The following is a 142,676-nucleotide window of genomic DNA, read 5'->3' as shown; positions in this document are numbered from 1 at the left end:
GCTCAGTGCACATTTTTAGATTTTACATTTCACATTCTAATTCTGCAGGTTAAATTGATTTGACCGGTTCAGCAGTCAAACCAATTTAATTCTAAAATGGTCTGCATTGTAAAGCCTTATTTTAGTGCTAAAGTTGCGCAATATAACCAGAGGAGTTGTGGTTTTTAGCGGTGTATAAGGCCAGAGTATTGTGCTCAGCACAGGTAAAACTCTAATTCCACCACTTTGAAAACTGAAATGTGTTACTTTCCTGCAAATCAACCACTAAATCATATTATGTGTGATTTTCACAACTATCCTTTCCTTTATGTAGCTGACCAACAGCTAAATAATTAGCTCCAAGCTTTGAGTTTGAGCAGAAATGAATTAAGCGAATTGGAGCACTAACATAATAACATTGGAGGATGAAAATTTGTGCATTTACAATTTTAAAAGTTGAAATTTCATACAAATTTTAATGGAAACAAATTGAAAATATTGTAAAACCTGTATTGATGTAACTTATGACAGAACAAAGATTTTTTTAAAGGATATTTTTAAACTGACAAAATTGAAATTGGATTTTTTTTTCTAAAAAAGAAAATGCTAATCTTTCCATGTGATGCCAACACAGTGTTTACAAATTTGGCACAGAAGCACGTTTAATGCCACCTCACATCTTCTTTAAAGCTTTTCAGCAGCTGTCAACAGCTGATAATAATACTTGGAGAAAAGGGAGCTTCTAATTTTGATCAGTCAACCCACAAAACACAGGAAAGTGTGTTTTTGCCGTGCTGTGCCTTATAAGGGTCTCAAAGTGCAGAGGAAGTTCTAGAGTCTCTGAATCTTTTAATAATTATGTCTACTGTAGATGATGAAATCCTTAAGTTATTCACAGTTTTATACGGTGGAACTTTTTTGTTAAATTCTTGAACTATCTGCCGGCGATGTGTTCCTCAGATTGGGAAACACCTGGTAAACAAGCCTGGAGCAAGTTATGACTCCAAGGTTAGCAGTGTGTCAGCCAGTTCCCCTGTCTGTCTGCCGGTTCATGGTCAATTCAGTATTTTGGTCCAGACTCGGGCATCTCAGTAATCAATAGAACAAGATGCTAGACATTTGCGGTCCCCAGGTGATAGTTCCTGATTTCTCCTGGCTTCTCTTTTTGCGTCAACATTATTTTTTTAACTTTGTGTTTCACTAGAAGAAGATGCCACTTTCAGCTGCTCCTTTATTCACAAACGGTCACTCCACATGTTTTATTTGGCAGAGTCTTGTGTGTTTTCCCAGGGATCTTTTGCTTGTTAGGCACTCTCAATCCACTAAATTCATGTTTTACTCAAATCTGAAAATGTCCCGACCACTACAAGAGAGCTGGCCATTAGATTTATTCTCTCTTTCTCTCTCTGTCTCTCTTTGGAAACTTCTTGTCCAAATGAAGCCCGTGTGCCATTGTTACCTGAATATGAAAAAAGAAAACTTGAACTTTGAAGGCCATAGGGATGTGGTCACAGGGTGAAACATGGGATGCACAGTAGAGAGGTTGTCAATCTATCATGGTGACAACACAGAGAGGCAACCATTCACTCTCACATTCACAACTATGGCCAATTTAGAATTGTTATTAACCCCATCCATGTCTTTGGATCATGGGAGGAAGCCGGAGTACTCAGAGAGAAGTCACACAAGCAAGGGGGGGAACATAGTGTTGTACTGCACCCCTCTGCTGTTATATAGGTTTTCTTTGCAGTCATTGTCACTGTGAAATTTGGTACAGATATGATTTAATAGGACTCATAAAGGTTTTTCTTTTTTTAGTTTTTCACCTACAAATCTATCAAACTCAGTGCTCATGCTACTCAGCAAATGTAGCATGCTAACATCAGGCTGTTCCAGCTCATAAAGATAACAATGCTAGTGTTTAATTGTTAACTTGCACTGTTACTCGTCATGGTTAATCACTTGAATGCCAACATTTTAGACTAAAAAAAAGAAAAGTTGGTGACCAACTGCTGGTGTAGTCTCATCAGATGATTTTAATCTCTTGGAAAGCCCAAATATCTTCTGTGAGTCGTTTTTAGTTGGTTGGTTGGTTTTAATCATTTGTGATTGGTAATTTTAAAATAATTGGTTGAAGTTATTGGATGCTCAAGCCATAAATGTTAGAAGACAAAAACAGTGTTTGTACAACACTGTCATCAGTGCCACTGTGCTGTGACTGAATGAAGTCAAACAAGGCCAGCCTGTTGGCATGTTGGATGCTGACATGCATGTCCAAGCCGTTGCTACAGCTTTGCATGCCTATGAGAGCACCATCTCTGATCTGATTATCCTTGGTGGAAATCTAACTGGATAGCGGTGCAACCTCCGACCTGTGCTTGTGCTATTCTTGTGGTAGCCCCCCACCCTGCAGCTTTTTCAGCAGGACAATGCCTGCCCCCACTTTGCCAGAATAGCACAGATCTTTCTAAATCAAGAACATATCCAGACAGTTTCTTGGCTATCATTTAGTCTTCATATGGTTCACTGAACATGTCTGGGACCTGCTGGCCCAACGTGCTCATTAGCCACACAGAGCGACCACTGCACAGCTGCAGGCTGCACACATCCAGCAATGGAGAGCAATTCCTCAACAACAGATCCGGACACGTGTTCGTTCCACGAACAGATGGGAGACAGTTTGCATCACCTCCAAAGGAGGCTGTACCTCATATTAAATATCTTGTATGTATCTTGTAGTGACTGTCTATGAAACCTCTTCCCTGTTTTAGGCTAGAATTATGGTCCCAAATTTGTGTCTATCTAAGATGTTTCAGGCTTTTCAGGGTGAAGGATCATGAAAACACAGAGGCAGCAGCATGCACTGGCAGTATGCCTAGGTCAAATATTGACTGGTTAAAAAGTTGGCTTGAACAGGAAAGGGAAAAGTGAAGAGCAAGAAACATAAAAAACAGAAATGCAGTGGGACTGAGTGGAAAGTTGTAATTGTTTTTCAAAATCAGTCCACTTCACTGCAAATACATTTTTCATTTCTTATGACTTCATCAGTCTTCTCCACAGCAAAGGTTAAGATAAAAGAATAACAGCACAAAGGTTCTACAATTGTTCTACATATTTTTGAAATTGCTCTTAATTGGCAAAAAGCAAAATGTGGAAAATGGATCTTTAAAGCTCTGCATTTCATCTTTGGACTACCAAGACAGTAGCAGTGATCTGTGTGACAGTGACTCACACTTTCTTATCTTCTTTTTTCTGTCGTCATCCTCAGAACTATCAAGTCGTGACACACTAAAAATAACTTTGAATATATTACATTAAGTGTTCCTCATCTATCAACAGATAATAATGCCTTCAAGTCACCTGAGGATTTCAAGGTGTCCCTTCCTCTCCGTACAAACTACCTGTATGGACGCATCAAGAAGAGCCTCCCAGAGATGTACGCCTTCACTGTCTGCATGTGGCTCAAGTCCAGCGCTAGTCCGGGAATAGGAACTCCATTTTCATATGGCGTTCCAGGCCAGGCCAATGAGATAGTCCTCATTGAATGGGGAAACAATCCCATTGAGCTACTAGTCAATGACAAGGTAAGTCTATTGTGATGAACTTAAATTTCACCATTTGCTCATGCTGCAGAGTAAATCCTTCACACTGACCTGATTTTCTGAAGACAGATGCTCTAAATCCTTTAGTATTTTCCTGGCAACACAGCTGGCTCTAATGATGGGCGTAAATGTGGATCAGCAAAGACACTAATTAAATGCAAAGAATGAATAAGAATGAGCCGGCTTTGGGATCCAAAACAAGCACATAGCTTCTGTACGTACATGTGTGCACAATAACGATACAGCCGAGAAGCAGTTCGCTGACCATTAGCTCTGAATATTTAATTTTGCTCCTTATAAACATTTAATACCATCGACCCACATTTCGCTCACACCCGCGAATAACAGTAATTCATTAGAGGAGTTGTGCTGCCACATGTGCTCATCTGCTTCATTGTCCTCTTTGCTTTCTTTGGAGGTTATATTGTAGTTAAACAGTGTAATCGCAATTAACCCAAAATATAAGAAAATGTTAAAAAACAAATAAACTTTTATCAATATTTAATGCAATTTTGTCATAAAGCAAAAGACCTGTAATTGTTTTATTGATGAAAGACACAATTTTGAGGCTAAATGTTGCTTTCTTTGTGATGGGTTCAAGCTTCACATCACATGGAAACTTGGGAGCAAAGCTTCATGGGAAATAAGTTCTTAGTGTAAAGCTAAGAACACACATTATCCAATGTAGTACTTAACACTTCTTTGTCTTATGATATCACAGCTCATTGTTGTAATTGGGGAATTTTATGATAATATTTTCCTGCGTTGGAAACAATCATAGTCCCACTATCTTGTTGACTTGTGGTGTTACTGGAGAGGTCTACCCACAGTTTTTCCTTCACTATGCATTATACATGTGTTCAAGTCAGGCAGATAATAGAAAGATGGTGGGAGAAAATGATGAGAGTATGACTGAGAAAAAGAGGGAAAGAGGGTGGAAATTAAACAAGCTCTCGAGGTGATGGAGCAGTGTAAGAAGGAGTTGGTAAAGAGAGGGGAAAAATGAGAAGGTGCCAGAAAAAAAAGAAAAAAAAGGAAGTTAGGAAGTGAGACAGAAAGCATGAGAGCAGAAGAGAGCGAGGAGAGGCTGGTGAATATGATAACCGTATGTGCAGCAGCACATCCATGTGCTAAACTTGTTCGCAGTGATAACAGGGCCCTCTGGGGCACATTGTTTATGCTGTTCATTTGGCAGCATACTGAGAAGAAAGCAGAAAGCTGCCTCGACAGTATTAAAAAGTGCAGCGTTGTCTGTATTATGTATTTGTACTTGGTTATGGGGGGAGAGAGCGTCTTTGTTGTTATAAAGCAGCATCTTCATCATCGTATATTTTGTCTCAGAAAAAGGGGAAAAAAGTTGATTTTTTTTTGTCATGTTTTTTCTCCCCTCCAATGTTCAAAAGATGCCAGTGGCATCTCAATTTTTCATTCAAATGGGACTACCAGGAGTTTAATCAGTAATGGATTCAGCTGGCCTTGTACAATAGTAACACTGTTTTGTTGGCAAGTGTACAAATGTGTGATGGGTCCAGATTTTCCAAATATCCTTAAAAATTCATGCAGTTGGTGCGTTTTTGTTGGGTTGTCTGCGAAGACAAACATCACTGTAATCACTGCTGTAGAATACGGACACTTTAATGACTTCGCTCTTTCTTGCGTCACCTGCTAAAAACATTTCACACTTACCTGCAGAACCTCATCAACACCCTGCTGGAGATGAGGAACAGAAAGTCCTCTGAACATTAAGTAAAACACATCACGGGCCATTTTGACATCTCATAGAGGGAAAAGCATAGATGTAGATACCAACAATGGTTTTCATTTTAGGTGTCCCCTTCCAGGCTCCAGTTTCCTTGTTTTGTCTTATAGAGAAATGGAACAAAAGAGAAACATGCATGCTTTTCCTGCTATAGCGAGTCAAAATATTATTATTTTTTTGTTAAAAAGCCAAGAGGAGAATATGCATTTCAACTATGTAATAACTGCAAAATTGTATGTTTTACGGTGTGAGTGTGTCATTTGTAGTATTAAAAAATGAGTCAGTCATTCTCAAGAGTATGCCCTGTGGATATAGTGCTTTAATTCGAAACTCTGTGTCTACAAAGAATCACAGCTGGCATAAATCCATTGCTGCAGAATAATTGACGAATGTTGTTTTTTTTGTTTGTTTGTTTTTTTCAATTTTACAACCTGAATCTTTAAACAGTCCATGTGGCCCAGAATGCTCCAAATCAGACAGACTTTATAACAACCTTCCCAGTGTTCCCTGTGGTGAAGTGTAACGCCTGGTGTCCTTAACAGGGTCAATTGCTTCTGTAATTGCAAGTGAGTCGAATTTTATTTTGAGTGACTGCCCATCTTTTTGGGTTTATTTGCATCTGGAGCTACATCTGCAACTAGGTATTAGGATAAAGCAGCCCTGTAGGGTTATATAAAAAAAAGCTAATGAGTTACAGTACACACTGATAATCCTATGTGCCGCACTGTATCCTCAGAGGACTATGATGTCATTGGCTGGTAAAATAACCGGTTGTTTTTCTTTGATCTGTGAACAAAGCATAAAAGGACACTGTTTTGCTGTTAGCTATCTGACTGCTTTGAAGGATGCTCTATCCCTTGATGTCACCTGGGTAATCTAAATTTTATATGTCATACGGCTCATGTGGGGATTTCTTTGCAGAGGGTTGTCTCTTTGAAGCCCCGGCCCTTCTAATTGGTGTCCTTGTTTCTAGCATGCCACAATTACACTTGTACCTCTCTCGACTTCTCTTGCACCCTTATACTGTATCTGCCTATCGTTGCTCCTCGTTCTTCAGCCTTCCTCACTGTGCTCACGCCATTCACACCTCGCACTTCATTCTCAATCAGGTGGCCCAACTCCCTCTGTCAGTGAGTGACGGGCGCTGGCACCACATTTGCATCACCTGGACAACTAGAGATGGTTTCTGGGAGGCTTACCAGGATGGTGAGCGTTTAGGCACTGGGGACAACTTGGCCCCCTGGCACCCAATTAAACCTGGAGGGGTGATCATCCTGGGCCAGGAGCAGGTGAGAGCAATAGAGAAGCTTTGATGGTAAAGAACAGGTGTATGTGCATGTATATGTGTGTCTGTGTGTGCATGTGTATTTTTCCTTGTGTCAATAACATCCCTGGGGGTATTCTCCCCCAAGCTCAGCGCCAGAGGCTCTGAGCAGGGAGCAGGGAAGAGGAGGAAGAGAGGCTCTTCTCACGCTATTGTGGCCCTTTCAGTATTACCTCACTCATCCACTGCTAAAAGGCAACATTTTACCCCTGGGAGCTGTGTTAGCAAGTTATTACGCTGGTTAACTCCATGACAGCGCTATGTGTATAAATAGAAATATACAGTGATGTAAAATCTCCTCAGAGAACTATTAACTCATAGTGCATTACTTTGGAGCTTAAGGAGGTGGTGATTTTTTTCCTCACTCATACATTTAAGGTGAGATTGCTGCAGATTGCACAGTATTGCAGATTGCACAGCATTTGGATATTTTAAAGTGGCAGTACACTAAAAAGAATTTGCAGTGGGGTCTAGGTTTGTTTTTTTTTTTTGCTTTTGTTTTGCATTTTGATTAAAATCAAACAGAATTTATTAATTTTAATTAAAGTCTGTTTACATTTCCTTTAGAAACTCAGCTCTGTTCTCTTTCTCTATGAAGGACATTGTGGGAGGCCGTTTTGATGCCACCCAGGCTTTTGTGGGCGAGCTGAGCCAGTTCAACATGTGGGACAGAGTACTGCGGCCCGTGGACATCATGGGCCTGGCCAACTGTTCAGCTTACATGCCCGGAAACGTGGTTCCTTGGATTGATGCTAATGTGGAAGTGTTTGGAGGTGCGACCAAGGCTGCTCTGGAAATCTGTGAAGACCGTGCTTTTGATTCCTAAAAGGATCCGATGCAGGAAAACCAGTGTGGCCGCTGGGCTCTGGAAGCTAAATATTCTGACTGGTGCTTCTTTCAAATCCCAAAGGCAAGAGCACCAGCCCAACATTTTTACATATTTATGTGGTCTGCATAATCTCAAAGACTCTGTGTTTATTGGAAACACAAGTTCATGTGTCCGTTCAATTCGAACCCTTAAGACGTTAGAGGGGATTTCAAAATCGTTTGCTTATCTGAAGAAGATGTGCCGTTGCATCAGTCTGCTGTAATGATATGAGCTGCTGTCATTTCGTGTTTTCTCCTCAGTAGATCAACTTTTATTCGACTCCTCTTTGAAAACAGCTCTTCTTGGTTGCATTCCTTATAATGACAATGCTGCACTGTATTCGTAGTCGATGTGAGCTCCAAACAGGCTTTGATGTGCTGTGGAAAACCATTCCTAAGTAACATGGCAGTGCAGTACACACTGTGAGCTTCCTTGCTGTTTGAAAAGCAATGAAACAGAGAAGCCAAGGAGTGAGGTGAAATGAGGTGGACGCTCACGAGTTCAAAGTGGGCGAGAACAACCCTCGCTGTTGATTATTTTTGAGGTATTCCAACATGGCAGACTGTCTAAATATTATGCATGAGCCTGAGCAGCTCACAAGTGGCAGTGCATGCTTTCTGTTTACACACACAGTGTTGCGGGGTGTGTCTAAACAAGTCGATGCCGCTTTCTGACAACATTGCATAAGTCAGTGTGTGTATGTTCATGTGCGTGAGGCTTGTCTTGCGTGTAGAAGGACTGGAGATTATGAGGGATGGAGGACATTTTCATTCTTGTAAATCTATGTTTAATACCTCACTGCCCCTTGAGCAGCTGCCATATCCCAAACAGCTTTATGGGTGGGTTGGCTTTGCTCAGGTTAATAGCAATGTCGGACAGCTGCCCAGGACTGGCGAATCAACTGAGCTGCGGATGCCAGCAGAGTGCTCAGTGAGGGCAGAGACTGGGTTTGACCTTCAAGGACAATCCTTAATTCCTCATCTGGGTAGTAATTATGTGTGTTAATGATTGAGTGTGCTGGTGAGCAGCCCCGGTCCACTGGTGTTTCTCTAAGCCAAGTGGTTCACAGCTGATAAAATATTGAGATGTAAAGGGGAAGTCAAATGAGAGCAGCACTCTGTGGGCGTTATAAATGTTGCTGTCAGGTGGAGTTTGGTATTAATTGCCTCACACTAAGCCAGAAAAAAAGTCTAAATCGATGGATATGTTATATTAAAAAAATATATATATATAGGAAACTGATGGATCTTGTTACTGCTTGGTTAATAAAACCTTTTACGCTTTTTGCAGCTTAATTATTGTTACTTCTTGTTGTTGTGGTGGACATTTGTTTCATCTTGATTTGATTCCTCTAAGGAAACAGATATAAGAGAGGCAACAAATGATATAAACTTTGTTATCACCTCTAGGCTTTCTTTTAGTCTCCTTGTGGACTTTTCCTGACTGAGTAGATACTAGCGTAAAAGCCATTAAAAAGCTTCTACACACAGCTGACAGAACTAGGATGCAGTAGGTAACTGGACAGCACAGAATGTGGCAGAGATGCGATGGTCCACGCTTAATAGCATAAACATAAAGACGTGTGATCATTTTGTGATTGTTCTTCTTTTCGGTGTCTTTGTTAACAGTGTTTTAATGTAAAATCAAGAAATTGGATTCCAGCAAAGTGTATTTTTCTTGCTTTCTGCTCATGATTTTTGTCCATTGGCAGCACATTATGTTAAAAAAAACAGATGGAGAAATTGTTTGTTTTTTTAATTGTGAAAATGGCCTTTTGCGAAAACCATATGTGCTTTTTCTTGTGAAATTTTGGTCAGCTTTTAAGGCGCAGCTCAGCAGCACAGACGACAAGGGACAAACGAAAATGCAAAAAATGTTTGCTTTCAATGTTTTAAAGTCCTCTTTATGTACGTGCAGCAGAGGTTTTTGCTTGTGCACTTTTCTGCGGTGCGGTTGAATGTCCTTTTGCACCCATTAAAAGAGCGAGAACAAGTTCCCGAGACGTGATAAATTAAGCAGCAACTTAATGATGTGATGGAATAAGTGAACATGCGCTTGAAACAGTCGAAGCATGTTTTATTAAAATATCATTGCGCTGCATTAGTGATGATGTCAGAGAGGAGTGTAACCCTGCAAAGGTCATGCTCTATTCTTCACTGATGTTTCTAAATTAGGAAACCTTACTTTAATCTTTGAGGGAGATTAAAAAAACTGTAACATTTTTGGTTGCATTAATTTTAATGGAGACGTGGGTGCTTGTCCAGTTGGTAGCCATATTATTTGTAGGACTAGGATATGTCCTCTCATCTGGGCAATGAAATGTTGTCAGCAGCGGAGAAATCCTCTGGATTGGCAGACTTCCAGGTGGAAATGAAAAAATCTGCCCATGCGGATTATGGGAGCTGCTACAATGTAGGACACTGTGAGCCTTCTTCATTCTCTTCTCGACCCTGTGTGTTCTGATGCCGTCGCCACAGCGCTGGCGGAGGCGCACCAGGGAGCCCCTGTTTTTATACGAGAACAATATGAGGCCTTCAAAAAAACAAACAAACAAAAAATACCATCAAAGAAAAAAATATATATATATATGTATGTGTTACGTTTGTTTTTTTGTTTTGCATATTCTATATTTCTGTATCTATTTTCATTGCATTGCTGCTGTAACACTGCACATCTTGATGTTCTGAAATGTAAAGTAAAAATTTGCAGTTAAATTAAAGAATCCCACTTGCATTTACAGAAATGATGGATACACTAGTTTTTTGTTTGTTTGTTTATTTTAATATTCGTTGAGGCTCTTTTTTCACATGCCTACAGAACAGTTCGCCACAGAGTTAATGACAAAAACTCGTGGCTTCTCATCATTTCTATCTGCACTCAGCTGTATGAAGACATCAATAAAACTTTACATCTTTATGTTTTTTTTTTCTTTCATTTGGTTTCTGTGAGGTGGCGCTCCATGAGAGACTTCACCAGTTGTGCACATCAGTGTCTATTTGCAGATCCCAGTGGGTTCCACTGCATATGTGCTGTGTTAAGTCTTTAGTGGCTACCAACATAACAGTATTAGTGTTAGATAATCTCTATAAACACACATCTGTATATGAATATAAACTTTAGGCCAGGGACAATATTTTTCCCTGTAGTCTACTTATCACCTGGGTTTTATTGACCAGCCAAGCCACAGGTTGCTGGTAAACAGTCAAAATAGAGAAGAATAGACTATCACAATTAATCATCATTAACTGTGATTTGATTTTTAAACACAGTACTTGTCTTGAGCCGTGCTCATATCTTTACATGTTTGCTGGAAAATGATAGTGATTTACTGAAATATCTGAAATACAACATATAAGGAAAAATCTGAGTTTGTACAATTCTACCAAGATTAAAGGTCCATATCTGGTATGACAACTTTTTATCCTTCAGCACAGCCTGAACTATCTAAGGAAAGTTTTCTTGTAATTTCATTAAGTAGTCTTCAAGCATAGTTCTCTGGGCTTCCTAAAGGACATTCAAAGCTCTTGTTGGCTGCCTTTTGTTCCATTTTCTCTCAAGAAAATCCCACACTAATCCCTTCAATAATGCTGAGGTCTGCAATTGTGTGTTTTCTTATACAGGTATGCTTTTACTGCATTGGCAGTGTGTTTGGGATCGCTGACATGCTGAAAACTGAAGCTATTGTCAACCGGGTGCAAATCGGAAAGCAGTTTTCTGAACCAGATGATCAATTTTGACAAGATCCCCAACACCACTGGCAAACACTACCCTCTGCGTGTTTCTCGGTTGTAGACACCCACTGTTGTACCTTTCTCCTGACCTACTTTCCACATATAGATGAAGATTGAAACCAGAAATTTCAAATCTGGATTCATGACTCCATCAGACCTGTTGCCACTGATTTTCAGTTCAGTTCAGGTAAAATTTGGCACACTTCAACCTTTTCTTTCTCTTTCTCTTCCTTAAGAATGTTTTCTTTTCAGCTTCTCTTTCACTGAGGCCATTTCTGATGAGGCTTCAGTGAACAGTAGATAAATAAATGAAGTGTCAGATGCCTCTCCCAGTGCCTGCATCCGGTCTTTCTTGCATTGCTGAACTGGGTCTAATATACACCATTAATGTGTCTATTAGACCTAATTTCTACAAGACTGCTCAAAGAAGTCCTACCATTAATTAATCCTTCAATCTTAAATATGTTAAATCTATCTCTGGGCCGCATACCACAGGCCTTCAAGCTGGCAGTAATGAAACATTTAATTTTAAAAGCCATCACTTTACGCTGCTATCTTAGCTAATTACAGATCAATCTCCAACCTTTTATCTCAAAAACTCTTGGAAGTGCATTTGTGAAACAGCTAACTCATTAGCTGCAGAGGAATGGTTTGTTTGACGAGTTTCAGTCAGGTTTCAGAGTTCATCACAGCACAGAAACACAGAAGGTTACAAGTGATTGATTCCTATGGTCTCTGACAGTGGACTCATCTCTGTGCTTGTCCCGTGAGACAGTGCAGCGTTCGATACTGTTGACCATAACATTTTATGAGAGCGATATCCTTCAGTGTGCATACTAAAGAAATATGTAGGACTGTTTTGTTGCATTTGCACAATGTCTCTAAATGTAAAAACATCTTGTCTCAGAGTGATGCTGTAAAACTTGTTAATACATTACTTGTAGACAGCACTATTGTAATTCTTTTATATAGGGCTGTGCTAAAAACTTCCTGAAAAGCCTTCAGTTGATCCAAAATCCTGCAGTGAGAGTACTGACAAGGACTAGAAGGAAAGCAAATTTCACCTATATATTGGCCTCTCTTCATTAGCTCCTGTTAATTCCAGAATCAAATTTAAAATCCTTCTCATCACATACAAGGTCTTGAATAATCGAGCCCTATTTTGTGCTAAAGACCCCATAGTTCTGTATCACACCAACAAAGCGCTTTGCTCTCAGACTACAGTGTGATTTTTGCCCTGTATTTCTCCCCTCACCCCCAGTCGATCACAGCAGATAGCTCCCCCTCCCTAACCCTGGTTCTGCTGGACGGAGTTTTTCCTTCCCACTGTCACCAAGTGCTTGCTCAAAGGGGAGTCATTCGATTGTTTGGTTTTTCCTCTTTACCTTACAATATGAGCCTCAAGGCAGCTGTTGTTGGATTTGGCCCCTTTTTTTCTTAAGGTCATGGCTTTAGATATTTTTTTAGGTGTGCCTAAAAAATATTTGTACCTGTACCTGACCCTACAGGTCTGCTGTACTAGAATCAGATACATGGATTTGTCCAGTCATTGCACCTGATCCTAAATTGGTCAGACACAAGGACTGAAATGAAAATGAGTGAAAAACCAGCCAAAGAAAAACTTTTAAATACTTTCAGACAGACCATTTTAAATAAATTACAGGAAAGTCTTGGTCCTTGGAAAAATAGAAAGGCATAAATGGCAGTTTAAGACTTGGCTGTAGCTCAGGAGGTAGAGCAGGTCACCTACTGATCGGAAGGTCGGTGATTCAATCCTTGGCTCCTCCAGTCTGCATGTCAAGTATCCTTGGGCAAGATACTAACCCCAACTTCCTCTCCGATGCATCCATCGGAGTATGAATGTGTATGAATGTTGTTAGAAAGCACTAAGTGTAGATAAAGTGCTTGTGAGAATGGGTGTGATTGGGTGAATGAGGCATGTTGTATAGAGCGCTTTGAGTACTCCGTGAGAGTAGAAAAGCGCTATATAAGAATCAGTCCATTTACCATTTACCAAGACTTCCGCACAATACTGTATCTGGATTAATATCTGGATCATCCACAGACAAAACAGGAAAACTTGGTTTGGATGTTGTCTATCCTGGCGTCTGCCCTAGAGGCTAAGCTCTTGTTCCAAGTTCTGGAACCACACCTTAAACCACCTAAATGTAGAGAAAGAAGTCACTATTCCAGTGTGGGTACTTCTGACAAACTGATTCCTGCTTTCTCATCCAACCTCTCCCTTTAATTTCTGACGTTATTCCACAGGTTTTTGATTGTTGTGTATGAGACAAATTATCTTGCAGAAGGTGTTACATGGCACTAATGAAATCTAACTGAAAGGGGAATTAAGCTCAAAGCATCATCTTTGAATTTTACGGCTATCATCTGTTTCACTGACAGCAGCATGATTCAACAGGATAAACAGTGTATGTGTTTGTGTGTCAGTGTATGTGGGCCTGTGACAGAGAGCTTTGGTGCCATGCTAGGTCTGGAGAGTAAATTTGTTCCACTTATTAAGTTTTTCACCCACTGCTGTAGAGTTTGGAAGGGAGATTTCCAAGCAGCGCAGCCCTGGAGGGTTCATGAAGAAACGATTTCAACAGCTGCTGCAGATGTAATGGTAGCACTACATCACTAAAAACAAATTAACAATTCAGTGCTGTTGCCTTCTTCTCTATTTAACTATTAGATTTGACTGGATAGAGTGACAGTGAAAAATTCACCTGGTACATTTTTATTAGACCACTCTTCGCATCCGTGTATTCTCCTCTCAGTGCCCCAGATCAGCAGGCCTTCCCCAACATAGCCAAAGGTTGTGTCGAAGTGTGTGAAAATATGTAATTAAAATCAAATTTGATTGTCACTGGAAGAATTCAGGAGATGTATGCGGAGATGGGGGTAGAATTAAAGTGCCAATGTGCTGCTAGCACCCTCTCATGCACGCAGTATCCCAGTGGAGCCCGGAAGAACGAGCGATGTAAAGGCTGTGAGATAAACAAGTTTCAGAATTGAGACCAGAGAAGTCCTTTGGCTCAGTAATTAAAGCCTTATAGAAGAAAAGCCTGTGCAGAAGGCGAGGCTTTCCAAGGCATTTGAAAACTGCTGTTTTCTTGGATGTCACAGACTATTAGTGGGAGCCACAAACTCCCTTCGGGTTGTATCACCGCCTTTATAAAATTATGCATCAAAAATGTTGCATTCTGTTCCCATCTCTGGTTCTGTTTGGCAACTATTTTAAAAGATTCACATGTATATTCTCTTTTTGGTTGTCCAAGACAACATGTAGCCTCCTCTAAATGAGTTACTATTAGATCACTTTGAAGTTTTTGTTGTTTGTTTGTAGTTTGTCTTTTTGCAGATTTCAAGAAAAGATTAAACCACCCTGCTGTACCTTTTGGTGCTATTTATGCACAGCACCCAGAGATGAGCACAGTAAATGTTGTTTTGGGGGAATAAGAATAAAAAAGAGCAAAGACGGCGATGGCATGAGGGAGGGATGAACAAATTAATCAGCACAGGAGAGGAAACAGCTGCTGCATGACAGTTTGCAATGCCCCCTCTCTGAAGATCAAAGATCCTGCAGATTCTAGATGGAGATATCAAATCATCTTTATTCTGTTAAGCAGTACAGGGTATTTTCAAGCAGAGTAGAAAATCATAAATCTGACACGTCTTCATGCTCAGATTACAAGGCTCACAGTTTGCCGACTGTGAGCCAGAATATAAAGTGTTTAACCTCAGCACATCTATTCTTAATGCCTTGTCTAATCACACACTTTGTCCTCATTTCTGGGGTTGATATGTATTCCTACAGAGACTATTTACATTGCTAACAATATAAGATTTCTGCATTGACTTTATTAAGAAAAATATTAAACACAGGCTTTAATATGTGGGGGTTTTTTTCTGCCAGTTAAAAAAGAGATAGAGACAGAGAAAGAGCTGAAATCTCTCCCTCAGGCTGTGTGGACGGCAAATTGTAACTCAACACTTGTCTATCTGTCTTGCAAGAAGCAGCAAAGCTTTGCAGCAATAACTCTCTTATTGTGCATCACTAAAATTGCCTTTTTACTTGCTCCAAAACACCTGTGTGTTTCCCTGCAACAAATAAACACATTGACTTTAAAACAGCCCTCGTGTCCCTCTAACATTTACAATGAAATATGGTCACCTGCTGGTTTTCATTTCATTAACAGTCTTTCTTTGGAAAAGACTTAGCTCCACACTATTCTAGAGTTAGCGCTGCCACATAGGCTTCTCTTATTTTGGAGGAACAACATATGATTCATGGTTAAAATGGTTCAGCTTTCTGAGAGGTATATTTACATGCACTTTTGCTGAGATTAAGATCAGACGATCAATACTATATTCATTCCTGCACAATAAACATGAACCTCCTGTCAGTAGGCAGCTTAGTCAGTAGGTGAAATGGGGAGGTGGGGGGCATGAGATGCTTTGGTTCTGCCCAACTGTAACCAGAGCAGAAAAAAGATCTTGCGGCACCTAAATTGACATATTCACAATGGTATTATGACTGAAGAGTCCGTGGCTTTAAAGTGAGACTTTTTCTTCGTTTTTCCTTCCTGTGTGGAGGTAGGAGGTGGTAGTCAGCCACATATTTCACCTTTAGTCTGTCTCCTGGAAATTAAAGTTCTCTGAAACTAAACTACAGCATCAAATAGATTTTGAAGGAAGTGTCATTTCTGTATCCCAAAAAGTTGATTCTGTTCATCTGGATGTAGCGTTTTCAGTGGGAGTTACGTTTCATCTCTCATCCAAGTGACTTCTTCAGTAATTTCTGTAGCATTCTTTTTTCTTTTTTCTTTTTTTCTGCCAACAATTAATGGAAGAAGAAATGTTTGAGCTGTTACAAATGTGTACATGCATCGGTAATGGTACATCAGTAAAATGTCAAATCACTGTTTCTTTCTTTACATAACAAACCCCACAGTGACTTGTTATATATGATGTTTTACATAATGATACATATGTAATGAGCACTTTGTACACATACTATCAACACCAGCTGTGTTTTAAAGAAACAAAATTGTTGCTGAATGTTACATTTCCTCTAAATGTAATCCCAAAAATCTAGTTTCACGCCTAAATCTAATTCAGGTATGTGGAAATATAATCAAAACTGAGAGAGGGTTGTCCGTTGAAAAGCATATTGTGTTGCTTTAGGCTGTTTTTTTTTTTATACAGAAACAAAAAAAGACTTCGCTTTAAAGGTGCTGGTACGTTGATTTTGACACTTTCAGAAAAAGTCAACCTTTTTTCTCTAAGCAGCAAAATAAGGTGGAGGCTCTGTCATGGTTTGAGGCTATACGTCAGCCAGTGGTGTTGTGGTGGTGATGGTGGTGTCAAAAATCATTGAAATACAAAGACAGAAAAATACCATCAGGTTCATCATGCAATACGATTTTTTAGTATGGCAATTATCCCAAACACACTGCCAATGTAGTAAAATAACACCTGGATGGAAAAAGCACACAGTAGGATAGGAACACTATCAGTCATGGATTGGTCTCCGCAGAGCCTGGACCTCAATATTATTGAAGCAGTGTGGGATCATCTTGACAGAGAACAGAACAAAAGGCAGCCAACATCCAAAGAAGAGCTTTGAATTTCTTACAAGAAGCCTGGAGAACTATTCCTGAAGACTGAAAGCTACTTTTAACTGCTCCTTTACTCACAGAGGGGTCACCACAGCTGTAAACACTGCATGTTAGATTTGGCAGTTTTCACACTAGACGCTCTTCCTGACACAACCCCAAAGGGATTTTGTGTCTCAGAATCAAACCAGGAATCTTTTTTCTTGTTAGAAAACTAAGCCATAGTGTAAACCATTACACTATGTTACCACCGTAAGGAACTGGAAGAATATTTAAATACATCACAAAAACAAAGAACAAAGGTGGTCATACCAAATATTGACTTTCAAGCTTGTTAGCATTCTACAAACTCCATTTTTGCTTTGTATACTGTTTCTTTTTTATATTTGCAGATGATTCAATAAACTGCAGCATCTTCTACCCATTTATTAATAAAAAATAAAGAAATGAGGGATGCCTTGAGATGCCTTTTTTGACTTTTGCACAGTAGTGTAATCACATAAAAAGGTATTAATAGTCTTGTGTAAATTTCGGAAAGAAAGAAAAAGGCTTGTTTCCCTAGATAACAAATATTGCACCAGTCTCCTAACACATACACAAAATATCCAGTATTTTAAGAAAATACTTTTTTTAAGTATTCATTAATGGCCTAAACTCACATATGTCTATTTGTGACACTCCTGGCATCAAAGACAAAATTCTTGAAAGGTAACAAGAGTAATTATGAAAGAAAGCTCTAAGTCGGGAATGTGTTAAAATAACAGTCACCTCATTTCCAGTAAGTCGTTCAAGGTAGAAACACAAGTGCGGTAAACCAATCATCACTTCTTGACTGAAGATTAAATACAGTTAGTCATCACTTTATTATCTGATGTTGATTCATAAGATAGATTCACAAAGTCACCCAGTAATAATAGACTAAACATGTGACTCTTCATGATCCTTTTATCTTCGTGGAATCTAATCAGATGTCAGTGGCTCTCCTACCCCCAGAGGGGGCGTGGATAAGTGTATTATCTAGATCATTCCACCGCTGCTAACAAAATCACCACCAGCCAACATTTCCTACCCAACAGATGAACCCATCCTCCCTTCAGCAAAAGGACTGTGCACACACACACACACACACACACACACATACACACTGACACACACACACACATGCGTACTCTTGCTTTTGTTATTAAGCCCTGCTCTCTCCTGACATGAGCAGATCATGTGGCTTTCATCAGTAAAAGGATCTAGGAAGGAAAAAAAACATTTTTATTTATTTACTGTGGACGTAAATCCATGCAGGTTCTATATATAGAGCTGCTTGCTTTTTTTTTTTTTAAATATCTGAACTTCTTGTTCTCACTGGTTGAAAGTAAGCCCATTATGCTTCGGATCCAGCTGCAAACTCCGGTTTGTTGCTTTAGTCTGAACAAAAGACAGACAAGAGGCTTTGGGTGGATGAGACAGACGAGGAGAGAGGAACATGGTTGAGTGTGTTTCAGTGGATAGTTGAAAAAAAAAAAACCCAAAAAAAACAATAGCTTTAGCTCAATGTCTGAGCTTCTAGCACTGAGGGAGAGGATGGGATCTGCAGAGTAACTGAGAGAATGAAAAATAAGCATCTGTGTGTCAGAGAATAGTGTGAGGGGAATGATTATGATACTATAAGAGTGAGGCAGCTGAGATCAACAGCCTCACTGCCAAGGTAAGTATCATCACTCTTTACCCATATGTTCGTCCTGCTGATCCCACATGGATGTGAGGATGCTGGGTAAGGTTAAAGCTGATGCAGCCTGAAGAAATGTGCCTGGCTTGCATTGTGTTTATGTGTGCTTAAACACAGCCTGCCTTGTTAATGAATGGATTGGACTGATTAGTCAGTGATTGCATGCCCACTCTGTAAGATGTTTGTCACTGTGGGATTTTCAGCAACGCCAGTACCCTTTATTCATTTTAAAATAAACTTGAGCCATGCACAGATGTACGGCTAATGAGAATTACCTGAGAACAAGCACGAATTACAGAATAAGACTAATACGGCAAGTCCAAGAGGCAATACACCGAATCCAGGGAGAGAAACTACGTATTTGATTATAACTTAGCTTTGTTTCTTGTTACAAAATTCGGTTTTTGAGGAAAAATGCATCATGAATAGCAGGTAATGTCAGTGCATAATTAAAAAGTTATACATTCTGTGAGAAAGACACTAAAATGCCATTCATATGCAAAGCTGGAGGAGATTTAGGGGCTGGCAGACACTTGGCAGAGTCTTGGTTTGTTCCAAGCAGCCCATCGTTCACCTGAGTAACAGTGGCTATGATTGATTGCAATGAAAGCTTAGACTGACTAATTTTGCCAACGCCCCACAAAAGTTTCAAGGTTGTTTGCATTAACTGCAGTAAATTATGCATAATTGATAGCAGGCTACGTCCATACAAGTCATTCGTCACGAGGCTATGGACAACCGAAGCAATCTTTTTTCCCTTGCTAACAGCATTTTAAGGTCCTGATGTAATCAGTCTGGATGGATATGAATGTGAATATATACTTTATGAGCTTAAGACGTTGGTGCAAAACCTTTTTCTTTTAAAGAATGTCAATTTATGGCTCTGGCAAGCTTGAAGAAAAGTGGATGACAAAAAAACCCTCTGAATTTAGAGGAATTATGTGATATTTCAGCAAAAGATGCCATTGAATATTACTGTCAAAACGCCATCCTCAGCATGGATCTGAACCTGCTTCGAGTTAGCTTACAAGAAAAACTGAAAATTATTGTGTAGCATCAGGCCTGGCTCTCTTTAAGACAGCAACAAAATCCACATAACAGCAGCTCCAATCTCACTAACTGGCAGGGCATATGGTTTGCAATCAATCCATACATAAATATAATGTTAAACTGACAATTTACCGTCTTCCAGATGTCAAATTTTAGACTATTTTTTAGCAGAACCTTTTCAGTTTTTGCTTTTTCCGAAGATAAACATCTCATAAAACAGGAAAGTATGAGTTTTGCACTTTTATTGATTGAATGAACAAAATATACAGTGTTAATTAGGGAGGCTTGAAGGTGCATATTCTGACACTGTTGAACAGAGCTAGCTGTTTGTCCCACTTTCCCACCTTGTTTGACATAGGCAAAGCTAAAGGTCTGGCAAATCTATCCCTGAATTTAAAATTGGATTGTACATCTCTCATCTTATTTCAATTTTCGAAGCTTATCCTCATAAAAAGGGGGGTGTTTCAAAGACACTGAAGCATATATTGTGAAATTTTGTTTGAAATAACAATTTAGCCTTCGCTGTAATCCATTCCCTCCTTGCGGCGGGAAAGCAAAGATATCCTCATCATTTAAAAAGAATAACTCAGCTGTAGACACCATCACATCTCTGTCGCATGCTTCAGAAGCACCCATGGGATTCATGGATTATAGCCACATGGCATGCCACTCAAAGGCATAGAGAACATTGCAAAATTTCCACTGCTCTACACATTGCAAAGATTTCAAGGAGGGTTTTAAAGCCTGTGTAAATATGTTCAAGATAAAGGGTCAGTTAGACATCTATGTTTAATCAGCCACAGAAAAATGCACAGGCATGCGCACCTTTAACCCCCCCTTTTTTACCTTCTGTAAGCAAAATGCTTGATCAGTCTTCAATCTGCCCGTAGGTTCATGCAGCTCAGCACTGACTAAGACATCATGGCCACTTCTTGGCTCTAATAAGTTGAATTCACTCTATGAGACACTTCCACAAATCTCCTCAAGGCCTGCAATACAAGTTAAATCTGCTACTTAAACAGAAAATAAAGCACATTCAAGAGTTGTTCACTCTGAAAAATTGTGCCACGCTTGCATAAGGCATGAGCTGCCTGTGCCCTGTGCATTGTATTTACTGAAAGAAAAAAATTTTAAAAAGTGACACATTTAGCTGGTTATATTACATAAACAGTACAAAGCCTTTCTTGTCTGCCATAGAGGCCGATTTGAACCATGCGGTAGATTCGCAGGGATTAGGAAGGTGTAATTAACCCAGATGCAAACCTTGAATATTTAGGGAAGTCATCAAGATGACAGAGGCAGCAATTAGTGCGTGCGTGTCCCTGTGTTTGTGTGTAAAGAGCCTTCAAACAGACTGAATGAAGGTCCCTGAGCACAGAGCTTTGTAGCTAAAAATGACAGCTCTTGTCTCATTCAGACAAGACTCGTAGGCGAGATGTCTCAGTGCTGCATTACGAGCTTTTGCAGCTTTGAGATGTTTGCTGTGATCAAAACTGTCTGGATTCCACAAGGAGTTTGGCATAAACACAATGATTACGGGATCAATGCTCATGTTAATGCCTGCTGCCACCAGGCATGGAGTTGAGTTTAAAGATAGTAAGTGCTTACAATTTTAAAAGGGAAAATCACCGCATGAGGCTCCAGGCAGCAGTTTATGGAGAACTGAACGCGGGTGCGTTTCTACATGCGGGGAAAGTTGTTCATTTGTAATTTATGACAAGTTCAAAATTATGCTGAGCAACCCACAGACTTGCAGTTCAAACAACAGGTGCAGAGAAAGTGATAAATTTGTCACAGACTCAAACTGGGTTTCCCAATTCTAAACGCCACATGGCCTGTTAGCTGCCCCCATGACGAACATTATTCATCTCCAATCAATCCTCTTCTGTGCGACATTGACTGATCGCGATCACATACACAAGCACACTGCACCGAGACTTCTAGTTCAACTTCAAACATGGTCACAGCTTGATTCCAGTCAGTCGAATGTCAAAATGCTTAACGGTGTTGAGCAAAAGAGCGCAGAAACATCCCTGCGACAGGTAAAAAGAGCAGTTGTAGCTGGTGCAGGGATCTTGGCCGTTGTATTTGCAGTTTGTAAATATTTTGTGGTTGCCAGTGAAGCATAGAGAGCTCACATGGCAGGGGACCCCAGTTTCCCCCCAACAAGGTTGATCCAGTGAGATGTGGCGCCTGACATCTACTCAGTTATTAAATTTTCACAGACTGCTGACCGCAATATCATCAGGAGCAAACACTCACTGCTGTGTACCCTCAGGCGCATGGGCCTGTTTACTTGTGTGTTTAGCGCTGGTGAGTGCATGATTCTGTGTTGTGAGATAATTTCAGAAGTCCAGTGATCTGACTCTGGTCCTGAGACAGATGCAGTTGGACAGGAGTGAAAAATAACATGGCAAAGGCCGCAGTGTTCAATTAGCAGCCGTCACAAGAATCTCCCTGTCTCTTATGTGCTGTCTGCTGCACATCAAATATGCCCCTGACTCACTCTGTATAATATTGGAGAATACGCGAATGGATGACTCAGCGGATTTTGTGAGGCAGCGGTTTGCCCTCATATAAACTCAGTTTTTATCGCTTCAGAATAAGAATAAGTGTCGGAAATGTGCTTCCATCACCGAGGAATAAGAAAACGGACATTCGGTCTGACTACATCTCCTTGAAAAGAAAGTTTTGAGTCAGAGTTAAATAGTTTTGACCCTTATAAATATCCTCGTTTAATAATCTGTTTCCACATATGAAGTTTTTCTCCTACTCAAGCACTGCAGCTTCCTCTGGGCGTCAGCACATCTTCTCTTTAAGTTTTATTTTCCACCAAAGTTTTTCACAACTTTTTTCTGGGAATAACTCGGCAGACCGCAACCAAAAATAAATGTGTTAAAATTCCAGTTCTTGTAAACGTGCTGAGGTTACCAGTGATTTGAACCAAGAGCGCCGAGACTCTAAAAGGAGATTGTACATGTAATGAGCTGCTGTATTTCTTCAGCTTTCTTGCCAGATGGTGTTAAAGATCTTCCAGTAATGCGCAGCAGGAGCCTGTTGTGCTACTTTAAACAAAAAACTTTTTATGGTCATGCTGCTGTTTTAAAAGAATGGTTTTACACATTAATTATCGGTTTTGGGGGAGGGTTGGTTCTCAGTTTACCCAGCAGATTAAGACTCAATTTTAATCTTGCTTGGTGAAAATAATGAGCTCCTGAACTGCAGCTCCATCAATAAATTAGAGTCTTCTTGCACAGTGGGCCTTGGTGTTAGTTGTAACTGATGAGTATACTGAGAAGCTCTATATCTTGATCCTTGGTTTTATTCCATCCATTCACTAATTTAGAGAAACGGCATGATTGACGTCAATTTAAAAAAGCATAGAATAAAGAGTTTCTGAAAACGAGATACGCAGGTTGCTGCTGATTAGACTTGTGAGGTTGTAAAGTGCCGAAGCATGTGCCGTCTTCAAGGGCAAAAAGCAAATTCTTAAACCATTTCTATTGTCTGCCCACCGCTTCTGTGAAGCTCTGCTGGGAGAAATATGGCGAGCCTGAAAAGGAGGTGGCCTTGCTGGCGCAGCATAAGCAAGCTGTCTTTTGAATGCACTTAGGTATTCTGTGGAAAGGGATGAAGAGCTGTCCTTGAAAGCACATACACAAAAGAGACAATGAGCGAGAGGTCACCAATAGCCTGGACAACACGAAGCCAGAGAGTACAGTGCATGCAGAACATACCATGAATTTTCTTCTTTTTCTCCATTATTATTTATTATTTTTAACAGTAAATGCATTGTAAAGCGAGACCGATTAAGATATTAATGCATCGTGCTTATCTTATGCTTCATCTTGTCTCGATTTAACTTTCCCGTTCTCTTTTTTCTCCCCGTTAATTTCTTTATATTGGTTGACAGTTTGCTCTGTGATTGATTTAGTCATCTGAGCAATCACTCATGGAAAAAGGAAAAGACAGGTGAGCGGGGTATTAATTAGACCTTGCAGAAACAGGAATACTTCTGAGAAAACAGTGTGCAAAATCCTGATTTTTTTCCCCCCCGTGATCACACTGGATTATCTAGTTTATCTTCGCCCTTATTCTAACTCTAGTATTCTTAATATTCTGAATTATGTGTGTGCTTAAAAAACACTACATCGTGAACTTGCATCACCTTGTGAAATGTGAGTGACTGGTTATAATTGACCCCCATATTCCTTTATTTAGCATTACATATTGATTGCTGCCTACAGGAACATAACTCAGTGGGAGGTTGTCAGAATCGCCACAATGCAGTAGATAGCAGCGAGAGAGAGAGAGCGAGAGAGAGAGGCACTCACATGGTGGCTTCAGAGACCAATTATGTTGTATGTGTCACTTAAGAGTGTTTTGAGGGCTGAGAGCAGTGGTATGTGTTTGGAGCCTGAGGGTACAATCTCATTTTACATTCAGCTCTTTTTGTAGCTCCCCATGATTTCATGGAGCTTTCCAAAGTTTTGAAATCAAATGACATGCACAAAAATAAAATAAAATAAAATAAAATAAAAGTGTCTTTGCATATTTTCTTCCATATTTTTCTTCTTCTGACACATGATATTTGTCGTTGCTCTGTTTGATTTGTTGGAAGTTCAGCTATCACGGAATGTAAAAGAACCTCAGCTGTCACCATAAAACAGAAAAAAGGAGGTAAAAAAAACAGTAGGCTATAAGGGAATAAAATCAAAATAGCAAGAAATCGCAGGAATCTATAAATACATGCACGTCGTGTTGACGCGTGTTGATTTAATGTCTCCAAGGTTATGAAACTTCTCTCAGACTGAGAGAAAATCAGCTGACAGTGAGAGACATCTAGTGGTAAATTAGGGAACTTCCGCATTGATGCATTATTTCTTTTGGGTTTTTTTTTTTTTTTTGAGTTACCTTCTAGTGTTAGAGTTACAAGAGCTGTTTTCCTTGGTACTTTGGGGGAATATAAATGTAGAGCGGAGCAAAAAAATAAAAAATGCAGCTGGCTGTTACTTGCTTAAGGCATCAAGTGTCACTAGAGCTGCTTCTGCAACATGAATGTCAAAGTGTCAGAGATTGTTCTTTGTTTTGTTTTGTTCGTTTTCAGGTTATCACATCGCTTATGCCTATTATAAACTGTAACACTAAAAGCAAACTTGCAAACGAGCAAATCTCAACGCAATAGATTCACGTTGAAGCAGGTGTAATTTTGAATCCAACTACTATGAGCTGATGAATTTGGTTTCCACTTACATTAGCGCTCCATTCGGTTTCACTAGTTTCACTAATCCCAAACCCAAACATCTAATTTCCTTGTTCTGTTTTGTTTTTGGACTCTTCATGTTCTTAAAAAAAAAAAAAAAGGGGGGGGGGGGGGTGTATGCTATGTTCCGCATTATGGAACAGTTGCCTCCAGGGAGCGCCCGTCTTCAGGTATTTATTCTATTGTCCACCTTTCTTCTACACTAAGTGTCAAGTTAAACATATACAGATCAATTATGGAAGAAATCCTTAAAAGATAAAAGCCTTATTAGAGGGTTAATATTGAAGCGGAAATGAATCGATAAGACCCCCAGACAGCTAAAAACATCAATGCCACTGTGTGGCTTTCAATTAAATCGAACTTTTCACATCTAGAGCACCTGTTTTCACGCTAGTCTGAACAATCCTGCAGTGGACATTTCACCCAGCCGCCTTTATTTTGAAATCAAGTCAAAGCGGAAGTTGTATTCTCGTTTGCTTAACTCCCATCTACCTCCACAGGTTCCCCTCCCCTTTTTTGAACTAACCACCTACAATAAGTTTGACAGCTCAGCTTATTTTCACCCCCTGAGTGTGTGCTCACACGAAGAGTGGCAGCAGCAACAGATAGCTCGAGTCTCCACCACAGGAGTTACTTTTCCCTTTTTTGTTGCTGTGCGTGCGTCCCTACGTCTCCTGCTGGCTATGAGGAATTTTATGTCTGCGTAGGTTTGGTCACCGCTCCCACTTGGACCTGTTTTTTGGGCAGGGGGTGTTTGGCATCGGTGTACAAATAAGTCAATTCATAATTAAAAATATAATATTTTCTTTGTCGGCCGTCGCGAGGGAACTACATTAAACATGTCGAGGAACGCGGAGGAGGTGAACAAGCTCGCTGAAAGTACATACAAGGTAAGCGCTGCTTTCCTATGAAGGTGGGAAACCCAACAGGTGCGAGAGGGAAGAAGTGCCTCCTTAAACTCGGGTTCAAGTTTACAGGTTGACTTTTACCAACCTGTTGTCTAACAGGTGTTATTCATGGTCCTCGTGAGGTTTTTTTTTTTTTTTTTAGCAGTAAAGTTTACTTGTCGTGTGGACATTCGCCTTTAAGCAGTTTACCTTCTTTTTGAAAACACAGCAGAATATATACGGTGATATATGTTTAGCTTATGGGCACTATCACAAGTAAGTGACAGTGTTACAGCAGAAAAAAGACTATTATCACACTTGATTATCCTACCCTGGGGTCTTGCTCTTTCAGGATCCCTGAGCTTTAAGTGTGTTCTTGGTTTACTCAGCATCTCAGCCTGCACTGTTAATGAGTTCACTGCATTTTTGTCAGCACTTTTTATTTTAGTTTAGAAGCTTCCCGAGAGCTTGTAACTGCCTATTAGTGAGTTGAATCACTGGTTTTGAGAGAATAGCCCCACCCTGGGAGTGGCATTTCCTTTTCCCTCTTTTCCCATTAAATTGCTGCCGTGGTTGATCAGCATCATTTGGGCTGTTCTGTAGTTCCGTGCCAACCAGTAGCCTAATTAACTTTAATTTATTTACTGAAGCGGGAGCTTTTCAAGTGAATTGGTATTTACCACTCCTCCTTATCTTGGATTGTGGGGAAACTGCTCCCTTTAAAGCAATTTTAATAAGTAATCAGCTGGGGTTTTTTTTTTTTGTTGAGTCTATGATTTAATTGGGTTTCAAAGAGAAGCCTAACCAATGAAAATGAAACGTTTAACTGAACGTGAGTGGGACTCACCAAATCCCACCAGGCTTTCTGACTTAATGGTCCTCTGCAGTGTGCATGCCACAGGTGGCAGAGTAAAGGTGACTGTGTTCAAAGCAGGAGGAGGAAAAGAAGGCAAGAAGCTTTCTCTCACGCATTTATCCTTTTTAAACAGTTCTTATCCACCGGCCTCCTCCAGGGTCTACCCCCACAGCTCATTGGCGTGGTGAAATGCAGGAAAAAGACTCCAGGTTTAATAATTTAACTGGCTGTGTGTTTTGTGTGGTAAGATTATACAGCAAGCTCCTTGGCAGCCATCACCTCAGGCTCATTGATAATAAGCAAGACAGGCTCCCAAAATAGTCTGTTTAAATACTTAGTGGCAAGTTGTGTTTGTTTTTTGTTGAAAATGAACACGATTTGGCTGTTTACATGTTTCATGGACTTTTAAAATGCAGTGTGATTTTCAGCAATGGAAGAACAAGTTCTTCTCTTACAGCATTATTAGATGCTGAAAATTAAAGGAAAGGTTACTGAGTCATTTCTTATGAATGCCTGTATCAGCAGGGAGCTGTTACTTACACATTATGTCAGTATGCTGCTGACAAATGTCTGACGTACAAGTGGCTGAACAATGCAAGACTCATGAAACATTGTTTGCCATGGGTGTCCTAAGGAGGTTTTGCGTGTGTGTGCATGTTAGCCAAGACCTGTCCTGTTCTGTACTAATCAGAGGGTTGGACTTGACATCTGTAAAATGGAGCTCAGAAAATTAGTAAATCTTTTTCCAAGACATAATTAGTTCCACTCCACGATGTTGATTAAAGGATGGCGATCACTAGAGACCCCACTTATATCAGATTAGCCTGTGTCTTTTCATGCCCACGTTGTTTAATCGATTGTGCATTCTTATTCGTATTTATTATTTCTTTGTTGTTTTTGTGCTTCCTGTCTTAAGTTTCCACAGAAGCAATTTTTGGCCTCTGTGACATAATTTGTAGACATTATCTGTATGCATGCGAATGTGTGCCTGAAGGACATGGTTATAGATTCCTTTAAACTGTCGTCAGGCTCTAGTGTGACTGCATTCATTCATTCTTTGCCTCGTTATTTACATCTAATGTCACTCTGTCAGTTTGACAGTCACATTGAATCCTTTTTCTCTCTCAACCCCTTTAGACCGTAATGGAACAGTTCAACCCAGGACTGAGGAACCTGGTCAACCTGGGCAAGAACTATGAGAAATCCGTAGCAGGTGAGCTTTTTTTTTCCCCCTTTGTTTTTGCTATTACATTAAAAAAAGATTCAGAGTTTATATATTAAGTTAGAGTTGGCTAAGAAATGAAAAATGGCTAACTGGAAGGACAAGTTAGCCATTTTGGAGGAAGGATCGGACAGGTTGGATAATAATGTGGCTATTTGTTACTCTGTGGTGTTCAGAGGGTATTAGGGGCTACTGTGACAAAAATTAATGACAATTTTATCATTTTCCCAGCAATGACCCTGGCAGGAAAGTTGTATTTTGATGCACTGACTAAGATTGGGGAGAATGCTGCAGTTTCTCCTGTCTCCAGAGAATTAGGTAAGTTTCCAAGTTGATCTGTCCTGTGATTCTCCACTGGGATAAACTGGGGGAAATCTGCAGACTGTGGAGGCAGCTCCCTTTTTCTCAAAAAACTTTCTTCTTTCTAATTTATTCAGTTGTATTTTATTCCCAAGGCAGTCTTTTCATTTCTAATAATAGTTTAAGGATGATTTACTGATCCTCAGCCAGAGCAGATTGTTGTTTAATTAAAGTTGATGGAAAACCTCAGTTGAATGATTTTTTTTTTCTGCAACAGTCAATGTCATTTGGTATGTGTTGCACACAGATTTGTGGGAGCAATAGGAAAGTGGCCTCTCTGAGTATACAGGGTAGATGCAGGTTTGGGTGAAAGAGCAGGAAGTGTTGTAGGTCTGGGGAAAAGATGGGAAATTCTTCAGCTTAACAAGACAAAGCTGAATTGAGAGGGTGTGTTGGGTATATGACGGGAGGAGAGTGAGGCATGTTACACGTGAATAATGCAGTGCATCTCGAGTTGACTTCCTAAAGTAGCTCACAAGCTTCACTCCATTGCATTTGTTATGTCTGTAGATTTATTCACGAAATGATCAGATGTTTATCACTGGCTTCATTCTAAATATGTGTGTAAACATGGGATAATTGTGAGGAACACAGGAGCTGAATTCATTCAGTGGCAGTTGCCATTTTAGAAATATTAGGTTTGAAGTTTTAACAAAGTGAATTTAAGTCTTAAATTAAATTTTCCTGACCTTGCTGATCGGGAGCATATTTTCAATTCAGCAGGATTTGCCAGTTCTAAAGTGCATCTGACATCAGTGTGAGAAATGGATCATTATTCACAAGTCAATGAGATGACCCAGTAATCGCAAGCTAAAGGAAGTTAATATGTATGCCCCTCAGTCGCTGGTCTAAATCCTTCTCAGCCCCATCTCATAAGACGATGAAGCACAGCCTTGACTCTACACCTGCAAAGCCTCATAAGAAATCAGAGGTTTGCAAAAGATATCCACAAGACACTTTGTGCAATATAACTAAAATTAATTTAGAAAAAAATAAATGAACAGAACAACAGCTATTCCCTGGTTTGTTTCATGATGAAAGAGAGCAGGGTAATGTTTGAACCTCTCTTTATCACTAAAAAACTAAACCCAGGCAGTGCTCTAGCTCGAACACATCAGAAGTTACCCACTGATTAATTCCAGCACCGTTCTTGTGATTTTTTTTTTTTATGTATTTGAGTGTGATAGACTTGGGAATACACTGTTTGTTCATCGTCCTATGTTCGTTCTTCTCTAACTCCCCAGGCTTCAGTTCCCCTGAGCTAATTTGTAGTCCAAAGAAGTCTGGCATCCTAAGTCATTGTCACTAGTGTCACACTTTGATTTAACCACTGTACGCCTCTCATCTCCCCTGCTGATTAGTAGCAAAACTGCTAATTAAATTTAGCAGCACACCTGGTGTCAGTTTCCTGGCACAGTTAAAGTGATACTCCACCCAAAAAAAGAAACACCCTGTGCACACTTGGCAAGTGGCTAGAAAAGTAAGCCTTTGAATCCTCAATAGCCTCCTTGAATTCACAGTGGCACATTTTTACCATAAAATATTGTGACAACAGGTCCTTCTGAAGTTTGCATCCTTAAGGCTGGTTTAGAATTGCAAAAATACAATATTGATATAAAACATTTTGGTTGGTTCATCTATAACGATGAGCCTGTCAACATACGATAGATTATACTGTGTACAGACTGAGCATGTGTATACTGCAATTTAAGACCATCTGTGATCTCGCCACATTGTACACATGCATTTTCTTGCAACCATAATCAGTTGGTAGGATCCCAGCTATGATTGGCCAATTAATCAGTCAAAAACTGTTGTAATAAACTCAGTTTTCAAGATTAAATACTCAAATCAATAGTTTTAATGTTCTCAAATTACCCATTTTATTTCTGATTTTGATGTTTCGGGCCTATAGACGGGTGATTAAACGATTCATTAAAAAAAAAACAATCCTCCCTTTAATTCAAAGTAACATACCCACTAATTTCCTCCTGTGTGGCATTGTGTGATCTCACGACGGATCAGTTTATTCTGAGTCATTATGCTGGATTATGTAGAGCGGTGGGTGTTCATCTAGTTTAATGAACCAGGCTTGAAGACCCAAATGCATTGTACTTGGAGTCTGTGCTGCACGCCTCTATAAATAGTCAGGATCTTCAATTTGTGTCGTGAGTTGCTGTCAGGTTCCTAAGACATTGTTTTAAGTTGTAATAATTGTGGAGACATCTTCTACAAGAAATGTGGCGTTAAAGTCTACACATCTTCATCACGAGGCTGCTCATGCTTGTAGTGAAGCTGCTCTGTAAGAAACATGAGCTCCAGTGACAGATAACCAGAAACCAGATACTCTCGCGAGGCATTAGAGCACCGGTGCACCTCGTTCTCTCGCCCCTTTCCTTTATCTCTCCCTCCACTTCTGCCAGAGTTCAAATGTCAACCTCTTTTTTTTCTTTTTTCTCATTCGAACGCTCAGGTTTCTGACGTTTGGTCAAACAAAGAGCAGGAATTAACATGTACAGACCAGGTTGTTTGGATGCAATAGGATTAGAACGTGCTTAGAATTTGCTCTTTACATCTTCTCGTTGTACTTCTAGTCTTGATGCTAGAAACAGAAATGCACAGGGAACAGTGAAAAGAACCACAAAACTGCTGCCTAAAAATTGGAACAGCAAACAGCCTGTAAGATATCTTGACTGTGCTGCATTTCATTGTCCCCAAAGAATTTAATCTCATCCTATCTTGTCCTTTTGCAGCAAAAAGGGTATTTATAGATGTTTCGTGGACACAGACACACAGTGACTAGTGTTCAAATGGCACCAGGCCCACTTTACATAATCCAAGCATGTTTGCATGCTGTCAGGTGGCTCTCATAGATGCCAGGATTATTTTGTCCACAGTCAAAAACGGTGGAAGAACTGTGGGTCTTCCTTTTTTTTTTTTTTTTTTTTTTTTTTTGCAGGCTTCTGGGAAAATGCAATAAAGTGCTCCGTCTTCAGAGCCTTTCTACAAACACAGACATTGCCTATCTGTCTCAACATATGCAATTACGAAAGACACTGTTCACTGTCATGTGGGACATAAAACAATTGTATCTCATCAGAGACGAAAGGGGATTTATTTAAATCGATGGTGGTTGAGTTGGCTGGGTTTATCTCTGTGGTTCTGGTTGGGTAATAACTCTAAAAGCAATGTGCCATTATCCTCATAATGATACACTATTGCCCTCACACCTTGCTCAAAAGAGTGCACCTGTTGCCGAGCAACGTTTTGTGTGGTCTGTGCAACAATAAACAAATGAGTGAGAACTGCTGGAAAGAAACTGATGCAATCTTTATGCAGTTATTAATATGAAACATTTACGTGACATCATTTTCTGAATTTTGTTTTTGAGGTATGTTTATGACTCGACTTATACGCCTTACATATAAACCAGTCTGTCTGGTGTTTGACTCAATACCACACCTGTTGACATTTTTAAGATTATTCTTACTGTAAAATGAGGGGAATTTAAGGTTGGGCCAGTCTTGGGCCCTGTTTTATTTTAAATCTAACATAGCCTTTCTAAACTCTTTTTCTTTCTTTTACTGTGTATTGCCATATCCAGCACTACTACATTGTCATTTCTTCTCTTATACTTATTGTAGTACCTTTTTTCTGCCTCACTATTTATCTCCTCACCATATTTTTCTCCCACCCTTACCCTGCCTGCACTACCCCTCAGCCTCTTTTATTCTGCTCTGTCAAAGGGCAGATTTACTGGGATGAGCGGAGTCTTTATCTGCCGAGCTGTTTGAACTGCAGCAGCCAGTCTCACTGTGAGGCAAGGTGGAGCAGGCAAGGTGTGGAAAGATGGAGCAGGGAAGGGCAGTGTTTACATACTGATGAATGTACAGGTCAGAGTGTCTGCAGGCATATTGAAAGGCTGTCAAGGATTTGCGCAGTGCATTTGTGCACATCAGAACACAGTTGAAAGACGACAGCAATTTTTTATTTTTCAAACCTTGGTGTGCAGGCTGTTTTTCCTATTTATCCATGTGCTTCAGTATGGGTCTACTGCTCTGTAAACCAAACAAATAACAAATCTAGATGAGGACTTGATGAGTAAAGTATTTATTCTATGATGATTTGGCTTGTCTGTTTGTAACACACAAACTGGAGGTGTTTGTATCCTGAAGCAGAAGCCACTGATGGCTGGTTACATCATTATCAATACTTATATGTGCGGTACAGCTGTATTTGTTGGCTGCAGCTGCATGGGAATCAGCACCCATGGGAAAATGCTCAGTGTGGGAGAAGATGCAGCGTGCATTTGTTGAACGTCTTGTAATCTTGTGTTGGCAAATCCACTGATGTATCCCACATCTATGCTACAAGCAGAAAATATACCCGACATATGCTGAGCATTATCTTGAATTTAAATTGCTGTTGGATGTAAACTAAAGATGTCTTACGAATAAGTTGTGTTCATGAGACTGCACACAGATGATTCATTTTCTAAACAAATTAGTTTATCTGTTTTGACGTTATTGCAGAAAGAAGATGACAAAGAATGCTGGCTAAACAACCAGAGTGACCATCTGTGTAAACACAAGTTATTAATTGGCCCAAGACAAATTTATACACACACATTGTTATTCTGTGTCTACCCATCATCTAAGAGGTGTTGAAAATGGTGATTATCAAAGGACTGCACCAGCCAAACACACACACCCATGCAGATTTCAGTCTGTGAGCAGTATTATCCAGAAGGCAGTATGTTACAAAAGCCTTCTTTTGCATGTGAACTCTTGACAGTGTCATAAGAATGAAGTGCAGAAATTATCTTCAGTTGTCCTTTTTTCTCACATCTTGCACAGCAGAAAAAAAGCCTGCGTGAGATACTCCATTTGAGTTAGACGAGCTGGGACCTGCCTGGGTAGACCAGTCTCGTGGGCACAAAATAGGCACAGACTCGGTTTCAGTGAGCTGGCAGGTTAAAGACCACGTGCACCTACAATCAATAATATCTAGAAAAATCACACCTCAGTGCTTGTGTGTAAATGGCAAACCAGACTCAAGACCGTTTGTAGCCTTTCTTGTTAGTAGAGTTACTGCTATTAGTTTTGCATAATGCTTGGCTTTGGGTACTAAGCAGTACTATTTGAATGCAAAGAAGTTGAAGGGAAATCAGTCTTCAGTGGAGCTGCCAATACTTTGCTTATTTGTTACTTGAAACCACCAATTTACTTTTAAAAGTAATTTAAAAAAGTAAGGAATAACACCTAAAAATTTCAAACTTGTCTAATAGAAGAAGAGGTAGTACAATTTTTATCTCTGGGATGTGGGGACTTAAAATGAAACTGCTGTACTTTGGCTTGGCGCTACAAGCATGTAGTTATTATGCTCTGCATTGTGCTCTGTAATCCTAATTTGATTGTTTTTAGGAAAAACAGGTTATGATTTGTGGCAGCCTGCCATCTGAGTTCTTTTTGATTTCCTGAGCAGCAAGTGGTCCCGTTTGGTCCAGGCTCCATATAGTTTGCTTTCATACCAGTGAAGGAAATCCTACATCACATCTGTAGCTGGTTACTTTTTTGGTTAAAGAAATATTGCAGATACTGTCAGGCTTATAGGCTATAGTCTGTGCTGTGCATTATGGCTATCATTTTACACTTTAGTGGAATATCTTTAGATAATGATTTTCTGTACAGTCGAGACAAAACTTTCCATCTTATAACATTAACCTGTGTGACATCTTTCCCCCTCCTTTTTTTGCACCTGGCAGGTGTAGTACTGACAGAAATCTCAGAGGTCCACAGGAACGTTCATCTTGAGCTGGAGGAAAACGTGAGTCTTGAATATGTTTTTGCAAATGTATACATGTTTTGTTTTACGTTATCGAATTGATTTTTAATTGTATTGCCTCTCCCAAACGCATGCTTGTCTCACTCTCTGAACCTGTTTCTCAGACTGAGGTGGAATTCACTAACCGGCATTTAGTGGTGTGCTGTCAGCAAACGGTTCTTTTCATCCTTCTGCTGCTGTTGATAGACACCACCTTATCTTCCTACCCACCTACAACAACTGAAGTAGCATCATGAGCAAGAAAAACATGAAACATTAGATACAGAAGGAAAACAAATGGCTTTGGGTTGTAGGAGCAGCTGGGGCTTTATCTCGTTGCTGAGAACAAGCAGGTCCTAACATGTCCTGTCCTGCACCAGCTGGGGCAGTTACAGTTTGATTAATTAAGTATGAGCATTGTGTACGCTCTTAGCACACTAACACCACAAAACGGTTGCACGGACTACTTTATTAATCTTTTGTTCAGTTTTGAAGAACATGTTGTAAATGTTTATTATGTAAATGTTGCAAAATTTCAGTTCACTTTGTGTTTAGGTAGCATGGAAAAAGACGCCATCGCTTTGTTGGAACTTGCAAATATCAGATATTTTAAGTGAAAATAATTAGCAGAATTTTATGTATCATATTTCACTACAACACAAGCATTCTTAAAATTTAGATGTTTAAGACCTTTTAAAAAGATCACAACATGTTGGGCGCATTATTTTTATTGAATGTTGCACAAGTTTTGTGCAAATAAATGATGCTAGTGCCTGAAAGTAAACCAGAAAACATGAACATGACGCAGAAAAGTTGGGAGGCACTCTTCTGAGACATTGTTGCAAACGGCATCAGTGGGTGGGCTCAGTTGTTAATGGACGCGAGTTTATGACTCACAGCATTAATTCAGGTCAGAGAGTCAGTCTGATGACTGTGTTATGTATACTACAGTCCCTGTGGTCATCTATGTTTTCAGTGATGGGGTCTTCCACATCATTGATCTGCTGCGTGTGGGTGCAGACACTGCATCACAACAAGGGGAGCGCTTTGACTCCCTCACACTAATGAGAGGGAGAGAGCTGGAGAGCATCTGAGAGAAGACTGTGGGCATTCCCACGCTTTGTATCTGACTCATTCATAACCGCAACCTTGGACTTGGTTCTCGCCCCCACACCGATACACTTTAAATGATCATTCTCCATTTTTCTCCATGAGACTTGCAGCATTTTTCCTTGTTTTCTGCTGACAGCAAAGCTTGACAAACTGTAGCCCTCCATCCACCCATCAAGTTTATAATAACCAGTGTGTCTTCCTATCCTCTCTTCTCTCTTGTCCTTCCTCCTCCTCTTCACCTGAAGTTTAAGAGGTTCCACAGAGACATAATAGCTGAGCTGGAGAGAAAGACTGACATGGATGTCAAATACATGACAGTGAGTAGTTTTTTCTGTGTGCGCGCACAACTAAGTTTGGGTTTGTTTTTGTTATCACTGGCTTTTGTGCTACATTTTACATTTTTATTCAGCAACTACATGAAGTGAGGGAGACTCAAAAATAAAAGCCTTTGAATTGGTTTTTAATACAGGATCAGCAGGTAAGGAGGACGTAGATGATGGTTTTTAAACCGTGTTGAGTTGAAAAATATGAAAAGCAATCCTTTTTATGCACTTGATGAACTATAATCTCGTTCTGTGCAATAATGCAGGAATTTTTTTGTGACTCTTTGAATTGGGCATATGTCCTACTGAAAGGGTTATTATCAGCACAACACAGGACAAAGAAGGGCCTATTTTCTGCAGTACAGCAAGTCTGTGCCCTTTCAGAGTGATGTTTGGTACTCTGAGTCTGTAAATGGATCTACATGACTGTGCAGAGGTAGCTGTATGCACACTTTACATTTTATTTATAATAAAACAAAGTTATTCCTCTCTGATGTTCACTTTGCACTAGTGCCATATAGTAGATGGATCCAGCCTAACACATCATCACAGACGTTTTAGGAAACTGTTTACATTGCAAATCAGCTTGCGTAGTTTACTGCATAGTGTGAAACATGACTTTGTACTGGAAGATTTTTTTTTTTAATATATCCAGCATATACTGAAAACTGGACTGTGGATATATTTTGGCAGTTTTCACCACCATTTTTAAATTTCAAATGATTCATCCAGTTATTCTTAAAGTTCACAGTTTCTCCTTATTTCTGCTACCCAAGATGGTTCTGACAAATCGCATCAGGTTGGTGTTGCAGCATTTACATGAATCATTCTTCTGATCTAGGCCACATTTAAAAGATACCAGATGGAGCACAAGATGAAGCAAGATTCTCTGGAGAAGTCCCAGGCAGACCTGAAGAAGCTGAGGAGAAAGAGCCAAGGCAAGAATGCGAACAAGTACGAGAACAAGGAAAGCGAGGTGAGACGAACTTAAAAAAACAAAAAAAAACAACAACTCCTACAGACACATGACACATCGTACACACATGCGCTTTCTTTGACACACGTGGGCGTGTTCATATAACGAGCCTCATTCACAAACCTTGACACCTGAAACTTGCAGCCAGAGTAGCAAAAGTTACTGGCAATATGTGAAGCATCTGGTCTGTGCAGTTGTGCAGAAGCTCCTTGTTTGTTTGGGGTTTTTGGCTTCTTTTATTTTCTTCAAGAATACACCCGCACAAGGTCCCCTTACACCATCTTGTTCTACCCGCATGTCAAATTATAAAAGTTGCCAAACACGTGCACAAACAAGAAAGCAAGCAAGCACTAACTCTTCAGGCTATAGAAGTGACATTTGATTAGGAAACGCTAAAGTTAACCAGGCCACTCTTTGAGAAGTGGAGACTTTATTGCACTTTTTTGTCTTGTTATGTATTTAATGTTTTACAAGGGCCAAAATGTTTAAAAGTGTGCTTTTATTGTCTTTTTAAATTATGACTATTTATCTGTTGGTACTTATCCGTGATCTGTGTGTCACAGTTACCTCAGGTGCTTTACGTCATTGATCTCGATTAATCACTGTGGAATATGAAGTCATTATAACAGGTTAACTCTGTTATTACATGGTGCAACCACACCCTGGCAGTGACGCTGCTAAGTGGAAAGTGCAAATGAGTTAAACCTCAGAGTTCCCTCGGCCTATGAGCATACCAACTTAGTCTTGCATAACCTGCCTACCACTGATCCTGCTAGGCAGCTTATTCGCCTGCGCGTGTGTGCGTGTGCGCGTGCATGTGTGTGCGTGTGTGTGTGTGTCTTTTGCATATTTAAAGATTTGTGTGTTTTGTCAACAAGGTCTACTTTACTGAAGGCTGATAAACTGCATAGTTAAAGGAAGAAAGAGAAAGAGACCTTAAAAGGAGTTTCACACTTTAGAGGAGTGCACTAACATAAATACTTGATTTTATTTTCGGCTTTAGCTTCTACCTCTGCCTACACTTGACTTGTCATTGCCCAAAATTATTTTCTTTATTATAAAGGAGAGAGAGAGAAGCACAAGAAGTTGTGCATTTTATTTATTTATTTTTACAAGATATATGAGCTTGAATCGTACTGTAGTCTCTTTTAGGAACTGTATTTGATGTTTTTCTGTCAAAAATCATAGTAAGCCAAATGTCCTTGGGGTTAGGTTACGGACTTTTAGTCAAAACACATTCGATAGAGTCACGAAGCTCAGTGAAGTTGCCAAGGACATTGATTCACATTTGTATTACATTTTAAACAAGTTAGTTACAGCCCTGGATTTTTGCTTTCACCATGAAATGTCAGAGCAAGTTAAATTATCTAAGAAATTACAGCTTTAGTTTTAGAGCCAAGCTTCTGTGTGAACACGGTTGATGATGAACTCCACGTGCCCTGTGGCTTTATAGAAATTTCAGGCTTGCTTCCTCTTCTCCCTTATTATAAATTCTTCTGTCACCTCATTCATTCTTTTGTTTTCTCATTCCTTTGTCTCTCACTTTACCGTGCTCCATTTCCTCTTTCCTTTTCACCTTACTGCTCTCTCACCTTCCCATCAAGTCGCAAGTCTTGTGCCTACTTATCTGATTTAAAGCCAGGTATGCGATTTAGAGATCCAACAGACACCAAGTTGGGCTGGCATGCAGACAGGAGCTTACAGAAGCAGATGATTCACCAGACACCAAAGATTCTTCAAAGGCAGGGAAGGATCTGACAGAAGACGGAGAAGATAAAATTAAAAATGAATAAATAAATGAACTGGGAGTGCTGTCACAGCTGTCAGACACCTAATTAAAAGGCTCTCCCAAAAAAAAGTTGCTGCACATTTTACTTTCTGTACACAAGGATAGCAAAGATTGGGATTTGTATCAAAGCCTCTTAATTTTTTTTTTTTTTCTTTTTTTTGTTTGGTTATCTCTGTTGCGATCCTCTGCGATACTCTCACCTCCCTCACCTTGTAGTTCTCCGGATAAACATAGCTTGTCCATAGCAACAGGGTGACTATGGTGTTGACAGATGTAAAGTGATTAACAGGGTGTGTGTGTCGAAACTGCATTTTACACTCCCCTTTTACTTTTTCCCTATATTCACTCTCTGTTTTTCTCCTTCTCTGTGCTGCCCTTAAGTCCTTTTGTATTTTTAAACAGCAATTTAGCAAACGGGCTGTAGTGGAGTTATTAATACTTCAATTCATCCCACTGAATTTAGTGTTTCTGCTTTTTTTTTTTTTTTTTTTTTTTTTTTTTTTTTTGCAGTGTTAATCAGTTTGTTGAAAACAGTGTTGTGGATCATGTGGGTTGTACTGCTCACTCTATTTTTCTCACCTAGAAAAGACTGTGCATTGCAGTTTTTCTGACATGCACAGGTAACACGTGTCAGAAAAACCACAATGTAGAAGCAACAGAAAATGGCGCTCACAAAATACTGCCGATTTGTATAATAATCTGTCTGTACTGTAGAAATATATGCAGGTGCTTTTCAGAAATCCCCAAAATGTACTAAAGAAGTCAGTTAATGCATTTGTGTTTGTGTGGTCTCCATTACAGTTTTCTAGCTGTGCTTCATTATGTTTTATTATATCCTTCATTATGATACTAAAAGATTAAAAACTTACGCGGCTGCATTAAAATGTGCCCTCACAGGGTTTGATTGAAACAAAACGGAGGCACAGAGAAATGATAAGTGAACAACTGGTCAGTAACAAGAACAGTTTTAGTAAGAGTTTTATTTCTGCACTTATTTGTGTAGGTGTGAGTATTTGCTTCTGAAATTTGCATATGATTGTTTGTTGAAATACAGACACAAAGGTAAGCCTGTTATCAGGATTTCTGGTATCGATGGAGGAAATTAACAGATCTAAATAGATGCGTTTGTGCCTGTCACGAAAGCATAAACAAACAGGAAGATTTTCATTTGGTCAGGAAGACCGGCGACTCTGTTTAGAAAGGGCAAAACGGTATTGCCCCATATTCGTTCATGGTCTAGATAACCAGAAGAAATTGTATTCATTTGCCTTTTTGTGTGGATTTTTTTGTTTTTTGTTTTTTTTAAATAGGCAGTATTGTTGTTTTTAATTATGAGGTCATGTTATTGTGCATTTTAACTTACTGGTACAGTGTTACCAAATAGTGACCACTTTTCTACGTGCAGAATATTTTTGGGAATAACATGGATTACAAATGCACTGTACCCGGCACAGGTTTGTGGTAAATAAAGCCTTCGGCCATTTGAGGATTTATCAACCAAGGACAGAGCTGTAAGAGCTGAATAGAGAGGGTGTGTGCAATGCATTAACAGCCGTTAGAGGTGTGACACTTCCAGTCAGTTGGATGAGAAATGGCTCCCACAAATTTTGACCCCCCCCCCCCCCCCCCCCCCAAAAAAAAAGAGATAAATTAAGGCGCATGAAGAAGTCAGGAAATGAAGGCAATATTAAAAGAAGCTGTTTCATTCAGATTGTTGTTCTAACACCGTTCACTTCATTACATTTCAGTGATATCAGCATTTACTAGAGTAGTGAAAGTGAAACTGAATATTTATATCTGAATATCTGGTTCATTTGCATGGATCCCACATACGTGGACACATCAAATCCTTTCAGTAGCTTTCTGACCTTTTTATGATCCCAGACTGTCAGTGTAGATAATGCAGCCCTCCCTACTGTTCTGCCCTTTCACTAAACATCAAATACAGCACAGGCTGTCAATAAAATAAGATCTAAACTAATAATACTTGTCCTCTGCACAACACAGATTAGAATAATGGCAAAGGAACCCTGGTCTTTTTATACATTTTGCCCTTGTTGGGTTTTTTCTTTGTGTCTCAACAATGACTGTGTCTAAATGGCTGTAAACCATGTGCATAGCGAGATAAGACTTTGATTTATTCAAGGTGGTTGTTTGGAAGGCACAACACAGTTCAGACCTGCTGAATCTGATCTGTTCAAAGCTTATCATCTTTTCAGTTATGTTTGCCTAGATGTGCATTTGTACACAAAACAATTTGAATGTTGTCTATGGTTTTTAATGTCCACTTGCATGCATGTTTGCAGTGTCTAGAAACGTTGGCAAGCCGACAGATGGACATGCAGTTGTTCGTCGCCGATGGCTGTAAGGAGGCTCTGCTGGAGGAGAAGAGGCGCTTCTGCTTCCTTGTGGACAAACACTGCATATTATCCTATCAGTTCGCTTCCTTCCATGACAAGGTAGACAAAGTCCTGCTCTTATTATGTTGGAAGCAATCAAACTCTAGTCATATTATATTGCTGGTTCAGCCAGAAGAATTTATTCCGAAACCCACAATCTCTAGAGTCTCAATGTATCACGTTGCCATAGTGATAGAAATGTTGCACTCCTTCTACTGATTACTCATGTTTTCTTTTAATATCTTTTCTTATTTCCACGACTGCTGGATAGGCCAGAGACATACTGTCGGAAAAGCTGAGCACCTGGCAGGACCAGTGCAAAGATGCCACCAATATGCCCGAGAGTGTTTTGTCAATGATTGAAGGGCTGCGTAAGCCAGTTCCCATCACACCACTGCCCTCCCCGTCCCCGTCACGACACAGTGTGGTATGATCAAAGTGACAATCCTAAGACTTGTTCTTGTGCTACATGTGTTGCTGTCTTTCATACTGTACTATGTTTTTTTTGTTTGTTTGTTTTTTTTAGTACTGTTTAGATAAAATATCATTACTACGTAATGGAAACTTACCTCAGAGAGACGATTTCCGAGTGTCTCTCTGTAGGTCTGCTTACCAATCTTGACAAGATTTAACCTGTTATGTACAAGGTTGGGGTTTTTTTTGTTTTGTTTTTTTAAAGCATTGCTGTCAAATGTGGAAAAGTAACAGGGGAAAAAAAAACAAACATCAAAAAATTGATAACTCATATATGCAGGTAGCCTCTGCAATGAATATGCCATGCTTGGTGATGGGGCTCCCAGGGTGTAGGATGTTTTGATGTCAAGGTTATAGAAGTACCTTATATACTGAGGCTACCGTGCTGACACTGAATATTTAATCATATTTATCTTTCTATGTTCAGACTAAATCATAAGGATACTCAGAGTATCTTCCAAGGACAGTTTTTGCAATTTTAAAAAATATTATCCAGATCAGCCGCAGAGTTTAATGGGTTCTTCATCTGCCTACACTTCACCTTTCCACCTTGGCAACTTATGTAATCTTGCTTAAAAAAACATATAATAATGATAATGGCAGTGATCGCAGACCTCGACTTTTGCCTTGGCGGAGTTGTTGGATGATAAACATTTGTCTGTTAGACCCGACATTTTTAACTGCTTAGGGTAGTAATTCTTGGTCATTTGTTTAGCTGTTACTGAGGCTGCTACTACCTGCATGTTTTGACAAAAAAATCATTTTTTATTTTTTTTTATCTTTTATTTAATTTATTTTTTTTTTTTAAAGGAAATAAGTAACATACTGGTTTCACAAATACAGCCACCATATCGCTAATGTTTTCATTCATTGCACTGTGGCAGAACATATCTACTCCCCCGGCACCACCTAAGAAAGCTGAGCCCAGCCGTTTGGTTAATATGTTCAACCAGGACAACAACCCCACCGCTGTAACCCCTCCTTCAAGCAACAGCACAGGTATTGCGGCAGGTATTTTGACAGTTGTTTTCATTTAGCACTTTGCTCTGTGCTTTTGTGTCCTCACGTTTGTGCTTTTCAAACAGATGGTTTTTGCAGGTGTAATGCAAGAACCATCTGTTTGTTCCTAAAATGTGTGTCTCCTTTATGCTGCATGGAATGATGATATTTGCTTCTCTGCGCTAGAAAATGTTATTCCATGATGAGCTGCATGAAATAAATGTGTTAATAGACCTCTCTGCATTGAATCATCTGTTATTAATCTGTCTCTCTTCCACAGCATGTCTTTTATCCTGTCTTCCTTCTCTCACCCCAACCGGTCGCAGCAGATGGCCGCCCCTCCCTGAGCCTGGTTCTGCTGGAGGTTTCTTCCTGTTAAAAGGGAGTTTTTCCTTCCCACTGTCGCCAAAGTGCTTGCTCATAGGGGGTCATATGATTGTTGGGTTTTTCTCTGTATTTATTGTACGATCTACTGCGCCTTGAGGCGACTGCTGTTGTGATTTGGCGCTATATAAATTGAATTGAATTGATGTTTCGGTCAGTTGCCCCTACACTGAAATACCTCAACAGCCAATGGATAATTTATCACGACTTTATGTGCCGGGTTCCCAGAGAATCAATCCTACTGACTTTGCCAGCCCTCTTACTTCTCCTGAATTATGACCATGAGGTTGACATTTGTTGTTCAGAGTAAAATATGTCAACAGCTAATCTGCTAGAGACATTTTCTGTCACAGTTACTTTTTTATCTATCAGGTCATGCTTTAAGTTTATCTTGTACATTAGATTATGTCTAAATCCAGCAGCTGTAATTTTAGTTTCTTTAGTTTCAGTTGCACTTTTTGTTGAGTACTATTAGGCAAGGTCAGTAACCATAGCAGCTACTGTGACCACGTTAGCAAGGCTTTATATTCTTAATCGTGCCTTGTGTTAACACTGCTTTCTGCTTTTTTTTTTTCTTTTTTTTTAAACTTCCTTCCTCTCTCCCAGACCACGGGAACGGCGAGGACAGCAATCTCGCCAGGTCTGTATCTGTCGCCACAGGGCTCAACAATATGGTGAAGAGACCACGTGTGCGCACCATCTTTCCCCATACTGCGGGCAACAATAGCACACTGCTGAGCTTTGATGAGGGAGACGTCATTGTCCTGCTCATCCCTGATGAGAGAGACGGATGGATGTATGGTGAAATGGAGAAGAATGGAAAGTGAGTCTAACTACGTGTGATGAATTTATACAGACCAGATATGTGATATGAAAAATTATAATCACAGAAATGGGGGAAGGCTTGTGCACACACTGTGCTGTACATAGGGGCCCGATTAGATCTGTGACACATGCAGTCATTATTGAGATGTAATTCAGCTGGCTTTAAATGTCTTTAAATCATAACAAGAACTCTGTATCATCATCACCTTCTTCCTACTGCCTCTGTCAAAAATTCATGCCATATTCCCATGAATCAGGTGATTAATAGGAGGTGGAATTCTGTCTTAACTGGCCAGATGGTCCCTCGCCTGATTGCTAGGCTGACCATGTATGAGCACACACAGCTCCAGGCTTGTCAAGTGATGCCTGTGCTGGAGAAGTCACTGATAAGGAAATCAAAGTAAAATCTGGCCTGAGGGTGGGATGTACGATAGCAGACTGGAGTGAGGTGGAGGGAGAAGTTCAGAGTGCCACCTGCTCCCCCACACAGATAGGCACCAACCAAGTCCACTCTCCCCAGATCTCTCGTTCGTGACTTTTTAGACAAGTATTTGATCTGAAGCCCTTGAAAATGTGTTTTTGAATTTTAATCATTCATCCGGTTTGATCTTTATTGCTTTCAAGGGAAATTACATTACAAATATACCCAGAAAGATTGATCAAGGGCATAAAAGAATCATTTCTGAGTAGCTTTCAAAAATGAGGCTAACACAAAGTAAAACTTTGGTCTTGATGCCTCGCTGCTGCAGGTGGGGCAAGCTGAAGCGCCTAAAGGCTTAAAAAGTGTATATCGTCATGTTTATCAGAGCACAGCGTCAGACAAGATGGGCTTCATGTTCCACAGGAGGTTCGGCTTTGATTCTTTTGGTTCTCTCGCTGGGCTTCTGCCTTTGTCTCATATCTGCTTTGATACTGTATCCCAGCAACTCACCAGGACTGTTTCAGATATGGACTCTATTGATGGACTGAGAGATTGAATTCCAGCAGGACTGAGAAATTAAATTCCAGGGAGTGAAAAATCTACGGATAATAGAGCAACATTTGTCAAATAATGACATTTGACTTCTGTGTGTGCATTTTATTGGCATGATTCCTAAATAAATTATCCAGTCACAATCATTAGAGTTGAGCTTTCTTTTCCAGGAACAGCTAGTAGTGTACACTCTTGACAATCGGTACTTGTAAACTGTCCTTGACTGAAATCAAGTAGTCTCAGTTGCTAGCGTTAACAGTTATGGTTGAAACAAGCACGGGTTCTCTGTGGAAACTTTTCCTTAAATAAACAAAAGCAGTTATTCAGTGTGACTGGGTGAAATTCATTTTCCAGTAGGTCCTGACTCTTTACTTTTTTTTTTTTTTTTCCTATTGCAAGTACACTGAGGAAATACCTATTCTTCAAGTTAGTGCAAATATTAACATCCATCCACACAGAGGGAGGGGCAGATTGATCAAATACTGATTAGGAGCAATCTTTCTGCATAATAGTACAATGACGAGGAGTCCTTGGTCTGAACTTGGGATAGGGACAAGCTTTTTTTTTCAAATGTGTTTCAGAACTAAAGTAATCAATTTTTTATTATTAAGGTAAGAAATTTTTAGCATAGCGTCTAGAAATTAATTTTGCAATAATAAATTTTTTAGTCTTTCATTATATTCTTTGGAGTCAGGTTTCATTTAGACATCTGTGTGTGTGTGTGAGGGGGCTCGAACTGTTGCCACTGAAACCTCACAGGTCTCTGAAATTCTGGCTCAGTCGTGACTCATTTTATTAAATCAGTGAAAATCAAATTCTTTCCGCACAAACTCTATGTTCCACCTCGACGGGTTCAATAGAAGACTTTGTCCACAAGATCTTTTCTTCATTTGCGTCATCGGTTTCCTTTGATGGAAAATAACCTGTTCCAGCCTGAAATCTTTATTGTCAAAGATGAACTCGTTCAAAATAAACCAAAACTGTGATTGAAGTTGCAACCTTTAATGCTCTCCCTCTTTGCAAATAACAAGTGACAGATTCAACCTGTTTGCTGGCATAGTCGCCTTAGGCATACATTCAGACTGTGTATACAACAGTAAAGGCAACTGCAACGGATCCTGCTCCTTTATCTGGTTTCTGTATCTTCTCGATAAGAGATGGAGAGAGCCGCTCAGGAGAGGGCAGTGCATGCAGGCTCTTCACCGATCACTTGGAGAGTCCTTCAATTGAGCTGATAACGACCGCTGATGCAATCCTCTCTAAGTTGCCTGCTGTGTTTCTTTCTTTTAGGAGGGGCTGGTTCCCTTCATCTTACTGCCGTGCTCTCACTGAGACACTCGTGAATAACAACAGGTAAGGAGAAGCCACATTCCAGCTAACACACACAGACCTGCAGGTGTCATATTGCAGCCAGCTCTATTGTTGGAAGTATTTCCTCTAGTTGGCCCTCTTGACATGATAATCTTTACAGTTCTGTGAGGATTTTCCCATTCCTTAACCTTTGAGTCCTGCTGTTAAGCATTCTGTCTTCATTTTTATTTCTGTTATTTATTCATTTATTTATTTAAATGACGCTTGTGTTGTTCCTGACGTAATAAATGTTTCAAAGCCTCTGATAAAATTTAAGTAATTTGTGATCAAATGATTCATGTGGAGCCCTTTTTCTTTCCTTTCTTTTATTTAATGAATCAAAAATGATACTTTTCACGCGAGCCCAGCAAAATATCAGGAAACAGGATGCTGTTTGCTGATGAATAGATTTTGCTGCTGATGAAAGAGAGAGAGAAAAGGTTCAGAGTCGACTCCAGGCTTTTTCTTCAAAGAGACTAATCCCTGTTGGATTAATTTATTAGATCTTAATGTGCGGCACCTCCCACAGAGAGGCTGCCAGCCAACTACTACCACCACTCCCGGAAAGTGAAAATTTAAACTATAACCAGAACCTGGGGACAGAACACACAGACATCTGCATCCCTCTTCTTTTGTCCATATTAGGAATTTCAATTAGCCACATTCAATCTGTATCGCTTAACGTCAACATTTAAGCTGGTAACCCTAACCCATGATGCAGCCACTAAAAATTAAAATGCAATACTCACATATGCCTGGAGACTCACTTGTGATGAGTTTTATTATGTAGCTACTTCATTTCTTTGACCATCTTTCTTTTACCATCTCTTATACTGCCCTCCTCTTCCTCTCCAGTGAGCCCGCCGCCCCGTACCGCAGCAGAAGTGTGGTTAACCTCCACCACCAGGACACAGAAACAGACGAGGCAACCATGGTTCTCCCCCCAGCAGATTACAGCAACATTCCGCAACGCAGCACAAACCACAACACCTCGTCTGCCGGCACCATCACCACAAATAGCAATCACCATCACTCCCCCACGCCCTCTGTAGCCTCCTCGTCTGATCACAGCACGGTCAGTTGGCGATTTGGTTTGTGCGCTCTTCTTTGTCTGACATGTTGGTGTTTTAAAAAGAGAAACACAGAGTCTGGTAGACTTAAGGCGTGACTTAAAAAAGCAACTGATTTGATCTTAGATCAGGTCTGCGAAGAGTTTGACCAGCTTTTTTCTGCCAGCATACTGTCATCATGTTGTGATATGACTGGCACTATGAGGCTACATCTCACCTTATACCTGCTGCATAAAGGCTGCTGTACCCTCAACTGTTTTTACTGCCAGTGACAGTGCGTGTGTATGTAGGTGGTGTCAGATGAGCTTTTCATGTGTGTCCTGGAAACCTGACCACACTTTAATATAGTGCGAGTGTCGACTGATGTAGACAATGAAGGGAAAAAAAATGTAATTGTTAGGACTCGAGGACAGTTTTACACTTTTGAGCTTTTCAAAAAGTGTAAAGTATGGGATTATTTTCGTAATATTTAGTCTTATTTTTAAGACAACGTATGTGTGCCAGCAAAATAAAATTAAAAAAATTAGACTTTCCTATTTCCGGGTTGAGAGACACATGTATAAAGTTTATTTAGTTACTGCAAATGTAGGTTCTGATGCACATCCTCTCACAGCATAAGTCTAAACAGGATAAGTAGTAATAGATGCTAAAAATATCCACAACCTGAAATGCATTTTGAATATGCACCTTGGTGTTCTGAGAAAATAAAGTAAATACTGAGTCTAAAAACTGACTTTGTGTCCAAAGTTTTAGTCCCACGACTCACCTTCACTGTTTTTTGTGGGTGAGCAGAACACAGCTGTAATGATTGTTATTGTTAGGATAATCTCCAGGGTGGTGATGATGGGTCTCTGGGTGAGGCTGCTCTAGTAAGAGGCATTCACATTGAATTGAAAATTAGGTTTTATCATCTAGGGTGATGGTGCACACATGCCATTCTTTGCCAGAAGCTTTTGTATGCAGACAATGTTTTTTAAAATATTAATATTATTTCATCCATCTCTGAGAGTTTTTTATTTCTTACCTTGCCAATGTTCTTACATTTGCATGCCATGCAAAATGGCAGGCAAATTGTGGTTTGGTTCTAGGAAGGCCTTTTTGTTCCCGTCTGCTGGTTGGATGTAAATGCATTGTGGTATGTACGGGTTAAATGCGCATGACCCGTCTGCACAATGACTTACACAAGCTCTGTATATGCTCTACAACCATCTTTACTACACCTCTCTGACATTGCTTGTCAAGATAAATTGTGCACTTAACCTTTCATATTGGTCAGCCACAGTTGGATATGGACTTTGCACATATTTCTTTTCCTGCACATTCACGTTTGTTTACAATGCAAAACATAGAACTCAAACCTGCACATACACAGAAAAATATCTGCTCAACATGTATTGAATATTCACACACAGTCATGTTTACTTTAACCTTAACTGTAGCTTGTTTTCAAAGGTCCTAAACGTCTTGACTTTACTTGTGTGACCAATTTCACAAGATTTCTTATTGCGTCGTCCCTTCAGAATAGAACTGCAGTGACTTAAGTTCAAACCTGTGAACACATTTCTTGGGTTTCTTTGTTTTGTGTTTTTGATTTTCTAAAAATGACCATCAAAAGTGTTTGGTTGTATAATTCTGATATTAGATATTTTTCCACTCTTCTTTGTAGCATTTATTTAGACTGATTTCCTGGCAAAGACCCATCATTTATGCATCATCCATAAGTTATCTGACCTTAACCACTGGGAAGGTCTTTCTGGAAGCACAAAGTGCAGATATCTTAGATTTGTTATTGTGGCCACATAGCTCAATTTTGATCATAAAAACATTTTGCAGAAGTATTTGGCTTGTCCATGTGGGTAGTCAAGCCTGAAGCTTTTGATTTTGGAGCAGAGGCTTCTTTCGTGGTCGGCACCCTCTCAGTCAGTTTTGATGTCCTTAGCTTTTCCCATTGTTCCAAGTATTGGTCAATCTAATGAGTGCTGTCAAACAAATTCTTGTAATGCTCCAATGTGTATGTATAGATTTGAGCCTGTTGATTAGAGATGATCCAAAATAAACCCCAGCTTTTTTTCACCCAACTCTTGTTTTTAAAGTTGTCAAATATGTTGTACAACTATTCCACCAGTTCCAGCAGCTGAAAGAAATCATTAAAAGCCTAAAATGTTCATGACATTAATGCGCATGATGAGTGTGTAACTTCTGACCACCACTGGACATGGAAGATGAGGCAAGCAAACAAAACACAAACAAAATAAACACAGTCGCCGTGGCTATTCTGTTAGGTTGATGTTTGACCCACTTAAAGGTCAGGTGGCAAATGGAGATACTCTTCTCCTCCTTGCCTGCATTTATTATTAACCAGTCACTTTGGTCAGGGCCTCAGGCTGACTTACACTAGTGGGACCAAATGTTAGTGTGTGTCCATTGTCAGTTGTATCAGTCTACATCCTGGCTCTGCATTATGGTGGAATTCCACTCTGGGTGAACCTGATATCCACTATCCCTCATTGTCAATTCCTTCATTCTTTCACTCACATATCTGTCTCTTTATCTTTTCATCCTCGTGCCTTTCCTTCCTGCTTTACATGTCTCCCACCAGTTCCAGGATAAACAGGGTTCACTTCCAGGGAAGTTTATTCCTTCCTAGTGACTCACGAACCCTTGCCATAACTTTTTAAAACACAGACATATGCAGGATCCCAGAATAGACACGCGTATGGGAAAAAGTTCTCTACAGCTACAGCAGATTATAATACTCGGCGAAAAAGTGGGCGGCTGAGGTTGTGTGTTGGTGTGCGCACATGTTTATGCATGCGTGTAAAGTTAGTTAGCAACTTGGGGCTGGAACATTCATGAATATTATTGCCATAATGATGCATACTGCATCAGTCTGTGTGGTTATCTCAGGTAATTACCTCTGAATAAATTTCTTGGCACTGTTGGTATAAACTAGATGTTTTTCTTGGGTTATTTTTTTTCTCTCTGCTAGTTCATAATTCTTTTTTTTTTTTTTTTTTTTTTTACATAGCACCATGGCTTAAAGCCTGATTGTATTTCCACATTCTTTCTTTTGCTTGATGTCAACAAACTGGTTGGAGTCTGTATCAGCAAAACCTGTTTTTAAATGATGTTGGTTGGTCTAGACAAGGAGAGGTGAGAGAAAAAGACAAGAGATGTAGGGGGAGGTGGGATTTCTGGAATGTTCTGTCATTATCAGTTTAAAAAAAGCACCCTCACTGGTTTGTTTGGGTGTGGGAGAGATAAGATGACAACTAATAGTAATGAATAGAGTGTAGATGCAGAAAAAGCGAGAATATGATCTGAAAGATTGAGATCTACAGAGAAAGTTGAACTGTAAGAGTATCAGGGAAGTCGATACTCATAGCTGACTGAACTCTGTGTTGTCTGCTAGCATATTGTGACTCTGTGTTAGTGCTGGATATATTAAACCTTAATCCAGGACCTGGTTTAAGGGAAGTTCCACAGAATCTTATTTAGAGGATAAATTATTACTTTTCTTTTAAATAAAGGCTTTTTGAAGTCCAGGTAACCAAGTTATGAAACTGCTGGGCCTCTGTGGAAATGAGATGGGTAGTGTCAAGACTGAAGCGCCCTGGTCAGCAATGTCGCTCAATCGGTCCACTACTGACCTCTTGCGGAGTCTGTTGAGTACTGCAGATTGAAGGCCAGAAGGCACGTTAAATCCGGGACAGTGGATGTTACCAGGAAGACGAACAAAAGCAAGCTACAGTTTATAAAACCACTATTGTGTAAAACAATAACTCAATTACTACTGCTACCTTTACTTTATAGTGAGCAGTAAATTGTGTAACATGATCTTATTTATTAAAACAACCTATCACTTTTCGGGGCTATGGAAAATATATTATTTTTGTTGTGTATATTTTAGAGGGCACTTCCAGGGCCAACAAAATAGGTAGTTATTCCCATAATTGTTCACCCAACATGGAGTTTTGTTTAAAGGTTTTGGTTTCGTTTTGTTTTTTCCAAACTGCAGTGTAAGTAAATGTGTCACCACATTTAACTTATTAAAAACATATAAACATTTGTGTTTACAATATTTGTGCAGCTGGGGTTCAGGTACATTTTCTCTATACTGCCAATGTGATCATCATGACTTTTTTGTTGTTTGTTTTCATGCAAAGTCACAAATGTGCAACCAAGAGTTTTGTGATGTTACGAAAAATGTTAGTATCTAATAAGGATCCAAATTTTTATTAGATCCGAGTAATGATTCAGCTATAAATCTGTTAAAGGAGTTTATGGGTGAACCCTTCCAGGCACAGAGCACCTGTTAAGACACTTGCATTCACCATGGCTTGTCATAAGAAAACTTAGCACGGTTCATTGTGCTACAGACTTGAATTTCCAGCAGATCCAGGTTCCATACACCGTCTTGTGACATGAGGCATTAAATTGTTTTCAGTACAGTGTGTTCAATCCTTCAGCTGTGGAAAATGTGTTAAATTCCCCTAGAAATCAAACGAGTGTAAAATACAAACGTGGCGATAAATCGCCGAGGCATTAAAAGTGCAAATGTGTCACGGTTTTGTGTTTGGTTGGGCTCGTGATTCGCATGTGACAGTATACATGTCTGTTTCTCCTCCACAGGCGAGTCAGCCTAATGGCACCGCAAGACCCCCGCCAGCTTTCCTCGCGTAAGTCGCATAAGAACATGAGCGAGATGATTTGCTTTTCTGTCACTCGGACGTAAACTCATCATCATCTGCTGCATTTTTCACAGGGGCGGGAACCCTTTCGCCACAGTCAGGCTCCGTCCAACTGTCACCAACGACCGCTCCGCGCCAGTCATCTGATCTGTCCACATTTCCACCCACACTCAACTCCCACAAACCCTTGTCAAACTTCCTGTGTCATCTTACTGTCCAGCAGCTTCTGATCTGGATGAAAATAAACTCTGATATGGAAGTACTTTGGGACCATTTTGTTTACTGAACAGATCCACATATATTTATGAAACATATATATTTTCTATGTCTATTTTTGCCCTTCTGTGGTGTTAAATACTTGCCACATTCTGACCTGCACATAAGATATGAATGAATAAAAACGGTCAAAGAGAGTAGTGGAATTATGTTGTTGCTTGTTCATTGACAGAAATGACTGTTAAGAGATCATTTGTTGCCATAGGACGGTGGAAGAAAGTACTGTACAGGACCTCTGCATTTCAACCTCGGGTCCAGATGATTGTTTATGCTTAATATTGATACGATGTGGTACAGTGACTACTCTTGTGTATATACATTTGCACAAAAGATGCTTTGTCCTTAGCCATCTAGCTTAACTACGGGAGCGTGGAGACCGCACTTCTGCCTTAACAACACATTCATACTTACTGTGAAATGTTGCATTCTTCAAACTGTCCATACAAGATGTTACAATCACCTCATCGTACATTATCTGTGATGTCAGTGCTTCATTGACTACACATAAAACCATCAGTGTGTGCACTTTTCCCCCTGACCCATTTACACCCTTTAACAGAAATTGCTGTATGGAAATAAAGATCTATTTCTTCAGTTTGTTGTTTGTTGATCTGAAAAAAAGTGACTTTAAATGCTTTTTCATCTGCATTCATTTATCTGGGAGGGGAAAAGAAGGCAAGAAGTCCAAAATATAGATAGTATTCATTTTTAATTACAATAACATATAAAAAGTAAGAACCTCAATCATTACAGCGTGCGTAGTGTGTTTTCTAAAGCAAGATATATTTGTTTAAATCCCTCCCATCCAGTTATAGATCCTTTTCTTCTGTCGGGGGACAGTTTTATAACATCTTGCTGCGATGGAAGACGTAGACAGGGTGATACTGCAGATACAGAGACGTGAACATTCTTGATTGTCTGGCTGGGAGGAATGGTGCACGTTGACTTGTCGCGGAGGGAAAATCCAGATGTTATACACATTGATAGATTGCTTCGGTTTTTTAAATTCAGCATGCTTCCTTGAAGTAACTCTTAAAGGAGTAGTCTTCACTTTGACTTTGAGTGTCCTCTTAAAGTAAGAAGTCTTGCGCAATTGAGGTTGTAAAGTCATGGGCATTTCAGATTATATCTACCTGAGGTCTGCATTGGCCCTGGAGAGCGCAACTCAGCAGAAAAGGAAAAAAAAAAAAAAAGAAAACAAACGTTCAGTGCAAATATGGCCCCAAGAAATGATATCAACAAACAGAAACAGACAAAACTAATTCAAGTCCACTGATTCGGGTTTCAGCTGGAACACTTTATATCCAGGGATTTATATTCATCTCTAACATGTTCTGTGTCATTCCACGTGATACAAATAAGGAACAAAAGAACTTCCTAGAAAAACAAAAAGCTAATTCATCAAAGATCTCGAGTGCAATGTGAACTAAGCACAAGGTTAACCCACAAAAAAAGGGCCAGGCAAAAACAAAAACTACATATGCCTTGATTAAATGTGACTTGGCAAAACAAAGGAATCTGCTCAGATCCTCAGATAAAGAGCGAAATCATCGAAAGAAATCATGACTGATGGAATCGAATGATCACTCAGCATGTAGTGAAGGCACTGACAACAGCTGGACACATGTCAGAGTAGATCCTCAGCTCGCGGATGAAAACACATTTCTACACATGCCTCTAATAGAAAATCATGGTAATATCTACGTCATTTGTTGTATACATATATTTATATAACATAATGGCATAACAGCAATGTGCAATATTAACAAAGGATAAGAAAACAAAATGAAAATCCCAGATTATCTCTGTGTATGTATATGCATGGGAAGCGTGTGAGAGCTGTAGTTTGGTCCCCCTAGCCAAAGGTGGCGCCACAATTGGGACACCTTCTCTGACGCAGTGCAAAGCAGAAGAGGATACCCAAGGGGAAGAAGAAGATGGCACACAGGATCCCCAGGCAAGTGAAGTCATCCTCGAGGACACCAACTCTGTAACACAGACACACACACACACCAGAAAGCATTAGTGAGGACTGTTTGGATGGGACCTCTGTTTATTTATCTACAACATACATTAAGAGCCAAAGCAGTGATTCCAGCCTTTAAAATATTTTATTTATCTCATCAGCCAAGTCTACACCTACGCCTCGATCTGATTTTTTTATCCTCTGTGAGGATTTTCTGATGAGTTCTGACCTTCATCACATGCGTCAAACAACATTTTTCAGAACTCTCGTCTCTCTCCAATTACCTCTCGTACGAGCAACGCCTGATGTTTTGGGCTAAACGGTCATCAAGAGGAAACTGTTCAGTTGGCGTCTGACCTCATTCTTGAAACAGAAGCTCTTTACTCATCTGGTTCAATATTATAACTAATAAACTCAAAGGAAAATCTTAGAAACAAACAATCAGACAGAAAGTGTCAGATTGCCGTCCCTTATTAGACTCTTTGATTTATAACAAGAAAAAAAGAAGAAACAAAGATTGACAATCTATAAAAATAGAAGAAACGGGAAAGCAGAAGAGCTTTTATGCAGAGTGACAGTAAACACCGAGCTGGTCCCGTGACTGCACTGCACCAACCAGTGGGGCCAGTAAATCAGCTGGAGGCCCTGCAGCGCGTTCAGCTAGTCTCTGAAGAAATGAAAGCAGGTGCTTTCCGAAGTAGCTTCTCAGAGTCTCAGATTCAGTTAAATAAAAACAGACCTTTCTCTCCCTCTTAATTCTGGATCCTGCTGCGACAGTGAACTGTGTTTAACCTTTATATTGCTCCTAAAATAAAGTAACTTGCATTTCCGTTTGACCTCTCGCGCGATGTGCCATGTCATGGGTGTTTGCACAACTTATTTGGACACTGCTACCAGGAAACGGGCCGTCGCTGACCCCAGCAACATGGCCACAAATGCTGACTAAAACTGCGCCAGTGTTTTTCAAAGTCTTCCGAATGTCCGACATACTGCTGGCAGACTAAATACGTTTGGTTGTATGTCGATTTTTAAATGATAAAGTGCCGCACAGCTGTGCGTCATTCTGATTTTAGGAAGTGGAGAAACTTTCAATAGAAAAAAAAAAAGTGAAGAAGAAAATTAGTTATTGTTAAGTATTTATGGCATTTTTAGCTACTTAAGTCAATCAACACCACAATCTCCTTGAAATACGAATACATTACTTCATCTTCCACTAAGTTGCAGAGCTGAGAAAGCTGAGAAAAAACACATCAGAACTGCTTTTTTATTATTATAAATTCTGATTTGAATTTGATTTGCTAATCATTCAAATGAGTCAGAAACTTAAGAATTTATCTATTAAAAGAAAATGACTTTGCCTGTTTTTGGAGCTTATATGAGCTGCTTTCCCTTCAAGATAGCCGCCTCTTTTGGTTGTGCTGCAGTCATTTCTAATTTCAGTCACATGCTGGTTTTAGGTTAGTACCCAATTTTATTTTGTTCTCCTTTTTCTAGATTATGTTTAATAAATGTGTGGATCTCACTTCCCGTAACAGACTGGTAACAACAGCTTTCAGAAACCTCTGCGTTCTCATTTTAGTAATAATTTATAAATAATCCTGTTGAACTTGAGAAATTTAAAACTATACAATTAAGTCCCTAGAAATGAAATACAGTACATTTTATTATTCAAATTCAGAGTCCATCTCATTTCCATTTGATATTCATGTGAACTGTGCGCTTCAGTCACCTTTGCCTCCATCACATGTCTGAGGCTGAAGTCACCTGACTCTCAGTCACAGTGAAAACAACATAAAACCGTCAGCCGTAACTGAAAGTCATATCTTCTTAAAGTTAGATAAGACTTCAGGCCTGGTGGGAGATGTGTCAGACCAGTGAAAATAGAAATGCAAAATAACCGCACGCCGGGATAAACACGTTTTAAGACGTGCGCATTCAGACCATAACTGAGCCTCAAAAAGAACCGTTCTCAGAAACCAGGTTAACCACGGTGAGCACATGACACTCCACATGCTAATCTGGGGAATAATCAGTGGACCAGCTGGTTTTTTTTACTGTCTTCTTCCTCAGTGTACAACTAGGAATCTCACCCAGCAACACAGCAGCTTTTATCAGATCTCCCTTGGGGGCAGGGATAGCTCAGTAGGTAAAGTGGTCGCCCCATGATCGGAAGGTCGGCGGTTCGAATCCACTTAACGGCTACCCTGAGGTACCCCTGAGCAAGGTACCGTCCCTACACACTGCTCCCCGGGCGCCTGCTTAGTGGGCTGCCCACTGCTTCACTGAGTGAATGGGTCAAATGCAGAGAAAAACAAGTAATTTCCCCATGGGGATCAATAAAGTATCCATTATTATTATTATTATTATTATTATTATTATCCACGCTCTAACACGTCCGTGTCCTCACCTGCAAGCAGGGCAGCCTCCCACCACCACTACAGAGGGTTGGATGATGGCGTAAGTCCCAGGGTAAGGCTGCTGGGATACAGCAGGGGGCATCTGGGCTGCTGGGTAACCTGCAGATTAAAAGAAGCAGGTGAGACAAGTCACATGCAGGTCAAAGGCCGTGTTTATTACCACGAACAACACAATCAGATATTACTGACGTAGACTGCAATAAAACTGCCCTGAGCACCAACAGGAGTGTTAACTGGAGGGCTGCTGATTTCGCTCTTCAGCCATGTTTACTTTGCAGACCACAAAGTGAGACAATGACCTTTGACACAATACCCAGAATTCTCAGAAGTGTTTGCCATTCAGAGAAAACTGAAGCTTAACTAAACACAGACACACACACATCGCTGATTTATGATAACTGTGCCATAAAGCTTAAAAGACAGACTAGTTTCTCTGTTGAGAAGACCAAACACATGTGGTTCAGTAAACAGGAAGCTTCGTGCAATTACAAGAACTTGATTTAAGCACAGGATTGCTTCCTCGAATGCCGCCCTTATACAATCACAGTCAGGTGATGAGTGCCTGTACTTCATGTACAGCAGTCACGCAGTACAAAGACATACAACAGCATAGCTCCTCCGCTCTAGAAGAATTATTTCTGGATGTCAAAACTTTCACATCTTTAGATGATTTTGATTCCAAATAAATTAATAAAAAAAATGATCAATCGAAGGTGATTTGCTGACTAGTTGTGCAGCTCAGCATTTGTTTATTATTACTCCTTTAAATCTGGATATTGTCTAATTTAAACAAGAGAGAAAAAAGTCAGGTTAACCCAGATCTTTTCGCATAGAGCGCATGCGCAACATTGGAGCGCCTTGTGAAGGAAACTGGTTAGTCTTTGGCGAAACTCGAAGTCTCTCACGTTTCACGAAAAGTTCCCTTTATAGCCAAAAACCTCTGTGGCGCACAAAGACTTATAGAATATAAAGGCCCACAATAGACTTCCTTTAACCATAAAAGGAAGTGGGTTAACATTTTGTTAGTTACTTTACTTTCCGGTGTGCGCTTTAACCGTGGAAACGACGGAAATACTTGGGACTACTTGCCTTGACTAGCGGGGTACGCGTAGGGCGGCGGGGCCGCAGCGGCGATGGCCCCATAGTTGTGCTGCTGCTGCTGCGGGCCGTAGTCGTAAGCACCCGGGACGGCGTTGTAGGCGGGCGGTCTGTCCTGGAGAAGAGGTTTGCTGTCCACCATCTCGCCCGACGTAACGTGTCCTCAACTTGTCTCGTTGTCTGACCTCAAATCAGCCACACAAACATGCACACAAAGGGGGTCGAAACCGAACTACTTGGCGTTCGTTGCTACGGGAGGTTCGCTAGCACTCAGTGGCGACAAAATAAAAGAAAATACGCTGCGCAAAAATGAAACTTCGTCCCTCTCCATGCGCCAACTTTGTCCCCCGGGCGGCGCAACAACCCCAAACGTCCAGTTCAGAGACGGGAATGATCTGAGTGTGACTGGTAATGGTTAACTCAACTCCATTTCCCTCCTTAAAGTTGGTCCTCTGATACCAAAACAACAGTCATCTGTCATCGCAGCTCAGCAAAACTCAGCGGGAAGTCGGAAAGGCTTTTCCTTTCTGTTCGGATTGTCACAAGAGAAGAATCATGTGATGAGCTGCTGTAGCGCCTCTGCGCAGTGAAAGGCTTCTTAAAGCGACAGCGCATAAAAAAATAAAAGGCCGTGTGTGTGTTGCTGCATGCAGCTCACTGCAGTGCCTGCAGTTTACTGACAGAAAGAGAGCGATTATCTGCTGGTACCAGTTGATATTTGGTGATATTCTGCTCATAATTCAGGGATGGTTTGCATCATATTGGCTGTTGTTTCCATGCCTCAGAGTCTGAGCCAGACCTGTTTACTCCGTGACTTACATAACTGCTGCCCTTATTAGTACCTAGCGTTGCATAATATTGAGTTCACATCTTTAATCAGAGGACAGGAGTGCTGAAGAAATCTAAACGATCTAGCAAATTCCTGGCAATGGCAATCAGTCATAATCAGCAGATTATTAAAAAAAATGTATGTGCTAAAATGTTATTGCAAGAAAATTCAATATGGAAGTAGCAAAGGATAGTTTTGAGAATGGGTTTCGAAGCCTGAAGTTTAGCATTGTGGGTGCCACATGTGACCATATGCCTGGTAAGCAAAGGGCATCAATATATTATATGGGAACATCAACTCTTGGGTGGTATTTATACTTTTGTTATGTTGCCCATGGTGCACATTCCTGTGTTACTGAATCAGCACACATATAATAATTTATTGTTATGGTACGGGGTCTATGACCCAGTGTTTTCTAGTTTGTGGGCAGAATGCTGTTTATTTTTGAATTTTCAGTGCTTCTCATATTCATGGTTATTTTTACGCCTTGTATTAAGTATGTTTTAGTTAGTCTTCAGCTCTTTGTGATTTCTGAGTTTCTCTCCATCAGTGTCTAGTCTCCTCTTGTGGTTAATCGGTCTTGTCTTAACATTCGTTTTTTCTCTCATCTCAGCGGAAGTTCTCCTTTGTTTGTTTCTTTTAGTGTTTCTTTGTACCTCTTATAGAGTTCAGTGTCACAGCAAATGCCTTCTTAAGTTAATTCCCTTGTCTCTGAGTCCTATGTTTGGGTCCTACCTCTGCCTGCTGCACAGTACATCCTTGACATTTATGTAAAGATACATAACAGCTGTTTATTTTTAATTGGTTTATAATTTGGAATTTAACTCTGCCCGAGTACATTTATGAACAAGAGGGCTACTTGTGTTTTGTGACCAAGTATGGAGAAAAGCAAAAACAAAGGAAGAGTCAATCATAATCAGGATATGGATGGACCAAATATAAATTAAGCAGGTGTGGGGTCACTACAGGCCTTTACTTCTTTGAAGTGAATTAGAAATTGACTAGAAATTGACCCCATTAAACTGTGTGTGTGTGTGTTTGTGTGTGTGTGTGTTACATGTATACTTCTTGCACTTGAGTCCTCTATGTCAGGGCAAATCTTTAAAAGAAATGCATTAATAAAGCAAACTCCCTCCTTTCATCTCAGCTCCTCAGCACCTCACCTCCATGAAGCTCTTTGCCTGTTTATGTCTATACTCTACTGCCATCTTGTGGCCATTGTCGTTGAAATCTGGCTTGTTTTCTACTCATAGGGAACTGTAGCCCTCTCTGATTTTCAGTGGTGTCCATCTTCTGGTAACAATGACTGGAGCTGGGAAAGCTGAGAGGCCAGAAGCTTTTGTCTGGTGGTTTCCGCATGCGCATTGGATAAACCTCTGTTCTTTCATGGTAAACCTGTGGGAGAGCAATGTTCAAGGCAAGCTGCCGATGGCTCTGCTTTCAGTGCTCTAATATCAGTTGGAATCTGCACTCTGTGTGGAAACACAGCTAGCATTAGCAAGTAAACCAGTTTCAGTGATTTATCAGTTATAAACTCATGCAACAAATTAGCAAAGAAAGCTGTTGACAATGATGGTGAGGGGAAAGCAACTCTGACCATGTCCGGTCTAATAAAACAGTCAAGTTGACCAGATGAAGGCTTAGAAGCACTTCCAGATTAGCATCTATGAATATATCTGAATGTAACACATTTAACCTGCTAATTTATCAAAACTCAAACTTCATTTTTCATTCATATTTTAAGGCCATTGTGAGTAGGCCAGACACATCTGTCTGCACTGTCTTATCCAAAAAAGACAAAAAGACTTGTGAAAACTCTTCATCATCTTCCAAATCTTGTCTCTCCTCAAAAATTACTGCAGTTCTCTGAGCAGAGGATCTCTTTGCTAACTTGCTAACTAATCAGTAAGGAGTCACCCTAGCAAGCTATTTGTTTGTGGTTCCCTACCCCTGATTTTCAGCTGCAGTAGAGTGTGAGGAAATATAGTGTTTCACCAAAAACAGAGAGAAAATGTGTTGGAATGTGGACACAGACATGTTTTGGTGTTTATAATGTAACAGTGTTTGAACCTCATGCAGGAAACAGCATGCAGGAAGAGGAAAAACTAAGGAGACAAAGCCAAACAGACCCAAACACCACAAAAGGTTAATCGTCCATCAAAAATTGGCAGACACTGCTTGGAAGAGCTGTTAGTACAGTTAATCTTACAGTGTTTGTGATTTGTCTGTGTGTTGCTGTTGTTTGTACCAGGCTAATTAAAGGTGGGCGTATCAACCTAAATATCACTAATACCAATACCAGCACTGGTATCAGATTGATACTAACACGATAGGATCGATATGCTTGTTTCTATCCTCTAAACCTCAAACATGCACTATGAAAAATGTCTGAACCTTTCTGTGTTCACTGTCATGTCTATTTTATTTATAGTTTGTTGCACATTTTTAAAAACAAAATACCCAAAGTGCTTTAGAGATGGGCACATTTACTAGTTCCAAAATACATTCGCGGCCAAAAGTTGAGAATGACACAAATATTAGTTTTCACAATGTTTTCTGCTAAACTGCTTTTAGATCTTTGTTTCAGTTGTTTCTGTGATGTACTGAAATATAATTACAAGCACTTCATACATTTCAAAGGCTTTTATCGACAATTACATGACATTTATGCAAAGAGTCAGTATTTGCAGTGTTGGCCCTTCTTTTTCGGGACCTCTGCAATTCGACTGGGCATGCTCTCAATCAACTTCTGGGCCAAATCCTGACTGATAGCAACCCATTCTGTCATGATCACTTCCTGGAGTTTGTCAGAATTAGTGGGTTTTTGTTTGTCCACCCACCTCTTGAGGATTGACCACAAGTTCTCAATGGGATTAAGATCTGGGGAGTTTCCAGGCCATGGACCCAAAATTTCAACGTTTTGTTCCCCGAGCCACGTAGTTATCACTTTTGCCTTATGGCACAGTGCTCCACCGTGCTGGTAAATGCATTGTTCTTCACCAAACTGTTGTTGGATTGTTGGAAGAAGTTGCTGTTGGAGGGTGTTTTGGTACCATTCTTTATTCATGGCTGTGTTTTGGGGCAAAAGTGTGAGTGAGCCCACTCCCTTGGATGAGAAGCAACCCCACACATGAATGGTCTCAGGATGCTTTACTTTTGGCATGACACAAGACTGATGGTAGTGTTCATCTTTTCTTATCCGGACAAGCCTTTTTCCAGATGCCCCAAACAATCGGAAAGAGGCTTCATTGGAGAATATGACTTTGCCCCAGTCCTCAGCAGTCTATTCACCATACTTTCTGCAGAAGATCAATCTGTCCCTTTTTTTTTTGGAGAGAAGTGGCTTCTTTGCTGCCCTTCTTGACACCAGGCCATCTTCCAACAGTCTTCGCCTCACTGTGCGTGCAGGTGCGCTCACACCTGCTTGCTGCCATTCCTGAGCAAGCTCTGCACTGGTGGCATTCCGATCCCGCAGCTGAATCCTCTGTAGGAGACGATCCTGGCGCTTGCTGGATTTTGTTGGACACCCTGAAGTCTTCTTAACAAGAATTGAACCTCTTTCCTTGAAGTTCTTGATGATCCTATAAATTGTTGATTTAGGTGCAATCTTAGTAGCCACAATATCCTTGCCTGTGAAGCCATTTTTATGCAACGCAATGATGGCTGCACGCGGTTCTTTGCAGGTCACCATGGTTAACAATGGAAGAACAATGATTTCAAGCATCACCCTTCTTTTAACATGTCAGGTCTGCCATTCTAACCCAATCAGCCTGACATAATGATCTCCAGCCTCCTTGTGCTCGTCAACATTCTCACCTGAGTTAACAAGACGATTACTGAAATGATCTCAGCGGGTCCTTTGATGACAGCAATGAAATGCAGTGGAAAGGTTTTATTGGGATTAAGTTAATTTTCATGGCAAAGAAGGAGTATGCAATTCATCTGATCACTCTTCATAACATTCTGTAGTATATGTAAATTGCTATTATAAAAACTTAAGCAGCAACGTTTCCAATTTCCAATATTTATGTAATTCTCAAAACTTTTGGCCACAACTGTACATGCAAAGAATGTTGCTACTTTTAATTAATTGTTAATTTATCAGATTCAGTCTATGAGTTATTTTCAGGTATGTTTGAATAATAAATCAGTACTTTCACATAAACAACAACAACAACAACACATGCACACACACAAAATGAATATATTCTTTCTCAGTTTTTCCTACTCATCTTAACATCCCTTAGTTTTGTCCTGTGTCTCCTCACAGTGGGCCCAATCCACAGGTTGGGAACCACTGAGGTAATTCAAAGAAAGAAAAAAGTTTTTCAGTTGCTTGATAATTGTGATATATTACAACCTCAATTCGGTAATGTTTTGAATGTAGAACTTAGGGGACTATTTTTACTCTGGTGTTGGCGGATGTAAAGACTGTCTGTAACACTGACGGTAGATCAGTCCAAAGTTGGTGGCACAGGCAGGAATACTGACGCTCTGCAGGTTTCCTTTCCATCCAAAGACGCCCCTGTGTTGTTCAGCATTCTTACAACCAGAAAGGAGGACGTCTTTGAAATCGTGCAGAGTTGAGCCTGTCCCAGGGTTGGCCATCCACTTTGTCTAAAGCTTCTACTGTTTCCTGAAGATCAGGTGGATCAAAGTGCGCCTGTCCAAGGTGCTGAGCCGGTTTTAACATATCCCATCGGGTTCAAAAGTTAAGTTATTTTTTGTTACTCGAGTTTGTGGCGAAATATTCCAAACTGTAATCAAGCTCGCGCTTCAATAATTCATCTGGCGCTGAATAAATTATTAAAAAATGCCTGCTGATCAGCTGCAGCGGTCGGAAAAAAATATATCATGGGCTCTGGTGTTCGACCAATGGGAGAAAGAGATCCCACGCTCCTGCCGAGCTTCAACCAATCATAGCAGCACTTCCTCCATTTCCTGTTGCGGAGTGGAAGCTGCACGGAGGATTCCTGTGGTCCAGAATGTGAATTTAATACTACTGTGTGCATGGATGACTTTATTTGTTCTCCCCAGAGGTGCTGCTGCGTCACGGAGCCTCATGCGTAAGTAACAGTTGGAACGGTTTTTTTTGTGGGGGGGACGCCAGCTGACTGCTGCCTGTTCCCTGAGGATGTAAACAGCTTATACCCGACTTTGCGGCACATCTTAGTAGATAATATCAACTGTGTTATCATGCTGCATAGCAGGCGTTACATCCCGTCTGTTGTTAATAACATGGGGGTTTGAATGTGTCCCAGCATGGGCCTCAGAGATGACAGGCATCGGCTGCTGCACCTGATGTCATGACGCGCCTGTGGATATTCCCTTGACGACCGCGGATCGGATACCAATATTCAGGTAGGCTGCTGCGGTAGCCCGTGCAGTGTTTCTGATCCTGGATTTACTGGAGCTCCTGTGTGTGATTGCGTAAAGCTTTACTGCTGTCTGTCATCTATAACAAGTTCAGCCTGGACAACTGCAGGTTAATAAAAACGCTGATGTGATGAGCTCCTTCTGTTTACTTCTGTTTATGCGAGAGGCAAACAAAAGGGCCCGGCTCAATGGATAGCCTTGACATAGTATACTGTAGCGGATTAGTATCAGTTGATAACACAAGGGTCAAGCCAGCCAGCCAACATAAAAGGAAGACTTCCGGTCAAACTTTTCAATATAAAAGTCGACTTCCTCGTTTTTGTTTGTTTGTTTGTTTTTACAGAAGATAAAGTTGAGTCTGTTTAGTTGGCTCCATTACGTTTTTGTTTACCATCAGGTAACTCTAGCAATTACGACTGTGCAGCTTTAAATCAGCTGAAACTCTACACTGTAAAATTAATGCATTAACTGTTTAGGACATACAGCTTTTTTATACCCTACATAGTACACAATTTTCAGAGGCTCAGACGTAACTGGACAAACTAATAAGGACTGTTTTTTAACACTTGGGTGAAAAACCTTTACAGCCAATGACTGCTTGACCTCCAAATACCTTGTTTCCTCCTGTGAGATGCTCTGGCAGGCCTTTACTGCAGATTCCTTCAGTCGCTGCTGGTTTGTTTGTCTTTCTGCATTTAGTTTTGTCTTCAGTGACCGACAAGCTGCTCTGTTGGGTTGAGGTCAAGTGACCATTTAAGAATATAAGTAAATATATTTATTTTCCACTAGTATTAATTTGCACTTTGAAGCACTGCCCTCTTTTCTGGCAAAGTCTAATCTGGCTTCCTTGTTCAGGAGTGGAACCAGTGTTGTGCACCCTGTTTTAAACTGGTTAGACTTGGTTAGATGTTGTGAAGTCGTTTTTCTTTACCATGGAAATAATTCTGTCATCATCCACTTCATCCATCATCTGTGGCCTTTCAGGACTGGCCAGTTTTTAAGAACGGAGCAGATTGTTGATTTTGGCAATTCTAAAATGTTTGCTATCACTCTGATTGGTTTATCTTTTTTCTTCTTTTAATCCATTGTTTAATCTAACAATGGCCTAAACTTGCATCTCTTTGGACCTCATATTGAGATTTCAAACAGCAGGTTCAAATCAACTCCAGATCTTTTATCTGCTCATGTTTTTCATCTGGCATTGAGCATTGTCTCCTTACTACTGAGCCCTTGAAAATGAGGGACTATCTATAAAAATTACTCTAATTCCTAATTTTGTTAAATGCCTTGAATTCAAATAAAAAGTCTGCACTTCAATCACATCTTGATTACTTGATTTAAATCCACAGTGTTGGTATACAGGGGCAAAACTACAACAAATATGTAATTGCCCAAAAACTTACAGACCTAACTGCATGTTATTATTTTTGAGTAACAGATATAAACCTAAAACTCCTGAAAATATGTTAGACACTTATTTATTTATTGATGATTTTTTTTTTTTTAAATAAAACACTTTTAATAATGCAGTCATTTGTGATTTGTGAGGGATGCTTTTCGATGCTATGAGCAGAGAGTTTTACAATATATAAGGCACAGCTTGGAATGATGAGTGTTGTCCTCTTGTTCCTGTTCAGGAACCATCATGCCAATAACACTTCTGTGGGCTGTGGACGTGTACGGCAGAGTGTACAGCCTTTCTACAGCCGGCCAGCGCTGGGAACGTGCTGATGACTCGCTGCTAGAGCTCAAACGTGTCTCTGCAGGGAAGGGGCGCTGCTGGGGCATCGGCTGTGACCACCATGTTTACCTCAATATGATGCCCAGTGAGACCCCGATCCGCTACCGGGAGGAGACCTATGAAAACCAGGTGGGACAAAGTTGTATATTTTAACGCTGTAAATGGAGATGCTGTTTATGATTAATGCTAAATTTGTGTTTTTTTTTTAATGTTTGTTTTTTCAGAGGTGGAACCCAGTGGATGGCTTTACTGACACACTGCTGCCCACCGACCGTTGGCCATGGAGCGATGTGACCGGAATGAATCCCCAGCCACTCCACAGCTTCCAGCTGCCCTCCCGCAGCTGGGAGTGGGAGGGAGACTGGTATGTGGATCACACCTGTGGAGGAGAACCCAGCCAGACTGGGGTGAGAAATAACTCAGCTCCTCGTGAACACATACAAACCCATTGTTTACATCCTCCTGTCTTTCCTCTGTTCTTCTGTTTCTCATAATATTTAATTCATATTTAAAACAAATACTTCCAGTTTTAATCACATGCTCACTACCTTGGACTCTGTAGGGCTGGGAGTATGCTGTTGACTTCCCAGCCAACTTCTCCCCTGACAAAAAGTGGAATTCTTGTGTCCGTCGTAGACGGTGGATCCGCTACAGAAGATACATAGCACAGGGCACTTGGGCAAAGGTTTCAAAAGTCTCCATTTATTCTGTATTTCTATATGATCATGTTACTTTCACTATGAGACAAAGCAAAAGAATTACCGCAGTAGCCTTGTCTTCCTCTGCAGATCCCCTTGGACAATCCCAGGAAACCTCCACTGCCGCTCTGTGACATCAGCTGTGGTGGCTGGGAGATGAGCGACCAGTCCGGAAGGTATCCCTACCTCTGGAGTGTGTCTCAACAGGGACAGGTGAGCAATGTGTGTGTAGGACCCATTTACTGTAATCATAATAAATGTGTATTAAAATGAATAACCGTACCATAAGATTAAAAAAAGAGGTTATGGCAGTGCAGAAAATTCCTGAAAAGTTTAAAGAGCTCTAAAAACATTCTGCTGTTGTTCAGGGAAGTGTAAAGCTTCTCCACCAACAACCTCAATACAATGCTGTGGAAGCTTTAATCAAGCACATTCGCAAACACATTTAAATCTCATGAGATCAAACAGTTCAAGATTAATGATGTATTCTGTTGCAACAGGATCCTCTCATGCTGAGCATAGGCCACTTCTAAGGTTTAGCCGCAAGAGGGCAGCATGACTTCATATAGTTTCATATGGTCCTTGACCACGAGGCTTCTCATGAACCAGTTAAATCGTGACTAACTTGATGATTAATCAAGTTAAAATTGATGCTCTATTATCTATCCCAGAATGAGCTCAGCCACCTAACATGGTATGGATCTGTCCTTTTAAATGAAGGGGTGTGTCAGATGATGATCTGCTGATGTTACCTTTACCCTGCAGGTGTGGTTCAGAGAGGGTATCCACCCTCGTGTGCCAGAAGGGACCAGCTGGGAAGAAGTTGAAGTGCCCAAGGAGGTGGCTCAGATATCAGCTGGTCCTGGAGACCTGCTGTGGGCTTTGCTCTGGGATGGGAACCTGCTGGTGCGAACTGGCCTGAGCCTGGACAGTCCCACTGGTGAGCTGTCATTGTAGCTCACATTTACTCAACAATTTTCCATTATGTCTCACTCTGGTCCCCTTTTCTTTACTTCAACAATCTCTCATACAGAATCACTCAGTGATTTTGGGACTCTTTCAGTTAGGAATCATTATGTAGCTGCTCTGAAAGTCATTAATAATGCAGTTTAAATGCTATGATCATTTTTGTAAAAGTATTATAACACAGTCCCACTGATATATGACATATCTAGAAAGTAGTAAGTGAAATTCATTGCATTTCCAACTGTCAGTCTTAGTAAACATACAACATGTAGTACTGGTCGGTATCAAAAGTGAAGGTTTAAAGGCATGAAAGTGGCAAAAAATTGTAAACATTTTTTTTTTAAAAAACTTAAAAATATGAGTGTGTATCGAATTAGGAAGACTCACTCCCTTTTAAAGATAAAAATCAACATCACATCTGGTTTGTTCATGTTTAGATGATTTGAGAACTCAACAGGAAGCTTCTCAGTAATGACGGCGTCCTCATTATGAGGAAGGCTTGCCTTTGTGCTGCGTTTGTAAAGCATTTTCTTCTTCTTCTGTCAGGCACGTCGTGGCTCGAGGTGGAATCACCGGGAAAGGAAATTGAAGCGCTTCACGTGGCTGTAGGAGTCAGTGTGGTCTGGGTGGTCACTAAGGACTACAAGGTGGGTTATTAGTCAGTTGCAGTTATGTTAGGGCATTGTAGCCCACTGACAGCGTCACTGCAATTTTCTTGAGACTGAAATGAAACAAATGCTTTGATTTAAAAAGAAGTAAACTGTATTACTGAATTACTGCTACTGCACTAAAATACATTTTTGAGTAATGACCCCAACGTCGGTGCGTGAATCCAGGTGTGGTTCAGGCGTGGCGTGAACTCCCACAACCCCTGTGGCTCTGGCTGGATCAGCATCGGAGGGGAGATGATGATGGTGGACGTAGGACTGAATGACCAGGTTAGGACAGCTTAGAGCTGAAACATTTCATCAGCGGATCATCAGTTTGAATAAACAGCTGAACGAGTCGACTTTATAATATAATACTGCTTATATGAAAAGATATTCCTCAAATGCTTAGAATGTGGATTTAATAGGTTAGCTGTTGCCACTGAAGTGGGCCTGTGGGTGAAATTTAACTATTAAGGATAAGATTTTCTTCGATCTTTCTTGCTGCTTGGGTCTTTTAAACTCCACTGCAGATGGTGCCTGCTCTGCACAGCTTCTGTACTTCTGACTGCTACCACCTCTGTCTGCTTCGCGTTACTGTCACTCTGGATCTGGTTTCAGGACAAACCAGATCAGGTCTTAGGGTGAGGCAGAAAGCTTTCGATCCTGTGCCTTACTGCTGAAGACTTCGCTAGCTCTGCAAACCCATATCTCGCACCTCCTCCCTTTCGGTCTCACCCATGTCCCCCTCCTTCTCTTGCCTGTAGTCCTGTAACAAGAGCACAGCCAGACGTTCCAGCCAATGTCCCAGCAGGCCCAGCCTTATATATCCCCAGACTATATTCCTACTCGCCTCACATAGGGGAAGACTCCCTAATTAGAAGCTGGCCAAGCCATTGTCATCGTATCCCATATTTCATATTTCAGGGTTGCAATTATGGGAATGGCTTGTGTGAGGTGGCAGGAGCCAGTGTTACAGTATATGGCCTTATAAAGTAGTACTTGCCTGTGTCCTGCTAGAGCTTCTGATGTGTTATTGAGGAGTGAATACTTTCCTGCGATTACTGAGAGTGAAAACTATTTAATAACTCAATAAGTAAATATTGCATGTACATCAATGGCCGTCTTTTATTTTTTATGTTACAGCATTTGTTTTGCTTTTTTTCTCTGTTCTCCTGTTAGGTGTGGGCGGTCGGTGAGGACCGCGGCCTGTATTTTAGAATAGGTGTCACCCCATCTGAGCCAAGTGGAAATGGCTGGATCCCTGTTTCTGCCCAATGGGGCAATAGTAAAGAGGTTATTCCGCCCAGGTGTGCATAAATAAATTAACTGCATATTTTAATTGGCAAGTACAGTGCACATTCAAGCTTAGTATTGCGTGTGTGTTTGCATGTGTGTTGTTTAACAGGGATGACTGTGAGTTCAACGGGCAGTTGACTGAGGCATCACAGGGCTCCGTTCTGAGCTGCACTGATTCAGACTCAGAGTTGGGTCCTGCCGACCCTCAAAACAGCACTTCTAACACCCCCCTCTTAGAAGCAGAAGCACCCTCTGTAGTCCCCTTAGGGGGCTCTGACTCACCTACGCCTCCACAGGAAAAAGAAGATGCTCCTTTAGCCCCCCAAACGAATGCCCCCAAGCCTTTTATTCCTGCCAGTGACAGCTTCATCAACAGCCTGGTGTCCGATCGTGACAGAACCTCCGCGCTGCAACCGTCCATCACAGAGATGCCGCAGGAAGAGCGTGAGGAGCCACCTCCGGCCCCAGTACTCCAAACCCCTGATGCCGGAGGGCACGATGTCCCCTGGATGAACGTGGACCTGGAGGGGGCAGAGGCGGCTCGAGGTGCACAAACGGCAGGGCCCTCAGCGGGCGATGGCAGTGCGGCTGCCACTTATGCCCTGGGGACTCTGGAGAGCTCTCGGGGAGTGGGGGAAGAGGAAGGACCAGTGTGGGCTTGGATTTCCGGTGGAGGTTGCGACATGGATGCGAGTTCACAGATTAGCTGGCTTAGTCCTGCAGGTATATGGACAACCAGTCACAATACTTATATTGTGATATTGTGTTTTTGCTCCATTTTATGTCTCTGAATGATTGTGTGAGCTGTATCTCTGTCCATCAGGTCCTCTCACCACCTCTCTGTCACTGACTCCAGTCCAGTCAGCCGCCTGGAGCAAACAGCCACAGCAGCAGGAACACAGAGAGGAGATCAGCAAGAAACCGCTGGAAAGAAGCAACGTAAGACAGCTTATATTTGGCATGTCTCTTAACATGCTCCTCTAAGTGTTGGATTCATTATATTCATGGCACACCCTCGGCTGTGTCCGTGTCTACATCTGTGCCTCCTTTTCTCTCATCAGTCGGTGTGGGTGCGTAAGGGCACACTGCGCTGGTGGAGAGACTGGAAACCTCAGCGCTGGATCGATGTGGGCGTTGCTCTCGAGCAGTCCACCAAGTCAGATGGCAAAAAGGACAGCATTTTCTTTGTTTACTACACACAGTATGATGAGAAAAAGGTCGGTTGTGTTAAGCTGCGACCGGTTAAAGTCTCATAAGAAGTGTCAGAAAGCACAGATAGATGTCTCTCGGTCACTCTCTGTTCATTCTCTGTGTCTCAGTACCTTCATGTGTTTATAAATGAAGTGACGGCGCTGGTTCCGGTGCTCAGGGACTGCCACTATGCCTTTGCTGTGTACACTGCCGAAAGGACCAAACAGAGGTGGCCTCTGGTCCTGGCAGCACAAAGCGAAAAGGATATGAGTGATTGGGTAACAGCTTTATGCATCATTAAGCAGTTTGACAGTTGTTCCCATCTGTTATTTTTCAGTGAGGCTGATCAGATTCTCCATTGTTTCTGGATCTGCTTTGTGTCTTCAGTTGTGCTTGTTGTCTGACTGTTGCTGTGAGTGTCGAGGGATCACAGGTCTCCCGTCCAAACAGGCCCTGTGGTCCACCACATCAAAGGGAGACATCATGGTCCACGAGCCGTCCCTCTCGCTGGAGGCCCCTGCGCATGCCATGGCCTGTGACCTCATGTGAGAATGATACCGAGCAGTGGATTCTGTCTGCTTTTTCATGTCTTTTCATTCTTTCTCACTGTCTTGACCTGGTTTCTCATTACTCTGTTTTTATTTTAAATCACTGCCTCACTAACATGCTAACATACATCTCTGTCTGGTTAAAGTGGGTAGCATTTGAGCATCTAATCACTTTCAGTCTGTGCTAACTATACTGGAGCTAACGCTGGGTGCTTCCGCTGTATGGTGCTACAGGTTTTGGTGCCAGATCCACGGCCACCTGCGCTGTGTAGAGTCTAACAGTCTGGGGCTGGTGTGGGGCATCGGGTGGGACGGCACCGCCTGGGTCTACAGTGGGCGCTGTGAGCAACAGCCCAACCCGGGTAAACATGTCCTGTAGACGATTACCCATGTCCCCACACCTATACAAGGAGTACTTCAAAATAAAAACATGTTCTTATTTAGCAAAGCCAAACTTTTTCCAGCTAACTGATTGTTACCAAATAAATAAAATACTAACATGTAAATATCTAAAAAAAAAACAACAGTCTGCTCTTTTCTTGCTCGCATGTTCTAGTTCGATGTGCAACTGCTTGAGCATAGTTTAAAGTCTCTTCCATCTGTTGCCACTGTAGAAGCACACACAGATACACATGCATAAATATTCATTCCCTTGTTTGCATGAAAGTTTAATGTTTCTTCGTTTCTGCAGAAGGTGCCGTTCAGATGCACCAGCAGACCGACGTCAGGAGCGTGCATGTGTATGAGAATCAAAGATGGAACCCTATGACTGGATATACAGACAAGTAGGGTTGCCCCCCGCACACACCCCACCCCATCTTTTACAGTTTTTAAGTCTTTGCACTTTATTTTAAGCTTTGCAGCTGTTCTCGCCACCTTACACCATTCCTTTGTGATTTACTCCTCCAGAGGGCTTCCTACAGACCGCCCTATGTGGAGCGATGAAAGCGGCCTGAAGGAGTGCATCAAAGGCAGCACATACCCGCCCTCCCCTCAGTGGTCCTGGGTAGGTAGAATCCGAGGGATTGGTTCCTCCGAAATATTCATTTTTTTTTTGACTCACTGGCATTCTCTGCCATGAACATTTGTTTCAGGTGTCAGAGTGGGCCGTGGACTACAGCGTCCCCGGAGGAACGGACAAAGAAGGCTGGCAGTATGCTGCAGACTTTCCCACGTACGTAAGCTTTTTTATTTGTTTTTATTAGGGTGTCTCGAAAGAAGTCCTTCCCTTTTATTGACTCATCTGTTTTCTACAGGACATTTCATGGCCACAAAACCATGAAAGACTTTGTTAGACGCAGACGATGGACTAGGTGAGCGCACAATTCGCATTGCTGGGATTTTGTAGCGCTCAGTTTTTGCAGCATCTTAACAATAACATATCCACACCCAGGAAGTGTAAGATCACATTGCAAGCTCCATGGAATCAGGTCCCACCCATCCGCCTGAGTGACATCTCACTGATGCCATGCCTGGCCCAGAGCAAAATGGAGCAGGTCCCTGTCTGGGCCCTCAGCGACAAGGGAGATGTCTTGTGTCGGTTGGGAGTCAGCCTCCAAAACCCTGCGGTGAGAAACGTGCTGAGGATCTGTTTTATAGGTAGTTACTTCACACTTCTAACCATCTCTAACCTCACTGGGTCTGACCACATAGGGCAGCTCGTGGCTCCACGTGGGCACTGACCAGCCCTTTAAGTCCATCTCTATCGGTGGAGCCAATCAGGTATGGGCCATTGCCAAGGATGGAGCTGTCTTCTACAGAGGATCAGTATCCCCACAAAACCCTGCAGGTCAGTTAAATTTATAAATCTCATAATGAATCATATACATAAGTCATAAAGTTGTAATGTGTTCTGGAGGAAAAGAGAATAAAGTTAAATGATTTATGATGTGAGTGCATGCATCGACTAATATAACAGCGAGAAACCAAAGAGAGCCAGACTTTGTCTATTTTTCAAGAGCTTTTGTCTCTCTGCAGGAGAGTGCTGGTACCACATCCCCTCCCCCCTGAGACAGACCCTCAGACAGCTTTCTGTTGGGCGGACCTCTGTCTTTGCTGTGGATGAAAACAGTGAGCAATATTATATTTTATTGGACCAATGTCTATTAAAATGCGAGAACATGAGTTAAATGGCAATACCTTCTGTCAATGTCATTTAGGTAACCTGTGGTACAGACAGGGCCTCACCCCCAGCTACCCACAGGGCTCCGCCTGGGAGCTCATCTCCAACAATGCCTCCAAGGTTTCTGTGGGGCCGCTGGACCAGGTCAGTGTTACCACAGTTTCCAGAAGCAAACAAGCTGTAATGGAATTAAAAGTAAAACAGAATCTAAAAGACATTAAAAGGAATAAAAAAAGAAACTGCATTTATAGTAAAACTGGAGTTCAAAGCATTAAGAGAATTCAAATTAACTTTACATAATAGCAGACCTGTTGCATTCATATCGCCCAGTTGCCCATCTAAACAGATATGTTTTTAGCATTCAGTTACCAAAGTCTGAAAAGCCCCGTCACCCCAGAGACTTAGCTGAGTGTAATAAACACTAAATAAACTCAAGCGAAGGCTTAAAACAAGAAGTCTATCCATCAATAACTACATTTGCATGTTGTAAGGCTGGAGTTTGTGTCAGCGATGCTGTTTTCTCCAGGTGTGGATCATAGCAGACGGAGTTCCAGGTTTCCCTGCTGAGACTCCCGGAGCCGTCTGCCACAGGACGAGCGTGGGACCCATGCAGCCCAAGGGCCTGTCCTGGGACTATGGGATAGGGGTGAGCTCCTAGTTGATACCTGTTGCAAAAACTGTTCCCATTTCTTCAGTTGAAACTGAAAGATGCCAAAGATATTATTATATTGTATCCCAGCACCAAAAAAACGATTCCCAAAAAGCTATTATCACAGCATAGTGTGCAGTGTGTCCCTAAAAACTTTGAGGAAACTGGGACTCCTGTGGTAAGAAACAGTAAAAAAAAAAAAAAAAAATCCAGCAAAACTCTGACACAGGACATGTGAGATGCATCCAGCCCCTTCAGCTGATTAGTCTACTGCTCACTGAAGCCTGATCAGGAGTGATCTCAGTAGAAGAATGAATTTTTTAACAATTTTCATCTGCAGATCGATACTCATGCGGTGCTGTAGTGAAGAAACAACCAAAAGGATGACTTTCACATATTTTTTAACCTCAATGTAGCTCTGTGAAATCATACAGGGAAAGTGGCTCTCATAAGAGAGCATAAACCACTCAAGCTTGATTAATCAGAATCAGAATCAGAATCAGAATACTTTATTGATCCCTGGGGGAAATTATTTTTTGTTACAGTGCTCCATTTTAAACCAACATTAAGACAAGACAGACAATACGCTAACTAAGAATAGTACAATATATACATATATATACATACATACATACATACATACATACATACATACATAAGTCACTTATAAATAAATATTTGGAAAAGAAACATGTGTAGCTGTAGCAGCAAACAGTGTGTTAAGTGGATGCGTTGTACAGGGAGATGGCCACAGGCAGGAATGATTTCCTGTGTCGTTCAGTGGTGCTTTTCGGTAATCTCAGTCTCTCACTGAACGTGCTCCTGTGACTGACCAACATGTCATGGAGTGGGTGGGAGGTGTTATCCAACATTGTCTTTATCTTGGACAGCATCCGCCTCTCCGACACCACCTTGAGGGAGTCCAGCTCCATCCCCACAACATTACTGGCCTTACGGATCAGTTTATTGAGTCTGTTGGCATCTGCGACCCTCAGCCTGCTCCCCCAGCATGCAACAGCATAGAGGATCGCACTGGCCACCACAGACTCATAGAAAATCCTCAGCATTTTCTGGCAGATGTTGAAGGACCTCAGTCGCCTCAAAAAATAGAGACGACTCTGGCCCTTCCTGTAAAGTGCTGTGGTGTTTTTAGCCCAGTCCAGTTTATTGTCAATGTGTACTCCAAGGTATTTATAGTCCTCCACAATGTCAACACTGACCCCCTGGATTGAAACAGGGGTCAAGTGTTTCCTGGTCTTCCTGAAGTCCACGATCAGTTCCTTGGTCTTTGCCACGTTGAGCTGCAGATGATTCTGCTCACACCACGTGACAAAGGAGTCGACCACAGCCCGGTACTCTGTCTCATCATCCCTGCTGATGCATCCAACCACCGCAGAGTCATCAGAAAACTTCTGAAGATGGCAGGTCTCTGTGCAGTGGCTGAAGTCTGTGGTGTAGAGGGTGAAGAGGAAGGGGGAGAGGACAGTCCCCTGTGGTGCCCCTGTGTTGCTAATCACCTTGTCAGACACACACTGTGGGAGACGTACATATTGTGGTCTTCCTGTCAGGTAATCAACAATCCAGGACACCAGAGAAGCATCCACCTGCATCGCTGCTAACTTATCACCCAGGAGGGTCGGCCTGATGGTGTTGAAAGCACTGGAAAAGTCAAAAAACATGACCCTCACAGTGCTCGCCGGCTGGTCCAGATGGGTGTAGACACGATTGAGCAGGTAGATGATGGCGTCCTCAGTTCCGAGACGAGGCTGATAAGCGAACTGAAGGGGATCCAGATGTGGTCTTACTATGGGTCGCAGCTGGTCCAGGATGAGCCTTTCCAGGGTCTTCATGATGTGGGAGGTCAGTGCCACGGGCCTGTAATCCTGGGGGCCACTGGGACGAGGCGTCTTTGGTACAGGGACGAGGCATGATGTCTTCCACATCACCGGGACCCTCTGCAGACTCAGACTCAGCATAAACAGTTTATGAAAGACTCCACACAGCTGGGGGGCACAGGCCTTGAGGACGAGGGGACTCACTCCGTCTGGTCCAGCAGACTTGCCTGAGTGAAGTCTCCTCATTTGCATCTCAACCTGGTATTGAGTGAAGGTGATGGGTGGGGGAGGGGTGTCAGGAATCTCACAGGAGGCAACATGTGAAGAGAGAGGCTGGCACAGTGGTGTGGCTCTGGATTCCAGGCTGACTGCAGGTGAGGTTGTGGGGGTGGGAGCAGACACTGTGGTGTCGAATCTATTGAAAAACAGATTCAACTCGTCGGCTCTATTCTCACCTCCCTCAGCTCCCCTGCTGTTGGTTGGCCTGAATCCAGTGATGGTCTTCATGCCCCTCCACACCTCTCTCATGCTGTTCTGCTGGAGTTTCCACTCCAGCTTCCTCCTGTAATTGTCCTTAGCCTCTCTGATCTTGTCCTTTAGATTAATAGTACTGTGATAAATCTACGCTGTAGGTATGATTGCCAATAAAAATCAAATGCAGAGTAAACACAGTGTAATGATTAGCAGAGGGGTAATAGCTCTGTCAAACAAATGCTTAACAGAGCTCGCGCAACAGCCAGTATTTTGCCAGTGTAAACTAAATCTTATTCCCTATTTATTAGCGCAGAGTGCAAGATGATCAGCTCAGGTTCACTCGTGCTGGCAGACACACTGATGGAGAAGTATATTCTGTATGCAAACAGTGACACCGAGAGAGAAGCTCTGCAGGGATCCAACACAGGACTATGAATCAAGCCTTAAATCAACATAAGCAGAAGCTTTAGGCAGGGCCATCATGTTCTCCTTACTTGAATTGAAGAATTCAGGCTATTGGCAAAAGGCACCTTTCAAACTTAGCATTAAGATTTGAAGTAAAGCTATTTTTTAATTGTCTAATAATTAGGTTAAAATTAACTGCACTTTAAAAACCAGCAAAATATATACAGTCAGCGTAATATGAAGTAACACCCGCTTTCAGTTCTAAAGATGTACATATTCACAATATAATAAATCTATCTGGTAGATACAAGGTCTTAAAATAAGGTAAATACAACAACAAATTACAGTGTTTTCATTTATTTAACAAAATCTAAACCAAAATGCAGAAGAACTCTGGAAAAGTCCAACTTTACCTCTTCTATAGGAATCAAGTGCGGAAGTAGCAGGCAGGTGCTGCTAATCACATGCAAGTATTCAAAAACAGTTAAAGCTGTTTAAGCTTTTTCTAGTATTTCTTATCATTTGCGTATGTTTGACTTCCAGGGAGGGTGGGAGCACATCAGTGTGAGGGGGAACTCAGCAGAGGCTCCTCGAGGCCCTCACCCTCCTCTCGCCGGCCCATCGCGCAGCCCGGTCCACCCGCAGCGTCCGACTCAAGCGAACGGCAGCGCCACAAGCGTGTAGCTCTCTCTCTGTCTCCCGTTTCCTTCTCGTTCTTTTTCCTCAGCCCTGTTTGTGCCTGGATCTATACACAGCATCTCTCCTCAGACCATTTCAACGAACTCCTATCCCTTCGTGTAAAGGGACATGCACAATCACACCCATGGGTTTGGACTGGCTGGATTTGAAACTTGATCGATGGATGAATGTTACTCGCTGGCTTGTTTCCCGGGCAGAAATCATGTCAGTATTCACTGATGACAAAACAGAGAAAAAAGTGAGCGCATGTTGTTGCTCTTACTAAGCTTTGGCTACTGGATGTCACAGGATCTAGCAATAGCTTTTAATTCTTCTCCACAGCAGCCTGATAAAACCTAAGAAGGTGGGATATGATGAAGGGCTAAGGCTTGGTTACCAAATGAACTTCAAACAATCCCAGAGTAGCCTAAGCTGTTATCGGTTTGTAGACTCTTGTTCTATTTGTTTTTGTGTTTTGAGTTGCCTGTCATGTACATTTGAATGTGTTATCATTTATTTATGATGCGTTTGTTGAGTTGTGTTTCTCCGTTTACTTTGGACCATTACATGTTTGCAATGGAGTGTATTTATGACTGGCAAAAAAATTTGATACGTTCACTTTGTGTGGGGAAAAATATATTGCTTTTTACAGCCAGGCAATACCTTTCTATCCTTCTGCAATAAAATGAGAAGCTCTTCCTGTTGATAGAGATCTATATATATCTATCTATATCTCTATAGATAGATATAGATATATACACACATCTAGATAACTGCTATGACCGTAACACTGCAGCAGGTCTGAATGTCACCACGGCTGTGCATTGATCTTACCGGGGCATTGAAATGTGAAATAAACGTCTGGAAATACCGTTTTGTGGTTTGACATAATTTCACAGAAGCTGGCTTTGGAAGTTTGACCCTTTCCACGTCTTTGCTATTTTATTCTCTTTTTTATGTACTGAGTGTTTCTCATCCGCCAAAGAATTTCATATATTGTTACAGAGGTGTGCACAGGATGTTTCCTGAATTCCTCCCTCTGTATGTGCATATAGGTTAACCCGCCATATATTTGTAAAGTTACACAAGTGCTGAAACGAGCTGTGAAAAAAAAAATTTCATTAGACAATCACAAATGTTAAAATGAGTGATTAAAGGCAAAAGCTGTCTGCTGTGAAGTCCTGCAGACGTATCACACTGCAGTGAATCTCAAACATCCGAGACACAATCTGCAGTTTTGATTGGTGGATGTTTCAGCAGCAGCACAAATCCCTGACCTTCCAGCACTGATCACAGGATGTTCCTGCATTTTAAAAAAAGACCTTTGTCACATATAGGCCATTTTAATCTGCTCTGAACTGAGTATATTTGAAAGAATTTTTTAGTCTATAATCCCAAAATAGATGCACACACACACACAAAAGTATTTTTGCTCTAAACTTCAAAAGGCTACTCAACGTGGGATGTTGAAAATGTAATACAGCAGTGTGTATTACTTCTTCATCCCCCAGCTTAAACTGGGGCTGGCTCTAAACCCTGTGCAGCAAGAACACTGATCCGTCTGTAGTTTGAGAAAAATAAATCCTCAACTGACAGCTTGATTAAACGGTCATGGAAAGCAGAACTGTTCTGGTTCTTGAAGGGAGTGGCACTCGCTGCAGTGGGAAATCCTGCTTTTTTCTGCACTGAATAACACGGAAGGTCATAATCGGATAGTTGATATTTTCAGCTTTACAGTTTACACCTGTGCTTACACAATGAACATTAACATTATATTATACTACACAGCCACTCTCACAACACATTTCTAAGTTCCCTGAAACTTGTTTCACAGTTCTGTATTCAGTCCTGTAAAAAAAAAAAACCTTTAAGTACACTGAAGGATTTAGTAGCTTCTAGAACCAGCTTTAGCAACAATAAGTGACTATCAGTCTCTCTCACATTGCTGTGGAGGAATTTTCACCCCACTCTTCTTTACAGCGTTGCTTCAGTTTAAGTGATGTTTGCGATCATTCGTTGCTCATGTTGAAAAGCTGACTAGGTCATTCTGCCACCCCTGAGATCATTGATCTGTTACATGGACCGAGCTTTAGCCAACAAACAGACTGCTTGCATTCGTCTCTAGAGCACTTTGGCATACAGGGGAGTTCATGGTGGAGTTGGTGACAGGTCCGGTACACCAACAGCAGGGATGAGGTATTTTTGCTGATTTGCTTTGTTTAGTTTTTGCCAAATGTGGCACTGTGCATTTTGACATCTTAACCTACTCGAGGCCTTAAGATTACCCGTGCAGCCTGCCCTGAGCCTCATACACCAACTCGTGTTCAGTCCAATTAAACGTGTTAATCTCCTGCATGATTATCAACTGAAAACAGAACGAGCCACAAACCTTTATTAGAAGTCATTTGCATTTATTTTCATATTAAACAGTGTAATTATAAACATTTTAATCACACTAAGCATGATCAATATGAAGTAAAAATATTTTTTTTAAATTCTACAAGTTTAAAGGACAGAATGACTTCACGTCTGCTTGTTTGTCTTAATTTAACTGCTTGTAGCTGATGACTGTGATATGTTCCTCTGATTCAACTCAGTTTAAGTTACAAAATGAAACCTCATACCTAGAACTCAATTACATAATTTCCCATCATTTACAGACAAAAAGAAAAATTAACATTTATATACACATCAGTACAGTTCAACATTAAGTTACATTTCTCAAATGTGCAAGATTAAGCAAATGTATACTGTAGTGAAATAAAAGAAGATTTCCTTAAATAGATGTTCAAGTTTAACTGAAGCACAGGCTGCTGGTTTTTAAACAGAGGATAACATTGTCTGGGATACAGTGTCGTCTGTATGGGGCAGGTGAGACGGACATGTAGCTATTACGGGTGAAGTACAGCTTCTCATCTCATCATCAGCGACAAAATATTCAAGGAAAGGAAAGGAAAGCCTTAACTGTATACCCTACAGTTTCAAATAAGAGATTTTAAAGCTGTACATAAAAATGTGAGGAAAGGTCTGTCTTCATCTATAACCATTTGCATTGCGCTTCTATACAGAAAGTGATCGCAACGAATGCACATCCCTGTACGTACGGCCCCGCAAATGATAAGACTCAGAGGCAGAAGCTGAACAGAAAGGGTCATTTAAGATGGAAATGCAATCTGAAATAGTGAAGTTTGACACAAAGCTGAAAAAAGAAAAAGGCAAACAACTCCGCCCACAACGCTCGGGTTTATAAAAGCAGCAGCATTGAGTTTCTTGTCGTTGTTGTCGTTGTTCTAGTAGTAAGTTGCTGTGAAAGCTTAAAGTCCCTGCACACGCTCGTCAGCTTGTCCTACAAACTCTGATTCAAACCAATTTATGAAATTCATTGCACATTTGATTACAAACAGCTCATGACATTTTCTTCATCCTTACATTTAAAAATAGCTTCTTTTTTTTTTTTTTTTTAAACATCATACCACTAAACTTTTTGTAGCGATCATCAATCGAGGGGTGCAGCCTCTTTGTCTTTCAGCGTCATCAGGCACTGGAATGAGACCCAGTGACAAAGTAATCGAGACAACCATCAAAGCGACTTCCTGCACATTCGCAAGGATAAAATAAAGCTTTACAAAAGAAAAGCAACAACAACTTGTTTTAAGTTATTCATCACAACTGTCTTACAGCTGGGTCGCCTCTTTAACGACTGATATGACAATCCCACAATTCTTACCGACATTTCTCCAAACTTCGACTACGCTTACTATACATGTTCCTTTAAAACATAAAGGACAATACAGTGTGTCGCCTCTGTAGTGTAGTGTTCCAGTCATCCTATGCATGGATTGCACCTACAGCAGTTACAACCCGTTAATTCAAATGCTGCTACAGAAAGACAACACACATGGCTTCCTCTCCAAAAAGGAGACTGTGATTAAACTTAACAGGAAGTTTTTAAAATAAAAGGCAATCACGGAAATAATCACATGACATGAAGGAGCAAAGTGAACAAATTAAGCTGTCAGTTTTAGGTGTGTGTGAAATCAAAGAGCTTATTCTTGTTTGGCTGTAGTGATACGTTTACCAGCCCAGTGGGTTGATTTTCTTTAATTAAATAATTTTTTTTTTTTTTTTTGGTGAAGCAAAAGTCCTAGAAAAGGAGTGCACTTACACACAACAAAAAGAAGCAGCCAAACACCTGGAATGCGCATGATGAGGCATTAAAGCAAACATTTAGAAGCTACGTCAGTTAGTTTGTTTTCCCTCCCCAAAACATTTTAATTGCACTGAACTAAAAATCATACAAACACGCACGCACACACACAGATGGAGCTGGAGAGGTGATGTGGCTCAGACTGGGACTGGGCCTCGTCCGTCTTATTTGCCTAATGTCCGTTTACAGCCTTTTGTTCTCATGGCCACGCCGCTGAGAATAGTTCTGCCTGAGAGAAGCATCTGCAGTTTGTCCCCACAAACTGCGTTGTCTGTTGTCCTTATTCGGCTGTTCTCCCAAAAAAAATAAAAAATAAAAAAAAGAGCGAGAGTAGCTTCATTCCACAGTAGTGTGAAGATAAACGGTCCCTTCATTTAGCACCCTAGTCTTTCTCCCCGTCCTCGCTGCTTCCTGGTGTGAACAAAGACAAGTTTAGTCATCTGGTAAAACCCCTGAAAACACAACCATTTTATTGTTCATGTAAACTCTGATGACAGTGGTGGACATCAAATTAAACATAATCTTAATATATTCAGACACTTGCATACATATAATAAAATTAGGAACGCAATGGAATCAGATTGGTTAGCTTAACTTAGAACCAAGACTGCAATTCAAGAATAGCTGGGCTCAGTAAGAATGCACACCTCCTAAGTTTGTGAATTTGATGCATACACATGGCACACTGTAGCTGTACAGTGTAGTGGTTTACAAACGGGTCTAATATGTGAAAGATCAGGAGACGACTCAGGTTTGAGTGAGGAAGGTTTCATTAAAGTTTTGTATTTACTGCACAGACATGGACATTTTCTTCCTAAAATACTGAGCTATCCATTCAAGACTGTATACCAGTTTGGCCTGCTCTACTTGCCTCCTTGTTCAATATCAGAGTCGGTAAGATGGGTAAGGGAAAAGCTGGCAATGCTGGCCGGTGAGATGGAAAAACGGGAGTAGCTTGAAGAGCCGGTCCAGCTGGTATCTAGCATGGACCCCACTGCAGGGGCCGGAGAGGAAAACGACGCTGCAGATGAGGACCTTGCCTTGGATACCGTGTCTTTACCCGTCTTGGACAGGAAGGCGGGTGCGGGTGAGGAGAAGTCATCATCCCACTCAAAACCACCACCTGTAAAGATTTAGTCAGTGAATCAAGACATATGCTTTGTGCAAATAGAGGCTTTTATTGCTGACTTGTGGCATTACCTTCTTCATCTGTTGAGCTCTCAGAGTTGGCAAAGCGGTTCAGGTAGCTGGCAGCAGGCGTGGAACTGCTGAACTGTGGTACCCGACTGTTTGAATCCAAGGAGTGGTCACCCAGTTCCTTGGTGGGCGTCTCCTAAATAAGATTTAATTCAGTTAACACATATTACCAGTTGCCCCCGCAAACTAAGAAAATGAAGATCACAGACTAAAATTTTACCTGGTCAAACAGGTAGACAGTGACATCATCAAAGAAAGACACGGCTCTTTTGGAGTTATCCGCACCAAACCTTGCAGGAAACGTGAAAGATGATGCTCCGATGTTCAGAGATGTGGGTTTTAACAAGCTCTTCAGGTTCTTCGCCCTGCTGTCGTCCGAGATAACAACTGGCACCGGGTGCACGGTTTCATCCTCGCTTTCTGAGCTAGAGCTGTGCAGCTGGTACGCGCGCATGTCGTCATCCGAGTCGTCACTGTTCTCGTCCTCCTCGTCTGCATCTACGCCATCTTCTTGCCCATCTAAGCCCGACCCATCCCGCCTCCCCAGGTAACGCCCCTCCACATCCGGCTCCTTTATTTTATGACCATCACTGGTGTCGGTTCTGGTGAGTTTAGCGTGAACTACACTCTCTGTTGCTGGCTTAGCTGGGGCAATAGAAGGAAGTATTGAGGTTTCTGGGCCTTCAGAGGGGTCCAGGTGATCAGTAAATGCAGTGTCCTTGAAAACCTCTGGTTTAATTCCATCTTCATTGGAGCTGCTGGTAGACTCGACCACCTGGTTTTCACCATTTTCTGTGATACCTGAATCTGCTACTGAACCCATCTCCTTAACATCCTTGGCTTGTGATTCAGCAGGTAGAGAAAATAAAGAGTCAATATCTTTTTCCTTGTAAGCCTCCAGTGCAGGAGCTCCAGAAGCCTCGGGAACCTCATCAGTGGAGTTCCTCAGCCACGTGTCTTCAACAGAACCACCTGCAGTTATTTCTTCAGACTTCTTTTCAGGTTCTGATTCATTGTCAGAAAAGTATGCAGAGTCTCTGTAATTACTTCCCATAATTGGTTCCTCAGCAGGACCTTCATTATCTGGCTGATCTTCCTCACTGGGATCTTCACTGCGAGTATCTAGCACACCCTCTACTTCGGAGATTATGATTTTCGGCGGAACCAGATTTGCCGCAGTTGTGAGCTCTTCTGTCTCCTCTTCTTCTTTGGTAACACTCAAGCCATTTTTTACAGGAGAGGAATCTTGGACATTTGGCTGAGAGTTCCACTCAGGAGACTCCAGGTTCTCAGTCTCATAACCACTATCTGATATCCTGTATGGAGGTTGGAGTTTGTGTTGAGCAATTTGAGCATTCAGTTCATCTCCTTGCTCTCCAAGCCTGTGTATGTCAAATGAGTCTAATGAGTCTGGTGTTTCAGCAAAGTTCTCTACAGTTGGAACAGTGGTGGACATACTGTCTTCCAATAAACTGTCCTGGCTGATCTGGTCCAAAGATGGACCCGACACCAGAAGAGAAGCTCTATCATGAGGATGCCCATTGGTATCCATAAATGATTCTTCATGATCAGACAGAGTGGTTTCCATTTGTATATCTGCATCCTCAATTAGCTCGCTCAACAAATCATTACTTGTTAGGTCTTCACTGTGTCCATTATCTGAAGGTAATACTTGAGCTGGCAGGGGTTCAGGCATTTTACTTTCTATGGGCTGAGTGTCATCCTTTGAGGTTCCAAGGTCATCTTCAAGGCTGGGAATTTTGGCATCTGTGCACAAAGAATCTGTATTGGCACTGTCAGATATTGCAGTGGTGTGGTCATCAGTGTGACTGATGAGAACCTCAAACCTCTCTGAGGTAGAATCAAAACCAGAGTCTACACCTCTGTTTGAGGATTGCAACAGACCAAGGTCTTCTGTGGAAGAACTATTTCTAGCTGGCAGCTGGTTGCTTGTGTCATCTTCTGTGACCACTGTAATGGAAGGCACCAGTGTCTCATTTTCTAGAGACTGACAAAACTCCCCCAAACTGTTACTTGGAGAGTCTAGAAGTTCGTGTCTTGAGGATGTGCTACTTGCTGCCGATTTAAAATAAGTGTCTGCTGTGTTTAAGCTGCCTAACGAGTCAAGCTTATCCCAAGAATTCATTTTGAATGCTTCCTCTGGTTCGTGGGCTAAACCAGGTAAAAGAAAATTTGGTTGTGGGCTTAAGAAACTAGCACCCTCCTTCATTAGGGTTTGATCTTTAAGAAACATAAAATTATCTGCTAGTTTTTCAGTACTCAAAAGACTTTTTCCATTCATGTTTTCATCCTTTGCTTCCACAGAATTCACCACCTTAGTGGGTTCCCCTAAAAAAGCATCCCCATAGCTTCCATCTCTATTCACTGCTTCACCCTCTAAAGTTCCCCCTTCAAGGAAAGGGTTTCCGCTGCGGTCTGGAAGCTCCATAAAATTCTGCCTCCAGGAAGGCGAGTCTTCTTGTTTTGACCCGTCTTCTGTAAAAATGTTGGTGTGGTACGGACTGTCATTTTCAAGAGACGACCAGATGTGGCTGTCTGGTAAATATGAATCCTTTGAGTCAATACTTTGGTGGAAAAAGTCAGCATCTGTGCTTGACTCATCTAGCCGCACATCTTGGAGCACAACAAAATCTTGCCCGCTTGAACCAAAGCCCATATCTGGTTCTCTATTCCCGTCCTCCCCAACAGTGCTCTCCCCTTGCTCTTCTAGTTGGATATAATATTCATTCCCATTAGATGGCTTTTGAGCATCAAACACCGGTAAGATCCCAGGAAATCCTGGAGTGTTCCCACTTTCTCCTCCTGCTGCGCTAGTTGAAGGATCAGGGAAATGAGCCTGAATATCTTCACTGGAAACAGGAAAGAACATGCTGTGGTAGTTTAGTGTTGTGTCTACGCCTGAACGTCCATGGTTACCATCATAGTGGTCATGCTTAGCCGCTTCCCAAACATACTCAAAGCTGAGACCTTTGCTTGTTTCAGTCACAGTCAGAATTTCATCTATTTCTTGTCTCAGGGCATCATCAGCAAACTGTTCCAAGATTGGGAAGGAGGAATGGCTAACAGTGGTCTGCCGCATAGTGGGGTTAGGCTTCAGTGCATCCCAGCGTTGCTCGAAATCTTCTTCTATGTCCTTCTGGCCTTGCATACGCAGATAGATGAGGAGACGGTGTACTTCCTCTGCTGTGGCCCGCTTGTCTGGAGACAGCCAACAGAACTGCAAAATTTCATACCTACAGTTACAGAAAAAAAAAAAAAAAATTAGACACTTTATATTGCTAACAGCCTAATAATTTTAGCAATGTCATTAGTTTTAAATTTAACAATTTTAATGCAAGCTGCTTAAATAGCCATCTTCCGGGGACTCACCATCTATCAGAGTAGGGAAGTTCCAGTTGTGGCTTGAACAGCTTGACTTGCTGCTCCTTGATCACATGGTTGAGAACTTCTCGGTCAGACAGATGTGGGTACGGCTGAGCAGCATTCTCAAAGAGCTCCCATAATGTGACCCCCAATGCCCTACGGACAATTGAGGATTAAAAAAAATAAAAAAGTTGTACTAGAAGGATAAGCAATGCATATGTGCCACAGGTATCTGCTTTGAAACTAGATGAATTTTCTATATGACTCCACAACACAGCCAAGTTTACACAGAAATGGATCATAAAGTGCTTGTATTTTATTACATATACCAGCATCAGCATTATTTTTGTCAGTAAGGTACCAGACAATGTAACTTCAGTAACTTTACACAGTCAACTGTTGTCTATAGGTAGTTATTTACCAGTTTCACACAAAATTGGTAAATAGATTTTGTAGCGCTGTGTTGAGTTGCTAAAGTAGCTAAAGACAACTTAATCTCACAGTGAAAGCTTATCATGTTTGGACTGTGCTTCACAAATCCCTACACAAAACGTGCACTGCTTATGTGTCCAGAGTAAAAGATATGTTCTGCTACACACGATCCATACATTCACCAGACACTTGCTAGTACCTGGTTTGACCCCCTTTTGCCCTCAGAACTGTGTGATGCTACCATGCAGATTTGTCGGCTGCACATCCATGATGCTAAACGGATGGAGATGATCAACAACAATACTGAGGTAGGCTGCAGCCTTTAAACAATACTTGGTTGGCACACAAAGTATTCCAAAAATATCGTTGACACCATTACACCACCTTGATCTTTGATACAAGCCAGGATGGATGCAGAGACATTTACACCAGATTCATGCAGTGTGGTCTTGTGCCGCTGTAGTCCTGCTTCAAAGTTCAATGTGTTGTGTATTCCGAAAGGCTCAACTGAATACCTCTGTTGTCATGAGTGGTTATTTAAATTATTGTTGCCTTCCAATATTTTCTCTTTTTTTTAGAACATTCTCTGTAAACACTTGAGAAGACTGTGTGGGAAAATCAGCAGTTTCCAAAATACTCAGAGCAGGACATCTGGGACCAACGAACATGTTCAAGGTCACTTTCTTCCCGATTCTGATGCTCGGTTTGAACTTGATGAAACAACAAGTTGTCTTGACCATGTCTACATGACTAAATGCATTGTGCTGTTGCCATGTGATTGGCTGATTAGATAACTGCCTTAAATAGTACCTAATAAAGTGGTTGGAAATTGTATTTGCTGTAGATTCAGTGTAGCTGTGGGATTACATAATAAATACTAACTTTCTCTTTACCTCAGGAAACGTTTAGAATGTCAACATAGTTGTATTCAGTGGCAAATTAGGTACTTGGATAATATGGTAAATGGTAAATGGCCTGCATTTGTATAGCGCTTTTCTAGTCCCTAAGGACCCCAAAGCGCTTCACACTACATTCAGTCATTCACCCATTCACACACACATTCACACACCGGCGATGGCAAGCTACATTGTAGCCAAAGCTGCCCTGGGGCGCACTGACAGAGGTGAGGCTGCTGGACACTGGCGCCACCGGGCCCTCTGACCACCACCAGTAGGCAAACACGGGGTTAGTATCTTGCCCAAGGATATTTGGCATGCAGTCAGGAGGCAGCCTGGGATCGAACCACCGACCTTCTGATTAGTGGCTGACCTGCTCTGCCACCTGAGCTACAGCCACCCATAATAGACTTAGTTTTTAATGTAACCTTTATTCAATAAAGAAAATATAACTTATATAACTACTAAATATAACTAAAATATAATTACAAGTCATTTGTAAGATTGTCCTGACTAAAACAGGCAGTAGTAACTGTGAAGTCATGGAGGGGCTCAAAAAGAATACTGTGAGGAGAGATGTACAGTTGGTGAACTGTCAGGATTGTTGTTTTAATCTGCTGAACATTAGCAAAACTGTAAGTAATCATTTACTATGATACTTTACTTTGTTGTATTCCAAAAATAAATCGTGTTCCAATTACATGTATGTATATTTGAGCTATTGTGGATTTGGCTCTACTTAGAATACCTGTTATAACACATTAATACAGTTTCTCTTCTCTAATGACAGCAAGTGAGCCTGGATGTGTGAGTCAGTTTTTGAAATGCCCTCTAGTGTCAGTGCAGGGCTGAAATCTGGTACATACCACACATTGCTTGGCTTGGTCTGTTCCATAGTAATTACGCCACCATGGCGCTCGCCTACCAGCTCAGGGGCCAACCAACGAAGGGGTGCATACACATCATCCTCTGTGATGATGTAATCTTCCTATGGTAGCACAATTTAAAAACAATCTGTTACACAATTTTTAAAATTTTTTCCAAGAAATACTGCAGAAATATGACCTAAATAAAACGTTTATTAGCTCTCATTGAGGTGGTTCACTCTTGCACTGCCTCCCTCTTTCTTTACAGAAATAGATCTAGTGGGTGACCTTATATCATGAGTATTAAATTCAGACAGCCAAACTGACAGATCAGCAGTATTAAAGGAATGCAGCAGACAGAGCTTCCTCACATATGCAGCATGTCATGTTATATGAGAGGACAGTATTAATTCTTCAGTGAAATATATCGTTGATCAAAGGAAACATGTACAGCCTCTGATAAAGTCTGTTTATTTTCAGTCTGTTCATTTGCAACTGGTTGCACAAGCACTGACTTCAGCCAAAAAACATGGCCAGACTTAAACATAAATAAAACTGACTTGCATTTAAACAGTGCTTGCCTACTTACTAACTACTCAAATCACTTCATGCGTATTCATCCATTCATATAATGCTTTATTCTTTGCACTTTTAACACTTTTATGCATCTCACTTAAGGTTTCTCCTTACTTTATATCTGCAGGGTCCAATGCCATAGTCTCCCACTTTGACTGTGAGGTCTGCAGTCAGGTAGCAGTTCCTCAGTGCTAGATCACTACAGGAGCATAAACACAGACATGAGCATTACATTTTGAGTGGTGAAGACATTCAAGACAAATTCACAACTGCTACAGCATTCACAGATTTGGAAGAAAGACCGAGGCCATCACTAATGAAATTATTTAGCTTATTCGGTTTTGTTTAGCCTATGCTGGCATTACCATTTAGAAGTATAAAAAAGGAGTGTGCAAAACAATCAACAAGAATCAAGTGAGGAAAGTTTGGCAAGGATCACAAAACACTTAAAACATTTAGAGGAAATTAGAACAGGGTCTTTCTTATTTTTTCTGTCTTTCACACTGCAACAAGCTGTGGGGACTATTCCTGACTGTGCATCCAACAGCAGGATATGATTTCTGGAGGGAACCACAGGCTGTGCAGACTTTTTGTTAGTCTGCCAGGGGAGGGCGTCACAAGCTCTTGAGACTCAGTCTGCTCATTAAAAAGCCATATGGTAGTTCATTCACACTGACTGAAGAGGCAGGCTTTGGTTTCCCTCTAGCCCTGCAGCATTCCCTGTCCACAAGCTCCAAGGCCTTTTTACCCACCCAATGACAAACCCTGCTGACACAAGTATTCTTGCATGCACATGGCCCAGCTACTGTCAGACCCACTGAAACCCCTGTAAGATAAATGGAGCTGTATTTTAAACTCTCCTGTCCCCTGTCCTCTGCTGCTGGCTGACAGCCCAACATACAGTAACACAGCAGTGAGGAAGCAAGTCCAATATCTTAACCCTACAAGGTTAATGCAGGCCACAGCAGTGATCGCTTCCATACCTTACCATCCATACAGACACTTGCGCAATTTGGTATCATGGTTGCCAGCAGAAAAAGCAACATAACTAATATGTCTTTGTATTGAACTGTCATTGTTAACACAGAAAGAATAATATAATCTAGTAACCTAATCTAGTCAATAAATGCAGAGTCCAAGAACAACTGACAAAGATCTTTTATAGAAAATGCATGAAAATAACTTTGCTCCCCACTCTCAAAAAAACCCCCAAAATATCAGATACAATGTAAATGCAGCAGCAAATAAAACCTGCAGTCAAAGATAGCACTGTAACTGTTCAGGCAAAGGGTATTTGATCCTTTAGGATGCTTCGACTAACACAGGAGGAAAACATAGCATAACACGCCGCGGATTACAGGAAAATAAACAGTGCAAGCTGTTAGATAGAAACCCTACCTACCTTACTATACAATATAAAGCATTTTAAGATGATCACTCCTGTGATTTGGCACTGGATTAGATAACATTTTTCCTCTTTTATATTATGAAAAGGTGATCTTATTAAACATTAACACAATCATTAACACATTAACACTTTTGTAGTAGAATAATACAATCAAAATCCTGGTAAACCCTAATGAAAAAGCACAAAAATGTCTTATAATGGCTTAAACACCCCTGTCCACGTCTTCCTATTGGGAATCTATTCATGGCACACAGAATAAATTACATACTGTACTGCAACGGGTCCAATTTCACCCTTGCATTACGAAGCTGAGGTTTCAGCTTTGGATACGGCGTGTACAGCACATGGTATTGCTACATAACCATCCTCTCTGTCATTTCTGCCAGCATGTGTCTGTGTGCAGTGTTGTTCAGTTGGTGGTACTTTTTTTTTTTTTTTTAATTTATATTCTGTGGTTAAAAGTGCCACAGAAACATTTTTACGATTGCAGAATAAATTAGTTCACATGAGAACAGGCTTGTAGAACTCTAGTTGAGTAGTAACAAGGATTAAAACACAACGCCCAATATGAGGCTATCCACTTACACGCAAAAAGCAGAATCATCATATCCCTTTGGCAGTGGACAGCTGACACTGTGGCAATGCATGGGAGCTGTGTAATTGGAACCCCCTGAGCTTATTCTGAGCAGGCAAAATAGAGCTGATGAGCTGAGCATCGTATGTTCCCCAAGTTCCCAACACCCCTTGTACCCCCCTGCTGGCTGGCAGCCAGATGTCCAGTACAGACTGGGGTGAAAATGAAACGCAGCCTTCTCTGCTGTGCACACCATTTTTGGACACCACTGGTACTCCTTAGAGTGGCTGGGCAGTCAGCACAAAAGTAAAACTATTAGTTTACCCTTGTCTTTATAATAATATTATGGAATGCTAATGACTAAGTACTCGCCAAGAGATACTTGGTGGTACGCACCTAGTAAAATGTATCTATAGGACAAACATTAAAACGAATAAGAGCACATACTTGGTGTGATTTTAGTATATTGGGATTTCAGAATAAACATGTTAGTCAAGTACATTCATTAAATAAAAATCACCAACATTTCTACTTATCTTTTTTAACATTAAAATACAACTGGAGCACACAATTTGATTATACAGTCAATACAATCTTTTCTGTCTAGTTGTCAGTGACCACTAGACAGAAAAGCATTTCCCGAAACACCGGCTGTATTGAGTGGAAGGAAAAGCACAACGTTTAGCTTAGTGGGTCAAAACTGAGAGGTAGCTAAAAGTGTTGCAGCTCTGAAGTGCTACCTGTGCAGGAAGTTGTGTTTGTGAAGGTGAGTGACACCAGCAGCAATTTCACAGGCCATCCTCTGCAGCTGCAGCAACTCAGCATTTCTGAACATCCAGTCCTGCTGAGAAAGATAGCCCCGCAAATCCCCCTGCAGAGGCACACACAGATAAACACATTCGCTCATTAGTATCAGGAATAAACATTCAACAAATGCAGCAGAACCTCGTATGTATTCTAGCAATGGGAAGAATTTATCAAGTGGCAATAATTAAATGCAATGTGGAGACATCGCCACACAGGGGCAGCAAAGTCCCCTTCTTCTTCCTGACTTCTCAGCACTTCTCACTGCTGACACGTGAGAAAAATAAATAAGGGTAAGGCGGTTTAATGAGTATTGCTGTGTCACAGGTATATGGGTACAAAAGAATCCAGTTCAGACCAGCGAAATAAATTTGCCTGATGGGGTTCAGACTAGGGCTGGGCCATATTATACCGTTCACGGTAATACCGGTATAATGTTAGGCAACGATAGGAAAATGAAATATCGCGATAGAATGGGAGTAAAACGCGCGTGCGCAGTGCCTTTGTTTTCATACGCACATGGCCGATTGTTGAGTGAAACAGATGAACCAGAATTGGTTTGTAAAAATGGTGCAACTTCAGTGATGTGGAACTGGTTTGGTGTTTGTCCATCAGATACACGACAAAGCACATTTTTTTGCAGAACATGCAAGCGGCCGTTGTTATTGTCATATTTGTCGGACTAAGATGCTCTTAAATCTGGGAGTAATCTGGGTCCTAAACTCCGTATGCTTCAGGTCAAACAACACTGCAGCATCACTTAGAGTTAAAAACTGTCTAAATTCTTTCATCTTTAATAAAACGATCAGCATTGCTGCTTTACCAGGTGTAACTATAAAGTTTAACTTCCAGGCATCCATGAAAACAAAAGTTATTACATTTAACGGAGTTAGAAGTTAGCAGGAAGCTAGCGGAAGTTAGCTCGCTAGTTACCTAAGCATGATATTGCATGTTCTGACTGAGAGATTTCTGAAAAAAATCAAACGTACAGCTCTGCTATCACTTCCAACATAAATGAAGACGGGAAACTAAACAGCAGTGACGTTTGTAGGGTTACTGAAGTTGGGCTAGCTGGTATATAATGATGTGCTACGTGATCGCTAGCGACACAGCTATGTTAGCATAACATAAACAGTGAAGCTGGAGGACGAACACTAACACTTTTCCACTTATAAAAGTTAACGTGAAGGTTCTTCATGGTTAGAAACAAATGCAATCGCATGGCAGGATGCTGTAAACGGACCAAACTTCAGTCAGGAGAACAACTGAGATAATCCATCCACAATACGAGGTTAGTCATTAATATACTGCAGCAACATGGGAATAGAGCAGCTGCCAGAGAATTCAACATTAATGAATCAATGGTACAGAAGTGGAGGAAGCAAGAAGAATGAGTTTAATAAAGTTTGATTTATCTGACTGCTTTGTTTCGCTTAATGTGCCTTATAATCCCGTGCACCTTATGGTCCGAAAAATGCGTACTGCACACTGCAGTTTAATGTTGCAAAGCACCTCTTTTTAACTTCAGTGGATATTATACATGGTTATGCTCAGGATATGTCAGCCCATTTCTACTGGAAATGCCTTTTGGTTAAACTTTCAGCAAGGAATTTGCATTTGCACTGTTATATTTTTATAAAGCTTTAATGTACATAAAAACCAGCTTCTTGTTTAAGTGAAAATAAATGGAAGGTTGTCTTTTTGCGCTAGTAATGTTGTGGAGTTGTATTTTGTCTCGCATCAATTATATCGTCGGTTATATCGTTATCGCAAATTTTCAAATATATATATCGTGATAAATATTTTTGGCCATATCGCCCTGCTCTAGTTCAGACTGAAGTCCCCTCTAAACAATAAACACAGACATGAACTTGATAGAGGACACAAAATGCTGTAAGTTATCAGAGTGACAGTCCTGCAGGGGTCTCTGTGATGGAGCTGGATCTCAGATGAGTGCAGTTTCAAAACACAGTCAACAGGGAGTTGCTGTGAACACTTTAACCAAAACTTTTCAGACTGTTCAGCAACTAAATACTGCACTGTATACTAGAGCTTTGCTAACCATTAACTAGATGATGAACTATGTGAGCAAAGGTTTTTCTGAATGAACCCTGTTACAAACATCTTTTAGCAAAGGTGGCCATCAAAGAGTAACAGCATGATTAGAGCCTGACTAATTTATTGCCAGGACAATCTTAGTGGCTAATTTTAGCCACTTCCCAATCTATTGGTATTTATAACTGCCGATAACTGAAAGTTTTAAAAGCGAAGACAAGTCAGGCAAAAAAAAAAAAAACAATTAACCTTCAACCATTCACAAGGGGCAATCTGCAATTTTCTTATTTTTGAACTGTATTGTTATAGAATTTTAGTAAAGACCAAGGATTGTTAGTTTACTCAGTTCTCATTAAGTTTCACAGCAAAAAGTCATGAAGTAGTGATTCTGACAAATCAAACTGTCAGGGGAATTGATGTAGATTAAACAAATGTTTCTTTTAAAAATAATGCTAGTGTATTTAGAATCCACTGATAATGCTAATAATGCTTTAATAAAAATGTCAAATCCCATGCATTTACTGAGCATGCAAGTCTGGGTGTGTGTTTACAAAGGGTTTACTTTTCCTTAAGCCATTTCAGTGCAAGCAGCTTAGATCAGTCGTCTTACGTAAGCACTATTTGTTTGCTTATTCCACACAAACACATACACACACACACACACAGACAGAGACAGACACATAGCTCTGAGAAGGGGTGTTCACTGAAGAGCTATATTCAATATATGGTAAGTGATACTGCGTGCCTATCTTTATGTGAAGCAGGTGATTAGGTTTGGGTTCATGGGGATCCAGCGCTGTTAATGAAATGACATTCACCGTGAAAGGCCAAAACAATTAAGTCTGGTGTCTGGCCTGTTTATAACAAGGATATGTAAAGGTTCCAACACAGATTCGTGCCTAACTCAGTAATCACACGATCAAGTTAACAGTGGTGGGGAAAAGAAAAAAGCTATTTTAAGTGCTTTCTACTGCTGAATTCTGCGACTGGATATTAGAACCACAGCAGGCCAAGGATAGGCACCTTTGTTAAATCGGTTCAAGTTTAAAAAATAATTGATTTTCAATAAAAGCAGTTGTGAGAATGGGCAACAACAACATAACCTTGCTCACAGGGTGATGGTGTAACTTCTTTACAGTATTACAAAGAGAAAAAGCAATCACAGCGATTGCTGCTGTAACAGTTAAAAAAGGACAAAGGTGAATTCTGAAATCTAAAAAGAAGAACTGCCACTTGTCTGAGACCTTGAACTAGAAAAGTCTCAACAAACATCTTGGCCAATCACTAGGCAGAAAATCTACGCAGTTGAAGCTTTCACTAACACTACAGAATGTGACATTCTGCAGCCCATGTACCAGTTGCTGGATGTATTTTGATGTCTAAAATGCTTTCAGTCAGGATTACTGGCATGGGTGATACAAAACATAAAAACCGCCATCAATCAAAAGCCTGCCAGAGGGAACGTCACAGTACATTGGCTTTTTGGGATTTACCTTGTCCGCTGGGCAGCTGCAGTGTCACATTTCATGTTTCGACATGTAGCAGATGATTGACACGGCCTCAAGTAGGAAGACGCCATCAGCAAGTCATCCCTTACTTTACATGCAACACAAGCACTTCGACACTTGTTTCTTTATGAAGCAAGTGTCAGCAGCTTATTTTGCTCATCTTGCTTATCACACTGATAAGACGAGACCCGAACCGTACTTGGATAAAGGCCTCAAAACTTTTATCTAGCAAGGGATAGTGAGCATACACATCACTCAGTCGTGCTACCCTCACACATTATCGCCTTCAACAAACAGGACTTGCTCTTCATCATGCCATCCTCCCTAATAGCTTGCACGCATTCATAATAAGTCATTCACCTTGACTCACTTCCATGTCCTGTCAGAGCCATTACGAGAGTTGGCTGGGAAAAACCACAATGCCAGGTCATCTGCCAGGTCTGGGCAGCTGACAATACCCCAGTTTAGTGAGGTTACGCAATCCCTGGCAAGATAAGTTGAACTGGACACTGAGGGACATGTCAGAGAACTGGGAAGCAAGGAGAAAGTTGCTCCAAGCAGTGTTACCTTACGCCTTACCTGGGTACAAACTCTACATTTACAGACAGGCCTAACATTACTAACATTAAAATAAAAAAAATTATATAAACATTAAAATATATAATATATAATATATAAAATATATCAACTTTGAAGTTTTCTCCAACACAACTTCAAAGTCAAAGTCAAGATTTGTCCTGCTAAATAAATCAAACAGAAATGACAGGGTGGTTTATATTTTTAGACAGCACTCTTGGCTTTTTGCATTCATCAGCGTGCACCCATAGGTTTCTTTAGAAAGAGCTTAGTTTACTGCACTCAACAGCCGCTAACACACACACAAGGTGCTAGCAATAAAAATGCACAAACACAGCAACTGGGGGATCTGACACCAGAGGAGCGTAAATGGAGCCTGTTGCTTTGCTGGGCGAGGTGGGAATGTGAGAGGTCCCTAGCTTAGAGTAACTATGTAACTCGGGCCGGAGAAGGAGGAGGCAGGAGAAGAGAGCTTTCCCTCAGTCAGAACTCAACCCATCCAGAATAAATAAAGGAGAAGAGTGAATAAATCAGCTGCCATAATGTAGTCTGAGTGACTTCATTATGATTAGATCATTCATTTTCTTGGCTTTGAGTGGATGGTTTGGGCTTTTTAAGTAATTATTTTTATTTTTTGGGTTTAAACCATTATCTTTACCATATTTATAAAAGAAAACTGGCAACAACTTAACTTATTCAACAACATATACATATTATCTTAAGTTTAAAACATAGAAAAAAATTATCTTCAATAATCATTTGGTAAAGTAATGAGTGCATGAACTCTCCAGCTTGGTATAGTGCTGATGCTGAGCAGGTAGACAAATGTCTGCCTCATGTCTGCTGCCACTTTAGGGGGCAGCATGAAAAAAAAATAGTGCACCATAATCAAAACTACTGGCTGCAGAAGAAACAGAGATCAAAGTGTACAACAAATGTCTTTATATTGTAGTAACATAAATTAATTACAACTATCCACAGCAGCCACTGTCTGTGCTTCTTTGCTGTTTAACATGTTTCCAACCAGTCAGCATTCAATCAGCCAGAGGTAATGCTCCACTGACTTGATGGAGGAGTGCACAAAATAGTGTCTCCATACCCTCTGTGTCAGGTGAATTCCCATAATTCTTTGGTATAGGCAGAGAGCTCTGCAAACAAACCCTTACAAAGCACCATACACTGGCCTTCAGCAGTTACAACCGTCATAAAAAGTGCATGCTGACGAGGTAATTAAGGTATTTTAATGAGCCATAAAATGTGTAGTTTAGGGATGTGTGCGACTAGTCGCTTACACGTCTAATAGTCACTGTTGTCACTAGTTGGTACCAGACGTAGTAGTCATTTAAGCCATTTGTTCAAATTGTAATTGATCTCCAATGCCAATAAATTATTGTGTCCTAAATGTTATACAGTCATCTGCCATCGTTGTTGAGAAATACTATAAATGTGTTAATCTAGGCCTGATCTTTATGTTAAAACTACTAGAATGAGATCATAGATACAAGCGGCGGAACTCAGCTTTCTCCAAAACGTGGATGGGCTCTCCCTTAGCGATATTGTAAGGAGTTCAGTCATTCAGGAGGGGCTCAGAGTAGAGCTCCTACACATCGAAAGAAGCCAGTTTGAGCCGGTTAGTTTAAGTGTTTTTCGTCTTTCTTATCTGTTTGGAGTATAACACAGGTTCATAGTGCATAACGCAAAGTACCATGCATTTAAGCAGAATATGGATTTTGACAATGCCCATTAAATTAAATTTACATTAATATCTGAGTTTCTTAGTTTTAGAACAATCTGTTAGGCAACTAAGAAATTAGTTGCCAGGAATATCCCTGATATAGTTATCCAAATCACAAGTGCAATGTGTCATATCGCAGAAAAAAAGCTCAGTTTGCCAAGTTCATAATAGTGTCTCTATCTGGTCTTATCACTCCAGAGTAGGTCTGGTGACTAAAGACACACCTAGACCGGGTAGTCTCACTACTATATTTAGTAGTTGCTAAGAACCAGTTTCTTGCAAAATTTGAGCATCTCTCACATATCACAAGTTGATAAACAGTTTTTGAGTACTATCTTTTAAATACCTGTGTATGAGCTAATTCTCAAACTCCTCAATTTCCTCAATGAATACAAATTTCTAGGTGAGTGGTGGCTAAAACACCATAAGCACAGCCACTTCACAATCACTGAAAATTCTTGGACAAGGACTGTAGATGGTAGATTGACAACAGCCTAATTTAATTCCCATGTACATATGGTATTATTGACATAATACCTGTACTGGTGTATTTTAAAAAGCATATAGTTACTTACCATTTCACAGTATTCAAAAACCAGTAGGAAGGGAATTGCCTCAACACACTGTCCAAGGCAGTGGAGTATGTTTGGGTGCTGCAAAACTCTGAAAACCAAATTGACATAACAGGTCATTGATTTGATGACCATCAGGTTACCAAAAAAGTTTAAAATAAGCAAACTATACATTGCAATTACTAATGCAATAAGTAAGAGGAAAGATGCTCCGGGTGCAGTAAACAAAACAGTCTTTGATAAGTTGATGACCCTAACCATAGCCTTCTGAAAAACAATAACAGCTCTCTGCAAATGGGGTGCTCTCAAAGAGAGAAACATCAGTTTTTACCTGTATGGATCCCCTTGCTGCAGGAAGTCATTCTGCTCCTTGGCACTTGCATTAGCTTTCAACTCCTTGACCACCACTCTTGTCCCTGGGTCTGTGTAGATATCACTCAACAGGACCTGTTAATACAACAGAAAGAACACGTCACGCTAAACAAAAAGAAAACAAAGATTCATCACCACCACCCAAGTCTAGATGTTTTTTTCTAAGATTTCAAGGAGCACCACTAACTGCAGAGAAAAAGAAAAAGATTTGATTAACAGAGGAAAAGGTGTCATTTTTTTCCTTGAGAGGTAAGGATTACTTGACACAATATACTACAGTGGCTTGCAAAAGTATTCGCAATCTAATCTGACTGAGCTGGAGCTGTTTTGCAAAGAAGAATGGGCAAGAATTTCAGTCTCTAGATGTGCAAAGCTGGTAGAGACAAACCCTAAAAGACTGGCAGCTGTAATTGCAGCAAAAGGTGGTTCTACAAAGTATTGACTCAGGGGGCTGAATAATTACGCACACCCGACTTTGCAGTTATTTATTTGTAAAAAATGTTTGGAATCATGTATGATTTTCATTCCACTTCTCACGTGTACACCACTTTGTGTTGGTCTTTCACGTGGAATTCCAATAAAATTGATGCATGTTTGTGGCTGTAATGTGACAAAATGTGGAAAAGTTCAAGGGGGCCGAATACTTTTGCAAGCCACTGTAGTCACTGGTTGTAGCGATATTGATTAATGATTGTCACTTGTGATTCAATGATTAAATCACAAGTGACAGCTTGCCATCTTGTTAAATGAATTTTTCAGATGAGTATTTAGCTCTTTGTCTTTTGTGTGGATGCAATTTTGTGAAGAAGATAATTAAAGAAAAACTATCTTACCTGGCCAAACCAGCCGTTGCCGATCTCTTGGATGTAGCTCAGACTGTGGCGCACGACCTGGAAGCCTGTTGATCCCTCTGTGACACCAAATACCCATCACTGTTATTAAGACTGCCCCAACCAACGCATCACAAGTTACATCTGAACCACTTAATAAAACAACAACTTCAAAATAGAAAACACTACAGTGAAATTAAATTGAGAAATTGTGTTGTCACATAGTTGAGTCAGAGATGGTCTTCTTAACAAACTATCTGAAATATTTAATTTTTTAACTTAACCTTTATTTATACAGGTAGTCCCATTAAGGCTCAATGTCTCATTTACAAGAGAAACCTGTTTCAGACAAACACATTGAAATTACAACAACAATAAAACTGCATTAAAATAACAAAAATTTAAAAAAAAAAAAACTGTCTAATGACTAGCACTAAGCACTGTATGCAGCATGTGTAGCTAACTACACCTAAACAGAAAGTACATCAACTTCTTTACATTAAGTTACTAACTAGTTTAACATACCGTGTGTGGATATGAACAACAGGGCTCTAGAGTGCGACCAATTTGGTCGCAAATGCGACCAAATTTTTCAGTGGTGCGACTAAAAAAATAAATAAAAATTTGGTTGCACCTGTGCAACCAACTGTTCGTGTAACAATAAAAAAAAAAAAAATCTGCAACCTTCCCTGTGGTCAACAACAGACAGACATTATGCCCCTATCGTGGACTAAACCAATCAGAGATATTAAGGGGCGGGACCTCTCTGATTGGCCGTGGTCCAGTTGAAAGTGCAGGTGGAAGTGGGAGGTGAGTAGCTTGAATAAAGCGATATCAATTCATTAAATCCTGAATTGACTTTTAAATATAACTGTGTTTTGCCAGAAATGCCAGATTCTCAGATTAAAGCTCACAAAACCATTTCAACAACAACCAAAAAGCAGATGAGAGCAGGTACACGGACTCCACACAAAGACGTAAACACAGAACGGACTCGACGCATCAGAATCAGCTTTGTCTTTCTCGGCTTTCTCGCCCGACGGCCCGTAGACGGACACGCTGTCGGAGCTCAGCGATCCTGATGCGTCCGGTCCGCGCTGTGTTTACGTCTTTTTGCGCTGATTCTGAGCTGCAGGTTTTGTCTCTCTCCAACCAAAATTCACCGAGCCAGCAGCAAAAGAAGCAGCAAACTGCGCTTCACATTTGATCAATGTCGTCATGAATTTTGCTGTTTTGCTTCCACGACTATTAAAATCACACTTCATGTACAGCTCTCTCTCTATCTCTCTCTCTGTACTTCAAGAACAGTTTCCCGTCTCAAATCTCTGTTTTCTGTACTATTCATTCGCTTATTACCCACCAGTCTACCGTTGTTTACAGCGCTGTGGCTGCTGTCTTCTTTTCTTTTTCTTTTTTCACTTAAATGACCTCGGACAAGAAAGCCTATTTTTCTGTTATTCAATACTGAAGAAATTTTAACTTTATATGCAGAACATTGTAGAATATTTTTAAGGTTATCTGCTATAAAAAGCCAGACCAGGAAAATCTCCTTCATGTTTTTCTGTGTTTTATTCTCAGTTACTTTCACACAAAGGCATCTGCTGTGATGTTCACAATTCTGATGAAGTCAGTACTGATAAATGATCAGAATTATAATATTTCTGACTGTCTGAGGCTAAGTTGAATCGAATCGGGACTTTGAAAACCGGAATCAAATGGATTATAGAAATCAGTGATGATACCCAGCCCTAGTGAGCAGCCTAGGCACAACAGAAGTGGATGTAGCTGTACTAGGAAAAGAACTATTGCTAACTTTTCGTTAAGTTAAGGCCTGATCCTTCTGAAATTCATAGCCAGTGCTCTGACACGGTGTCATCAATCTTTGAATGCTGAAAAAGCACAGTGTACCCAGAAAAACACATTATATTATATAAATTATTATAAAATGTGTGTGCGCCTAACTTTTGTGCCGGTACGCCTAACTTTTTAAAGTTTTTAAACCCATTGACTCATTCACTGCAATTGACGGCTATAGACGTCAATGGCAGTGAATGAGTTAAATTGCAAACTGTCTTGTTTCTTCAGACTTCAATCATCCAGTCCAGTAAATTAAACTAAACCAAACCAAACCAAACCATCAATAGCAGAACAAACAGTCTGGCACTGGGAGAAAAGATTTTGTAAGCTTCTCATGGGCGCAACCCATAAACTCAACTCTGCTGCTCAACCCACAAATGCATTTTCCTTGTGGCACTATTTAAGGGAAATAACCAGGCTTTCCAACACTATAAGACTTATTGCCTAAAAGCACTGTTACAACAAAGAAATCATGGAAGATACACACATTTCCTTAGTGTTTGTGCCAAGTTTATTTATACAACATGATTCTGTGAATGTGTATGTATCAGACCTGTGATGCGGGCAGGAGGTTGGAGGTGTGGCGGGCCAGGCAGGGGCACAGGAGACACAGCAAGGGTATAGACCTCAGCTGGGGACTGCATAGAAGGGGTGTCCTCTGCTGGCGGAGTGAAGTCGATCTCATCATCAAAGTGATCTTCAAACTCCTACGTCCACACAAACATATGCCATGTATAAATTTGTTGATGGCATGACAACAACAAAAAAAACCCAAACAAAAAACGCTGACTCTCTTTTAGACTAAATTTACACACAGCCCATTACATTATACATTCACCCACTGTGTTTTCATCAAGTCAAGTCTGCATGAAGGAAATGAAACTCACTTGTGTCTGGCTACCTGCCTGCCAAAACTCTCACCTTGAAGTTGATCTCCCTTTCCTTGCAGCAGGTCACACAGTTCACTAGCACCACCACCAAGGACACAATCACCATCAAAGACACCACCAGGGACAGGTAGATAGAGACAGACAAAGTGTCCCCCGTGCCTTCACCTGAAATGACAAAAACAGAAAGAAAATGTGCTGAATCATTCACATCTATCTCTGGAATTCAAAAATAAATTAGAAGGGAATAAAGAAGAAACATGACAGCTGTGTTAGGTTAGCATAAGTGTGTTTGACAGCAGTACAACACATGAGAAGTGTACCAGTACTTCTAAAGCCACCCACAAAGGTACATTAGAGCTTGACAACAAAAATAAACTGCACAGTGCACTACACTACAACCTCTTCATATCATTACTGTCTTTCTCTTGCAACTCCACTGCAGTGAGAAGAAAAAACAATCTGTACCATTGTGCATGGCATACATTAATGAGTGATTCACCACTTCTCCCAAAATGTGGCAATAAGTGTGACTTCTCAGATGACCTCTATCCCTTATCAGGTATTCAGAGAAGCAGTTGTGGGGGTGTCTGCTGGCCAATCACCAGCTGATAGTGCAGCAGTCGTGACAGCGGGTGTAGATCTGCTCAAGTGAGGATGCTGCTGGCCCAGCAGTTCAAGTGTCAGGGCTGACAGCATCCTCACAACCCACCCACTGTGCTGCTCAGCTGCAGCTCACTCGCTATACTAATGCCAAACCACATGAGCCTCAGATTTAGTTAACCAAATTGTACAAGCTGATACTACAGGAGACAAAAGGATGACGGAGGGCACTATATACGGCATGTATGTGCAGGGCTGTGCATTATCAAATTTTAACTGCAATTACAATTTTAGCTTCCACAGATTAATAAAAAAGAAACATCAAGATAAACAGATTATTGAGACTGATTCTGTTTTGTTGTAATGAGATTATTCCACCTTTCAGCAAGTCTAAATTTGTTTAAGTATATTCAAGTGAATTATGAATAAAGAATATGGAAAACTACTTGAATGAAAAGCTATGTTCCTTTAATTTAAAATCTAATAAGCTGTAGTTAACCCGGGCCCTGACTGATCTGGAAATCTGATGACCTGCATGTCTGATTTCGCAAAGTTGATGTCCTTTTCAAGCCAGATGCCCTTCCTTGTACAAATCCAGGGTTGGGCCTGACAATAAAAGTACACTGGTTTCACCGGTCTGTAAGTTGGATTTCCAATGTCTGTGCATATACATGTTTAAAAAAAAAAAGACAAAGCTGACCAAAATAACTTTGATATTTGCCCTGGTTTAGCCTTAACAACAGGCTAGAGAAACTGATGGGAACTCAATCGGTGCCTGTGTACAACCGTACCTCAGCACTACAAAAAAGACACACCATGTATTGCTATTTACCATTCATAATTATGTATTAGGTGTTTCTCGCCAACCACCTATCACCTATATTTGTCCAACCAACCAATTCTCATTGCTGTTTGTAAGGTTGGACATGCTGCTAGACAACATAACACCACCTATACTCTTTGTATTTCAAGAACACCTGTATGTTCACTGCATTTCTGCCAAAAGCGCATTCTTTTGTTAGGGTGTGCGTGACTCATACCCACCTTATTTCCGACATGTCACTGCTCATTTCTAACTGTTCCTTTGAATGGTATGACTACTGGTCATTGCATTTCTTGTCTTACTGCCAATGCCAGTGAACAGTCAGAAGACGTTAAAGTCAATCTCTCTCACTTGCAGCTTGAATCATCTTTTATGGATGACAACTTTCAGTTCACACAGAAAGGACTTGCTGAATCAATTTGTTTCATTATGAGGTAACAAATTCACCAAAGTCTAATGCATTTATTTTTATAACTTGAACGTAATCACAGCCACCTACAATCTACCTCAATGTGGCCCGTGAGAGTTGAGAGCAGTGGGAATTTGTGCGAGACACTTCTTCCTAGCCTCCCGTCAATGTTTATTCAGCGTCCCACTGGTTGCGGCTTGTCAGGTACATTGTGTCTGCTAGAAGGACAGTATACACCTACTGAGTCTCCTTCTGGCTACAAAATTTCTGACAGATGAAATTGGGTGACTAATACATCCAGATGACAAACTCACATCTAGGTGTCTCAGGCTTTCACACCAACATGTGAGTATGATTGCAACACACACCTGAACCGATTTGGAATAAATGAAAAATCAGACTTTAGCTAGCTTATCTACATAGTAAAAAATAATTAGTAGGTACACTGCTTTCAGAACTCTCTCAATTTTCTATAACAGAGATTCAAAAAGGTGCTGGAAACATGCATAATGGATATTTGCAGATTCTGCATATATGGAATGTTGTGACATTAACAATCTGTACCCTAAGTATACGCTACATCACAGGTTACAAATAGAGATGGACCGATCCGATATTACGTATCGGTCCGATACTGACCTAAATTACTGGATCGGATATCGGAGAAAAATTAAAAATGTAATCCGATCCATTAAATATCACGAAAGCACCTCACAAAACTTGCAACACGCCATAACTCACCTCAGAACGTTAGCAGTATGCATCACGTGATAGAGCGGCTGTGGCATGCGGGACCTGTCGGTGGTCTGGATAGCATTTGGAGCTTCGCTAGCAACCCGGCATTTCATCTCCGACAAAGTTATCCCGAGAGAAGTAAAGCAAGTGTGTAAGTCCATCTCTGAATGTTTGTAAAGCATTCCTGCGTTAAGCTTAACAAGCGACTGCCTCTTCTTGCTGCTACTTCAATCATGAAACTGCTTAACGATCAGCTGATCGGCTTTTCTGTGCGAGTCAGTGTCTCTTGTTTGTTTTTGGCCCACTTTGCACCAGAAAGAGGAAACCAGCGGCTGAACAACAGCAGCACGTTTAAGCTTGATCAGCTGTTGTTAGAATGTATTTAATATTACTTTCTACTCGAGGATCTTTTTCTACGTAGCTGACGGCTGGTAACTGTGCAGGGGCGGATCTAGCAAAGTTTAGCCAGGGGGGCCGATAGGGCATTAACAGGGAAAAGGGGGCACAAAGACATACTTTTCTTTCTTATTCTCATTTAAAATGTCTAGCTTTTAATAAATAATTATCTGACACCCAAAGTTTTAATTTGATGTAAAATGAATAGAAGTCAATTACTGTATATAGTGACTATTAAGTCTAATATAAATACCCTAGTAAGCTATAGTACTTTTTCCTTTGGGAAGGTACCATCTGTGCAGTCTGCAATTTTGTTGAAGAAAGATGTTGAATCTATTTAATATTTCTTGAAAAATAATTGATTTCTGTGCCTTTTTTTTCACACTGCATCAAATTAAGGTTGATTACGTCGATTAAGCATCATGAGGTGGAGCGTGAGGGGTGGTTCCCTATTTTTTATTTATTTATTTTTGTTGTTGCTGGGAGTTGGAACCCTATTAGTTAGGTTGCTTAATATTTATGCTAAGTACTCTTTAAAATACCAGAATAGGGAGGATGGTGTAGGTTCAAGTTTATTAGATTGATCAGTATTGCTGAACTATGAAATGTTTTTTTTTTTGCATACAGGTATAACAGAATAGCTTTAGTGTAGTTGTTGTTTTAAACTTGAGTATGAACTTATACAAAATGCAGCAAGATATTTAAAAAACAGTTTTGTTGACTAAAAAACACTATATCGGATTCATATCGGTATCGGCAGATATCCAAATTTATGATATCGGTATCGGTATCGGACATAAAAAAGTGGTATCGTGCCATCTCTAGTTACAAAAGGTTCATCTGGCTATATCACCCACCCCTACAGACATTTAAACAGCATAGCACCATAGTGAAAGACTTTGGGTGCTATCTGACTTCACTATAGGTCAGTTACCACAGTAAAAACAAATGTAAGTCAAATGAGAAATCCAACATCCAATCCAGCACATTTTCAGGTTCAACATTTAACACTGCATTCCGTTTTAAAATTTGAACTGTAAACATGGGCCCAATTTTGGGAGGAAATTAAGTTGAACAGGTGTCACAGTTCATGTGCATGTTTAGAATGTCAGAGGATTTCACAAACATGAAATTGTGATCTGCCCTTGCTCCGTCAGCATGGAAACTGTTGTAATTGTTAGCCGTTTTTGACACATCAATTTTATGCTTAGGCAGTATGACACAAGAAATTGAAAATAAATATAACTGTGAATTAAATTCTGGTGTTCTTCCTCAATGAAACACCAAGGGTAATCAACAGAATGATGATTTGAACCACTAACACCTATCACACTCATCATTTGAGATTATATTTATTTACCAAGAGAAAGGTTTGTTCCTGTTTCTCTGACTGTATGAGTATTTAGTTTGCACATAACTCTCTTGAAAAAAAAATCAGAAAAACAAATGTGGGTGCCATATCATTTCTAGGTTGACAGGTTTGCAATTTCAGGCAAAACAGTGGCAGGTAACAAATTATTTTGTTGAAATAAACTTAAGGCAAGAGCTTGGCACATGAGGCTGTACAGTGGTCTAACTATTTAGTAAGTTCTAATCTGAGACGGGGGAGGGGGGGTATATCCACACAGCATAGGTTGTCAGAGAGTAGAGAAGATGGAGCAGCAATCCCTCCAACTCCCTGAGGAATATTAGATATGATACAGAGTGTCAGCCATGATTGAGATTCATTTAGTGTCGGCCACAGAACACCAAGCAGTCACTGACAGAAATAGAAAAGATGGCTTAATCTGTTCTCTTTACTTATGATCTCTGTGCTTGTCCTGCTAGACCTCAGTGCAGCGTTCGATACTGTTGATCATAATATCCTATTAGAGCGATTAGAACATGCTGTAGGTATTACAAGTACTGCGCTGCAGTGGTTTGTATCATATCTATCTAATAGACTCCAATTCGTGCATGTAAATGGAGAGTCCTCTTCACACACTGAGGTTAATTATGGAGTTCCACAGGGTTCAGTGCTAGGACCAATTCTGTTTACATTATACATGCTTCCCTTAGGCAGTATCATTAGAAGACATAGCATACATTTTCACTGCTATGCAGATGACACCCAGCTCTATCTGTCCATGAAGCCAGATAACACACACCAATTAGTTAAACTGCAGGAATGTCTTAAAGACATAAAGACCTGGATGGCCGCTAACTTTCTGCTTCTTAATTCAGATAAAACTGAGGTTATTGTACTCGGCCCTGAAAATCTTAGAAATATGGTATCTAATCAGATTCTTACTCTGGATGGCATTACCTTGGCCTCCAGTAACGCGGTGAGGAACCTTGGAGTCATTTTTGACCAGGACATGTCCTTCAACGCACATATTAAACAAATATGTAAGACTGCTTTCTTCCATTTGCGCAACATCTCTAAAATTAGAAATATCCTGTCTCAGAGTGACGCTGAAAAACTAGTTCATGCATTTATTACTTCCAGGCTGGACTACTGTAATTCATTATTATCAGGATGTCCAAAAAACTCACTGAAAAGCCTTCAGCTAATCCAAAATGCTGCAGCAAGAGTCCTGACAGGGACTAGAAAGAGAGAGCATATTTCTCCTGTTTTGGCTTCCCTTCATTGGCTTCCTGTTAAATCCAGAATTGAATTCAAAATCCTGCTCCTCACATACAAGGTCTTAAATAATCAGGCCCCATCTTATCTTAATGACCTTGTAGTACCATATCACCCTATTAGAGCGCTCCGCTCTCGCTCTGCAGGCCTACTTGTTGTTCCTAGAGTATTTAAAAGTAGAATGGGAGGGAGAGCCTTCAGTTTTCAGGCCCCTCTTCTGTGGAACCAGCTTCCAGTTTGGATTCGGGAGACAGACACTATCTCTACTTTTAAGATTAGGCTTAAAACTTTCCTTTTTTCTAAAGCATATAGTTAGGGCTGGACCAGGTGACCCTGAATCCTCCCTTTGTTATGCTGCAATAGATGTAGGCTGCCGGGGGATTCCCATGATGCATTGAGTTTTTCCTTTCCAGTCACCTTTCTCACTCACTATGTATTAATAGACCTCTCTGCATTGAATCATATCTGTTATTAACCTCTGTCTCTCTTCCACAGCATGTCTTTATCCTGTCTTCCTTCTCTCACCCCAACCGGTCGCAGCAGATGGCCGCCCCTCCCTGAGCCTGGTTCTGCCGGAGGTTTCTTCCTGTTAAAAGGGAGTTTTTCCTTCCCACTGTCGCCAAAGTGCTTGCTCATAGGGGGTCATATGATTGTTGGGTTTTTCTCTGTATCTATGAAGCGCCTTGAGGCGACTTTTGTTGTGATTTGGCGCTATATAAATAAAATTGAATTGAATTGAATTGAATCATAATGAAAGTCCTTCATGCACTCTGCTTCTTTTCACTAATGTCTGAATGCCTAATGTTTTCCCTGCTGGGCAGAAAATACTGAACTACAACCCCAAAACTGGTGCAGGTAAACTGAATTCTGTGGCCTCTTTCACTGAGAACTGTGCACAGTTACAATTTGAATCGCCAGTGATAGATATCACGAAGATCTTTGTAAGTCAATGATAGTTGATGATATATTATGATGCAAATAAATTAGCAACAACAGCAAGACCACCATTATGAAGTGCTCTTTCTAAAGGATTACTTCCACAAACCTCTGTGCTTAAGACTGCAACAGAGAAACTGTATCCAGTAAAATATTGATGAGAGGAGAAATTAAAGATTAAATAGCTCTGTAGTGTATTGGACCAGTGAATGTAGCTATAAATGGCATGTGTACTCACAGCTGTTAAATGTAAGGGTTCTTTACCTTGCAATTATCATCACCATCAACAGAACAATGAAGAGGGATTGTTAAGTCTTGAACGTCCAACCAGACTGAAACTTTTTAACAATCAAAAATGTTAAGTGAATAAAACAAGAATTAAACATAATATTTCCTTATAAACACATGCAACTCAAACCTGTAAGCAAACTCTATAGGTAATTCCAGAGATAAATGATTCATATTATATAAAACTATAAGCCTTTAAGTCCATTTATGCAATAGCAATGTCAAGATTGATATTCTTATGTGAAAAGCAAATGACTCATTAACAAGGCAAGTAAAGGCAAAAACCTGACCCAGACAATTCTGGCTGAGGACTCCGTGCTAAAAAGGCATGGTTTTAAAAAGGTGAACAGATGCACATCACTGCATGGTTTAGGCCAACATCCCTAAAAATTATATGAATCCACCAAATGCATTTTTGTGCTGTTACTGTGTCAGCCTTCAAACCAGTCATCCGTACTGCCCCCCAGATGAGAATCTTGTACTGAGACAGAGTGTTTTCTTACTGGGGTTTTCCACAATGCCAAAGCAAATATGTTTCAGAGGGAAATCAAAGTAGCTTTGCCCTATATTTACTTTTCTCAAACCACACAGCAAGCCATTACTATACTAATCTGGATCTAAAAATGAGGCAATCCAGTTCTTAAGGGTTTTATAATATTCTCTAGACCAGCAATGACCTCTAACAACTTTAAAGCAAAACCAAGCTAATGATAAGCTTGGACTTAACAGCCCTGTTTCAGTCGGCACTAAATTATGTCACATCTGGCTATTTTTCAGCCAATGCCCCTTTCTATTTAAATTACAGCAATTAAAATGAGTAGTGGGATAAATCATTGGAACAAATGGCTTTAATAACTCCAAAGCTCACACCAATCCTGTGAAAAACATTCAGCTGTAATTGCGGGTAGCTTTTTGACACATACCCACTACCTGGTTCAGCAAAACAACAGGGTTCCAGGCAGTGCAGGGCTCCCAGAGAGGCTACAGCAGCAGCCAGATACAAAAAAACAGGAGCTGGGTCACGGCAGCGCTACATGGGATCAGTTCTCCTCCATTAGGCTTTATTTGAGTCATAGGTTCATATTATGACTTGGCAGGCCCCACCAAATGACTCAACTGGTTTTTGGGACCAATACAGCAGGGAGCTGCCACCTCCTATTTCAGTTAAACTGCATATTTCAGCAGGCATTCAGGGAGAGGAGGAGTTGACCCATTTTTTACAGATTTCACCCACCGACCGGTGTGCACAACAGTGGATGTCTACTTTTAGTTACACACAAAATGGCAAATGGCACTGTGGCTAAAAGCTTTGGGTTAGTTTAAGGTTCTTCAGTCTGAGAATATCATGAATCAAACGAAAAAACAGAGGCACCTAAAATAGGCTAATACTTATCTCTGTCTGGTTAGGGACAAAACTAAATTTGATTTCCACCATTTAGAAAATAAACAACTGCTAAAGGATAAACTTGCTTATTACAAGCATCTCCAACAGTCTGTAGTGGTAGTCACTGAGCAGAGTAGTGAAAGGTTAATGACTTGTAGACTAATCAAACAAATATCACCTGGCTATGCCCTACAATTTAAACATTGACATTTTGGTTAAAGCTTAACAACCTATTTTTACCCCTGTTTGTCATGTGTAAACGGAATATCCCTTGCAGATTGGCAAGCCCAAGTCATATTCATAAGAACAATCTCATTAACAATCAGAAACTTAAAGTCAAAACTTTGAACAATCAAATAATCAAGAATTATTATATCATGTGTACACACAGATATAAGTAGACTAGGAAAATGGACCAAAGGACAGGTTGCTGTGTAATAAAATAATAAAAATATGGACTATATTTCATCTTACACTGTACTTTCCTGTGCTATTCGTTATGATTAAGCAAACAACGCTGTTGCTAATCATTAACTTGTAGTGATAAGACTGGAATCTGTTATAGTTACACATTACCAGCGAGTGTTGGTAATGTGCTAGGAAACATGTTGTCAAAGGAGCTTGCAAAGAAAAGCGTCTGGACTTCTTTAAGTTGCTTGAAGACGTTTCACCTCTCATCCGAGAAGCTTCTTCAGTTGAAGAAGCTTCTCGTAGCTTTGTGGCAAAAGTATTACAGCTACTGCTGATTTCTATTTTCTTTTTTTTCTTTTTTTTTTGGGGGGGGGGGGGGGGGTGCATTTCTCACATTAACATGTGTCAGATCAAATTTTAATTTTAGACAAAGATGACCTTAGATAATTCAAAATACAGTTTTTAAATTATGATTTTTTTTTGTTATTAAGGCAATAAAACTATCCAGGTTTACTTGGCCCTATGTGAAAGAAAAAAAAACCCATATCTGTGACTAACCACATTTTTTTCTTCAGATAGCCATGTTCAATTTCATTAGCCACACCCAGGCCTGATTACTGCCAGACCTGTTGAATGAAATCACTTAAACAAAACCTGTCTGACAACATGAAGTAGGTTAAAAGATCTCAAAATGTAACACATCAAGCAAAGATCTAAAGAAGCTCAACAACAGATGAGACACAAAACACTGACATTTATCAGGAAGGGTTAGAAAGCCATTTCTAATGTTTTGGACTCCAGTGAACTATGGTGAGAGCCATTATCCACAAATGGAAAACTTGGAATGGTGGTGAACCTTTTGATGAGTGTCCAGCCTACCAAAATTAGTGCAAGAGCGCATCAACAACTCATCCAGTAGGTTACAAAAAAACCTAGAACAACATCTAAAAAAGTGCAGGCTTCACTTGGCTCAGCTAAGGTTCGAGTTCATGATTCAACAATAAGAAAGAGAATGGGCACAAATGGCATGCATGAAAGAGTTCTGAGGCAAAAACCATTGCTGACCAAAAATAAAACAAAAGATTATTTCACATTTGCCAAAAAGAAGGTGATGTTTTTGAAAATTTTGCATCCTGTAACATCTGGTGTAAATCAAACACAGCATTTCATAAAAAAAACATTATACTAAGACTCAAACATGGTGGTTGTAGTGTGATGGTCTAGGGCTGGTTTGCTGTTTCAGGGCAGCTTGCTGTGATTGATGCAAGCATGAATTTGGCCTACAATATGTGCCCTGAAGCTCAAGCACACTTTAGACGGGACAAAGACCTCAAACACATCAGCAAGTCCACCTCTGAATAGTTCAAGAAAAAAAAAGGAGGTGGTGATGGTTTTGGAGTAACCTATTTAAAGTCCAGATTTAAAACTGATTGAGAGCCATTTGCATGACCTTAAACAGGCTGTTCATGCTCAAAGACCTTCTAATGTAGCTGAATTAAAACAATTTAGCAAAGAGTGGGCCAAATTTCCACAACAATGCTAAAAACTCATTGCCAGTTATTTAATTTTCTGCTGCCAAAAGTGACACAGCCAGTTATAAGGTTTGGGGGACAATTAGTTTTTCACATAGCTCCTTGTAGGTTAGGTAAACTTTTCCCTTAATAAATGAAAAACCAAATTTAACAATTGCAAAATTTCTATTTATTTCAGTTATTTTATTTGGTGACCTGAAACATTTAAGTGTGAAAAATATGCAAAAAGAAAAAACAAATCAGGAAGGGGGCAAATATTTTTTTCATAGCACTGTAACGTTTAATGACTGCTCAAAGTATTATGGAATCTTGAATATTCCATCTCAACTGATTATTTAAGAAGATGATTGTTTCACATTTGTATTTCTTTGGTGATTTGTGACTGTGCAAATATGAAATAGTCACATTAGTAACCTAATAACACAGTTTTCTTCCGTTTTTACAGCTGTGTCCTGAACAGGAGACTCTCTTAATTACTACATTAAGTGTTTTTAATTTTTTAATAAGATAGCAACTTTTCTTCAAAGAACACATACAATTCATGAGGCCCCAACCATAACAGGACTCTTTATTTGGGTGAAATATTACACTGTAGTCATCGAAGCAAGTTAGTATTTGTATTTGTATTCTATTTTTATCTTATTGTATATTTATTTTATTTTATTCTACTGTATATAGTATTTTATTTTATTCTATTCTGTACAGTTGTGTACTGTATTTATTCTTATTGTATTCTAATTTTTGCCTCATAACTTTTGCACTCTCCACTTCCTGCTGTGACAAAACAAATTTCCCACGTGTGGGACTAATAAAGGTTATCTTATCTTATCTTATCTTAATCAAGGTTCACTTTAGAACCAGAAACATTATTTCCATGCGGGTAGGCCACCATCCACCTTGTTGTGCCTTAAACTTGTTTACATCAACACCTAGACCAATCCCAGTAAAAGGTTAACATCTATGTACCAGGAAGCAACAACACACACATCACTGGTTTCTGCTGTTAAATATTAATCAGAAATAAACCTGCAGCAATAAATTAGTGTTTTTCCGAGAATAGTTAAAGGAAACGTCTGTGTTGATCACTGTGCCATTTGGCCGAGTCGTGACAATGACCTGCAGTTATTCATCATTATTAAACAAACTACGGAAAGACCAGAACCGATATTCTGATAACTCTGTGATCAACCAAACAAACAAGTATGACAACCCGTCCATTGAAAACACTCCTGTCTGGATAACCGGAAATACAGTTCAAGCTAGTGTGTTGTTAGCTTTTAGCTTCGTATTAGCACCAGCTACCAATTTCAGCAAAACATCCTCTCATGTGGACAAACACAACACACTTTACCTGTGAATCGGTTGCCTTACCTGATTTCTGACCATACTGAAGAGGGGCGCCTTCAGACAGTCCCAAGGCCGATAGAAAAATCCCAAAGCTCAGCAACAAAACATATACACGGCGGTTCTCCATCCTTATAGCTTAGCTAACAAAATGTTAGCTACGTGAAATCAAATAAATGGCTGATTTTAAAAAAAGGCTTAAGTGTTTTAAACATTGAATAGCAGCTTCGCGTTAGTCTAGGCTACATAAACGAGCACATTTTGTCTGTTTTTGCGTCTGGCTATTCGCCAGCTAACTAGCTTTAGCTATCGATGCTAAGAGTTTCAGCTGACGACAGCAAACGCCGCTACCACACGCAGTGGTCGGGTATCCATGGAGACAGAGGGGGCGGTCACCTTTCGCGGCCTCTCATATTTAGTGTCTGTACTTTAGTGTTGTCTAAATGAACACAACAATGGGAATTTCAATCGTTATAGCCCCTGACTATCATGAAGAACCTCTCCTCCAAAGCGCCATGTTCCTGTACACCGTGACGTCACTGAAAGTGGGCCGTGAAACTTCAAGGAATTGACAGCAGCCTAAACCAATTACAAGGGACAATTCCGTCGCGTTGAACTCCCACAGCCAATCGGGTTCGAGCTTTATTCTCAGTCAGTTAAATCCAGTGATTTGTATCAAAGCTGAAGAAAGCTTTCTGCATTCAGTCAGTCGCCAACCATGTGAGGCACGTAAAAGTGGTTATGAAAGAAGACCTCTCTATATAAAATGTTTATATCTGTGTTTACGGCAAGTTATAAACTACAAAAATTTATGAATGTATTTGACGAGTGATGCTACCTTTAGGACCTTTATTATGGGTATGTGTGGTTTTATTCGTTGTTTTTGTTTTATTGTGAGTATGAATTTCATATAAATATGGCTCGTTGTTAGATTTACATGGAAAACCAAACAAAGAAATAGCCTAAAAAAAATCTGTCCCCAAAACGGCATCAAGACTAAATGCATGTAGATATTGCTGTAAACCTGTAATTCCTATGTAATCCATAGGATGGGTTATATATGTTATTTTGCGTATTACTTGGAATACTGGTATGAAATTATTTGTAATACAATCTCGCCTGTATTTTAATTCATTTTTTTTTTTATTCAGCATGTTGTGCTCAAGAACGCATAAAAATCACATGCTCTTTTAAGACTGACTTCATTGCATGTTTTAAAACTTGCCACATAGGTGTAATAAAATCAAGGACAACTACCATTTTCACTTGAGTGTACCTGATTGTATAATCCTTATTAATTTCCCTACAAATGTACTACAATACTACAGCACCAACATAGCAACTGTGGTAGTAAAATAGATAAATTGCAGAAAAATGCATGTTTATGAGGATCAGATGTGTTGGGATGTGAATATGTTCTTACTGTGCTTTGGTCATGGATGCAAGTTCACAAAACAGTATGAATGGGAAAATTATCTGCTCTGATTAACTGATGAAGGGGGAGGAGGCAGTCGGTGGCGTGAAGGAAATCTCCCTTGGTTTGAGGACAGATACGTCAGGTTGCTTCTTGCACTCAGGATCACGAAGCTGTAAGAGAGTGTTGGTGGCTTACAAGCACAAAGCAAGAGCAACGGAGATCTCCAAACCTCACCCGAAGCACGGTGAGTACCACTTTTTCTGCAAATTCAAGTGCAGTTTTTCTGCAAATTCTTTGTGCGCTGATAGCTGTGTGTCACTGTTTTGTGAATCTTTAGTCCTCTAGCTTTAAGAGAGGGGGGATATAAATGTTTAAATGTAGGAAGACAAAAAAAATAAAATGTTCGGACCTATTTGTGATTACCTTTTCAGTTACCTGCAACTTCCTTTGTGGAAAAATGAATGTGTTTAACATTAGAAAACCATAATCCAATTCACATACGATGCTAAAATGATACCACACAATGAACATTTTTCCTACTGTGGAGCCTATGCTGTTTATAGCTATAATAATTTTACTTTATTGTTAAAATGGTACAGCCCTGCCCTGCTGATAAAAGGTCCCACTCAGCTCTCTTTTTGACTGTGCTGATCAGAAAAATGCCCACGTAGGTGATGATAATGCTTAACCTATCCACAAGTCCTGCTTTTCTTTGACAGTTGCAGCTATCTGGCGGCAGAAAACGCCCTCAGCAGTTCAATTTAGTGTCACTTTGCATTTCTTCCATGCATGTGTATGTGTATCCCTCAGGCAGCCACAGAGGACCATGGCATTTGCAGGGATGTTGAGCAACGAGGACATACAGGCTGCAGTCCAGGCTTGTCAAGGTGAGTCAGACAGCGCACACTAAAACTTACATCCAAGAAAAATACACACTTTGCAAGCATCTAATTGTGAACATAAGAACACGTACTTTACAGCAAGGGAATATAGGTCCATTCACATATACACAGCACACACAGAGGTGCTTATTAAACCCACTCCCACAGGGCATATCTGTATCATGTGATTTTCACAGTGGGGACAGGGTACCTGCAGGTAACCAGGCAGCCATGTGGCAGGAGAGTAGTTTCCAAAGTGGTTGTGTTGAGCATTAACACATAGAACACCAAATCACACAAGCTGTAAAGTCCTCACATCCAAAATTACTTAAATATTTATCTCTAGAAATTATGTCCTCATGACGAGGCAGACAAAGCTCGACTGATCTGATGAAAATCAAATGTCAGTGCTTTCATACCCTTAATTCAACCAAACCCGCCTGTTAGTAATGTTTTAGGCAAAATAGCATTAAGAAGATTTTTGTTTTATTAATCAGAAGTTTTAAACTCCACTGCAGTGTGTGCAAGTCTTTTTCAGAAAAGTCCTTTGAAATTATTTGAAGGTAGCTTGTACCAGAAGAATTCCACTATGACTGTAAATAAAAGGCTTTTAACATTTGCATTAGACCTATGGGCCATATTCATTGTGCTTTGCCTGCTTTAATGGCATAATGACATAGCCTGTAATGGTATAAGACGGTGATGTGCCACAGGGTGTATATTGGTAAATGTCATTGGTTGAAGAATGAAAGTCATCTGAGCGAATGAGTTAATGCGACATGTCTATTCAGTCTCCCGTCGTTCTTTCTTTCTTTCTTGTCATTGTGTGATTGACCTCTTATTCCCATGTGTCTGTTTCTCTTCCTCTCTCAACTATGTGTGTTTGGTGTGTGTGTCTGTGTGTGTGTACGTGGTCCAACGTAGCTCCAGGCACATTCAACTTCAAGTCATTCTTTGAACAAGTTGGACTGACTGGCTTATCTGAAGCAGACAGGAGAAAAGTGTTTACAGTCCTGGACCAAGACAAGAGTGGATACATCGAAGAGGAGGAGCTCAAGTAAGGATGGAGTGCATGTGTGTGTACGTGTGTGTGTGGCTGAAAGACTAGAGCAGGAGCACATGGTGGTACAGATGGAGTGTGTGTGTTTGTTTGTGCATGTGTGTTACATCTGCAGTTTGTCGTAACTGTCCCTCATGATGGGCCTCAGGCAGAGGTCACTGTATGAATGGAGCAGCCTTTCCGCTTTGCATGAATTGACTGATACATGAATTGAGTGAGTGAGGAGGACAGGGACAACTGAAAAAGGCTTAGAGGTGAAGAAAAGGCATCAGCAGAGATACAGTCTGAACTTACTGCTTCTATGTTTGTTTTTTTTTATGTCTACCCTTCAGACTATTTCTTCAGAATTTCTCTCCGGGGGCCAGAGAGCTGACTGTGGCTGAAACCAAAGCTCTGATGGCGTCTGGGGATAAAGACGGTGATGGCAAGATTGGAATAGAAGGTGAGTGTTTGTAAAACATCTAGAAGAGCTGTTAGCAGATGTGAAATCAGAGCAATTTGTGCTAAGGAGCTGTCCACCACTTAGTGCTGAAATTCTAGTCTTTAAAAAAAACTGATGCAAATAAACTTCTGCTCTCCAACAAGTTAAAAAAAAAAGAAAACAAAAGATTTCTTGTTTGTTGAGTCATCTTGCTTAACTGTAATGCTGCATGACAACCACAATTCAACTTTTGGCTGTCTCTGTTTTTCCCCCACACAGAGTTCTGTGATCTCCTGAAGTAAAGAGAAACTACATACACATACGACCGAGGCTGTCTACCCTTGTTCTGAATAATGGATTTGCAATGGAGATCTTGACTTTCTGGATTGTTTCATGCAAAGACCAAAAACCTCACAAAATCTGTACCTGCCTGCTGCTCTCCCTGTTCATGTGATGCAACGTGTATAAGATGTTTAGTAGACAGATGACCAAAGTTGGATGTTAAACATGTTTGTGTTTAATCAATCAGGTACCTTGAATCAATAAATGTGAACAATTAAAGAAGTAAACTTACTCTTTGCTTGTCTTTTTATATATATATATATATATATATATATATATATATATATATATATATATATATATATATATATATATACATGTAAACTTAAATAGATGCAAATAGATGCATTAAGCATTACATACTATTCATTCATATTCAATGACTTCACATAGCTCAGGTCAGGTTTAGAACTGAGTCAAAAATTGCTTCATAATAATTATCTACAACAATCTATTTAGAATGTATGAATTGCATTCTGCTGTTATGTTAATGCTTTAATAAATAATACTAAATTGGTAATATTTCAGAGGTCAGGGAGAAGAAGAAGAAAAAAAAACATCTATTTTCACAAAATATCATGTTGCGTTTTACCTCAGTCAAGAAGATGTAGCACTGCTTTATTATGTTTTATGCTTTATTAAAAGTGAAAATGGCAAAATATCTGAACTCTTGGGATTTATAATATATATATATATATATATATATATATATATATATATATATATATCTTACAATTACTAATCAACATTAGTTCAATATTAATTATCACTTAGAGCACAAAACTTGCGTATTGCAAACTAGCCTGTGCATTTAAAGCAGTGGAAGGAAATGTTGTGTGTGGAGGATTTGCTCTTTATGACTTTATAATCTTATGACTCTCCAACCCTCTTCTGATCTGTGTTTTAATCTCAGTTTGCTGCATTCTAATGTGATTATGAGAATAATGAAAATAATGAATAATTATTTTCATTATTTTCTTACATTCTGGATACTTGAAGCACAACCAACAAGGGGCAGTTACACAATGTATTTGGATTCAAATAGCACTTTTCTGGCCTTACTGACTGCTCAAAGTAATTTGAACTGTAGGAGACAGCCCCTCCCAATTGCAATGGAGTTGGTCAAACATGCAAACTTTGCAGGCAGGATTTCAACCAGGAACCTTCGTGCTGTAAGCTGATAGTACTAACGCTCAGAAACCCCACTCCTCTAGTTCACATCCTGTGACCGGGCACCATCTCTCATCCTTTTGTGCACCTTATACACATTTATACTGTTTAGAGCTTCCCCATGTTCCATGAACAACATACAATTTTAAACATTTTTATTTTTATATATTTTGGATCACTTTGAGAAAAGTAACCAAATTTCAGGTTAAAATTGAAATGAAATATATGAAATTTAGGGTTCTTATTCTGCTGTCTCCCTCATCACAAAGGGTCGCTCTGCATGTTTGAGTTTGCAGTTTGATGCCGGACACCCTGTCACAATCCCAAAGAGGTTTATGTGTCTCTGGTCGGAATCAAACCAGCTACCTGCTGCTTGAGAGGGTGAATTTGTCACCGTTATATTATTTGATCCAAACAGTATAGGGCTAAGTGTTTTGCAAGAGGGGAAGTAGTTGAGAAAAATAAAAGGCAAAACTTTTGAAACTGCCATAGGTTGAAAATTAATCATTCTAAGTTATTTTGTGAACTTGGAAAACTAACTAAGATCAACTAAAAATATGAAACTATCTAGAACTAACATTGAAACTAATAAAAAAAACTAAACAAAAACAAAAAAATCTTCAAATAAAAAACAACTCAAAGGGGAAACAAATCTGGGCAGTAAGTTAGACTAAACAGAATTAAAAATAAAAAGTCAAACCAAAATGAAAATGAAAAAAATATTTAAAAATAACAATTCTACTGCTGATCTACTTTACCATGCAACAATCTCTAGACTTTACAGAGCATGGACCTAAAAAATATCCAGTGAGCAGCGCTTCTCTGGGTAAAAATGCTTTATTGATGTCAGACTTCAGAGGAAAATGACCAAACTGCTTTAAGTTGATAGCAAGGCAACAGAAAAACCTACAGCAGAGTATGCAGAAGAGCATCTCTGAACATAAACCTTGAAGCAGATGAAGCAGAAGACCACAGAGGAGCCGCTCCTGTCACCTAAAACAGGAAACTGAGGCTACGATTCACACAGGCTTACCAAAACTGGACAACAGAAGTTTGGAAAAAGGTTGCCTAGTCTGATGAGTTGTGTCGTAACATTTAGATGGCATACTGTCAGAATTTGGCATTAGCCACGAAAACATGAATCCATCCTTCCTTGTAGCAGTGGTTGTGGTGGTGTAAATCTGTGGGGGATATTTTCTGAGGATCAGTTGAAACACCACAGCCTGCTTGCCAGTACTGTTGCTGTCATCTGAAACTGGCTCCTTTAACATGACAATGATTTCACTCTACTCAAATGGTCACCGCATCCCCATTGAGATTTAGAGAAAATCCAAAAAGGTGAATGAAGAGAATTGCATCATGGATGTGAAACAGACAAATGTGCAGCAGCTGTGCAATGCTATCATATCAATATGGACCAATATCTCTGCAGTCCAACCCAGTATTAGCAAGGTGTGCCTAATAGTGTGTATAATGCAGGTTCTGAGAGAGCCACTGTTTTACTTTATTAAACTGATATCCAGTATTTCCATTAAACATGAAATATTTATGATAAAGTTGCTTCTTCCAATGCTTTTACTTAAAACTGCTTGCCTAAAACTGGGATCTAACCAAAGACCACTACCATGGTTCTGACAGTTAAGAATATCCTCATTTTGAGTCACTGCTGTAGACTCACTAGCACGAGTTCAGTTTGACCAGACAGAAAGAAAAGAAAAGAAAGACTGACTACACAGAACTACCAGACTGAGATCAGCAGTCTTTGGTTTAAGCTTTATAAGGATGTTATTCACAGACACATGCTGGTGTGACTACTGAGGATAGCATGGAAAACTGTCATGCTTGCAATCATACAGCATGTAAAAAAATAGGCCTCAAAGTCTCAACCCTGATAAGGTGGTGGTTTAGTTTGAAACTCAACACTTCGTGAAGAGTTCAGATGAACCTTGTGTATACTGTGCTGTAGCTTATACACTAGGTATAGCTAGTTAATGTTACAGGACAGCATATAGGCAGAAGCTGCACATGTCTATCATCTGAGACCATCTTGCCTGGTGTTGCAACTTCAGAGGCAAGAATAGAAAGCCTGACACCAATAAATAAGAAACTCTTAATAATATAAGGAAAAAAGATTGCATTTATGTAAAATAACCTGGAATTTGTGTAAATCTAGTTATAAGTCGCCCAAGAGCCACAGCCACTCTACAACCACGAGTATTAAATATTGCTGGAAAGATTTATCATAAAACAGCTCTGTTAATGGACTGTATGGACTCACTGTGGGTTTATATAGCATGTGATTGGAGTATATGATGCCAGAGAAAACACGGTAGAAATAAACACTATCAGAAGTCTAAAAGGCATAGGAGAAAATGGCTCTGTGATCATATTGACATGGAAATCAAAAATAAAGGTGTTTTAAAAGGCAGTCCTTTCCAGTGGTCTTCTCTTCATAGTGAAGGCTTATAGTGACGTTAATAAAGGTTATCCTGTTTAAAGTAGGAAGTTGAATTGGCTGGTGTTCCTTTACATGGTTCTCACAAATCAAAATAAGGATGACCTGCACCCTCACATGTATCAGTTCCTTTAATTTAAGCTCGTAGAGGAAACGTTCTGAATCAAAATCAGCATGCTGGCAATAAATCATATAGGTGCAACATGACCAGTGAAGTCGGGTAGCAGCGGGCATGCTCGAGTTACACATGTCTAGCTATAGGCCTCACTCACACATGGTAGCATCCTCATTTGTTCACCTAAAAATAGGTCTGGACTACTAGACACATTTTTTCGAAACCCATGGATCTTGGTACCTGATACTGGGACTCAAAGGTCTGTAAATGGTGTTGCTCAAGGATATATAAGAGAGAGGGAAAGGGGATTCGTGGCATTCACTCGAGTCCGCCTAGGTTTTCACTCGCCTCAACTCAGCGCAAAGGTGAGTGCGGGGATGCGGACGAACGCCACACCGACTTCTACACTGGAAGGGGGAAAAGGGGATTCAGACAAGGAGATCCACGTGGACTATAAACTATAGAGAGAATTGGAACAAACATAGCCAACAACTTCATGGACCACAGGATAATTCAATTAGCGCGCAAAGGAGGCCAAAAGATTTCAGAAGAGCGCCGTTTGTGGATGAATATTGTTATTTACATTATCTCTTTTAACGGGATAAAAGAAATGCTATGATAACACACCTAGGGTTATTGGCGCGCTTGACATCACTGGTGCTTTGTTTATTTGTGTCAGTGATTCATGTTGCCGTGATTTGGTCTCTCGGTGGAAGCATCATCTATTTCGTGCCATAGCAGCAAAACGCTTTGGGATACACAGTCAGTGCCGTGTTGTGATTAAACATCCGGAGGCGAAGAGCAGCTCTTAAGAGTAGTTGTTTATATTAATCGGGACGGGTAGAGCTGCATGGTAGACTTTGGATTAAGGAAAAGAGTTGATTCGTGACCAACATAAAGTAAAAGGGGGCTTTGCTTTATTGTGGATTAATCCTTGTTTAAGCTTTTGACCACTAATGTCTGATTTGACCCTTCCTGTGTTTTATTTATGATTACTCACATCATATAGTTAGGTTCACTGTAATGTAGTCAAAACAAAATAGGTCAAATTGTCCAGTTAAGTTGGAGAATTGAAAAATGATCTATAATCCAATAGTATGACCACTGCATAGGACTTATAATGACCATACTAATCCAGTTATCTTGTCTTTTTTCCCTCTCTAAGATTAAAAAATGGCCTTTGCTGGTGTCCTCAAGGATGCTGAAGTGAAAGCAGCTCTGGATGGCTGCGCAGGTGAGCATTCATTATCATTATTTCATCAGACAGTGAACAAGCTGTTCTAGTTTTTCATTATTCATGTAACTTTGTTGAACATTTTACTGCTATTTGATTCAAAACACCAACAAGTGATGCAACTTGGCTTCAGTCAGAAAGCAGTAAAGTCTCAGTTTCACATTGTGTCGTATAAACAGTCACAGTTATCGTATTGCATCAACAATGAAGTCCTGACTTGTGCTTGCGCAGACTTGCTGGGCGCTAATTGAGTTAAAATGTGTGTTCTAGCTGCTGACTCCTTCGACTACAAGAAGTTCTTCAAGGCCAGCGGCCTGGCTGCAAAAACTGCCGATGATGTGAAGAACGCCTTCAAAATCATTGACCAGGACAACAGCGGCTTCATTGAGGAGGATGAGCTGAAGTAAGTAATTCCAGCAGTTCACACTTAATGCTGGCATCTCATACTTGCAAGCCTAAGTGGTCCAGAGTATTCACGATCTTATCAGTGTGATTTGTGTCATTTATTTATAGACTTGGGCTTTAGTCTACAAGCCAAATAATATAGTAACTATTGCTAAGGAAGCCCCCAAAAAGAAGCTGTTGATGACTTTCTTATGGATCATTTGGTTGACACATCAATTTAAGTCTTAAAATCTCACACATGAAAACATAGAAAACCAAAGGGTTCACAAGAAAATAATAAATAATAACTGCTGCTTTTTATTGTCCACACGCCAGGCTGTTCCTGCAGAACTTCTCTGCTGGTGCCAGAGCACTCACTGACAAGGAGACCAAGGCTTTCCTCTCCGCTGGTGACAGTGATGGTGATGGCAAGATCGGAATTGATGGTGAGGGTTCTTTGTGGAGCATGGTGCACTTTCCTACAGATCTTTCAGTTTAGCAGAACACATCATATATATGAAGTGTTACCCGCAGAGCCTACATGAATCAGATGTTAGAAACAAGCTTAATTTTTTTAACATCCATTGACATACCCTTAGTCAGAGAATGGCTCCTGTCAGTTTAAACTATACCACTAACCTGAATCCAATTTGTTCCCAATACTAATGGCAGTTCTATTCTACTTTCACAGAGTTTGCTGCCCTTGTAAAGGCATAAATTTCCATTGACCAAGATCCATTTCTTTTCATGGAACTGTGAACTCCTTGCAAGATTCACTAATCATCAGCTGAAAGAATATTTTTTATACCTTATTTATGAGTTGCCTGTGGACTGTTTCTCAACATGGAGCACATATTTTACTGATACCGTTATTCAGATGTGTTAAATGTTCTGAAAAAATGACTTGTGCAAACTGTACAACATCATCTGCACTTTTTGAGGAAGAGTGAAAAACCAGGAATAAATACTCTTTTGGTGTAAAGTCATCTCGTTCAGGTCAGTCGTTTTTTGCATGGTCAACCAAAACCCTCTCTATTCACACAGACGTAGCTATGCCAACACAATGGTTTGAGGAAGTGGCCGTTTCAAATTAGTTGTTGATTTGCCAGGGTGTTTGAATACTCCAGAGGTGTTGAGTGACGGTCTAAACAACATGCCCAGCACTTGTTTGGATAATTGGTTAATGAGATAGTGGAGTGTGGCTGGACTCTGGCCATGGACTGGGAAATGCTGTGGGAATGGGCCCATGGGGCTTTGCTCACATGCTTCTGGGATCTTAGGGAGGTTTGTAATGGATAGCTGCCACGCTGTCTCTTCCAAGGTCTCCTCCTCCACCAACTGCTGCATAGTCAATTAAATGATGTGCTGTGGCAACAGGAGTTCTATTAACAGTCACTGTTGCGTCAGCAGGAACTTTTAACACACTGAACCCACTGTACAGTTGCACATCTACATCAGCCGAAGGTCTTTAATACATTATTTAACTTCTATCAGCACCTGGTGTGTACCTCATTTTGAGGAAGAAAATATTCTATATGCATAAGCCTGGAATGGAATTTTGAACAGCTCAGTTTCCATATTAAAGTCAAATTACGATCCCAATGTAAGCTAAGAATTCAGCATTATGTAAACCTCAAGCCTATCAGATGACGCCATAAGGTTATTATTGTCTAACAGCAGGGGAATCAGAAATAGTCTGAGTGATAGCAGTCTGCCGTTTCCTCACAATTGCCAGGCTTGCGCCACAGAACTTTGCTGCCTCCTACAGGTCAAACACATTCTTTCAGCAAGAGTAGCTGACTGTGATTATCTTTTTTTTTTTGCCCATTTTGATTTTTAATGCTTTGTCTAAAAGCATGAGCATGCCCTTGTGCCTTTAGGGGTTTAGAATATCTATCGTAATCACACATGGCAGGTGGAATTTTTAAGGAAAACTTAAGAATATTTCTAAAGTCAGAGAGTCCCCTTGAATTAATTTGGTTATTTAATAAATCTTTTTACAAATATTTGGAACAAAAAGGACTTGACAGTAAAACCGGGCGTGGCTGATATTTGGAATTCGTATGCGGCACAAGTAAGACGGGTTTTTAAAAAGTATTTAGCAATGTGCTAGGCAGGCAGACTATCTGTGCGAATCTGAAAGGAGTGAAATACATATATATCTTACGAAGTACCCTTCATTGTTCCAGCTAAGAAATCAAAACCACAATTTCCCTCAAAGTCGCCAAATATATTTCACATACTGTTGCAGTGAATAGTCCACGCCTTCTAAATCGTCAAAAAGAGGAGAAACAACCAGTTAGTACAACTTACGCCAGCTCTAATGCATGCATGCTCAGTCCCCCGCCCCCGCCCGCAGCACTTCCAATTCGTCCTCCTCAGCAGTGCTGGGGCCTATTCTTAGCTTTGAGTGGACATGAAAGACTTCTTCAAACGCACCTTTTAAGCGTCTTCATTTGTGAAACTTAAAATAGACGGCTCTCTGGCTAAGGGGACGCATTTTCGCATCCCCCTTCTCGGTCTCAGTTATCTTATGCTTCAGATTTCGATGGCGTGATCATATAAAAGCTCACCCGGAGCGCCGTGATGGTCACTGCAGTCGACTCGGGTCTTGTCTGTGTCATTCCTAGCCTACAAAGCAAAGACACAAGAGGTGAGTTTGAATGGAAAGGAGAAGGGAAACCCGGGAGCCACATCATCACCTGGCATCTTTGAGAAAACACTACATTTATTTATTTTTTAAATTTATTGTTAATTACGCTTTAAATCGGGACTCCTTACTGCGAGGCAGCATCAGAAGAAGGAGATGAGTTTTGCGCTTTCTTGCCGGAGCGTCATCATCGTTGGCCACATGGATTACTGATCAGACGTACTCGCATCTTTAGAGTTGCAGCTTCAGAAAGAGGCGCAATGAATAATTTGCCCTTTCATATTTGGAGTGGCTCAGATTATTTTTGGCAAGAAGCAAACTTACAGATGTGTGATTCTTCAGATGCTGCCAATGTTCTAAAAGATAATAATATTATTATTAATAATAAAATAATAATAATAACCTGGGATGGTCACCTATGGACATTAAGCCCAACTTTAAAAGCTTAATAATGGATTTTATTTTTATTTTCCCAGTTCACAATGGCATTCGGAGGTGTACTAGTTGAGGCTAACATCAAAGCAGCCCTGGATGCGTGCAAAGGTGATTCCCTCATCTGCGATCACAACTCACCTTCTTTTTTGTTCAGCTGCGCTTGCTTTGTGCGAATTTCAGTAACAACCTGCGCTACTTTCAGACGGCGGCACATTCGACCACAAGAAGTTCTTCAAGTCCTGCGGCCTTCATGACAAGTCCGCAGATGACATCAAGAAGGCCTTCGCCATCATTGACCAGGACAAGAGCGGTTTCATTGAGGAGGACGAGCTTAAGTAAGAAAGTTCATACAAAAGGCGTTGTTAGGGTTTTGCTGTTGTTGTTGATTTGACCTTGGATGCATCATAATGAGTGGCAGGAGGCTGTAAGCACAAAACCATTCAGCCACTAACAGTAGACTACAGTAAGCTATGTGTAGCCATATTTAACCCATGCACTGGTTTTATATAACCAGAATGATATATTTCGGTTAGGTATGGGTCGTTTTTTTTTTAATGAATATTTTGCTTTGATTTTATTTATTTAGCTAAAGAAAACAGCTTTTTTATGCCTTAGTTGACTTGTATCCAAACTGTACTCTCTGCAGTCAGATTGCATGTCTTAGCCAATGAGAACTTGGGTCTGTGAACTCACTGCTCACCTCTGTCTGCAGGCTGTTCCTCCAGAACTTCAAGTCAGGTGCACGCGTCCTGAACGACGCCGAGACCAAGGCTTTCCTCGGTGCCGGTGACACCGACGGTGACGGCAAGATTGGCGCTGATGGTATAAAAAATAAATTAAAAAAATTCACGTGCACCACAGTGAAATTCCTCTTTGGATGTTTTGTTTTTCCTGCTAACGGATATGTCACAGGTGTTTTTCCTTCTGTCTTTTTGCAGAGTTCGTTGTCATGGTTAAGAAAAATAATGGTGCCAAGTGATGGATGGAACAACAATGACCACAGCGAACTCCATCTCGCCACCCTAATTTTTATACATTTGCTTAAAAGACGTTTTCTTCTATGCAACACCTGTCCAAAATGATGAAAATGCCGCTCGGTTGTGTTCATGTCTTAAATACGAATTTTGCTTATTGTAAAATCTTTGATGATGCTCTTTCCAGGAACGATCGATCAAAAAGAATAAATATTCCTTTGCTACGGTGTTATTGTTTCCTCTTCCCATTATTATTATTATATATCCAGTGGCGGTCCTAGCCTGTTTGGCGCCCTGGCGAACACTCCCTCTGCCCCCCCCCCCACCCACCCACCCACCCAACACACACACATATGAAGAGAGAGAGAGAGTATGCATAGTATGCAAACGGCTACCAAACAGCCATCATAATTTGTCATACAATGAGAACAGGACAAATCAACAACTGACAATGACTAATTAATATTAAAATCTGTAACATAATGTATTGTTTGGAGTTTAGTCTGTTACTGTTACTATTTTTTACCATTTCTTCTTGGAGCAACTGTAACCCACATAATTTCCTTAGGGATTAATAAAGGCGGCCTACATGGACGAAGTGATGAATCTGGCATCATGGTGCCAGGACAACCACCTTCTATCCCCAAGCCATCCGGGCCCTAAACACACACACACCCACCCTCTCACATCATCTATAATTGACTGAGACAGGACTCTCTTCCAGACACTCTTAAATCCAGGCACAATGTACATTTCAAATTCCTTTAATTTTAAATATGTTTATATTGTCTATTCTGTAAAATAGTCAGATGTCTATTCATATTAATGTACAGAATTCACCTGCTTGCTGCTACTACTGCACATTCACCCAATGTATATACTATATATATATATAAGGTTCTTCCTCTAAGTAACGGATGACCTGCCATTATCCAATGACACATCTGCTTACCTGTATCTTTTGCTCGTTTCTCCTCCTCCTCTTTTCTCTTTTTCTAAACTGAGCACCTGATGGCTTTGAACTTTTCTTGTCCATCTTCCATCGGTTTTAATTTTGCACTCCAGTATGAACACCCATCCCCCAACCCGAGGATCACCACAACATAATCTAATAGACCTACACCTTAGTTCACAGATTCACTTTGTCTAAGGTGTATTTCTGGGATTTCGCACAACCCAGAATTCAAGTCATGAATACATGATGGGCTTGGATTTACATCATTATGAATGAAATGTGCTCTATTTGGAAGCAGCCGGCCCCCCACCCCTTTCGGCAGGTTGTGTGTGAGACTTTAAATCATCAAACTGTAAATTATAAATTTTAAATTGTTATTGATCCCTTTACCCCTGGTCCTAAAGTGTATATTTATTTTCTTACTCTTCTTATATTTATTGTTTGTTTACTTGCACTGCTGTAACTGGAGCCTCGTTTCTCTATATACTGGACTGTATGTAGCGGAGATGACAATAAAGTTTACTTTGACTTCAGCAGCGAGCAGGCGCATCGAGGGCTCTCGCGCTCACTTTTCGTGTATAGAATTTCGAAAAAACATCGTTGCAAATTATAAATTTGTATTATAATGGCTGGTGTTTTCGTGTTTGTTGGTTTGTTTTTATTTTGTTTTATTTTGCAAGCTGGTTATTAGATGCTGCTCCAGCCAGCCCCGCTCCTCCACCCTCTGCCGCAAGCAGCAGGCGCCCTTACTCCCAGCAAATGGACGATAGAAAACCGATCGGTGCCTATGCCATTCCCAATATGCGCTGGCTGATGTCGGGGCAGCATGAGTACGAGCAATTTTTTTTTTTTTTTTTTGCCGATGCCCGTGATGCCGCCCCGGGCAACCGCCGTGTCGCCCGTATCTAAAACCGCTACTGTATATGTCCGTGAGTAAAACACGTACTGCACACACAGCGAGCACACAAGTGCAGCCTATGTAGTGTTCACAGTTCATGTAGTTCCACCCTACTGCCGCTAGATGGGATACGTTCTTTTTCAGCAACCTAAGCCAAAGCATTTAAAAAAGTGGGGTTGGGGCGGCAACATAGCAACAACTACAGTTGCAGTGCTGTAGTATTTACTGGCTACTTTTATTTACACATTTTAGAAAGTGAAATTGTACTACATAAATATATTTCAGTTATATATCAATTAAAGGAAATATTGGCTTAATGCAATGAAACGTACATTGAACTTTTGATTTGTTCTTAATTGGAGAATAGCATCGTTTAAAACGAATACCGACTGACGTTGTTTTCATTGTTTAGCCGACCTTTTGCATTGCATTTTTTCCTCTTTTTCTTGTAGTTTCGTAAACTTTCATTGCGTAAGACCCGCCCAAGGGGCAGTAGGATGTTAAAGAAATTACTGTTAGCTCACAGGACTAATGTCCTTGGTTCGAATCCACCCTTCGGCTGGAGCCTTTCTGCAAATTAACGTTTTTTTTGGCTATATTTAATGAGTGCGTGAATGTGAGTAGCCTATAAATGTTTGTTTGTGACTCTGTGTTAGCTCCGCGAAAGAATATTAGAAAATGTAAATAAATAAATAATTGCCCAGTAACTGTAGAGTCTGCCAGGTATCAGTACGACGTATGACATCATGTACCGGGTGCTGATAAAATCGCACCACTGCTTTTAATCCGGTGTCCCGAGTCTCGTTTTCACACACAGTGGATGATTAAGTTTCTCTTTACCTTTTCTGTGCTTCACTAGAACCTAACTGCAGACAGTCGGACATCACTTGTTGAGAGGAGAAGGCCCCATTAATAAGTTGGCAACTGGATTAGGTGGCTGACGGTGACAAACCGTCGGAGGTAAGCTTTTAGGATGCTGCTAAAGAAGTGAATAAGAGCCACTGAGCGCATGCTGTGTATAAACTTTGTTCACCACGCATTTAAAATAATATAATAAAAACACTAAGACTTCCCGTGCATTATACGACACACGGGAACACAATATGTTACACAGAGAATCACTACCTGCCCATCCTGATGTAATCAACATCTTTCATTTGCCACACATGAAAAATCTACCAAATCAACCTTTCCATCTCAGTTTTTATTCATTTATTTGATAAAAAAAAGAAGGTCTGAACAAATAAAAGTCTGATCATTTTTGTGCACATGTTGGGAATGCGACGCTCTCCACTGAAAATGTTTTTCTTTGGGTTTGGAAGAAGGTGGTGGGGGAGGGAGTACTTTGTCATACCGAACACAGTACACGGGCCACAAATTTGACAGCAGTTTCACACCCTCGTGCTTTTAAATAATGTTTAAATGCGATCTTTACGCACATGTCGCGATACCTCTCCAGTGCAACTTTACCTGCTGTTCGCGTTCGCCAGCTGATGCGCGAGGGAGCGCATCCCTGCCAAGATTCGCCCCGTGCTTCAAGCACGCGTACGTTAAGAATCCGACTTCAACGTGAAAAGTGACCTCGAGGTATTGTGACCGTTTGGCTAGAATTAAGAATGAGGCTCGGTGTCGGGTTGCAAAGGTCTTGGGAATAATCGGGAAAAGCCGGATACTGTTTTGTATGATGTAATAGTTAGCACTCAGGGTTGTGGATCCAGGGATTTGACTTCAACTCTCCGTGGGATCTTCGATTAATTTGTCGTTTGGAGTTTTAACTGATGCTTTTCTGTCCACGTTGATAGCTTTGAAATTGTAAGTGTTCATCTCCAAACCACCCAGGTGCTGGTTGCTACATCTGTACAGCTTCACCTCCCCCTTATCTCATGGAGAGATATAACCTTCTTTTCCGTGTCCTGCTGCAGTGACCAATCTCCCAGGGATGTGCTTAATGACCCTTGCATTAGTCTGTGTGTCAGACCAGGACACAAACGTCCTCGGAAAGGCAAGCCGACCTGGTCGTTTTGCAACTGGACAAATCGTACAGGAAACAAAATCCAATGTGCTGCTCTGACTTTGAGCAAATCACAAAAAATAAACTCTTAAACTGTAATTGATATGAAACTAGTGCTTACCGCTGTTGTGTTTTTTGTTTGTTTTTTCTTATAAATGAAGCACTGCACATTATGCATCACCAGGGGCGCAGCAAATAACTCTGGGCAAGGTGTATTAACTGTCTCTGTGGACCCCCTTCCTTTCCTCATTACAGATCTTTTTTTTAAGCAAATTATTGTGTATACTGTATATAGCAATCTGTACTGACCATTAATGTTGCCGGTAATAAGCTGCTTCTATAACCCTAACCCTTCTTCCTGTGAAGCAGAAGACAGTCTGACAATAAAAACACTGAACCTACAACGCTGTGTGTGGGTCTTTTATCGTGTCACACAGATTTTTTTAAAATTCCTTGTCTCAAGCCGCTCACTTCCAGCGATCAGCATTTTTTAGTAATTCCAGAATCCCGATTGGCTCTTAGCGCCTACCTCGGCTTTCTCAGGGGCAATTCCAAAGCTCTGGAATTGTCTCCCTCATCAGATTAGGTCATCTACCTCACTTACATTATTTAAATCCCAGCAGAAAACATGGCTCTCCTCATCAACTTTTTCAAGTTCAGACTAATTTTAACTAATTTTCCCCTACGTGTCTTTTTTATTATTAATATTTGTTATCATTATTATTTTATGTCACAATTTCATTTGCATAATTTTATTACTAGATTATTTTTAGGCCTCTGTCAGTGCGCCCCAGGGTGGCTGTGGCTACAATGTAGCTTGCCATCACCAGTGTGTGAATGTGTGTGTGAATGGGTGGATGACTGGATGTGTAAAGCGCTTTGGGGTCCTTAGGGACTAGTAAAGCGCTATACAAATACAGGCCATTTACCATTTACCATTTTTAAGTTTATGTTTTTCATTTTTATTTAAGTACTTATTTATTGATACTACTGAAGCATTTATGTGCAGTGCTTGTGCACTCTCAATTTAAATAGCCTTTTGGCTGACTCGGCATGCTGAAGATAACTTGGTAATGTTTTCTCCTCCATATCTTGGTTGCTTTTTGGTTATACCTGCTTTTTCTACACCCTTGTTGGCCAGTCTCCAAAAAATTGTTCCTCTCTACTGATTAGTGAGGTGTTTGGGCAAAACATTTTCTGCTTGCCCTCAGTTTTTCAACCATGTTCCTCTGTGCCCATCCTCCCCATTACCCTCAGAGCAACCTTCATTTTCCTCCCTCTCTTCACTTCCCTGAGCCATTATCTCATCTTATCGCTCACTATCTGCTACAAAGGCAGACCTCCAGAAGAATAAAGTATATAGGACTGATATTTACCCATTAACCTGCTTACAGCCTCGTGCTGTCATACTGTTTTCAGCCTGTTTGGTACTAAAGTACATGAGAGGTTGAGCCAGATCATCAGGGCATACCATACTATCTTGGTAATCATGAATGGTTAAACAAGTGTCTAAACATGTTTATGTTTACAAAACAGCAATACTAAAATTGCAGTACCTTGGTATGGATGTCAATACAAATGAATGCTTGGAATAACTTTTAGTTGCCACCATGTGAGCTCATGTTGTGTTATGTCATTTGGAAAGGGATGTGCTGCTGCTGCTTCTATGGCTGTTTCTGAAAGACTCATGCATTTGGTGTTAAGTTGTGCTGGGTCATTCTGATATAGGGTCACACCTGACATTGGCTCACTGTCTTTAGTAGCTGCTGACAGCTAAATCATTCTTAATCTGATAGTTGTGCCCTGCTCACATTTCTTTTAAAGATATGTGTTAACAGCCGACTTCCCACAGTTTGTTTTACTTCATTTCTTTCTTTCTTTTTTTTAGAAATAATATTTTTTAAGACAAATACAACTCTTTTTATGGCTTGCATGGGTCACTCCTGTCATTGGGCCCCTGATTATTACGCCCCTGTGCCTACATTGTCGCGGGATAGTGGCAGAAGGGGGGTGACTGCCCGTCCCTTAATGAGCACAGTTGACAAAGCAGTTCAGAGACACTGTACCGGCGTCCCTGACATTCACTTCTGAGCATGTGTTTCAGGTCGCTTTAGATATTACTGGAGATGATGTGAGCCCCATTTAGCATGACCCCATGAGGCATACATGTGGACAGACTGCAGAGCATCATCTGCAGAGCAAGTTCAGGTGTTGATCTCTGAAATCATCTTTTCCGTGAAATCTTATTTTGCTTTAAACAAGCTAAGATGACATACGAAAAGACATGCGCAAGACTACAGCAAAACAGACTTTTAACGTTGGGATTCCCATACTTACTCAGATGTCATAAAAAGAGCATATTTTCAGAGGAGTACGGTGGTTGGGGAGTGCTGCAAGTAAAAGGATACGTGCATGAGAGGGTGGGATGGGGACCCTCTCAGAAACAGCAGGATAAGGAGAAAAGCAGCATTTACTGTATAATCCCGGAGGTTAGAGGAGGGACGCTGGGATAAAAGGAGGGAGTGGAGGATGGGAGGAAGAAAGCGCTCTTAAATTAATATGCTATTTACGAGGGCGTTACAGACGTTCACGTTCCGGTCTCTCTGCGCCTGGGCGTTATAAGTAGTAAAGGTTAATTAGTTAGCCGAGAAACTGGATCAGGGGCGGGCAGTTAGAATTTGATCCATAGACGGGTAACCCAAGCAATCCCCATTGTCACGGCAATCAGACCTATATAAATCCGTCTTAACGGACACCAGCCACCACATAACCTCATCTCTCTGCTGGATCGTCTACCTGGGAGAGAACCCCCTTAACACGGTGAGTTGCTGCGCCAAGTCGGGCAGGAAGTTAACTGCTTTTAGAAAAACTGAAAAGTTTTGTGTGAGATAATTTTTTTTAATTTTTGTGTGGTCGCCTAGTTGAGTGACAGGGCAAATAATTGCGTCCGTAAAAGTTGTGACTGACTCTCGCCGTAGGTGGCGGGGAAACAAGGGCAAAGCGAGAAGCGAAACGTTCATTTGATCATTTTTAATTTGTGGTAGGCTGCTTGAGTGGCTTAAAAAGGTCGCAAAGAGAAAACCTATCGCAGTTTTACGGGCTTTTTTTTTTTTTTACAACTCTTTAAGATCGAAGTCTTTCATTGTGTAAGGATGCTGTTCCGTTAACTCCATGCCGTACTTTTCAGTAACTTCTCCGTAACAGTGTTTCCACTTGGGCATCTTTTGCCAGTCTGTCTGTCAGTCAGTGTCAGCTTAGAAGGTTTGTACTGCACCTGGCTTAATCTTAATAATTCACCATGGCTGTTCCTCCTGCAGGAATAAAATGTCGCTCTCATCTATCCTTTCTGCTGATGCCATCGACAGTGCTATCAAGGACTGCCAAGGTATCGTTTTCCACCAATATGTTTACAGTATGGAGATTTTCTCCCCCTGATATATTTACATTTAAAAGCACACACACATAAAAACATAAACAGAATACAAGGACACACATATATATTTATATGTGCAAGTAACAAGTACACATGTGTAAAGCCCATAAATGGAAGACATAAATGGAAGACATAAAAAGTCTTGACATAAATGCACAGAAAATATATAAAATATAAAAGGTAAAGATCCCAGTAACTGGCCTCCCAGCGTCCAAAAAATAAAATAAAGATACAACATTTGAAACGGTGATTTTCTTCATGATGTGTACCCTAAATAAGAAGATTACGTGTTTTATATCATACTTAATAATACCTTGTTGGTTGTATGTTATCATGTGTCTGTAATTTAAAGTCACATAAATAGTCTGAGGCTTTGCAGGTATTATAACAACTTTGCTTTAATACCAGTTTATTGAAAAATACCTGACATTACTCATTCATATTAGTATTTACCTGCTTAAGTCAGTTTAATGAATGGAATGCAGACTTTGGAGTCATCCACCAAACTCACTGTGATTTATTTCTCCAGCTCCAGACTCCTTCTGTGCTAAGAAATTTTTCCAGATATGTGGCCTCACCAAGAAGAGCCCTCAGGATATAAAGAAGGTTTTTGGGATTCTGGACAACGATGCCAGTGGCTTCATCGAGGAAGAAGAGCTCAAGTGAGTGAGAAGAGAGTTCATAAACTTTTTCCCCCCCTTTAGTGCAGACAGGATTTAACAGAAGAAGCAGTTCAACTGGCTTCCTTAAAGCAAAATAAAATTCATGTGCACTTATTCTTTTAGAGATATGAGAGATTTAGAGAAGAGGATGCGCCTCAGCATTAATCTATCAGACTTTGGAAGGCTGACGTGAAAGCTGGAAGAGCAATTTATAATATTCTGGGAAATATATTCAAGTTGAACAATGCAGCACAGCAGTCACATATTTTTACCAACCCTCAGTAAAAGACAGACGCAAAAAGCAAACCTAAAGCACAACGAGACAATGTTAATATAAGGTAGGTCTTAAAGTGTGGGTGCTGTGGCTGCAGGATACCACACAGAGCAGCATCTAAGACTGACGACTGAAGCCAGTGTGATAGGCCTACGCTTGCATTAAAATTAGCAACATTTTCACTTACTTTGCCTTTTATCCACTTGTCATTGAGGAGTGACTCTACCTTTGGATCGTGTTTGTCCCTGTTTGTGCCTACCAGGTTTTTCCTCCAGAGGTTTTGTCCCGGGGCTCGTGTTCTGACAGATAAGGAGACCAAGGCTTTCCTGAGTGCTGCTGATGATGATAGCGACGGTATGATTGGAGCAGATGGTGAGGCAATTCATACCTATTTGACATATAATTCCTGAATTTGCATGCTTGCACACAGTTTTTCTAGAACATTTGTGATTTTAGGTTTATAACTGGCTATACACTCGAGTCAGTTGCAAGCTGTTAACTTTGATATTACAACTGTGCCATCAAACTGTTTCTCTCTTCTGGTATAAGATTGCCATAGTTGCTGCACGGAAAATAATATTTTAATATATATATAAATAATATTTTTGTTACACTGAGCTACATCTTACTGATCCATGTTTTTCCTCAACAGAGTTCCAAGCCATGGTCTTGTCCTAAGCAGCTGGATTCCATGACTCCATCTAGATTTTTCCTCCTGCCATCCTTATCCAACTGCTTCAGGGGCTTTTACTGTAGTCAACCTTTGTCCCGCTAGTTAGATGAAGCCTGAATGGTCCAAAGATATCTATGTTCTTCTCTTATTTTTAAGTAGCTTTCTTCTAGATAGAGTCTAAAGCTGTATTGTTCAAATAAATGTGCAAATTAACAAATTACAGAGAAAAATAAAAGAATAAATCCAGGTCATGCATTTCTTTTCATTATTTATAAACAAGTGCAGATCTCAGTGTGTTTCAGTATGTCCTCTGCTTTGGGATGTCACAGTGCAGATTTGCAAGAACAGCAGTTCAAGCACTGAAATATTTTACATGCACAAGAAGAGCTCTAATTAACTCTTATTGTATGGGGATTTATACTGCATATACACATACCTGTATGGACACAACACACGTAAACACCCACTTACAATATTTCATTTACAGTTTGGAGGTGCCCTTTAAATCTTTACTTACCCTGATCACAGCAGTAAATGAGACAGACAGTGTCAGTGTCAGGTATATGAGAACTGACACAAACACTGTATGTACAGTACCACTGTAGTTTTGTGTGTGTGTGTGTGTGTGTGTGTGTGTCACAGAGAGAGAGAGTTTTAGAACCATAGAGCTAACACAGGGAGAAACCAGAAGAGGTGTCCTTGATGACCACCTGAGTGTCACCGTGGTTGGATTGGGTGACACCTGACCTCAGCTTTGCAAATAAACCCAGCTACACCTTGGTGCTGCTCAGGCTAGGCAAACAAAACACTGCACATGCTGCACATAATATGCGATACATCAGCTAAAATCAAGAGATTAGACACAGATAGCAAGAAAACAACCAGTTTTAAATAAGCACAGAAATTTGCTAAACAAATTAATTGGTGCACGTTCATTTGAAGCCAATGGGTAATGAGAATAGTCACTTTAGATGTGGGACAACCTGCCAAGCTCTCAGACAGAACTCTGGCCACCTTACAACCATCATCACAACCCCTACACCCTGAAGACTTTAAATAGCACACTGATTTTTCATTCTCTGCACTTATAGGATTTGGGGGATTAAAACTAACAGCCACCTCACTATTCTCCGGCCCGCTAGCGGCGCCAAAATACAGAGTAGCAATTTTTTTTCAGGGCTTCCGCATTAGTATCATTTTAATTATGTGTATATTACAGGAGGAACCTGACTATTAGAGCAGACACCTGCCACTCCGAACCACAGTATGGGGCCTACTCTGGCATTAGCTTGATGTCACAGTCACAAATGTAGTCGTGCAGTCACACATTTAGATGCTTGATTCACAGGTTTTTTTTGGGACGAAATGCTTTTTATTCCTTCTTTCTCTACTGGACTCATACAGACCTGTTCTTCTAAAGTCAGGGACACTTACAGTTTAATAGGAATAAACACAGTATCAGAATAAACCAATAAAGGCCATGCAATTTAAAACTACACTTGCAAGACCAATCAGTACAGAGCAGAGAAGAAAAAAACATAACGAGATAAACAAAATAGTTAAGTCCAGAATTAAATGTGATAATCTGCAGTACTTTTTGGCATATGTGTAGTACAAAAAGGTAAAGGTGTGCTAAAGGGAAACATTTGAAGGTTAGACTGATACACATGAAGGAAATAAGAAATCAACCACTGGATTCAATTCAGTTTTATACAGCTTTGTTTGTATACTGTCAACTCGCGACTGTAGCCTCATGAATGATGTACGGTAAAAACACTACAATATTAGAAAGAAACACCAACAACCACATTAAGAAGCCCTTGGCAACAGTGGTAAGGAAAAACCCCCTTTTAACAGGAAGAATGCTATGACTGGTTGGGGATGAGGGAAAAGAGAAGAGAGCAGAGAGAGACAGGATAAAAGTGAGAACGAGCCAGATGTTAATAATAAACTAATGAAAGCAGTAATGGTGCATAAACACACAGGGAGTGAAAACAGATGAGTAAAGAAGAAATGTCCAACCCATTCTAAGAAGCCCCCCAGCAGCATAAGTCTATTGTGGCATAACTAAGGGAGGGTTCAAGGTCATCTGATCTACCCGTAACTATAAGCTTTATCAAAAATGAGTTTCAAAAGTAGAGAGGGTGTTTGTCTCCTGAATCCAAACTGGGGGATGTCTCTACAGTACATGGGCTTTTGAAAACTATAGGAACCACAACTTTTCCTGCAGCCTGACAGTGAAGTGCTCTGATAGGATAATATTGTCCTATGAGGTCTTTAAGACATGACGGGGCCTGATTATTCACAATTTTGTATCGGAGAAGGTCATTTTAAATTTATTTTTGAACATAACATTTAAAAGTATTATAAACTGTGCAAAGTTTAAAAAACTATAACCTTGACATCACTCCAATATGGAATTTAACTGGATAAATGAACAATTGTGTGTGTTAAGCAAACACATCAGCAGATATACTGTATTGTGACACGAGCACTGTACAAGCACAACAGCACTTGATTAGATTATCATGTAGGCTACCCTTAGCTGCTGTTATGAGATTTGAATTCTCATCTCTGCAGACGGGGGGTGGCATGGAGGGCAGACTATGATGGCTGATTGCAGGACAAGGTTGGGGAAGCCAGTAGGTAACACAAGCCAAGGGACACACAATAAAGCTGTGACCCCTGCAGGTCAAGAGCTGCGAGTGGTAAACAGGAAGGAAATGTGAGCCAACAGGTAGACGCTGACTGCTGGATGTGCTAGTGTGGGACAGCACTATAAGATAATGTGACACGCAGATTACGAGGACTCAAGGGCAGAGGGATGAAAAGCAAAATATGGAGATGTGTTTTGCTGAGAGAGAGGGGAGAATAGGAAAAAATGTCAAACGGCAGCAGATTGATGTTCTTTTGGCAGCACTATCATTGAAACTAATGTTCAGATGTATCGCACACACATTTAAATCTCCTTTTGCTGCATGATCTGTTGATGGGCAAACAGCACAAAACACCAAACTAATAAACATAATTTAAAGCAACATGAAACTGATGTTGTCTATGCCAAATGACTATTTCATCTGAATGTCACAGCAGAAATTGGGTGCATAAGATCAGACAACATATTTCTGATCTACTATTGTCCAATTTTGGTGAACCTGTCCAAATTCTTGCCTCAGTTTCCTGTTCTTAGCTGATGGGAGGGGCACCTGGTATGGTCTTATGCTGATGTAGCCCATCTGCTTCAAGTCTTGAGCATTCAGAAATGCTTTGTTGCATACTTTGGCTTAAAGATGTAGTTACTTGTTACTGCTCCCTTCCACCTTGAACCAGTCTGGTCTCCTCTGACATCAACAGGGCATTTTCACCCAGAGAACTGCTTCTACCTGGATACTTTCTTTTTTTTTTTTGGACCATTCTCTTTAAACTCTGAAACAGCTATTTGGGAAAATCCCAGATTAGTGGTCTCTGAAATACTCACACCAGCCCATCTGGCACTATACAAATAATTAAAATCACCCTTCTTCCTCATTCTGATGCTCACTTTGAACTTCAGCAGGTCGTCTTGTCCATGACTACATGCTTAAATGGACTTAGTTGAACCCATGTGATTGGGTGATTAGATATTTGCTTTAACAAGCAGCTGACCACAAGCACCTAAGTAGCATATAACCATATAAGCATATAAGTAAGTAAAACCTTCTCCAGCTGCAACATTAAAGTGATATACATTTTGTATAATGAGTACTTTATGTTCTTTATGCTAAACTTGTGGCTTTTACTTATGTAAAAGTAAAAATAGTAAAAAATGTTGTTTGATATAAAACAGTTTTAATGTGATATAATTTTAAAAAATCCTGGAAATGATCATGCCACTGACACGTTAAGATTAAGATACCAAACAAAATCAGATGACATAACTGCCAGATGAAATAAAGTAAGCAAGCAAAGTTACTTTAGCTGTTTAAACCGTTGCGTGTCTGCTACTACTGTACCTGGCATTATGCCTGGATTAGCCCTTTGGGATGGACACATAGGCTTAGCCTGCTTGTCTGTATGGCACCTCAATAATTGATGCCCTCGCTTCATTGTCACCAAAAACTCATATCAAGAAAGGAGTGTCAGGCTCACCTTACTTATTAAGTCTGTGTGAAACTTTAATGTGCACCCCATCTTCAACTGAAAACAACCTGATGTACTTGGGCAAACCAGAGACACTAAACCCTGCAAATATCTTCAGGATGTCCAGCTTCTGCTGTGAAAAATATTGTCCGCATTTTTGACTCATCCCCAGTCTTTTAGAACTTGAAGGTATCAGAGATGTTGCTACCTGATAGTTTGTGCAAAGAGGTGCATCGTAAAAGATTTAACCGCCGTGTTAGGATGACTGAACGGGCTTTGTGAGCTCTGTGGAGGAACTCTATCCATAATGCAGGGGATGACAGCATTGCCTCTGTTCCCCAACAAGCATTATTTCTAAGCCTCTACTCATGATGTCTCTGTGAGGCTTCTTTAGAGGAAGGTGGTTTCTTCGAATTTATTTCCATACACAGTTCACATAACTGGTTGGCAGTTATGTTAATCATATTTAAAATATAGTTTAAGGTGTGTGTCTGTTAGCTAGAATAAGGCAAGTGTGCAATTTGAACTAAAAGCCACACCCTGTTTAAACCACCGAGCAGCTGTTGCATGTGCTGACGCATCCTCAGACTGATTAATGGCTGTCATGAAGAAGTAGACAGGTACTTTGCAGACCTTTTCAAGTAAGAAGGCACAATGAGATAAGGTGACGACTGTGATCCAGGACAAACCTAGAGGCCCAATAAAGAACGCTCGTGCGTAGGAGTTTGGTTAGTAAACACATTGCAACATCCGTAAGTGTCAGTAGATACCAATCAGCTTCAAAAAAAAAAAAAAAAGACATCCAGAAACTCAGACAGTGCTTATGTCTCCATCTGAAACTGAAATTTGGATACTTTTTTACAGCTTACTGTATACACCCATAAATTATTGCTTATATGCTGATCCTTTTGTATTATTTTGTCCTTTTAAAAGTCTGTGATTCTTGGTTAAATCCTCCTCTCCGCACAGCCATACTCACCACAGCTTGGACCTGGACAACCATGGGGAAAAGCACTGAGTGAAACTAAATTAAATTCATGTGATTTTTGAGGGGAAGACCACCAAGCATGAGTTTTTAAACTTTAGTTTACTGAAATGTATCCTGTATCCTAATGTGAGAACTGATGCTATGACATGATCAATTTGTTCTTTGACCTAAATGCACCCCTATTCTGAAGCATGCACTACATTTATAAATTGTTATTATAAGCATCTCAAAGCAATCATTGCCAACTCTTCATTCCCTCGTTGTTTAACACTGTCAGCTGCTCAGCAGGACTGGGCCTAAGTATATGATAGCACCTACCTTAATCTCATACTATCTACAGCCTGACAGACTCCCTTGTTCAACATGACTTAAAAAACCACTGTGAACTGTCAGGTTTCAGTTCCTCCTCTGAAAAGAAGAGACTATAGTCTCAATTTCGAGCTCAGGTCTTATAGGCCATCAGATCTGACTATTACATCAGGATTAGTGCCAGGTTTGCATCAACACCACCCCACTCCTTCACCTCAACACTCAACCCCTTCTTCCCTCTCTGTTGTCAGACTTCAGTGAATAGTGAATTATTCAGGATTAACAAGTATTTGCAACATTAAACTCAATCGTGCTGTTTTTCATTAACCATCTCTGGGGGCAGTGGCTGGAGAGGAAAGGATGCTGCTAAAGTGTGAAACAGTACTAAGAAGATTCCTCTGACAGAGAGGTGACAGTGAAGAAGGTGACTGCAAGAGGACAAGTCAAAGGAGAAGCTTGGTGTGCGTCAATGTCGTGGGCTCCTCGACTGCTTCCTGGTAATGGATTGTATTGCTAGGTTTGACTGACGCAAAAGATCACCTGAGATCGAATGACACTGGCTAGACTTGGCAAATTGATTTTGATTGGTGTCACACGTTTGATGCTGTAGAAATAAAGCTGGGGTGTTTTTTGTTTTTTTAGCCCGAGATTACAAAGGTCCTGGTGTCGAATGAGACACATACAAAAAAGGAAACAACACATAGCACTCACATATTCACAAATGAAAAATGTTGAACAAATAGTTAAAGATTTCTAGAGACATAGTCTGTAAGAAAAACGGTAAAAATCCTATCATTTTGCCAGGACTATATTGCAAAATGTAGTCACCATACTATAATTTATTTGACAGTTTTATACTATTTTATTTTACAGGAGGATTTTTTATTTTTGTCAGTACAATGTTCTAGTTACAGCATTTAAAGAAATAATAGTTTAAATTCTGCACTATCCATTTAGCGAGTTTGTTTTAGGCAATTTTTACCGTAATTCTGTGCTTTTACAGTATATATCTAGTTTTACTGTAACGTTTACAACAGATTTTTACAGTAATAGTGTAATTTCCCCAGTAAATTATTTTGTGAAAATGTAGTAGCTGACATAACAAATACTTAATACTCATCATGTCTATAAGTGTCCCATATGTGTTGTAGCATTTTTTTAAATGTTGACATTTATTTAAAAGATAATGTTTACATTTACAGACATATTAACAGTCTTAATATTGTTTTCCTAAAAACAATGATTGCATTTCCCACGGAAATGCAGTGTATTAGTGGAAAACCCTAACAAAGCCAGCTGCAATCCTACTGGTGAGGAAACATTAGATCCCTAAAATAATTCAAGAAGCAAAATAGAGAGAGTGACCAACATTTTAAAAACAAACAAACATGGCAAACATCAAAAACTTGTCTCAAAGTGCATCTCTTCAATACATTTCTTAACACGAAAAGCACACCAGCTCCAGGTCCTGATCTGTAGCAGTATCAACAACAATGAGTTTAAAAGAACAAAGAGGTATAGCAAAAGGACAGGCAGATGAATGAATTACAGTAAGTCCTACATAATGGGCAGAGATGCCCAGAAATTTTTCTACCCAGCCTCATCCTCTCGTTCTTCTGCAAATCGCAGAATGCTTTGCTGTTAACAGAATGTTACCATATTTTTGAAATACATTCAACTTTCTGTAAAATCACTGTAATGATGAATTAAATTTACACCATAGATAGATAGATAGATAGATAGATAGATAGATAGATAGATAGATAGATAGATAGATAGATAGATAGATAGATAGATGCTTTAGCTTTAAATATGCATTTTTAAGCTAAAAAGTTAAGAAATGTTTGGCATAAATCATTGCTCCCATTTTTTTTACTTAGTATAACCATCCTCTGATTTAGATACTTTTTCACATTGCTCTTGCAAAAAAAAAGTGTGTAAACTATCTTGAAT

General features: G+C 40.4%; 9 protein-coding genes across 12 annotated transcripts in view; 7 read left to right on the top strand and 2 right to left on the bottom strand.

The window, feature by feature from the left end:
- nptx2a (neuronal pentraxin 2a) overlaps positions 1–10,275 on the top strand; it is a 13,860-nt gene extending 3,585 nt beyond the window's left edge. For both annotated transcript variants that reach the window (XM_085271071.1, XM_085271070.1), the window contains exons 3-5: positions 3,319–3,563; positions 6,450–6,629; positions 7,263–10,275. In XM_085271071.1, the coding sequence (XP_085127197.1) occupies positions 3,319–3,563; positions 6,450–6,629; positions 7,263–7,490 (653 nt within the window). In that variant the 3' untranslated portion in view covers positions 7,491–10,275. The remainder of the gene's footprint in view (positions 1–3,318; positions 3,564–6,449; positions 6,630–7,262) is intronic.
- A 15,147-nt stretch (positions 10,276–25,422) lies between these two features.
- On the top strand, positions 25,423–52,283 carry baiap2l1b (BAR/IMD domain containing adaptor protein 2 like 1b). 2 transcript variants are annotated; one of them, XM_085271068.1, is made up of 14 exons: positions 25,423–25,804; positions 27,795–27,870; positions 28,111–28,197; positions 34,004–34,065; positions 35,421–35,492; positions 36,340–36,474; positions 40,570–40,722; positions 40,934–41,089; positions 42,021–42,147; positions 43,126–43,342; positions 45,608–45,670; positions 46,523–46,742; positions 51,370–51,416; positions 51,503–52,283. In XM_085271068.1, the coding sequence occupies exons 1-14, from the start codon at positions 25,754–25,756 to the stop codon at positions 51,573–51,575; spliced, it is 1,539 nt and encodes a 512-aa protein (XP_085127194.1). In that variant the 5' UTR covers positions 25,423–25,753; the 3' UTR covers positions 51,576–52,283. The 2 variants fall into 2 exon arrangements, with proteins under 2 accessions (XP_085127194.1, XP_085127195.1); XM_085271069.1 differs by having other exon boundaries at positions 25,424–25,804; positions 42,021–42,135.
- Positions 52,284–52,394: 111 nt separating this feature from the next.
- bri3 (brain protein I3) lies at positions 52,395–57,756 on the bottom strand. The gene is made up of 3 exons (XM_085271067.1): positions 57,177–57,756; positions 56,078–56,186; positions 52,395–53,692 (listed from the first exon to the last, which is right to left on the bottom strand). Exons 1-3 carry the CDS (start codon positions 57,325–57,327, stop codon positions 53,560–53,562), a joined length of 393 nt encoding a protein of 130 aa, XP_085127193.1. The 5' UTR covers positions 57,328–57,756; the 3' UTR covers positions 52,395–53,559.
- A 5,172-nt stretch (positions 57,757–62,928) lies between these two features.
- On the top strand, positions 62,929–77,514 carry tecpr1b (tectonin beta-propeller repeat containing 1b). Of its 2 annotated transcripts, none has more exons than XM_085271066.1 (26): positions 62,929–63,080; positions 63,276–63,375; positions 65,028–65,260; positions 65,356–65,538; positions 65,694–65,816; positions 65,920–66,042; positions 66,595–66,769; positions 67,342–67,442; positions 67,632–67,733; positions 68,625–68,752; positions 68,851–69,464; positions 69,565–69,680; positions 69,803–69,958; positions 70,061–70,210; positions 70,320–70,477; positions 70,715–70,842; positions 71,175–71,265; positions 71,390–71,486; positions 71,575–71,654; positions 71,737–71,793; positions 71,874–72,048; positions 72,134–72,269; positions 72,458–72,550; positions 72,640–72,746; positions 73,129–73,248; positions 76,509–77,514. In XM_085271066.1, the coding sequence occupies exons 3-26, from the start codon at positions 65,036–65,038 to the stop codon at positions 76,647–76,649; spliced, it is 3,579 nt and encodes a 1,192-aa protein (XP_085127192.1). In that variant the 5' UTR covers positions 62,929–63,080; positions 63,276–63,375; positions 65,028–65,035; the 3' UTR covers positions 76,650–77,514. The 2 variants fall into 2 exon arrangements, with proteins under 2 accessions (XP_085127192.1, XP_085127190.1); XM_085271064.1 differs by having other exon boundaries at positions 71,172–71,265.
- Positions 77,515–79,033: 1,519 nt separating this feature from the next.
- lmtk2 (lemur tyrosine kinase 2) lies at positions 79,034–113,415 on the bottom strand. Its single transcript, XM_085271059.1, has 14 exons — positions 112,891–113,415; positions 101,414–101,547; positions 101,046–101,199; positions 98,639–98,715; positions 97,765–97,880; positions 97,437–97,524; positions 90,924–91,054; positions 88,316–88,400; positions 87,626–87,747; positions 85,438–85,587; positions 82,268–85,301; positions 82,051–82,183; positions 81,718–81,973; positions 79,034–81,257 (listed from the first exon to the last, which is right to left on the bottom strand). Exons 1-14 carry the CDS (start codon positions 112,991–112,993, stop codon positions 81,233–81,235), a joined length of 4,608 nt encoding a protein of 1,535 aa, XP_085127185.1. The 5' UTR covers positions 112,994–113,415; the 3' UTR covers positions 79,034–81,232.
- A 162-nt stretch (positions 113,416–113,577) lies between these two features.
- pvalb5 (parvalbumin 5) lies at positions 113,578–117,211 on the top strand. Its single transcript, XM_085271063.1, has 6 exons — positions 113,578–113,721; positions 114,362–114,524; positions 115,091–115,167; positions 116,086–116,218; positions 116,554–116,663; positions 116,922–117,211. The coding sequence occupies exons 3-6, from the start codon at positions 115,107–115,109 to the stop codon at positions 116,942–116,944; spliced, it is 327 nt and encodes a 108-aa protein (XP_085127189.1). The 5' UTR covers positions 113,578–113,721; positions 114,362–114,524; positions 115,091–115,106; the 3' UTR covers positions 116,945–117,211.
- A 3,782-nt stretch (positions 117,212–120,993) lies between these two features.
- On the top strand, positions 120,994–123,328 carry LOC146576050 (parvalbumin beta-like). The gene is made up of 5 exons (XM_085271061.1): positions 120,994–121,089; positions 121,890–121,958; positions 122,229–122,361; positions 122,679–122,788; positions 123,034–123,328. The coding sequence occupies exons 2-5, from the start codon at positions 121,898–121,900 to the stop codon at positions 123,057–123,059; spliced, it is 330 nt and encodes a 109-aa protein (XP_085127187.1). The 5' UTR covers positions 120,994–121,089; positions 121,890–121,897; the 3' UTR covers positions 123,060–123,328.
- A 149-nt stretch (positions 123,329–123,477) lies between these two features.
- Positions 123,478–126,630, top strand: LOC146576049 (parvalbumin beta-like). Its single transcript, XM_085271060.1, has 5 exons — positions 123,478–124,995; positions 125,469–125,535; positions 125,630–125,762; positions 126,140–126,249; positions 126,366–126,630. Exons 2-5 carry the CDS (start codon positions 125,475–125,477, stop codon positions 126,404–126,406), a joined length of 345 nt encoding a protein of 114 aa, XP_085127186.1. The 5' UTR covers positions 123,478–124,995; positions 125,469–125,474; the 3' UTR covers positions 126,407–126,630.
- Positions 126,631–132,876: 6,246 nt separating this feature from the next.
- Positions 132,877–135,548, top strand: pvalb8 (parvalbumin 8). The gene is made up of 5 exons (XM_085271062.1): positions 132,877–133,085; positions 133,583–133,650; positions 134,228–134,360; positions 134,897–135,006; positions 135,287–135,548. The coding sequence occupies exons 2-5, from the start codon at positions 133,590–133,592 to the stop codon at positions 135,310–135,312; spliced, it is 330 nt and encodes a 109-aa protein (XP_085127188.1). The 5' UTR covers positions 132,877–133,085; positions 133,583–133,589; the 3' UTR covers positions 135,313–135,548.
- Positions 135,549–142,676: the final 7,128 nt, after the last annotated feature.

This window comes from Mchenga conophoros, linkage group LG4 (assembly GCF_057382185.1).
Source record: "Mchenga conophoros isolate Kocher_MC1m ecotype Shallow Benthic linkage group LG4, M_conophoros_male_GT1.1, whole genome shotgun sequence".
NCBI classification, from domain to species: domain Eukaryota; kingdom Metazoa; phylum Chordata; class Actinopteri; order Cichliformes; family Cichlidae; genus Mchenga; species Mchenga conophoros.
The sequence above is the reverse complement of the archived record's forward strand: the minus strand, read 5'-3'. Positions and strand labels throughout refer to the sequence as shown.

Bases quoted from the DNA above. Each gene is read 5' to 3' on its own strand.
- LOC146576049 (XM_085271060.1), top strand. From the start codon at position 125,475: ATGGCATTCGGAGGTGTACTAGTTGAGGCTAACATCAAAGCAGCCCTG. The intron at 125,763-126,139 runs GTAAGAAAGTTC...CTCTGTCTGCAG, and splicing joins ATTGAGGAGGACGAGCTTAA to GCTGTTCCTCCAGAACTTCA. The intron at 126,250-126,365 runs GTATAAAAAATA...GTCTTTTTGCAG, and splicing joins CGGCAAGATTGGCGCTGATG to AGTTCGTTGTCATGGTTAAG.
- baiap2l1b (XM_085271068.1), top strand. From the start codon at position 25,754: ATGTCGAGGAACGCGGAGGAGGTGAACAAGCTCGCTGAAAGTACATAC. The intron at 36,475-40,569 runs GTGAGACGAACT...GCATGTTTGCAG, and splicing joins ACGAGAACAAGGAAAGCGAG to TGTCTAGAAACGTTGGCAAG. The intron at 42,148-43,125 runs GTATTTTGACAG...CCTCTCTCCCAG, and splicing joins CAGCACAGGTATTGCGGCAG to ACCACGGGAACGGCGAGGAC.
- pvalb5 (XM_085271063.1), top strand. From the start codon at position 115,107: ATGGCATTTGCAGGGATGTTGAGCAACGAGGACATACAGGCTGCAGTC. The intron at 115,168-116,085 runs GTGAGTCAGACA...GGTCCAACGTAG, and splicing joins TGCAGTCCAGGCTTGTCAAG to CTCCAGGCACATTCAACTTC. The intron at 116,219-116,553 runs GTAAGGATGGAG...TCTACCCTTCAG, and splicing joins ATCGAAGAGGAGGAGCTCAA to ACTATTTCTTCAGAATTTCT.
- pvalb8 (XM_085271062.1), top strand. From the start codon at position 133,590: ATGTCGCTCTCATCTATCCTTTCTGCTGATGCCATCGACAGTGCTATC. The intron at 133,651-134,227 runs GTATCGTTTTCC...TTATTTCTCCAG, and splicing joins TGCTATCAAGGACTGCCAAG to CTCCAGACTCCTTCTGTGCT. The intron at 135,007-135,286 runs GTGAGGCAATTC...TTTCCTCAACAG, and splicing joins CGGTATGATTGGAGCAGATG to AGTTCCAAGCCATGGTCTTG.
- tecpr1b (XM_085271064.1), top strand. From the start codon at position 65,036: ATGCCAATAACACTTCTGTGGGCTGTGGACGTGTACGGCAGAGTGTAC. The intron at 67,443-67,631 runs GTGGGTTATTAG...GCGTGAATCCAG, and splicing joins TGGTCACTAAGGACTACAAG to GTGTGGTTCAGGCGTGGCGT. The intron at 71,487-71,574 runs GTAGGTAGAATC...CATTTGTTTCAG, and splicing joins CCTCCCCTCAGTGGTCCTGG to GTGTCAGAGTGGGCCGTGGA.
- lmtk2 (XM_085271059.1), bottom strand. From the start codon at position 112,993: ATGGAGAACCGCCGTGTATATGTTTTGTTGCTGAGCTTTGGGATTTTT. The intron at 87,748-88,315 runs GTAAGGAGAAAC...GTGCTACCATAG, and splicing joins TTGGACCCTGCAGATATAAA to GAAGATTACATCATCACAGA. The intron at 85,588-87,625 runs GTATGTACCAGA...AATTGTCCGTAG, and splicing joins ACCAAGCCAAGCAATGTGTG to GGCATTGGGGGTCACATTAT.
- LOC146576050 (XM_085271061.1), top strand. From the start codon at position 121,898: ATGGCCTTTGCTGGTGTCCTCAAGGATGCTGAAGTGAAAGCAGCTCTG. The intron at 122,362-122,678 runs GTAAGTAATTCC...TCCACACGCCAG, and splicing joins ATTGAGGAGGATGAGCTGAA to GCTGTTCCTGCAGAACTTCT. The intron at 122,789-123,033 runs GTGAGGGTTCTT...CTACTTTCACAG, and splicing joins TGGCAAGATCGGAATTGATG to AGTTTGCTGCCCTTGTAAAG.
- bri3 (XM_085271067.1), bottom strand. From the start codon at position 57,327: ATGGTGGACAGCAAACCTCTTCTCCAGGACAGACCGCCCGCCTACAAC. The intron at 56,187-57,176 runs GCAAGTAGTCCC...TTTAATCTGCAG, and splicing joins CGCGTACCCCGCTAGTCAAG to GTTACCCAGCAGCCCAGATG. The intron at 53,693-56,077 runs GTGAGGACACGG...TCTGTGTTACAG, and splicing joins GGAGGCTGCCCTGCTTGCAG to AGTTGGTGTCCTCGAGGATG.